The sequence below is a fragment of the Tenrec ecaudatus genome, chromosome X, assembly GCF_050624435.1.
Source record: "Tenrec ecaudatus isolate mTenEca1 chromosome X, mTenEca1.hap1, whole genome shotgun sequence".
NCBI lineage: Eukaryota > Metazoa > Chordata > Mammalia > Afrosoricida > Tenrecidae > Tenrec > Tenrec ecaudatus.
In genome coordinates this window covers 21,933,787-22,077,965 of record NC_134548.1, presented here as the reverse complement: position 1 = coordinate 22,077,965, position 144,179 = coordinate 21,933,787, and the positions used below count along the sequence as shown (strand labels likewise).

At 44.2% G+C, this 144,179-nt stretch overlaps 2 protein-coding genes across 5 annotated transcripts in view; one reads left to right on the top strand and one right to left on the bottom strand.

Moving 5' to 3' along the window:
- The window catches only part of PCYT1B (phosphate cytidylyltransferase 1B, choline), a 146,643-nt gene extending 128,412 nt beyond the window's left edge, over window positions 1-18,231 (top strand). For all 4 annotated transcript variants that reach the window (XM_075538817.1, XM_075538818.1, XM_075538816.1 and 1 more), the window contains 2 exons: window positions 2,036-2,224; window positions 17,583-18,231. In XM_075538817.1, the coding sequence (XP_075394932.1) occupies window positions 2,036-2,224; window positions 17,583-17,795 (402 nt within the window). In that variant the 3' untranslated portion in view covers window positions 17,796-18,231. The remainder of the gene's footprint in view (window positions 1-2,035; window positions 2,225-17,582) is intronic.
- A 27,426-nt stretch (window positions 18,232-45,657) lies between these two features.
- PDK3 (pyruvate dehydrogenase kinase 3) lies at window positions 45,658-115,498 on the bottom strand. Its single transcript, XM_075538900.1, has 13 exons — window positions 115,224-115,498; window positions 86,439-86,580; window positions 82,811-82,882; window positions 79,993-80,177; window positions 77,881-77,970; window positions 65,352-65,429; window positions 56,145-56,221; window positions 54,789-54,890; window positions 53,941-54,051; window positions 49,904-50,017; window positions 48,697-48,836; window positions 47,155-47,222; window positions 45,658-46,354 (listed from the first exon to the last, which is right to left on the bottom strand). Exons 1-12 carry the CDS (start codon window positions 115,327-115,329, stop codon window positions 47,198-47,200), a joined length of 1,242 nt encoding a protein of 413 aa, XP_075395015.1. The 5' UTR covers window positions 115,330-115,498; the 3' UTR covers window positions 45,658-46,354; window positions 47,155-47,197.
- Window positions 115,499-144,179: the final 28,681 nt, after the last annotated feature.

The window sequence follows — 144,179 nt, the reverse complement described above, 5'->3', positions numbered from 1 at the left end:
GCAGCTTACTCGCTTGGTCACTAGAACCTTCTAAATAGGAAGGGGCCATTAATTACCGAATCCCAGACTCTTCCTTGGCCTTGCAGCCAGGCAACCAAATGGAACACGCTGAGTTCCCGTGGCACCTGACCCAGTGACTGACAGCAATGCAGTCAGTGTGATTATTTGGCATCTCCAGGAGAAGCATGCCATGGTTATGTCAATAAATTAAACTGTCTGCTTTTGAAAATGGAATTCAGCCAACCAGCCATGCATGTCGAGCCATTTCCCAAAGTTATCGCGTACTTTCTTTAAATAGCCTGTAGATCAGCTACTTAGCTCAAGGGACCGTGTGGTTCAGGGCGGATGTACGCAGGGCCTTTGCGTGACAACAACCTTGACTGTGGCTCACGGATGAAATTGGATGTGCTGGATCGGCGGGTGCGTGCATCACGCAACTTCAGAGGTGGCAGGGACCGGACAGGGGGCAGCCACCCAGTCCCATTTAGAGATGAGGATAGCTAGGTTCTGAGGGGTCTCCTGGCCAAGATCTCTCCAGGAAAGCAGTCTCCTGACCTGCATCCCAGTGCTCAGTCTACTGCTTCATAAAATCCGTGGCAAAAGGAGAAGTTTAAAGGTTATTGGATTTTCCCATGAACTTTTTGAAGCTCCCTTGTAGGTGAGGAAACAGAGGTCCAGAGAGGGTGAATCACTCACCCAAGGTCACATGGTAAGTCATGGCAGGCTTGCTTGCATGTGTGTCTCTATATCTACATGGTAAGAAGGGGGCCTGTTGGCACACTGGTTAAGCGCTTTGCCCATTAAGAGGTTTGTGGTTGGAGCTCCCCAGCAACTCCCTGGGAGGAAATGTGCCAACCTGCTCTGTGCAGCTCCCAGCACTGGAAACCCACAGAGGCAGCGCTCCCTGCCCTGTGACGCGCACTGGGAGTCAGAAGCGGCGGGACAGAGCTCCGCAGCCACAGAAACACAGTAACATCTTCAAGAGGCTTCAAAAAGCTTCTGGAAAATGCAATGAAAAGAGAATGGAATTTTTCCACGAACTTTTTGAAGCTCCCTCACAGGGCTCACCACCCCTACCCTGAATGAGAACTCAGTAAGATTTGGAAGGTGTAAATGAAGGAATCCAGCCCAGTTTTGCAATATTCCGATGTCTCCAAATGGTGAAGTGTAAAATGGATTTTTCGTCCCATATAGTACCACACATGCTAAGCTGTATTACCCCCTTAGGAGGATGAGTGTCGTGATTTCACAACGTACATCTTCAGCCTCATGTTATTTTCATGGTTTTAGGTAACTGTCCCCTTTAGGTAACACAGATGGAATGCTTTTGCCATTTCCCATTAATGGAATCGTCACTGCACCTTGTAAATGCCAGGCTTTGTGACAAGTACTCACTATTGTCTCATTTTCACAGCACTCCTATGGGCTGACAATTATCCCCATTTTAGGAATGATGAAAGTGAGGTTAGAGGTGGCATCTGATGGCCTCCAGGTAGGTGCTGGTGGACAGCATGACTCCGTAAGGGCTCGAAAAGCAAAATCTCGGTCCAGAAAAGCTATCAGAATAAAAGCTTTCATCATCACCATGGAAATAGGTCCAATTCAATGATCTTCGTGGAGAATATCAATAAAATGAACCTTTAGCACATGGGTTCTAAGGCCCAGCCCATGACCCACTTGTTTCCAGCAATATTTTCAGCAATATTGACTTTAACCATGATCCAATAAAAGAGACAACTCAGGCAGCCTGTCATTGGTCATTCTGTGTAAATCTTAGTCCCAGCAGCACTGTGGATATATTTGTCCAATCTAGCCAGAATAAATGTTAACTATTTGCATTCTTCTCTTAAGTGAGTAAAATTGCCTCTTAGGGGTACAAAGAGAAATAGGGCATTAACACCACACTTGGTTCTGACTCTTCAGATGAGAAACAAACACAAGTTGAAATAAAATGTGACAATTGGTGTGCATGATAGTGCGTGGTCTTGTATCCTCTTGGATAAATCAATTTCTTTCACTTCCCATTTTTGACCAGGAGAAGAAGTACCGTTTCCAGAACCAGGTAGATAAGATGAAGGAAAAAGTCAAGAACGTGGAAGAAAGATCGAAGGAATTTGTCAACCGAGTGGAAGAAAAGAGTCACGATCTAATTCAAAAGTGGGAAGAAAAATCAAGGGAATTTATTGGCAATTTCCTGGAACTGTTTGGACCTGATGGAGCTTGGGTAAGTAATTTATTTCCCTAAGACTCAGTGGTTTCCGATTCTCTTCGGTTCCTGGAGCCACACAGAGATGGCCCTGATTTCAGTCCAGTATGCAGCCTGCCTGCCTTTTCACCCTGCTGCTACTGTACTGAGTTTCTGCTTGAACCTTCCATATGGCACTCAAAAGAACCCAACGCCAACTCTGGTCTTTCTTTCTGTCTTGTCCAGAGCTTGGAAGCCATTTGGTCCTCCTTGAATGTTGGTTCTTTCAGAGCTTGGTTTTGTACCTCCTATCAGTTTCTCTGTTGGGGGTGATGCAAAACTTGGGGGTAAGAGGGAAATGCGTCATTGGCAGCATAGAGTTTGGGTTTTGCAAGGCAAGGACAAATGACTCTTGGATCAACCACTGACATCTATGTTTGGGGGAAGAGGACACAAAAGAACTTGTTGCCAGTAACTCTTCTCTGGAAGGCAGAGAGTGTGAGCCTTTGCATCTCCACCTGTCATGCCTTGATTTCCCCCTGCTTCTGTGTGGTATGCAAGGATTTGGGATAACCCATAGAAGGCCTTAGGGACTGAATATTTAAACAGAAAGAGAAAATGTACTTGAGTGGTGTCCTCACCTAAATTCTACAGGTAATTCTCAGTGATAACTATGGAGAGGAGAAGAAAATTCTGGAAAACATTGTGTACACCTTTGGGGTTTCTGTTGTGTATGCATTTCAGGGTAAATAACCAGTATTGTCAGCAGAGTTGATGGGGTGCTCTGGAAAAGAGACTTTTGTTTTCTGTCTACCTACCTACCTACCTACTCTCCTTTTCAGTACTCTTTTTTTTTAACTGAATCGCAGGTCCACTTCAAGTGCAGTGACAGGTTAGAGGCCTCCGTGCTTCACGCATGCGCCTTCCCCGCGCCGCCGTCAGGGGTTCCTCCTTTTCAGTACTCTTGTCCCTTTGTGGAATAGTATCTTCTCCTTCACTCAAGCTAAACCCCTGGCTGCCTTCTAGCCTATTGCTTCACCTTCCCTTGCCCTCCCCTCACCTCCTTGGGAACCATCAAAATCTGTTTCCTTTGGTCTGAAAACTTTTGGTCTTTTGTTTTTGGTTTTCTTTTTGTCTTTCTAACAGTGATTTGTCATACGATGCTTGTCCTTTTGTGACTGACTAATTTCACTCAGCAGAATGTTCTCCAGGTCCACCCATGCCATGAGCTGCTTCATGGATTCCTCATTGTTTTTAGCAATGCTGTTAATGCCTGTATAAGGGGTAACTCAGCACCGTTTCGATTTGCATCCCTTTGATAGCTAGTGGTCTTGAGCATTTCTTCCTATGTTTGTTGGCCATCTAGATCAACTGTCTGTTCATGTCCCTTCCCATTTTTTAATTGGATTATTGGTCTTGTTGAGGTGCAGCAGCTTTCTACAGATTATAGAGTCCATTGTCATTGTCAAAAATTTTTCACAGTCTGGGGGTTCTCTTTTTACTCATTTGGTGAAGTCTTTGGTGTGCATCAATGCCTTATTTCTAGTAGGCTCCAGTCCTCTATTTTGTCTACTAATGTGTGTGTATGTTTCAGAGTGTGTTTGTGCCCCCTATTAGGGCCCTTAAGTTTGTCCCTCTTTCCCCCTGATGGTTTTATAGTTCTGGGATTTACATTTAGGTCTGGAATCCATCTTGAGTTCATTTTTGTATAACGGGTGCAGTATGGGTCCCGTTTCACTCTCACACAGATGGAGCTTCAATTTTGCCAGCATCATTTTTTGAAGATTATCTCTTCCCCATCCAATGTGTTTGGCCCTTTGTCTAAGTTCAGTTGTCTGTAGGTAGATGGATTTATTTCTGAGTTCTCTATTATGTTCCAGTAGTCTATGTATCTACCATTGTACCGAGATCAGGCTATTTTGGCTGCTGTGGCTGTACTGTAATAGGTTTGAGGTCAGGAAGTGAGAGGCCTTCTACTTTGTTCTTCTTAAGAAGTTCTCTTTATAAAAAAAAAAAAAAGAAGTTCTCTTTCTCCATAGAAAGCTCGTACCCAGTGTTTCCATTTCTTTAAAGAATGAAGTTGGGATCTGGATTGGAAATGCATTCTATTTGTAGATTGCTTTGGGCAATATTGATATTTTCGGGGAGAGATACTTTGAAAGGTAACTTCACTTTTAAAATAAGAAGAGATTACTCTATCTTATTTCCTTGATTTTTAAGTAGTCCAGATCTCCTAACAAAATCCATTAATTATTTTCTTATTTTCTGCTCCCTCTCTGCTCATTTGAGCTAGTTCATTCTTGGATAACTTATAACTTAAACACACAGTGAGTAACCGAACAAGAACAATGTATGCAAATTGGAAGAGATGCTTTCTTTAAAGTCTAGTGATCTCCAAGTTATTGATTGGAAGTGGGCAGTATAGACCAACCCATTGACTGGATCTCAGGGGGGTGAGAGGCTTTGCCAGGGCCTGGCTGAGTCCACAATTACTTCTCTAAAGAGCTGGCAAGAGGGTAGGGCCTAGGAACTTCTTCATTTTCTCTGGGCCAATTAAAACTTCAGCTCAGGTCAATTTAATTCATTTATTAAGTACCTACTGGATGCACAGCTCTGTGGGAGAACACAAAGATAAAGTGCACACTCGATGCTCTGAGATTCCATGGTCTTGATAACATAAAGTCTGTGAGATTGCCCATTAACCTAATGTGTATTTTAAATGCCCAGATGGTTCGCAACAAATTTGCATGCTCTGAAGAAATGGCCAGTGTTTTTCAATCAAACCTTTTGCTAACCGGGGTACAGAAATGTGCCTCTGCCGAGAAGCTCCCCAGGTAGTCTCCCCATTTAAGTTCCCCACTAAGCCCCTCATTAGCTCAGGGGGGTGGATGTTTCCCAATGGGAGTGAGCACAGGCAGAGAACAGAGATAATTCCATGGGACCTTTACGGATTCGAGTCCCTTTTCAGGCTTCCAGGGAAGATGAATTAGTAGTGGGAATTGTTCCAGGGGAGTCTTTGGTGACAGTGAGCTGAGGTGATTCTTAAGAAATGAAAACCCAGCTTAGAGACTGGAGGGTTTTTCTTTTTAAAAACTTGCTATTAGTGTCAAAACTGTTATTAACATTAATTTACGGTATCAGCCAGGCTTAGACATTACTTTTTTTTCTGTTGACATTAAAAGTACAGGAATAGTTACAAGGATGTTCAACGCCAAGATAAGTAATTTGCTTTTCATGAATATGCTATTATTATAATAATTCTTTATTTGTGGATTTGGGACTGGAACTCGTTTCTGAAAATAGAGGGTCTGCATTACCTGCAAATACAGTATGGATGCGAATAAGCCAAACTTGGAAAGGTGAAAAACCAACTTTCAAGCCCCAATTTTGGCACAATGAAGGTCGGTATGCAGCATAGTGCATGGCTGGTAGAGGGTACTTCATAAATGAATGTATGTATGCATGAATGGAAGGATGAAGGTGCAATGAAGACCTAGCCACAGAACTTTCCAGTATCTGCAGAGTACATGGTCAGGCCGAAACCCTTCAAGTGCACCCACGCGTGCACACACACACGCCCTTAGCTTTTGTTGTTTATAGTGCTGGAGACAACAGATTGGTTGCAGCTTGGTTTTGATGGATCAGATTCAGAAGGTAGACTGGGTTTGCTTAGCCCTCAACATTATTTTTACCTTTCTTTTAGGGGGGGCATGGAACCTCTAATTTGCCACAGTCTCACTCTTCCCCACGGTCCTTTCTATCCCAGACCTGATTCGCGCATTTTTGCTGCCCAAGGGGCCCTTCAGTTTGTTTCTCTTGCTCAGGGGTCTTCGGGCTCCCCAAGTGACCTCATATTGGATATAGAATCCAAGCCCTTACCTTCCAATGGTGCCAATGGTGATGGTGTCACTCTATAGAAGCTGGACAGCAGACTGAATTCTTTTTCAAAGCCCATTCGCATAGACTCTGTCCAATTTAGCCACAACAAGCAAGTCGTATTGGGGCGGGTTTATAGATAATGAAACAAAGACCTGGAAAAATTATGAAACTGTCCCATAATCTTACAGGAGTTTGGGAGCTCAGGGAAGGCGCCTAGGGTCAGGCCACTTTCAGATAACATTGCATTTTTTTGCACAAGACGAATGTGCCTAGGTTGCAGTCCCTTTGCACCTACCTTTTGTCGTGGAATAACAGGTCTACGATAACCACTCAGAGGCGCTGTGCCAAAGCCAGTTGTCACAACAGCACTTGAGGTCAGGTTAACTAGATGCGAGACAGGCGCTCTTCTATTGTGTTTCGGGCTTCAGACTTCCCAAGAAAGTGAAATTCCTAGTTTTCCTGGTTGTCTTACCTAGCTATTGATTTTAGCCCCAACTTAGTGGCTCAAGACAGCGCATGGTGATTAGCTCACCTGGTTTCTGAGGGCCCGGGACAGGGGAGCAGTTTAGCGTGTGGTAAGGATTCAGGGCCTCTGTGGAGTTGCAGTCAAGATCTCAGCGAGAATTTATTCAAGGATGCAGATCAGAGAGTTAGGGAAGCAGGAGCCCCTGGGAGGAAGTGGGATAAGCCACGGTGCGTTGAAGAATGGCAGTGGCTGGATTGAATTCGAGTGTGTTTAATGAAACACTACGACCTGCTCTGTAAATCTTCACGTAATTCACAATAAAAAATGTTTAAAATTAAAAACCCCACCTTATGAGCCAATGCAGACTTAAATATAATCTGTGTTGTGCCTATTCCAACTACAATGAACGAAATGATTTGATTGGGAATAAAGGAGGGAGGTTCTTGGCTGGAGCCATTCAAGACGGGGAAACTCCATTTGGAAGTCACTCACATGACTCTGTGTTGGGTCCCTGGGCTCCTCATCAGGTGGTAAAGAAAGGAAGAATGACCAAAGCCACCATCCTTTATAATCTAATCTCAGAAGGGACATATCCTCTCCTCTGCTGTTTTATCACAGACCAACCCTAGGACACTGCGGGGAGGGGGGCAACTACACAATGGTGTAACCAGCAGGATGTGAGGCCCCTTGGGGGCCATCTTGTAGGCTGCTTTACCACAAAGACAAACTCACTGCCATCGCATTGATGCCAATTTATAGCGACCCTATAGGGCAGGGCAGCACTGCCCCTGTGCGGTTCTGAGATGGTAACTTTTTACAGGAGGAGAAAACTCCCTCTTTCTCCCATGGAATGGCTGGTGGTTTCGAACTACTGACCTTGTGATTAGCAACCCAACGTTTAACCACAACACCACCAGGGCTCCTCTTTGACCACCCTGGAGGTTGCAAATTTGAAGCAAGCTATCTCCTTCTTATTTGCTATAATAGACTTTCTGTTGCCATTTATCCAGTCTGGTTGGTTGATTATCAGAGCCTGAGATATTATTTTGCAATCTCATTCCTTATTGTTCTAATTATTTAACCACTTGCTTGACCTGTGTAACTAATCTTAACTCATACTCAGAAGACAACCCACCCAGAGCTGGAGGGTCACGGGAGGCTGGAGAGTCAGGGTCAGGTTTTCATTCCTTTGCGACAGGGCCTGCCCTGGTGAAACGGTTTTGTTTGTCAGAAGGATTTGAATTCCCAGATCAAACATCTTCTATTTAAATATTAGGACCCACACCAACCATATATACTGCTTTTGAAAAGAAAATGTGTTATTTTGAATGATCCACCACTATATTTCTTCATTGACTAAAAACAAAAAGCAAAAACCAACAACAGGGAATCATTTCCTGTCTGAAATAAAATAAGTCTATATTATTTTACAATGTGGAAAATAGATGGGGTTTTTTGTGAACACCAAGAAAGAATGATCATAAGTTAGATGCAAGTTTTAGTTCATCTTGGACCCATGGACTACCCCCTCATCTAATTCAGCAGGTAAATATCTATGCCAACCATTTGCCCTGGTGGTACAACAGGAGCCCTAGTAGTGTCATGGTCACATGTTGGGCTGCTAACCACAAGGTCTGAAGTTTGAACCTACCAGCTGTTCCGAGGGAGAAAGATGAGGCTGTCTGCTCCTGTAAAGATTTACAGCCTTGGAAACCCACAGGGGCAGTGCTATCCTGTCCTTAAGGGTGGCCATGAGTCGGAATTGACTCGATGGCAGTGACCGAGGTAGGACAAAAGTGAAGCACTAGGCTGCTAACCAAGAGATGGGCGGTGCCAACTTCCGGTAGCTTCAAGGAAGAGGGGCTGGGCAAACTGCTCCCACAAAGGTTACCGTCTAGACAAGCCTAGGGGGAAGTTCCACTCTGTCCCATGGGGTTGTTCTGAGTCAAAACCAACTCAAAAGCACCCACCAACAACCACATGAGATTACCTTTGCCAAAAACCCTAAGGCGTGCACATTTTTGCAAGAACAGATTTATATAAGGCAAAGCCTACAGCTTACTTTAAGACTGTTGATTTTGAGAGAAGATATTGAAGTTTGAATCTGAATTAGATTTTCCACTTGAGACTTCTTGGCAGCTAGACTCAGAGATGTCTGTAAGCAAATGCACAGGTACGATGTGAGTAGACACAGCTTCTTACTGTGAACGTAAGCAATTAATTATGAAAGTGGGCAATTAATTATGAGGGAGGTGGTGCTGCGCACCAAGTTCCTTCACCTCTGGTCCCAAGTTATGACATCAGTAAAGGAGAGGAATAAGACTATTCGCTATGGGGAGGGAGGGGAAAAATGAGGAGCTGATGCCAGGGACTTAGGTGGAGAGCAAATGTTTTGAGAATGATGAAGGTAATGGATGTACAAATGTGCTTTACACAATTGATGTATGTATGAATTGTAATAAGAGTTGTATGAACCCCTAATAAAATGATTAAAATTAATAATAATCTACAACTTATCAAGGGTGCGGGAGGGTGGTCAGGAGAGGGAGAGGGGGAGAAATGGGGAGCTGATATCAGGGGCTCAAGTGGATAGAAGATGCTTTGAAAATGATGATGGCGGCATCTGTGCAAATGTGCTTGACACACTGGATGAATGTGTGGATTGTGACAAGAGATGCAAGAGCCCCCATTAAAAGTATTTAATAAAAATTTTTAAAAGACTATTCACTACCTACAGGTCTAGCAAGGATTAAATTGATTCATACTTGAAAGCTGTGTCCCTGCAGAGCCGTTACCGTGCTCAACTCCTAAGCAAAAGCTTGAAAGTTCAAGTCTACCCAGAGATGCCTCAGAAGATAGCTTGGCAATGACGTTTGAAAACATCGACCATTGAAAACCTTAGCGAGCTTACATGAGTCGGAGCCAACTCTACCGCAACAGCTTTATAAGCGGCTTCCAATAAGCTGCCTGACGCTTCAGGCATTATATAAGGGTTGGTTGTTGTTACTATTTACTGATATGGCCAGGACAGAAACAGAAAGTCTCTCGTAGTTTATGTCTTGCTTATCAGAGGTCCCAACTGATAAAACTAGGATTACCCCCCCCTCCTCATTTTTCTTTTGGAAGATAGATCAGACTATACCTGAAATACAGAAACCTTTCTAAGGCCTTTGTCAAGACATTTGAGACCTCATTTCATATGAAACAACTTTGTTATAAGGCGAACTTTGGAGGAAGCAAATAGAAAATCACCTTCATATGGACAAGCCCATAAATGGGATTATTTTCTTGGAGAGAAACGTTATAAATGGAAACCTCTTGATACAGAAGAAGACTGAGTCTAACTGACTCTTTGGAAGTGTCATGCCATGGTCTTTTGGATTTATTATAGTTCTAAAGGGCTTCTCTTCCTAGGAAGGGCATTCCTAACTGTCGCCTAACCTGATCCAATTCTGCTCTTCGACTGGGGAACCCGCCTTCAAATGGCCCCAGGAACAGACCAGAGGGTGTTGCTCATGGCTTTTGCATCCAAGATGCAAATCCTTCTCTTGCCTTCAGTGGCAGAGTCCGATTGAGCTGGAGGCCAACCAGGTAGACAAGTTGTAGATTGTGCACAAAGTGAGCTTCTAATGGAAATGCTGACAATCCATTAACAGCAGGCGGGCTAAAGCTGCCACTAAAAATGTACTTAAAGATTATAGTCATAAAACACATATTCTGAAGTGCCTGCTGATGTTCTAGGATTTTTTTTTAATGTTGCTGTTAATAATAGGCTACTCGATCTTTTTGGTGTCTGATTTTGTCTCATAAATGGGCTTAATCTAAGGCAGTGATGTTGTACTGTACTCCCCCTCCCCACCCCGTTTGATTTGGAGGGGGTGGGGTTGTAAGTCTTTCGGCAGAGTTATCAGTGCCCTTAATGGGCAGCAAATAATTGGTGTGCCTGTTGGATGGCAGACTCGTAAGTCTAGAGAGCATCCTAACGAGCAGCAGGCCGTTTCTGTAAGAGCAGCTCGGGGATCCTGGCACACTTTACAAAGCAATGGGCTAGAGCTTGTCAATGAATGTGGCGGCATGGCACAAAGGAGCCCTGGCGGCTCTGTGGTTAGTGGTTGAAACCCAGTGGTTCCCATGAGGGCGGAAGAGGTGGTGGTCTGCTTCCATCTGCTTCCCATTCTGGGCCAGGCCTTGTGCACTAGGGTCAGCTATGTATCAGAATAGACTTGGTGGCAGGGAGTTTGCTTTATTGTGTTGTGGTGGTTTTTGTTGGTGTTGTTTCTGTCTGAAATTTGTTGGTAGCGCAAACAGCTAAGCACTTGACTCCTAACCTAGAGGCTGATGGTTGGAACTCAGGCCTTGCAAACCCCGTGTGGCAGTTCTTCTCTGCACACGGCACTCACTGTGAGTCTCCACGAGGCAGAATCCGTTCTACGGGCCCTGACCGCAACAGAGCTTTGGAAAGTGAATGGGGGCAGGGGGCAGGGGGCAGGGGGCGGGGCGGAGGATGTTGAGGGAGGGGAGAACAGGCCTGAAGCCTTAATATTTTCTCACCTGCTTGCCTTGCCTGAAAGTTACCTGAGTTATCTTCCTTTCCTTTTTTTATCATAAGAAAAGGTAACATATGTTCATAATAGACATACGAGTAGGAAGTAAATTAAAAAATGGAAAAAGGACCTGCAGCCTCAGGGCTCAGGGCAGTCCCTGTTGATATGTTGGGGTCTCCCCGCAACTGTTTTTCCATTCATATTTGCATCCACTCCTCTTACAAAATGGGCATCCTGCAGAACATTTTCTTTTCCTTGTGAGTTGGGTGAAGGATGACAGCGCAGATCAGTTTTCCATTTAACAATTCATACACTATTTGTTTCACCTCATTGATTGCAGCCCCCATCATAGAACACCACTTAGCCCTCATCCTCCCTGCAATTCCTGTTTCCATGGTTCCTACTTTTCCAGCCCTTCTGAACCTTGTCCTCGGGCAATTGCTACCATTTTCATCTCACAGTTTTGCGTATTTAAAGAGGGCATGGACCTCCCTGGAGTTATGGTGCCCTTTATAGGCCTGCCTACCGTTTGACTGAAAATTAAGCCTTGGAGATGAGTTCAGGTCTAGATCTGAAGGGGAACCAAGGACCATTGTCTCGGGGGTTCCACCAGTCTTGAAGCAACCATGAAGCCTGATCTTTTTAATTATTTTGAGTGTTCTGTTTCACATATTTCTCCTGTTCTAGCTAGGACTTTCGAAGGGGATTCCTTTCCAAGCATTTGGTAGCGGTAGCCAGGCACCGCTTCGGTTTTCCCGTCTCAGGGTTATGGAGACTGATGTTCGTGGAGTCCATGAGTCCACTAGACTAATTGTGTCTGCACAGCTTTGATTGTTATCCACTCTTCTTTCCCCCGAATAAGGGGACATCAGTAGTTGCATGTAGAAGGCCACTCATCAGTCTTTAAGACCTCAGCTGCTCCTCACCAAGTAAGCTGTAGAACATTGTCTTTGTGACCTATGTTTTGCTGATTGACGCTGGTGTTCAAGATCAAAGTCCCAAGAGCCCAGGCGCAGCTGCTCCTTAGTTTCCATCACTTTCTCCTGTCTATGCTCCGGCACGTTCATGGCTCTATTTGCAGCAACGGCAGACACACACACATATACAAATATCCTCTGTTAAGCCTCAATATATTTGTGAATGTACTATCCCCTCTCCCTTCCACACCTGTTCAGCCCCTGCAGAACACTTTCAAAAATCAGTTTGACTTCACAGTAGCTAATGAGCATTTTCTCACATTATTAAATCTTCTTCCAGAACCTGATTTCCATCAGCTGCATCACTTTATCATCTTGGAGTTGATTTCCTATTTGGGGGATTGGCAGTTTTATCTGCCATGACAGTACAATGCACATCCGTGGGCCTAATATTTACTCACCTTGCTCTGGAAAGCAGTTTTTACACATATTGCCAAGTGACCCCTCCCCCACTGCCAACCTATTTTCTAGTAAGGTTTTCTCATCTTAAATTAAGATAAAATAATATTGTACTCTTGGTGAAAGAGTTTACATAACATATTAGGTTCCAATTTGGCAATTTCTATACATGTTGTTCACTGACATTGGTTATGTTTTCACAGTGGTTTCTCTTCTGGTTGTTCCATTTCTATTCATCTATTCTCCCTACCTCATTTTTGTTTTAGAGCAGGGTTTCTCAAACTTTTTCCCTTCTTAACTCCTTTCACCAGAAAAATTTTTATGCAACTCCAGTCATATAGGTCTATGAAATAAGTGTACAAATCAAATACGGTTTTTAATGAAGTTAATGACGTAGATAGTCTTTCAAAGCACAACGCCTAACACTAGTGACCTTTTTTGACTATGAGCACATAGTGTGTGTTCACAACCAACTCATGACGCAACACGGGTGCGCTCGGCCAGACACAACTTAGATTCATTAGGTGTTTGGTTTCTAATTAAATTTTTGTTGTTCCATGCTCAGAACTTTTCATGGTGACCAATTTTTCTGCAACCCTGACATTTAGTTATGTGACCCCATATGGGGGTCAAGCAGTTTAAGAAGCTCTGTTTCAGAGTAAAATTTTGACCATTTGGGCTCACATTGAGGAGTACTGTAATCATAGGTGATACTGATTTTAGTGGAAAGTAGTTTCCATTCAGAGTTTAAAGGAAATCTCGGGGTGGGGGGTTGTCTGGGGGATTCACCTAGCCTCAACCAGTCTAGTAAGCCTGGGCTTTTTCAGAATTTGTTTTATTCTACATTTTTCTCCTATTCTACCAGGATCCAAGGAGCCCTGGTGGCATAGTGGGTTTTACATGGGCTGCTATCCACAATCCCCACCAGCCAGTCGTCAGAGGAAAGATGGGGCTTTCTGTTTCCATTAATGATTTCCAGCCTTGAAACCCACAGGGGCAGTTCTCCTCTGTCCTATAGGGTTGCTATGGTTTGGAACAGACTGGATGGCAGTGGGTTTAGTTCGTTTTCTTTTTAAATCAGGGTTCATCTGTTATGTCCGTAATCAGCAAGTCTGGTAGTGGTGACTGAACTAGGGGCACTATCTAATTCCTCTGCTGTCAGGATGGATGAAGCTGTGGTTCACGAGGCTATTCATTCCATGTACTAGATTCTTCTATTTCCTTCGTTGTCTTGTGCTTCACAAGTAGAGCCCAATAGTTGCATCGTAGACGGTAAGCTTTTAAGACCCCAGATACAGCTCGCCAATCTCAGATACAGAACTTAAACTTTATGAGTGACATCGGCCAATTGTCTGAGTTGTCTCACAAGACTGTGATCCTGTGCCCTCAGCCCTAACCTTGAAGCATTTGGTTATATCTAAAAACTATCTGCAACTGTCCCCTCTATGTGCTTTGCATATATGTATATATACACACACACACACACACACATACACATACAAGGGGGAACAAAAGGTTCATGGAAAATGGAATGAAAAGGTCATGGAATTTTCCATAAAATTTTTGAAGCTTCATCATATATGCAGCCCACACATACATGCATATACATCTACTTATAGATACTTCTCTACATACACACATATGGGCACACATATACCTACTTTATACACAAATGCCTTTATAACTGCATCCATTTTTGAGTGTTGCTCTGACCGTTTCAAAATTGTATATGTTGTAGCACACATCCAAAGACACCATTAAAACACAAATCTGGCTATACTCTTCCTCTGATTAAAAGCCTCCTGGGATCCCCCTTGGCCTTCACCTGCCTCTGTAGTCCCAGGCCTGGTGGCATAGTGGGTTACAAGTTGAGCTGCTAATCACAAGATCAGCAGTTCAAACCCACCAGCCACTCTTTCGGTAAACTATGAGGCTACTCTCTACTGTCATAAAGCTTTCATTCCAGAAACCCACAGGGGCAGTTCTACCTTGCCCTGTAGTCACTATGAGTCAGATTTGATGGAAGTGAGCCTCTTGCTCCATAGGCACCTGAGGTTCCATTCACGTCTAGCTGCTTACACTTAGGGCTTGGTACTCAGCTCTGCCTCCTTGAAAAGCCCGGCTCCTGTGCATTGTGGAAGACCCAACTCAGACAGCAACACTTTCTTCGTTCTCTTCTTCCCTTTCCTCCAGCACAGCACCTGATACCCAGAGGGTCTCAGGATGGGTTTACAGAGTGAATAACCCAAACAGCCAGTATGAAAAATTGGCTCTCAGGACTCATTTAGGATCAGGAGATTGGACCAAGTTGTTGGGGACAGAGGCTTGGCTAGGAACAACGGAGAGAACTGAGACCTGAGCCCCCAGGCAGAGTGCTTCAAAGTGATGGACCAGAAGGTCTGGGTACTGATCAGCTGGCAGAGGCAGAAAGCCCTGTTAGATGGGAGGCCCGATGGCTGTCAACTGAGAGCATGGAGAGTGAAGGACAAAGTCCGAGAAGCACTCGCTGAATGGGATTTGTCTCTGCCTCAAATGCAGCCATGGTGACGTAACTGTGTGCATTTATTAAAACTCACCGGAATGTCCATTAAAATGGGCAAATTGCAGAATTGTAGATGATCAAATCCTCATTGCAAACATGGGGAAAACCACCCCCAGAACCTGCCGTTTCTCGCCATCTTCACTGCTATCGTCAGTCCCAGCTGCCATCCTCATCTTGTCTTCGGGTGGCCATGGGCTCCCCGCAGCTTTCACATCCCTGCCCGTTTCACGATAGCCCGTTTCCAGCACAGCCGCCTGTGTGGTTCCTTTTTCAGAAACCAGATTGCGTTATTTCTTTGCTGACATGTCCAGAGGTTTCTCTTTATCTCCGAGGAAAAGCCCCAATTCTTGTATGCCCACCAAGATCCTCCGTGACACTCCCTCACTGCCAGGCATGTCGGTTCTGACTCCTAAAGACCCCACAGGGCAGATTATAACTGCCCCGTGTGCGTTCCCAAGGCTATAGATCTTGACGGGAACAGCAAGCCTCATCTTTCTCCTGTGAGGTGGCTGGTGGGTTCGAACTATGGATCTTGCAGGTAGCAGCTCTATGCACAATCCACCACCCCACCACCACCATTCTCTACTATTTCTCAGGCCTGAGCTCCTCCTAATGCCTCCTCCCCTGCTTCCTTCCCCAGCAGCTCACTCCAGCACACAGCCTCAACGGCCTCCTTACTCTTTGAATGTGTCACACGTGTTCGTCTCCGAGGAATAGGTAATTTCCTCACTACAGCCACCAAGCCCTAGAGGACACAGTGCCCTCCCTGGTGATCTCCTTGTGCTCCCACACCAGCCTCCTGGCTCTTCCCTGGATACGCATCCACCTGCCCTTCCTGGGGTTCTTTGTTGAGAGAGTCACAGTCACGTGATCTCCTCTCTCACTTGTTTCAAATCTTCTCAAATAGCATCTTCACAGCCAGGCCTTCCCTGTGCACCGCATTTCTCATTACAGCCCACCAGACACCCCCTTGCAGACCCCCCTCCCTCTCCTCTCTCCTGTCTTAATTTTTCTCACATCTCCAGTTGCCCAACATCATTTTAAATAGTTTATTCTGTGTGTAGGGTTTGAAAAATACTAGTATGCTCTTGTAAAGTGAATCCTATCTTCAAACTTGTGTCCAAGATTTCTTTTTGCTCATGATTTTTTAAATTGTGAATGAGGTGGCAGTGGGGGGCTTGGTTACATTTCCAACCATCCACTCTGTACTGAATAATTGGAACCATCAGCCCCTGCCCCCCCAGATCCTATCCCAACCCCATCCTCCTCTGGTGGACCTCCATCTTCCCTTGCACCCCAGTCAGGACCTGCCAACCTCCCAGTGTGTAGCTGTATCATTCCACCTTTGCCCCTGTTCCCGTGGGAACCTCCAAAGTTTGTCCCCTGTGGTATGCAAGCCTTTGTCTTGGTTTTTATAATTATAGTAGTCTCGTACAATATTTGTACTTTTTAGGGCAAATTTTCAAGGAATCTTTTTATTGAGTGGGGCTCTTACAGATCTTGTAACAATCCGTCATTCAATTGTATTAATCACACTTGCACCTATGTGGCCATCAACATTTCCAAAACATTTTCTTTCTACTTGAGCCCTTGGTATCAGCTCCTCCTTTTTTCCCCTCCCTCCCCCCTCCCACCTTCACAAATCTTATATATTGTTGTTATTTTGTGTCTTACACTCTCCATTGTCTCCCTTTACCCACCTTTCTGTAATTCATCCCCCGGGGGTGGGGGGACTATATATCCAACCTTGTGCTGGGTTCCCCCTTTCTCCCCCAATAGTTGTACTTAAAAAAAGTTGTACTTTTTTGATTAACTCCATCCATGTAATGAGGTGTTTTGTCTTTCTAAATTTAAAATTTCTTAATGTATTTATTTATTTTAGTGATGCATAGTATCCCATTGTATCCGATAGGTATTTGGGCTGCTTCCACCTTCTTGGGATTGTGAACAGTGCTGCGATGAACTTGGATGTGCACATGTCTGTGTGCTAAGCCTTTTACTGCTTCAGGCCACAGACCCACAGAGGAACTGCAGGACTGTGTAGAATTTCTATTCCCAGTTGTTTGACCTACCATATAGTTTATTGACTTTGTTTGTGATCTGATTCCTGCTCATAACCATGAGAACAAGGGTTGTGTGTTTTGCTTTTCATTTACTGCTCATCCTCCAGTGACGTCTGCGGGTGGTGCAAACAGTTACTGTGCTTGGTGGTTTGAATCTACCCAGAGGTACCTTGGAAGAAAGACCTGGCAACCTCCTTCCCAAAGCCAGTCATGGGAAATCTTATGGGGCCTCGGTCTGCTTTGACACACATGGGGTCACTATGAGTCAGAATCAACTGGATGGCACTCAATTATATTTTATAAATGGAAGCACAATAGTGACGGTCATCTCACTGATCCCCTGCCTTTCACTCAGTTGCTCTTCAGAGATGTGACATGTCCCTGTCTCTGCGTGTGGATTCCGGGCGGGGCGGGGCGTGTGCACACTCCTAGAACGGTGCTGGTGACAGAGCTCCCCTTGCCTTTCTGTCCTGTGTCACCGTGAGCTCTGCTCACTCGCTAAACTAACCTCTCCGATGTCTCTCTAGAAGCAGATGTTCCAGGAGAGGAGTACCCGTATGCTGCAGGCTTTCTCGCCGAAGCAGAGCCCAGTGAACAGCCCGACCAGGAGTCGCTCCCCTTCTCGCTCTCCATCGCCCACCTTCTCATGGTTCCCAAGCAAAACCTCCCCTCTCTCCTCACCCAAGGGACCCTCGGCGTCCATCAGCAGCCTGAGTGAGGGGGATGAGGATGAGAAGTGAAAGCCAGTGACAAGAGCTACGCCACCCGGGGTGGGAGGCGGGTGGGCTTAGCCAGGATGCCTGAGTGGTGTTAGCAAGGTAATATTCAGAGAAACTGCACTGGGCAGGGAGACCCTGACCTCTCTGGGACCAGTTCTTAGTCAGGCTCGATACAACCTAAGATGGGCTCAGCATGGGGTTCCAGCTGAGTCACCTACACAATCTTTCACAGCAGCATCTAGACTCCCTCTACTTTCACCTGGATAAGAAGCAGAGGGCCACAGGGGGACATGCACTGAACACAGCGTCTCCGCTTTGACCCTTACCCATTTCCACCAAGTAAACCAGCAGTGGAAACAGCTGTTCCCTCAGCCCGCAACGCCAGGCTCCATCGGGGCCCTCTGCACGTCGCTCCCCGACACCCTAGCTCTGCCAGAATAAAAATGTTTCCAATGCAGGTGGCCAAGTGCGTGTGACATAGTCACGTCAGCCTTCTCAGTTCCGCGACCGAGACCTGACATCGCGACGCATCAACTGTGTTGCCAGTGTCAGGAAGGTTGCTCATAGACAAACACCTTGCTTGTGGCCAGGTAGAAACTGTCGTCTCGCGGGAAGCTTCGCTTCCCGGTCACCGGGCAGTTTCGACCAGGAGGACTCCTCATAAGGCCTAGGTGCTCCTGGTTTTACGTTTTCATCATGAGTTTGGCTTCATTGTTTGACTTCCCAGAAATGCACCCGTGGGGAATGCAACAGACACAGCATCCTACAGAGATTTCAAAACACAACCAAGACCCCAGCCCAATCTGCTTCGCTTTGGCTCCAAGGAAATGTCTCCTGAAGCTACTCCTTCAGGGATGCTATTACCCATTTCTGAGCGCTTCACAGCGTCACCATCCAGTGACAAGCTGGCCCATCCCCAACCACTTAGTATACCAATAGGGGGGTGCTCCCTGCACGCATCTGCTCCGTGTACGCTCCAAACATGCCAGCCGGGATTTATACTATATGCAATATGAATCTATGGTGATGGCATTTTACAGTAGACCCCGCTCCTGCTCTCCACCCTAATATCCAGCTCAACCCCTTGGTCTAAACGAATTACCTGGTTCCCTTGTCGCTTGTGCACTTTGTCAAGAGCTCATCCAGGACGCCTGGAGAAACGCCTTGTCCTCACGAGGGCCTGCTCAGGCTGTTCTCATAGCTTTGCCCCGAACGTGTGGGTGCAGGGAGGCTCTGGAGAGTCCGCACAGAACAGCGAGAACCTCAGTTATGACCTCAGCGCTTCACACGTCTACTGTGGAAGAGCCTGTGTGGTGCTGCGGGTTAAGCATGGGCTGCTCACCACAGGGTTGGCAGTTCAACCCCATCTGCTCTTTTCCCATAAGACTGACAGCCTCAGAAGTCCTAGGGAGCAGCTCGCCTCTGTCTTAAAGGGTCGCTGTGAGAGAGACTTCACTTGATGGCAGTAGGTTGGGTTTGTAGGTAGCATTGTAGGTTATCCCATCCCCAAGCTTGCCAAATGGGATGAGGGCCCTTCAGCATTCCTGCTGAGTTGTTGAAGTCACAGCTCCTTAATCACGTGTAGAAATGAGTAAGACTTTCTTTTCATGGGGGTCAAAGTTTCGAACTCGGCTCTCGGGTAGAAAGAGCCATTACCAGGTTATTCCATTAAAACCCGAGACAGAGCCGGGGACTGACTGAGCAGAGGCCCAAATCAACCACTTCCGCCGGCAGGGCCCAGCCCGCCTGGTAACAGCAACAGTTCTTGGCAGAGGCCTTGAGAAGGAACCATCTAGGCGGCCAGAAGGGCAATGAAGGAAGGTGGCACGTCTTTCCCTCTTGCTTTGGGGTCGAACTATTTCCCTGTTCACCTAGAGCGACGGCTTTTGCGGGGAAGTGAAACTGCGGTGAAGCGGTGTCGGTAAGGCTGTTGTTCCTGTAGCACACTTACTCATGCAGGGCCGCCGGCGGACAGGAACCTGTTCCTGTGGAAGGACCCTTCCTTTGCCGTCAGGCCCGGGACGTTGCTCTGCAGACAACAGCACGAAATGCAACCTTCGGGCCGACCTCCCCCGCACTCCGTCTTCCACCGTGCACATCATATCTATGAACGGGCACAGAGGCTGCCCTTGCAGTTGGTTTACACTTGGAGCTGTTAAAGGACGAGGAGGCCAAGTGGCCAGGGGAGGAGGTGAGAACACAAGCAAAAAGAAGCACCTGTAGAGAAAGGTGAGGGGGAGGGGGGCTTAAAGGAAACCTGCTCGTGATCCATTTCAGGGCCTCACATTATAGACGAAACACTCTTTGGAGAGGCTTTTGGGTGCTGCAAACCAGAAAATCAGCAGCCACTGATTTTGAAACCACCAGCCCCTCCTTGGGAGGAAAATGAGGCAGGCTTTCTACTCCCATAAAGAGTTACAATCCCAGAAACCCACGGGACAGTTCCACTGTGTCTTACAGGGTCCGGACGAGTCAAACCAGATTCGATGGCAGTGGCTTTCTTTTCTTTCTCTTTTTTTGGGGGTTGGGGGTGGGGGCGATACATTTACTCCATGGCCCAGGGCAGATAGACCTACTTTCAGCTGAACCTTGTTCTGAAGCAAATAATGTAAGATTGATCAGGCCGATTCAATCTTTGCAGGCCTTATGCACTAGAATGACAGGTGCCACCTACCTAACTCATCAGATTCAGTGCCACCACAGCTGCCAATTCTGAGACATGACCAATGCCCGGAACATTTCAGGGAGAGGCCAGAACCACCCCCAAGTGGATTCTAAGCTTCACCTTGAGTCACTTCCCAACCACCACCCATACCTCTCCGCTCTTAACAGCTACAAGTCCGTCCACGGAAAAGGAAGGGAGGGATTCTCCAACCCACATCTCGATATGGCCTGATCCCCTCTCAGTTTCCTCAGGCTCTTCGCCCCTCTGCTCCCAGGAGGAGCGGGGATTGGTCTCTGGATGGGCCCATCGGCTGCAGTGGGCAAGTGTTAGGGACGACTGAGATGGGAGATAGAGGTAGGGCGATACAAGCTTGAAGAGGTCAAGGGAAATGAAGCAGAGCAAGGAAAGGGGCCGTTTTCGCCGTGAACTACGAAGGCCACTGCAGATGGGGTGGGGGTGGAGGCTAGAGGACAACAGGTGATGAGGGAAGAACATGGGACTGCAGCCAGGCTGTGGGGGTTGTGGGTGAATGGCAATTTTTTCACCCCCTCTGAAGCATCAACATGCAGGGCTCACAAGTGAAGGAAGGGTTCTGTCACGTGTGCTCCAGGCTGGTGGGTAGGTACACAGGCTGGGCCTCTCTAGCCTCGTGTCACCATGTCACCATGAGCTGCCATATTACTCCTTAGGAGGATGCTGAAACCGAACGTTCTCCCTGCTTCCAGCAAAGAAACGAGGCTGGCATTGACATGACATTGTTACTCCGAATGCCCTGTCCCTGCAAAGTCCCTCTGCTGTGTGCCGGGACCTTACATAGGTCCAGGAAAGCCAACCTCCAGAGGAACAAGATACACCTCTGACTTCTGGCTTGCTCTCGATGGAAGGGACACAGTTAAGGGAGACAACTCTTGCTCCACCCCTTACGCCACTAAGTACCATGCTTCTGTCCTGGGGGGCGGGGGAGGCATGGGGGAGCCCAGGGTTCGTTCTCCATCTTCAGGACCTATTTTCGCACCATCATATCCCAGGGAGCGTTGCGAGGGGGCTTCGTTGGCTCAACTGAGTGGCATGGACTCGTGTCTCGCAGAAGTCTTCCAATTTCTCACGCATCCATTCAGCAGGCTTGGCTGTCAGATTTTGGAGGAATGTGCTGAGGCATTTGCTACTTACACTACAATCTAGACTTGAGTTGTTTGTTTGTTTGTTATGTCACTGCGATGTGTCCGGGGACAAAGCCATACGAAGTACACACATCCCCAAGGATATGCTGTATATACAAGACAAGACTATGACGATGTGTCTGGGTTCAAGCACGACCTTAGACCCAAGCATTGGCTCTGGTGCTGAATAACGCCAACTGCTGGAATCCCCTCCCCTCGGCGCTCCTTTCCCCTTCCTGCTCTCAAAGGGAACAGCCCCACTGGTTTATATAAATAAAGGGATGCAGAAACTGCACTTGCGTTTGTCGTGTTTCTTCAAAGGGTGCTGCCGGGTGTTCCTATTTTGAAACTCTAGCTCATCGTGGACGACAGGCATTGCAGCAGGTGCCTGGCCCACCAGCTGCTTCTGCCCACGAGGGTCCCTGCCCTTCGGCAGCAGTCGACTCAGTACTTCACTTCTGTGGCCTCAGTGCCTGTTTATATAACATGATGGGCTGCCTGGTTTTCTGAGCTCCCCCTTGCCTGATGGGCTCTGAATCCCAGAGGCTGCCTGCACTGCTCCAGGGCTTCTGCCAGTCTTGAGGTTGCCGCTGAGGAACCAGGAAGCGTGCCCAGTTCCCATGGACCAGCTTCAAGCGCAGCCCAAGCACCAGGCACAAAGGCCCTTGGCTTCTGTTCCCATTCCTTGCCACCTGACAGAAGGGTTTAGGAAGGGGCCGTCTTGACCACTTTCCATCCTTGTGCAAAGCTGCATTGGTCGGCTTGAGGCAGGGAGGGAGGGGGAGGTGGAGACGCCATGTCAGGGTCCTAAATGTCCCCAGTGAAGGCCAAGCCCATGTGCTGAGGGCAGCGGGCTACCCGCACTCAAGCCTCCACTGACCGAGGGCAGGAGCATCCGTTAACACCACCTGGAATAGTCTCCACCTCTTTGGAATGGTGACAGTTCAGACAGTAGCCTAGACTCTACAGATGACATAGAGCCAGGCTGATTGTCAGCAGGGGAATTAATTAAACAACAGTGTGCCTATTATTTAGAGACCATATTGCTTGGTTTCACCACATCACATTTTTTTTCTTTTTAAAAGCTTTTTATTGTGAATTGGGTAAAGATTTACAGAACAAAACAGTTTCCATTCAGAGATCCATATAATTCATCGTCCTGTGTTTTCTTTGGCAGACAATTGAGCCAGGGAGGTGAGTTCAATTACCAAGCTGAAGGGTACCTAAGGGTCATAAGTATTGGAAGTTCCACCCATCTCTAACCTACCAATAAACCTGTTTTTTTTAAATTAAAAGATCATTTTATTTGGGGCTCATGGCTCTTAGAACAATCCACACATCAATTGCATCAAGCACCGTGTTAGTTGGAGTAGACTACAGAAACAAATCCATGGGCACACGTGTATAAGAGGTTTATATACAAGAGCAATTAAACATGGAGAAAACATCCCAGTCCAGATCTAGTCCAAAAGTCTGATATTAGCCCATATGTCCGATATCAATCTATAAAGCCCTCTTCAGACTCACAAAACACATGCAATGAAGCCAAATGCAAGACGATCACAAGCCAGTCAGTAGAAAGTCTTTTGGTCCAGTGGCGTTGGAAGCATCTCAGTGCTGGCAGGGGTCTCTCTCTGGCTTCTCTGGCTTTAGAGGTCTGGTTGCATCCATGTGGCTTGTCTTCTGCAATGTCTCCAAGGAAGTCGCAGAGAGAGGTGTCTTCTGCCTCCAAGGAGGAAGTCCCAGATTTTCCAGAATTCTCAGGAGAAGGCCAGGCCCACACAGAAGTCTCATTGGCTATCTCTAGATTGACAGCCTAGACTCCACCTCTACACTCTTCATCCTGAAACTGACACCACATTAGGTGACTACCACAGACCACCCCCCTTGTCAACTGAACACTTGCACATAACTTTAGCCACATATAATTTTCAAACAATAGTAAATTCATATCCGTACCTAACAGAATAAAACTAAAATGCATACAATTCAATATATGCCACTCTCATTTAAACATAATATTATATCAATGAACAAAACCAAAATATCTATGTCTAACAATTGCAGTTAAGTAACACCTACCCCTTATTCCTATAATCTTATGAATATATTCCCCCACCTATGACAGTTTGTAAGTCAACCACTTCATGCCTTTCTCCCCCAAATTTGGGGTATCCAATTTCTATACTGCCCACTTACATCAACCCAGTGCTCTGAGGAGACAATCTTACTCTTTGACGTGAAGAATCTTCATTCCATTGGGAACCTTGTAAAGTCTGCATCCATAAGCAAAGTCAAATCAGGACAGGCCATCCATAAAGTCTGCAGCAATATGCACCAGTTCACAGGCTCAACTCTCTTCATCTGGTCGGTTCTCGTCAACTCAGTGTGGGCTGCCTCAATTAGCCTCACCAGGGTGTCCATTGGTCACTTTGCCTTAGACCATGGCCCTTCACAAATTCTCAACTTTCCTAGCCCCCTGTGCTAGGTCATGAAATTCAAACCAGTCAACCCACTCTCGTCTTCTCCTCTAGTTCCTGTAAACCAAGTCCACAGGTGTCAGTGGTCAGACTCAACCTGTCTATTGCTGCATTTCTCCCACCTCCACTCAACAAGTAGATTCAGGTGGTCACCTAGCAAGCATCTCAGCCTGCCCACAGGCTCCCTTTAACGTTCAGTCCCAGAAAGGAGTTTTCTTCATGGTTCCAGGTTTTTTCCAGCTTCTAACAAAGACCACTAGAGTTCAAACTTCACTCCTACACGCTTAATCTTTAAATTGACACCAGATTAGGTGACTACCACAAGCACATTTGTGCATATGTTGCCATTATTTTCTAGACATTTATTTTTCTATTGAACCCTTGGTGTCAGCTCCTCTTTTTTCCCTCCCCAAACCTTATTTTTTTATGTCTTGGAATTTTGCCCCACGTCTTGTTCCCACTCTGTCCAGGGAATGCTATGATGATTCCTTCCGGAGTAGTGCGTACTGGTGGCAGGCACGATCCAGCTCTTCCAGTTTCACGGTTGCACAGGCTGCCATTTACATGGCCCATTAGTCTCTTAGCCTCATTGTTTCAAAGGTCTTTCCGGTTTTATCATCTCTCCTTCAGGTGGGGAAAGACCAATCATTGCACCTTAAGATGGCTGCTTATGAGCTTTGAAGACCCTCATCCCTATTCACCAAAATAAAATGTACAGCATTGTTTTTGTGGGCCATGACAAACACCTTGTTCTTCTATTGACAAACACATTCTTTGTTTGTAAATTATTTAAATCATAAATATTGGGGGCTTGTACAGCTCTTCTCACAATCCATACTTCCAGTGTGTCAAGCACATTTGTACATAGGTCGCCATCATCCTTTTCAAAACATTTTCTTTCTACTTGAGCCCTTGTTTTCAGCTCATTTTCCCCCTAGCTCTCCCACCCTCACGAACCCTTGATAAATTATAAATTATTAATATTATTTTCATATCATACCATCTGCTGCCTCCCTTTACCCATGTTTCTGTTGGACACCCTGGGTGGTTGGGGGGGTGGTGTTATAGCAATCATTACAATTGGTTCCCCTATCTCCCCACACCTTCCCCCTACCCTCATGGTATTGCTACTTCCTTTACTCTTCTTGAGGGATTTATCTATCCTGGATTCCGTGTGTCCAGATCTCTTATCTGTACGTGCTCTGGTCTAGCGGGATTTGTAAGGTAGAACTGGGGTCATGATAGTGGGTGGGGAGGAAGCATTAAAGAACTAGAGGAAAGTTTATGTTTCATTGGTGTTACACTGCACCCTAGCTGGCTCGTCCCTTCTTTGTGACCCTTCTGTGAGGGGATGTGCAATTGTTTACAGATGGGTCTCCACTCCGCCACCCTCATCCACATATGATTGTTTGGTTTGGGTCTTCTGATAACTGATGCCTGATCCTGTTGACACCTCATGCTCACACAGGCTGGTATGCTTCTTCCATGTGGGCTTTGTTGCTTCCCTGCTAGATGGACGCTTGTTTATCTTCAAGCCTTTAAGACCCAACAGAGCAGCAAAGGGAGCAAAGCAATAAAGTCCCCAAGGGGTCCCAAAAATATACTTTAGGGGAAGGGCTTGGCACTTCATCAAGCTCAATTGGAAAACATTCATAAGGGTAAACAGAAAGACCTGGAACTATTTATATCCCCCTCCCATGTGTATCTACATAAGATAGGCATGATAAACAATCCTCAGGAGAAAACAATGGGATCGATGATCCTGGAAGTATATGAGAGAGGGAGAGGTGTGGGAAAGGAAGGGGGAGCCAACAAACCCAGGGACAAGGGAATAACAAGTGATCTAAAATCAAGAGTGAGGACGGTGTAGAATGCCTGGTGAGGTTTGATCAAGTCTAAGGTAGCCGAGAGGAATTATTGAGAGCCAAATGAAGGTTAAACATGATAGTGGGACAGGAGGAAAGGAAAAGGAAATAGAGGAAATAACCAGGAGGTAAAAGGCATGTATAGAGATATTATTGCAGGCCCGTATCTATATAATGATAGGGATCTAGAGCTGTGTACATACAGTTTATGTTAAGTATTGAGGTAGCAGACAGGCATTGGGCCTCTACTCCTTGTCCTCCATCAATGCAAGAACACATTCTTGACAGATTGTACTTAGAGCCACAGTTACAGGTGTCTTTGGGACTTCCAAGATACCTCAGAAGCATTCTCGAGGAAAACAAATCAGTGCGAAAGCACAGTCAAACTTACAATTCAGGACCCTTGTATTTTCTCCCAAAGAGAATTAGCCTTTGTTAATAAGCAGAACAGAACCCCGGGGGGGGGGGGGGGAAGAAGCATGTCATCAAAAGTGTTTTACAGACACACACGTGCGTGAGCACAAGTGTCTCTTGTATTGGCATCCTTGCTGACTATTGGCGTGGAAAGTGTAAGCAGTTTCTACAGGTATTCAGCTGCCCAAAAGATAAAAAAGATGCTTACTGCAGCTGGACTGTTCCTAAGTACCCGTATACAAGGATACCGGATGATCAAATTCTTTTAAGAAAGCATCAAGTGCATGCCGGAAATGACCAGTAAAAGCTGAGGATGTCATTAAAAGCATAAATACCTGCAGGCACTAACTGCCCCTGATGAGAGGCTCTTCTGCACTGTCATAGCCTATGTTCTAGAAGAAACACCCATATGAAATAGAATCTCGACTACAAGTGAATGAATGTGGGAACATAAAGAAATCTGAACCAATAGTGAGATCTGAGGGGCCAGCCCCAATCCCAACTATGTGGACAACTTTCCTTCCCTGAAAGAATTTACTTCAGAGGACGACACTGAAGCTACAGCTCAGGGAGAGGGACATGTCTGATCAGAGCACACGGGAACAAACAAAGGGGGAGGGAAAGAAAGTGGAGCACATCCTGGCCCACCAAGCCCTGAGAATGATATCCCCGCTCAAAGCAATCAAAGCAAAGAGAGGACCACAGGGCCACCTCACCAAGAGACATGACGTCCCTCACTGACCCATAGCATTATGGGTTACAACATGGACCCTGCAGGAATTGTGCCTGATCTGACCTCACCACACCGAGATGAAACACTGAGGGCATGCAATAGAAAAGCAAGGGGAGCAGAGCAAGGAAGTCCTGTGGGGCTCCTAAAGTTCAACGAACAGACCTTGAACTATTCTTTTTTTTAGTCATTGAGTTTTGTTGTTTTGTTTTCTTTTGCTGCTTTGTTTGGCTCTGCCTTGTTTTTGTGCATATTATTTTCTCTGTATGTCAATCTAGATAGTATAGATGGGATAAACAATTTGGAGGAGAAAACAACAGGACCAACAGTTCCAGTGAGAACATGGGAAAAGAGGAGGCTGGGGAAAAGAAGTGGGTGGTACCAAACCCAAGGACAAGGGAACAACAAGTGATCTAAAATCATCAATAGCGAGGAGGGTGTAGGATGCCTGGTAGGGCTTGATTAAGGGCAATGTAACGGAGAGGAATTACTGAAACCCAAATGAAGGCTGAACATGGTAGTGTGACAAGAGGAGCATAAAAGGAAATAGAGGAGAGAACTAGGAAGCAAAGGACATTTATAGAGGTCTAAATACAGGCATGTACATATGTAAATATATTTATATATGATGATGGGGAAATAGATCTATGTGCCTATATTTATAGGTTAGTATTAAGGTAGCAGATGGATATTGGGCTTCTACTCAAGTACTCCCTCAATGCAAGAACACTTTGTTCTATGAAACTGGCATTCCATGATGCTCACCTTCCTGATACAATCGCTGAAGACAAAGTGAGTGCATTAGCAAATGTGGTGAAGGCAGCTGATGGTGCCCGGCTATCAAAAGATAGAGCATCTGGCATCTTAAAGGCTTGAAGGTAAACAAGCGGCCATCTAGCTAAGAAGCAACAAGGCCCACATGGAAGAAGCACACCAGCCTATGTGATCACAAGGTTTCGAAGGGATCAGGTATCAGGCATCAAAGAACAAAAAAAAATCATATCATTGTGAAGGAGGGGGAGTGCTCAGTGGGGACCCAAAACCATCTGTAGGTAACTGGACATCCCCTTACAGAAGGGTCGAGGGGAGGAGATGAACCAGTCAGGGTGCAATGTAACACCGATGAAACATATAACTTTCCACTAGTTCTTTAATGCTTCCTCTCCCTGCCCCTCTCACCCCACTATCATGATCCCAATTCTACCTTATAAATCCAGCTAGACCAGAGGATGTACACTAGTACAGATAATAGCTGGAAACACAGGGGATCCAGGACTGATAAACCCCTCAGAACCAATAATGAAAGTAGAGATACCAGGAGGGGAAGGGGAAGGTGGGGGAACTGATCACAAGGATCTACATATAACCCCCTCCCTGGACAACAGAAAAGTAGGTGAAAGGAGATGCCGGACAGTATAAGACATGACAAAATGATAATTTATAAATTATCAAGGGTTCATGGCAGGGGCAGGGAGGGAGGGGAAAAATGAGGAGCTGATACCAAGGGCTCAAATAGAATGCAGTTTTGAGAGTGATGATGGCAACAAATGTACAAATGTGTTTGACACAATGGATGGACGATTATAAGAGTTGTAAAAGCCCCAATAAAATTATTTTTTTTTAAAAAGAATTGATCTGCCAAGTGGCCACAACAGGAGAAGCCTCATTGGGCTTTCTTATCTAGTAAAGAGTACGATGGCAGCATCTGTACAAGTTCACTGGATAAAACTGATTTATGGGTTGTTATAATATCTGTAAGAGCCCCCAATAAAATGATTAAGAATAAGAAAAAAAAGATTATCTGTAAGAATATCTGTAATATCTGTAAAGCCCCCAATAAATTGATGAAGAATAAGAAAAAAAAGTGGAAACTGACGGAAGACAGTTCTATGCTGCCCTATTTGGTCCCTCTGCGTCGCCATCGAGTCGATGGCAGTGAGTTTGATTTAAAGTTGACTCTCCTACAGTTTAATCGGCCAATCATATTAAGAGCTGCGCAATCACCACCACATTCCATTTCAGAGAGTTTCCTGCTCCTCCGCCTTGTTGTCAGGGCCCCACACCCGCCTCCCCTGCCAGGCCCCCAGGCGGTTGTTCATCCACTTCCTGCCTCTATAAATAAATTCACCTATCCTGGATTTCATAGACTAAAATCATAGAAAACACAAACAGGAAGCAAACAACACACAACAAAACTATGATGACTAAGCAAAACAGAAAGGCCTCAATAGAAAAGAAAGAAAATATTTTTTTTTAAAAAAGGAACAACTTTAAAATGGGTCAGAAGGGACAGACGGATCATTTTAAAATGCTGATGAAAGCCACTGCCACTTTCCGGACTCGCTGGTTTTGTATCACAACATGAAAGCCGCTGATTGGTAATTACGTCTCATTTTCAGTCTTTAAGAGCTTCACAAATCGTTAGACAGGCGACGAACCTTGAAATTCACATAGCCCCCAACCCTCACAGGGGTAGCCGAGAAAACTGAGGTTCCTTAACCCAGCTGCTTGGGAGCCAAACAAAGGCACACAGGCAGTTTCCTGTCAGTGGCATTTCCCAAAACCAAGGCCAAGTGGGGTTTGTTTTTGTTTTAACAGCTAATGGTCTACAACAGTGGTTCTCAACCTGTGGGTCGCGACCCCGTGAGGGTCCAACGACCCTTTCCCAGGGGTCGCCTGATTTATCACAGCAGCAAAATGACAGTGATGAAGTAGCAACAAAAATAATTTTATGGTTGGGGGGTCACCACGACAGGAAGAACTGTATGCAAGGGTCGCGGCATGAGGGAGGTTGAGAAATGCTGCCTAGGACTTCTTTCTTGGTAAACTGACAAGTAGCAGCAATTTGCTTTTCATGTTTTAAGAATAGGTCCATGATATGTTTAGGATTAAATGTTAAATTAAATGTTACGCATTGCTAAGGACCATGAAGACTAACATCTCACGCATTTGGCAAGAACACGGTGGTCGCCAGATGTTCTTGGAGGCCTGCATCCTGGCGTGGGTGCCGCCCCCGTTTCGCCGGAGAGGACATGGGATCCAAAGCCCTTGAAGTGAAACCTTCCAATTGTTCCCGCCTGTGCTCTTCCCAAACCTACATGCTCCTCAGCAGTCCTTCCTCTAGGTCGTCACCTCATTGGAGCCCTGTTGGCCTAGTAGGGTTACGAGTTGGGCTGCTAATAGCAAGGTCAGCGGTTCAAACCTACCGGCTGCTCCATGGGAGAAAAATGAGGCTGGTATTCTTACTGTAAAGAATTCATCTTGGAAACCCACAGGGGCAGTTCGACTCTGTCCTATAGGGTCTCTGAGTCGGAATGAACTTAGTGGCAGTGAGTTTGACTTGGCCTTGACCTTAGAGCCCCTGAATCAGGAGAGGGGAGGCGACATTTCACACACACACACACACACACACACACACACACACACACACACACACACACACACACACAACCACCGGTAATTTGGAAGGAACTGTGTTGGTGCAGTGGGTCAAGCATTGGGTGTGAATGGAAACGTTGGCAGTTCGAACCCGCCAGGTGCTCTGGGGGAGAAAGATAACGCAGTCTGTTTCCGTAAGGGTGTACAGCCTTGGGAACCCTCTGGAACGACCTCGTTGGTCCTACATAACCACTCTGCGTTGGCACGGACTTGATGGCAGTGGGGAGGTTCCATTTTGGAGGGGGTGAACCATGTTCAGACTACCCTGGTCTGCCCGGGACAGTCCCTGGTTACACCTACGGTCCCAGTAGAATATTGACCCGTGCTTCGGCAGTCTTACAGAGGTGTCCTGGTTTGGACAATCTATAGGTCCGCCTCCCCTATCCATGGGCCAGTCGTTCGGAAACTATACCTTCCAGCGCTTACTCGTCAGAAGGCCCTGGTTTGCCCACGGCCCAGTGCAAAGCCAGGAGCGCCCGTGCCCTCAGCTCCAGCATCTCACACCGAGTTTCCCTTTCGTTGATAAAGCAGGGCAGCCTCGTGGCCCCACTGCAGCGACTCCTCAAGCTGCTGCGGCGCTATTCAAGGGGGACGTGTCAGAAAGCTTGCCGGGGGCAGTAATGGGGAAACTCCCCTGGGATGGCGCGGGAGGGGTGGGGGTGGGGGCTCGGAAGACCTTTTTCTTGCTGAGATGATCGGGGGCAGAATGGGCCAGACGCCACCCATTACTTATGTGAAAGCATCGAAACCACGCATGTGTCTCTAGTCTTCTTTGCCCAACCCCCACCGCCACAGACTGCTCTGCTCCAGGTCGAGTGGGGCGGCCGGGGACCTCCAGCCAGCATCCTCCTGCAGGATAGCTTGTGCCAGGCACCGGAGAGGGTGGCACGCGCAGCTCAAGGGGCAGAGGCTCACGCCACCACTGCTCACGCCACCACCCCACGTTTGTGGGGACAGCGGACATGGACCTATACTTAGCACCAGAGGCCACATTCTGACTTATGAGCGCCGATGGACTTTTCTATTTATTAGTGACCCGGTTTACATGATCGCATCAGGCATCGCTCTGGCTGCGGCACTACTTTAATGAGTTATGGCCTCGGGGGGTGGGGGCATAAGGAGCGATCTTGTCTCTAACTTTACATTTCTTCTCTGCATGAGTTCGACGCGGGATGGCGTTTGTCCCGTGCTCACCTTAAACTCATCAAGTCAATGAAGCCAAGGCCAACTTACAATGACTCTATAGAGCAGGGTCGAAATGCCTCTGTGGGTTTCTGAGATGGTAACTCTTTGCAGGAGGAGAAAGACCTCCCACAGAACAGCTGGTGGGTTCGAACTGCTGACCTTGTGGTTAATCAGCCCAACGGGTAGCCCACTCCGCTACAGGTGATTTTAATTCATTTGAAGCCGTTCTTCAAGTATTCACAACCTGTGTTCTGCCTCGCACTCCACTTTCGAGCCCGGGTGGACTCTTGTGGGGATGCAAATGGACAAGCACAGGATGTTAGGCCGTGCGTATGAGCCAGAAGCAGCCAGCAACCCGCTAATGCTTCCAAGCAGAAGTCCTGCTGGGTGCAATAGACAGGGCGAGCTGGAATGTGAAATGTAGCATTCGGCTCATCCTAACCCAAGAACTGAATAAAAACGAAGGCACCAAGACACCCCAATTCTCCCCCAACACTAAGCAAAAGCCCATTAAAACACGTAAAAATATAGTACTTGGTTTTTTGTTTTGCTTTGTTTTTTCGTTACTCGGCTGCCCATTAAAAGTGGAAATAGAATTGGATTGGGCTCAGTGGCAGCAAGTTTGGTTTGGTGGATTTCGGGGATTTGAAACACTTTTCTGTATGTATACATTTTATGGCTCGGACTCAGGAACTTTTAAAAGATGAAAAGCAAGGTCCCAAAGGACTTGTGCGGGGCTGTTCCCCAGGAAGACTTACACTTGCTGCGAGAGAAAGAATTCAGCAAATACAGGACCTTGTCAAGTCTCTGGCTATGTGGTGGAGCCTCTAGCAAAAGCAGCCTCCTGAGAACAATCTGCTGGTGGGCGCTTCAAAGCTAGGGGCTTCCAGCTCTTTGCAGATCCTTGCAGCAAAACTTCAGGACAAAGAGGAGGCTGTCTACTTGCATAAAGATTTAAATTCTCAGAAACCACAGGGGGCAGCTCTACCTTGTCCTGTCAGTGAAGTTTGGTGGTTGCTCCAAGTCACCCAGAAAGGTTACTTCCAGAAAGTGGAGAGAGTACCTGTGACTCAGAAACTACTCGATGGCAACAATGGACTACATCCACGGAGCCCTGGAGGTGTAGTGGCTTAGGCTCCGGGGTGCTAACCTCAAATCCATCGGCTGCTCTGCAGGTGAAAGATAAAACTTTCTGCTCTCAGAAAGATTTCCAGCCTCAGAAACTCACCCCAAGGGGAAGTCTTCCTCTGTCACTAGGAGTTGGCACCGACTCCAGGTCAGTGAGTTTTTGACTTTGGGCTGTTCAGTTAAACGGGCTTTTGCTAGAAATATGCTAAGCCTTAAACGTGTGTGAGTTTAATTGTAGCCTTAAGTTCAGATCCGTGGTTCTCAACCTTTCTCATGCCACGACCTTTTAATATAGTTCCTCATGTGGTGGTGACCCCCCCACATCATAAAATTATTGTTGTTGCTACTTCATCACTGTCATTTTGCTAATGTGATGAATCTGACTACGCCTAGAGAAGGGTCATTGAACCCCCAAAGGGGTCACAGCCCACAGGCTGAGAACTGCAGGCTCCGATCTAAGGCATACGCCCGTTCTTAGTGTGACTGCCCTGCCTCTTGGGATACTGATCTAGGTGACATCCAGCAAAAGGAAAATGGAGCGTATATAAGAATTGGGTGTCATGATACATTTCGGAACCACTTTGTGCTGCTTTGTAAAACAGCGTGGCCACATGGTGACTCCTGCTGATGGCCTATCAGGTCAAACTCGTGGAATTACCTATGTTTAATACCTGTATCTAGATAGCCCACAGTCCCAACTCAACATTGAGCTTCTTTCATTTCCTCTCCAGAACACTTTGAATCGTTGCTATTCATAGGGAGTTCAGTCTATATTTTGCCATTTTCATCCACTTTGGGAGGGAAAGATTCATTTGAGGGCTTCTACAAGTGCTACTCTCTTTGCTATGGAGGCTGTGTGTGTGTTACTTTTCTCAGCTTGTTGTGGTTAGGTGCCATCGAGGCAGAGTGAAACCACCACCCGCCCCCAGTCTGGCGCCATCCTTACAACATTCTCCTGCTTGAGCCCATGGAAAGTTGCAGTCACTGTGGCAATCCGCCTTGTTGAGGGCCTCCCTTGTTTTTTCCGGTGCCACTTTTAGGCTAAGAGAATGTTAGAATTCATGAATGAAATCAGAATCCTACCGGACCACCCAGAGGTAGGATTATCAAACAAAATTCACTCACGGGGTTTGCTAGCTCTGCGAATCTCAAGAGGAGAAAGATCTTTAACTCTCCAGGAGAGAAAGGGAAATTGAGTGCTATTTATCATGAAAATGTGTCAAGGACAAAGGCTCTGAGGAAGGCCAAGGGCAAGGTGTAGGTTTCTTGGGACCCGCTGTTCTTCTGAGATGACAGTACTTCTGAAACTCTAGCTCTGGAAACGTAGATAAGAACTAAATCTGAACATACCCTGGTAGAGTTCCAGAGATTTCCATGAGGGATTGGTATCATGGACTGATAAGTCCCCATCGAGATGTGCCAGGGCAGGGAAGGCAGAATTCGGAGGACAAAATATGTACAGACACAGAAAGTCCAGGTGATCTGTTTACTTCTCTCCCTTTTAGATATTACCCCAAGTCCATCACTACACTCTATATTCTCAGGTTGGACTCCTTTCTCTAAAGGTCCATTAAAATCCAAGCCCTGCACATTTACTGGGGGGCACGAGTGAGACGATGATGTCACGGAGCATCTCTCCCTCACGTTTCCTTTCAAGGCAGACCCTCTTGAAAAGGCGCACGGACCAAAAGATGTTCTTACCCTTTAAGGTCACTGAGTGGCGTTCTAAAAGAATTCATCACATTTTTAATTCTTTCCTTGGTGAACGTATAATGTGCAAAACAAATCCAAACTACTTCTTTATGTAAATTAAAGCTTAATTCAAAATTACAACGATTTACATCACCTACTATACTTTGTGGTTTTTCAGTAATTAACCTTCTTGAGGCTGATTTTATTCTCCTTGGTGTTGGCTTAGCTAAAATGCTTAATACAATTTCTACCGAATATATTACCCTCACCATAGATGGATATTATTTTGAACTATAATCCGACAAATATCTAACTACATTTAATTATGCTTGATTAATCCACAAATCTCGGAGAGATTTATAGAACAGAAAAAATTTTTTTCAGGTTCAGTTTGCACTCTTTCCCCTGGGTTTAGTATTCCCACAAACTTACCACATCTCAATTCTCTATCCTTTAATAAACAAAGCAAAAAGACACAAGAACAGGTACAATATTTCCAGTCGTCCGAACTGGACCACAGGCTTCTCGACAACCAGTGGTTTTTCCTCATTTTCAAGGAATGAGGCAGCTCTCAAAGGAGACTTGGCTGCAAGCTGAAAGGTCGGTGATTTGAATCAACCAGCCCGTCAGTGGGAGAGCTCAGCTCACAAGTCAGTGCTGACTCATAGAACCGCCCTGCGAATTAACAGGAAGTCCCAAGATTATAACTCTATATAGGAGTGATGGTTTCGAACTGTGGACCTTGTGGTTTGCAGCCCAACGTATCATCCACTACACCACCAGGGCTCCTTACCAGAGGTCAGGTTTTCTGTCTGTCTCTCTCAAGTGAGATAAAATACTTGGGAATCTGCTCTAGTAAAGACTGACCGCCCTGGAAACTGTAGAGGGCAGGTCTACTCTGTCCTCCAGGGTCTGAAGCAAAGGGTTTGGATTTGTGGAGCTTGGGGTGAGGGGGCCCGCAGGACTGCATACAATAACTCCGGCGCCACTTCTCATGGGAGGCATGCTGTTCCTGCAGAGCCCCAGGAAGCCCACTTGACAGGCTCCGCGTGCAAACGCAGTTGCACTGAAGCCTGAGAGAGCAGGACACCGCCGGACTGTGTTTCCCACCTCCACCAGGCTGCAGTCGTCCCACGTTTCCAGTATCCATCGCTCGTGCGTTGCCAGAGCCTTTTCTCCTCTGACTGGTTCCCCCCCTTACACCGGTGTTACTGTCCTATTACACTCAAATCACATTACCCTCATTGTCCCCAAGTCGCCCTATGGGATAGAGTAGAACTACCTCTGTAAGGGAGCAGAAAGCCTCTTCGTTCCCCCCAGGAGTGGCTCCATCAGCTGGAGGTCTCTCCATGGCCCACACATGCCGGGGTCAGAGTCTCAGTTCCCTCCAGGGAGACAGGACACTCAAGGGAGCTGCTGGTGCCTGTGCCACAATGTGACCAGCCCTTGACCTTGAGAGCACTAACCTTATTGCCCAGATGGCGCGGGAGCGGGCCGATGGGGAGCTCCTGTCTTGTTTCCAGGCAGATACAAAGGTAGAAAAAAAGGTTTCTCAAGATTTTTGTCCCCCATCATTGAACGCTTTCACTTTGAGTGTAAAGGCAAATCTCACTACCGCAGACTGGGGTGGAGTGGGGCGGGTGGGGTGCTGTGTCACCTTCAGGGACAATTCTTTCCTGTACCTCTGAAGCAACTGTCCGCTAAGAAATGATGTCTTTTTGGGAAAGCAGCTGTTTTGCTTTGCATTGTTTGGGGAGGGGGCAAGCAGTAGTTTTAATTGCAGTGCCAGTATCCAGATGCTCCAAGTGAGAAACTTCTCTTTTTTCATTCCTGTTTGATATAATAAAATATATGGCAATATACTGATCACACATTTTAAATAGTATTGTGCTGGACACAAACCTGCTTTGATTTCATTAGTAGGTACTAGAAGAAAAGTATAGTAGATAAGTAATGTATAAAAATGCTCACACGCAAATTACTGTTTTATTAAAACAATATAATTTGCTTTGTGTGTGATCTGGAATCCATAAAGATCAAATATGAATTAAAATTTAAACACGTGATTGCAAGCATCTATTACTGTGGATTAATGCTGGACTTCCCAACAATGTGTGACTGACATGACATGCTCACCTATTTAAGATATGTCCCCCAAACGTGACCACTGATGGGTTATAGTTTTGTTTTTATTTGGGAAGAAATCACTACAACTCTAATTCTATTACATAATTGATGAAACATTGTACAGTTACATTTGGCAGTTAAATTTTATGTCAACTTGAATTGGTATGAACTCATAGGCCCCAGAAACAGGCAGTCTCTCTTGGGGTCTGCCTCGGTGCATCCTTGATGGAAGTCACCGGATTAAGACCAGTACAGGGGTTGCATAGTCATGAGTCATACCCTTTAAGTCTTTCCCTGGCTGCATTGGTTAGAACATCATGTATGTCCTTCTAACAATGTACGTGACCTGATCATAATCCATCCCTGCTTCTGTAGCGCCCCCTTACCACCACCTCCTTGTAACTGTGATGTATTAATCTGCCACCAATCATGCTTTTATGAGTTTCCTTTGCTCACCTACCATCTATTTATCTCAATTTTCAAATGTGAACCCTCCAACTCACTCCAACCTCAAGTTGGTGGTCTTCCTCATCTGGATTATGTGTTTGTGTCTTTGTGTTATCTTTGTCTCTTTTAAAACTTCATAAATGTTCTCCTTAAATTAACTTTTGAGATGGGGTCTCTTTTGTACCCCCAAACACAGTACAGGTGTTCCTCCTTGCCCTCCTGCTCCCACCCAGTCCATGCTGTCCCAGTTAGACCTGCCTATGCCACTGGTCTAAAACTCGCTCTCCTCTTCCTCCTGGGCCTCTTCCTCCAGGTCAGTCATCAACTCCCACAGGGGTGTCGTGTCCCCTTCAGACCCCCAGCCTCCACCTCCAGCTAGTCTAGGTCCTCCTCCTCCTGTTCCAGGTCTAACTCCTATCTTCCTCATCCTTCCCACCCCTCCTTGCCCACAGTGGGCAGTAGTTTTGCCCACAGCCAGTGGACACTGGGTCGTAAAGTAATAGAGGCAGATGGCAGGCAGCACACAGCCCTGAAGGGTCTTCATAGCGTCGAGAGTCATGGCAACGGGGAGGCCATCTTAACATTTAGTCAGTTTAGATGTGCGGTGGGGAAGGGAGGTATTCCCTCTCTGAGGCCCAAACTACCTGGCCCCACCTCCAGCAATACTTCATCCATCACCTAAAGCGCAGCCGCCGAAATGTTCTCCCGACAACCTGCCCTCCGAACAGATGTCCCTAATCCCAGGTGGTCAAGCGTGCCTCTTGGAGGGCAAAGGAACGATCTGAATGCTATCGCCAAGTCCCTGGTTGGCCCTAAGTGCAAATTCACCCCAGTACTCTCTTGACCGCCTCAAAGACCTTCACTTCCCTGCCCATTCCTTCACTTCCCATCTCACAGCGAACCCTTCCTGTAACTGGCAAGCAGTCTCCTGAGTTCCCTCTGTGGCAGTTCTTTCCGGCACGCAGCAACAGGAAACGGTGATGCCATGCTAGCAAGTACTCGGGAACAGTGAGAAACTTCTCTTTAAATTATGAGTTCTGAAGTCCAAAAAGCCAGATCCCAAACCTACTGACAGTTTTTATGACGAGTTGTTGTTGAGTACTGCTGAGTCAATTCCAACTCCCAGCAACCTAAGGCTCTAATCTTGGAGATCGCCAGGCCTTTCTTCCAGAGAACCACTGGTCGGTTCTGAGGTGCTTGACCATAAGGCTGCCTCTTCCTTTCTCCCCCTGCAGAATTGAGCCCAGCCAGCTCCAAAAAATAAAAACCCAACCAAAAACCAAACTCACTGCCATTGAGTCGACTTTGACTTGATTTCGACCTTATAGGGCAGGGTAGAATGGCCCTAAGGGGTTTGGACACCGTCACGCTTTATGGGAAGGCCTCCACTTTCTCCCAAGGACTGGCTCCTGGTTTCTAAGTGCTGACCTTGTGATTAGTAGCCCAATGTGTAACCATTCCGCCACTGGAGCTGCTCCCGAAGCCCAGCTAAGAAGAGAGAACCTGAGGTCCAGGCCAGCACCCGGTGGGGTATGTCTCTGCATTGTGCATGGATTCCCAGTGCCTAGCAGTCTCAAACACAGACAAGAGTGTTTGTTTTAAATGAAGCTCTTACATTCTCCCACAAGCCGGAAGCATGGGCAGGCTCTGAGAGCCTCCCTGCAGGGCTATGAGGTGGAGGCACTTTGGCCGTCTGTTCATTCCTGTTAGAGCAGCTGTTCTCAACCTGGGGGTCGAACGACCCTTTCACAGGGGTCACCTGATTCATCACAGGAGCAAAATGACAGTGATGAAGTAGCAACGAAAATAATGTTATGGTTGGGGAGTTACCACCACATGAGAAACTGCTTGAAGGGTCGCAGCATTAGGACGGTGGAGAACCACTGGGTTAGAGCAAATGGGTGGCTGCATCCAGTGTTTTATAAATGGAGGGCTGGTTACAGCTTTCCTCAATGCCTGTGTCCTACATCCCCGTCATTCCTCAGATACGGTGCACCCACCCTCCATTCTCCATTTCAAAGCAGGACAGAGCCAGAGTAAGAGCGAGCGCTGGTGACAGCCTTATGGAGGGTTGGGGCACCAAGGAAGCAATCACTCAGGCTCCTTGGCCGTTCTGAGGGCGAGATCTGCGGCTGCTTGCCGACCTAGGGCAATGGGCTGGCCAGTGCTGAAGGTGAAGGCAGGCAGCAATCCTCCAACCAGAATTGAACCCCAGACCTCAACAAAGTTGTGTTCAACTTATGAGTGCACCTTCTAGGCATAGGCTTTATCCCATGCTGCTCAAGCGGGCACCCTGACCAACAGACTCTTGAGTCACAAAAGAAGTCTCAAGGCAGTGCCAACAGCAAATGTGCTCAACGGCTAACCGTGGTGTGCCCCAGAAGACTGGGTGCTTGATTTCTGACCAAATTAGCCTTGAAAACCCAATCAAGCACAGTTCCTACTCTGACGCCCCAAAGAGCACCATGAGTAAGTCAAATGGACAGCAACAAAATGGTTTGACAGATACACATAGATGCATGGAGTTTGAGCTCCCATTTAATTGGAGTCCTAATCTAAGAACAAGTTCTTATGATGTGGCCCTGCTCAGTGTCTATGCCCTTGAAGTGGTCACGGATAAGGATGGTGAAGGAGGGATATGGTGCCCAGCTATCAGGAAGAATAGCGTCGGGGGCCTCAACGGCTTCCCTTAAAACAAGCAGCCATCTAAGTGAGGCATCAGCTAGGCCCATATGGAAGCAGCACACCAGCCTAGGTGATCCAAAAATTGAAAATAAAATCCAACCTTGGAGGAGGGAATGGTATTAGAGCCTAAGTTCTGAACACCTGGTTTGCAGAAGGCTGTGGATGACAGTGAAAGGCCAAAACCCATTCGTAGGGTCTGTCATTTGGATCAAGTCTCTGATGAACTCCTTCTGACTATGGACCAGGTGGGAGAAAGGCTTTGTGGTCAGGTCAAAATGTGACCCCTTTGCCACTCCATCTCCCTCTTGATCCAAGGTATAGTTGCTCCAGTTTTCAATATTCTCTTTGTGTTCAGGTTTTTCATTTTTCTTTTGTCATTGTTGGGCCATTGGAATTTGTTTTGATTCTGTATATTTTTCTATATATGAAATCGGGGATAGGCAAACCATACCAGAGACATAACCGGACTCAGATTCAAAGGGACATGGCAGGGGAGGCAGCAGGAAGTGAAGAGCTAAGGAGTGCAAGGAAGAACTGTCCAAGTCTCCATAGTGGTAATGATGGCACAACGTTGATGAATGTGTTTGAACTAATGGAACAGAGGACATGTGAATTGTACAAAATAAACTAATTTGTAAAGATTAAAAACCAGGTTGAGCGGAAAGTCAGAAAAGCAAGCATGTCACAGGGGCGCTCTCCAAAGAGCTCACATACTCAGCTGGCTGGTCCGGGAGCAGCCTTCTGGTAATGGGAACCCAGCGCTCACACTTCTCCCGGCAACTCTCATTCTGTGCGAGTTTGAAATATGCTGTTGCATTTAATGATTGATGGCTTCTGTTAATATTTCCGCCCCCCCTTTCTAAACAGAAGGTACTAACAAGCACTCATCAAGGCCAAAAGACCTGAGTGAACAGTTAGCTTTTTATCCAGAATAAACACAACTCCTACATCGATCATGTCATTCATGGTTCTTTCCTGCTGGCCATATTGGTTCCTTCTATTAACTATAATATAGATGATGGAAGGCGTTATCTTCAAAGTCAATGTTTAAGCACCTGGCCTTCTGGGAATGAGGGCAGAATGCCTGTTTACTTAACTGCTCCTGCGGCGCCCCCCCACAACAAACCAGACGGCCGCTAAAGCCCCACGCCTAGACCCCGGGCAGCAGGGGAGATCTGACAGATGCCAGGGAGCTGGGACTCATCAGAGAAGGGCTCTTCCATTTGCCAGGCATCTCGTCTCCAGGAGGTCGCTTAATGAGAGCTCCGGGGGACACTCCTGATGATTCTTACTGGGACAAATGGGGAGTGATGGCAGAAGCCGAGTGCGCTCTGGGTAGACGCATGTCCAGACACAAAGCACAAGGCGATGGGGGAAGGAGTGGGGCTGAAGCTGAGGAGACACTGGCTCAGAAGCCAACCACCCAGGTTCTGATTATCTGAAATCCAGGAGCACATAAGCATGGACCCACTACACTCCTGCTGAGGCCATGTCTGTGGAAATGGGGAAATTCTAGGCCGACCCGTCCCGCAGGAGGGTGCAGTTGGCTACAGGGCAAAGGCTCCTAGAGCATGCACGGAAGGCACTCAAAAGACAAGAGCCTAGGGAGGGCTTTGCTTTCCTCCTTATTTCTCCACATCCAAACAGCAGAGCGAGAAGCCCAAACTATCTCCACCATTACAATCCCCAAACATCTAGCCTGACAGTCCCAGGGCTCAGATGATCAGTCAAACTCGTCCCTCCCCAAGAGGGTTCATGGCACTCTTCTGGGACAGCCAGAGATAGGTCCATTCAAAGACCACCAAGCAGCAGCAAAAAGTGCAACTTAACAGTGAAACAGAGCATGTCCGCCACCAGAGAAGCAACAGAGCCACACACACTCTGGAAGATGGATTTCCCAAACCATGGAAATCACGAACTGGGCCAGCCTTCAACGAACTAAAATACGGAATCAAAGAGAATATACTGGGGTGGGGGAGAAGGTGACCAAGCTCAGGAAAGGAACAGAAATCAAAAAGAAGTCACAGTAGAGCTCTGGACTCAACCGGGTAGAAAACGGTGTCTGTGAAACTTGCGGGGAGAATCCTGACACGCAGCACGCAGAATGACGAGATGAACGTGATCGCAGACTAGGGAACCGTGCAGGGAAAACTCCAAACTCAATCCACCGAGGCGAGGATGGCTCATGGACGCCCTACAGGGCAGGGCAGAACTGCGCTGGAGTAGAAAGCCTGCTTTCTCCCCGGAGGAGACAGAAGAGAGCCATATACTGGTGGCCTCAGCGAGCAGAAGCAGCCAGTCCAAACTGTAGCAGGGCCCAACTGTCAGCATCGGCTGCTCACTAGGTGCCTGGAAAGCCAACAGGCAATTGTCAACCAGGAGACATACTCAAATGAAGTTCCTGTATTTTCAGGACAAAGAATCACAAGCATCCAAGCAAACAAGCAAGTCCCCTCCTGGGACCACCGCAGGGGAGGGACCTGAAAGCAATGATCTCCAAAGAACTGAGGGGGAAGAAAGGTGACCCAAGAAACTGATCACCAGCCAAGGCATTGTTTGTAAGGAACGGCAAGAGAAAGACATTTGTAAGTATGCAAAGCAAGCCGCACTGAAGCTGTAATAGACTCCACCAAAGGAGAAAAACATCAAGTCTCGGATGTGAAGTCTTTGCCTGGAAGGGCTGGCAGTGAGCACAGAATTCATTCAAACATAGAATTAAGTCTAAATAACTACAGTAATTACCTACAGCTACACTTTAAGTTGCCTGTCTTTCTAGGTAGAAGCTGCCAAATCCATTCAATTAGCTCCTCTTGCTAACTATGCCAAAATGAAAACATACAAAAGGAAACCTTTCCTGAATGGAATGATATTGCACGATACAAAAGTTTTGGTTTATCTATTACCCTTGAGGGCTGATATGCCCAAGAAATTCCTCGAGAGGTCATGCTCATGGTTGATTGTTGAGTGCACCAGCCTAGGAGGCGAAGACCTGACTACTCACGTAGACTTCATACAAACTACATAAAGACACACATACTTTGTTTCAGTCACACCTCCTTGACAATCCACTACACTGCTTTGGGACTCAGGGAAAATTAGGCTATCTGAATGGCTGGCCCACCCACCCAACAGTGTAAGGATCAGAAGGGCTGAGTGTGAAAAGTCTTCGCAACCTAAAACGCAGATCTATAAAACCACGTCGCTGCTGGATGGAAAGATTGTTAAGGAGCCCAAAGCAGACATGTCTGTTTCTATTACAACCTACACACACAGAAATCTGGCCATTTTCTTCCAGACAAAACCAGCAAATAGCCCGAAGGATGTGCCTGCATTGACATTCAGGTATCTTTCGCTCTTTCACTGCCATCAAGTCAATTCTGACTCACAGTGACCCTAGAGGACTGAGTAGAACTGCTCCTGTGGGTTTCCAAGACGGTAACTATAGAAACAGAAAGCCTCAAAAAGATTTAAAGACTAGCAGAACTTTGAGAATGTAAGAGGTTTCTGGAACTCTCCTTGTTGTTACATCAAGAGCAAAGTTACACACACACACACACACACTCTCTCTCTCTGGGTTTAATAGGATATTACTGTTGATTTCATTCCTTGAGATGGGCTGTCTACATATAGCCTGTTTAAAATTAAACAAACAAGGCCAGTACCTCTTTCCCCCTTTCCTTTCCTGGTGGCAAGTCAATCTGAGACCCGCCAGAGTCCTGGAGATATATCCACCACCATCCACAAGACTTTGCACCTGTTGGCCTGATATTCCTGCGTTCTGCATCATTGCTTGTGACTGTGTAAATCTGAAGAGGGACTTATGGACTAATACCAGACTTATGGACTTGAGTTGGACTGGGCTGGAATGTTTTCTTTTTTTTCCCCAGGTGTAATCTTTTTTAAAAATTATTAATTAATCTTTTTATTGGGGCTCATACAACTCATATCACAATCCATACATATATCAATTGAACAAAGCACCCTTATACATTCATTGCACTTGTCATTCTCAAAATTCGCCTTCCACTTGGGTTCCTGGAATCAACTCGGTTTCCTTTTTTTCCCCTCCCCTGGGATGTTTTCTTAATAAAGCTTATTTATATATTTAAAAAATTTAAACAAAATACCTCTTCGAAGTCCTTTCCCCTCACACCTAAATAGTTTGAGTGGCTTAAAGAGAAAATGTAAAATTGAAATGGGATTTGGAGTCTCTAGTGACAGACAATTCATCTCAAACAAACAAAGCAAATTTAAATGCAGAAAACAAACACAAACATAAGAGAAGCAATATTGTAACAGGAACAGATGGATATGCATAGGGAGAGTGTATTAAAGAAAAGCTACCAATTAAAGGATTAAAATGGTCTTTCATTTCAAGAAAGCACTGTAACGAAGGCACAGAATGGGACTTTCCCATGGTCAGCCTCTGCGTGGCAGCAGTGAGGGCAGTCATCAATGGCATTGTTTATTAATGAAATGACCACAGAACAAGACAAGGAGAAATACTTGAATGTGCTGACTCTCCACCTCTAGAGTGTATCAGACTCGAAGGTGGAAATGAGGATGTTTCAAAACTTAGGTCTAGTATGGAAGATACTAATATACTCTGCTGTGTATAAGGAAACGAGAATCTTTAAATGTAGAGGATCATACTTTGAGCATCACTGACAAGGTAATAGGGACCGGCCTCAACCCTGAGACCGGCCTTAGACTCCAAACAATGGCCGCCATAGGCCAGCTTGCCATCACAAAGCACACAGATATTTCGTTTACCTCACTGATTAGATATGAATTCCCTGCTGAGATGCTTCTAAAGATGGAAAACGCTGAAGGGAACTACCGTGAGGCGCAAGTGATGCAATGTTATGGAGGGAAATCCAATTCATTGCAACGGTGAGAAATGGTGTCAGCAACCCAGCTTGTCAAAGCACGTCTCTGAGGAAAACTCCCTCATTGCCGTAGCAGGGAAGGTTCCCGAGTCAGCATCGCCAACATGGCAGTTGGTTTTGGTGGTAGCCATGGAAGTAAACATTATCTTATGACTAAAGAATGAAATACCCAAGTTGCATTTTAAAAAATCAGTGGGACTTGGTATGTAAAAAAAAATGGAACACTCTTCTATGGACATTAATAAGAGGGGAGAAGGCAGGCTAGGTACCACATGAAAACCGATCATGAAGAGAAACCGTCCCTGGAGCTGGAGAACATGTGGACTCACAAGGACTGCCAGAGAGGGCCTATTTCAAAAGGGAACTATTAGGTGACTCATCTCGCCTCACTCCAAGTTCTCTGTCAATTTCCACTTCTGACTTTGAACCAAAAGGGGGATGATGAAAAACAGAATGAGTTGGTCATTGTAAAAACGTTTAAACCCAATGAAAATGAACATTATAAGATCCTAGAGCAATTTTCAAGGAGCCCCGGTGGCGTTATGGAATACAAGTTGGGTTGCTCATGGCAACAAAAGCAGTTCAAACCCACCAGCCACCATGTGGGAGAACGACAAAGCTTTCTGCTCTCTTAAAAAATATATAGCCTTGGAAATGCACGGGGGGCAGCTCTGCTCTGTCCCATTGGGTTGCTAAGAGTCAAACTGACTCGATGGAGGGAGTCTGGTTTGGGAGGGCCACTTTCCAAATGAGCTATAAGGAACTGTTTCACCAGGAAAGCATATCACAAAGGCTTTCTGATTCCTTCAACGTCTACAGAGGGAAAGGCATGACCAAGGCAGACGGCTCGATTGGCTCAACTACACCGACGCATCCAGTCTACTTCCCACCCTTCACCATACTTGCGATCGGTCAAGAAGGCAGTTTTTTTCACTTAAGATCTTTGGGACCAAGCAGTTAAGTGAAATAGTCCAAGACAACTTTTGGATCACTTTAATGAACAGAATCGAAGTATACAAATGGATTGTAAAATAATATCAAAGCATTGATGAGTAAGCTCTAACATACAAAGTAACCACGCTGCAACGTGAAAATATGATCAGATGGAGGAAGGCGAGAGTCTAAATCTGAGAGTGGAGGAGAAATGCATGTGAGGGAGGGAGGAAGGGAGGGAGGGAGGGCTCTAGGGCTGAATTATCAAGGCCCTGTCAGCTGATGGTCTTAACTTCCAGAGTCCCCAAGCCCTAGGGGACAGTGTGGGGCAGATAGAACACTTGGTCACAGAGCGCAACAGTAGGGATCTGCAGTGTCAGGACAGGAAGGAGCTCGGCTTCCTGGGGAGACTGTGACCCCTTGGCGCTATGGTAATGAGGTGGAGGGGTGAGGACATGAGAACTCTTGGGAAGGCTGTGTGTTCTGGTGAGCCAAGTGCCAATCACAACACAGCAAAGTATTACAAATGATTACTCGCAAATTGACAAATGACTAGTTCTTGCAGAAGAGCTGGAGTTGCTACAGGAAAGGCTCCGTGGAAAAGGTCCAGCTGGTATGGAGAAAACACACATTCAAGCACTGGCCTAACTATAGATCTGCGCCGAGCTGAAAACCATCTTTCTTCCAGAGACGACCAGAGCACTCAGTTCTCTAGAAAGTTCTATTAGTCTTGACCTTGTCCCTACAAAGAAATAACAGTGATATCCACAGTAAGTTGAGGAGTACAGACTTCTTAGTTTAACCAGAATTTACTCAGAGAATTTAATTATATGGGTACCTCAAAAACTCTGCCCGAGCACGCGATTCATTTCTATAGTTTATACAGAAAAAGACGATTTAACTACTTATACATACTCTACAACTGTTCTTTCCTCTCAGTTAAAAACCAGTTTAAAAATGGGAGGCCTGTGAATGGGTCTGAGGTTTCTTTTAGAGGTGATGCAATTCTATAATTAGATAGCAATGAAGTACACCACTCTGAAGAGACTAGGAACCACGAACTTGTACATTTTAAAAAGGGTGAGTTCCATGATATGTGAATTATATCCCAATCAAACGGTTCTTTTATTTCTATAGAGTACATTTTCTCACACATAACCATTTAGTGAATTTGTTATAGCTACTAAATATTTCCTTCAAATAGCCTCCAATTATTCTATTTGTAGAACTTGACACTTTTAATAGGCTGTGCATTTTAGCTATTAAAAAAATTGCTTTCTGCTACAGTGTGCTTATTGGATAACGTATTAGAAATTAAGATTTGCCCCTCATTACAGTAGCATACAACCACCTGTGAAACTTATCGATAAGAGTTTTTAAATTGTTTTTAAAACAAGGTTCAACTGAAGCAGTCTTTTTACAACATATAGAGACCTGATTATTTATAAAAACTGGTTCAGTGATACTCAAATTATTCTACTCATCAGAGCAAGAGTTAGAATGGGCTGGTCATGTGGATACCCAACATGCAACTTCACTTACACGCAGACTGAAAATGCAACTGAGGGAAACGGATCCAAGTGTTTCAAGATGACGTGGTTGAATCTTGGCTGGGAAGAGGGATAGGGGTTACTCACATAAACCAAACTTTTCTCATTTTCATCATTTGAGTGGGGTGGCTTATCTAGCAATGTTGTATAGATGGCATGCACGCGCGCACGCACACACAGTCATAGAAAAAAAAAACCCAACCCAGCTGTACCAATATCCTTTATCTCAATCATCAGAAAACAGCACTGTTACCAAATCGATTCAAAAGTGTAAACTACTATATAGGATACATGTACACATAGATACCATTGTATTGAATTATAGTAGGGATGTGAAGAAACAAAACTTGCAGACTTAAAAAAAAGAATCAAACCACACTCACTGCCCTCGAGTCGATCCTGTCTCCTAGTGACCCTGTAGGACAGGGTAGAACTGCCCCTATGAGTCTGAGACTGTCACTGTTTGTGGGAGTACAAAGTCCCTTCTTCCTCCCATAAGGAGACATAATATTCAATCACAATATATTAAAACACACGGCAATGCTAGAATAGAATCGAAAAGATCAGAATCGAATATACAGACCTGGAAAGGTAGAGATGGTCAAGTGAAATAAAATTAATCCATAAAAGTGTGAAATCTGGTCTCATTTTGGAGAAGAAAAAATGCTATGCCCTAAAGGATACTTTGCTATTTGCATATATTCAAATAACAAAGAAGTTAATGGTGGCAATCTCTGGATTGTGTAAATGCCAGCATTCTTCTTTTTCTTTTGGGCTTGTTTGTATCTTCTCATTATAATTTGCATATACTTTCACATTCATTAAGTTAGTTTTAATGAAACAAGTACAATCTTTTCTTTGCTCTTACAGTTGGAGCTTAAGGGTTGTCAGGAGAGGGTGGGGAGAGGGAAGGAAACCAAATACGGGACTGCTTTCCTTATTACGATGAGTTGGAATTGACTCGATGGCAGTGAGTTTTGGGCTTTTTGGTCTATTTTCTCCACTTCAATTCACACAATTTCTCTACACATTCTTCGGCAAATCCCAATGGATGGGGACAAGCCGAAGCCAAATCTTTGCTCACTGCTGCCCTTGGCTCGAAGCTGAGGGGGGGGTCTACAACAGGGGACTTTGTTGCTATTCACTATTCCAGCTACATTTTTTTAAACTCACAATTGTGGGGCTTACCAGGGAAGCTAAAATATTACTGATCAGAACCAGAGATGTTAAGGATATGGTTTCTTTGGTTCACAGAGCCTCTTCTGAGTCGTGCCAGCCAAACACCCTCAGTATCGTCCTTGGCCTCTCAGGCAAGTAGCCCTCTGGTCTCTGCTCAGTTCATAAATGCCCCCAAAGAGCACCCTACTGTACAAGCAGCTACCCAACTCTTGCCATCTCCTGTCCGGGGTGAAAAGTCGGCTCGAACGGTCACTTGGCAAACTGCAAAGAGGCAGCTGAAAAGTATCATCAGCTGGTTGGTGTCTTCTAGGGGAAAAACAGGGATTTGATAATGGAAACCAAAGTGAGAAATTACTGTTTAGCTTTGTATTTTGACGCATCCCTGGGCTCACTGCTAGGATTGCTCCAATCGTCAGCTTCAGGTGTGGTCTTATAATGGCGCCATGCTGACTTATTGAAAACCGGAAGTCTCTCAAACGATTCACTTGAAAGAGCCTAAGGGAAAAACAGAAACATACATCACAGGTCCACAGTATTGTTTTCCTCACGGGAACTGTTAACCCACATTTTACTATTTAGAAAGTTAAAAATTGCAACTCATAGCGACCCTCTAGGGAAGGGTAGAACTAAACTGCTCCTGTGAGCTGCTGACCCCGTGATTCTTGACTGCAGTAGAAAGCCTCGTTTTTCTGCCGAGGAGCTGGTTGCTGGTTTTGAACTGCTGACCTTGGGGTTCATAGCCCAACACATAATCATTATGCCAACAAGGCTTCTCATGCTTATATTACCTACTCAAAATATGCCAAATATGACGAGGCTTCAAAAAGTTCACAGAAAAATTACAATGCAAAGATAACGGAATTTTCCCACAAACTTTTTGCAACCGCCTTGCATTCTAGAGTTGAAAAATGAAAGCTTATCAGCACCAATGAATGAGAACAATTGTTGCCAGAGACCTTGGCTCTTAGATCAAGCTGTTCTATAACTGTATTATGATCACTGAACTTTCAGAACTTTGGGAAAACCAGCCACATTTTCAAAACAAAAGACTAAGGATGTTAGTGTCCTTTCCACTGAGAACTTTTAAGGGATACGCCAGTTTGAAAATCACAGTTGGCCATTATGGTTTTAAAATCTGTATTTTAATCATGTATTAAATACACATACATGCCACGCTTTTGCTCGGAGGATAAAATCAAGGAGAAACCTGGCCTGGTTTTCACATAAAATGCCAGTAAATCTGTGCTGACTGGGAGGTAAGATCTAGTGCTATTCTTGCTTAGTGCTTCGGATTTAGGAGCCTTAAGGAGCCCCAATGTCTTGATACCAGGGGTGAGGAAGTCGATGATACCAGCTCACATCGCAAGCCTCACCAAAGAGAAGCCGTTTCAGCCATCACATTAGGGGCTAATTAATAACATGCTTGACTACCTACAGCAAGCAAAGTTGTAAGTTGCTAATTGTGTACAGTCCATGAATGGAGGTGTAAATATCCGACTGGCCCGCGGCGGTAGCAAGGTTCCTCACCCCTGCCTTATAGCAACAGAAACAGAACATCGTACCTTCAGATAGATGACAGCGTCAGTGCCCACGCCCTCCATGGAATATAGTTTGAGATCTCCTTGGAAATATCTAGCGTACAGACGAGAGATTGGCAAGCCATAGCCAAATCCAGCCTAGGAAGAGAAGACAAAGCAGACAGAGTAAGAGGGGCACACATGCCAGCACGTCCCGGCAGAGAAGACGTAAATGAATTCTAGATCCCGATTTGAATCAAAGAAAGGACTGCGTCTACATATATGAGAGATATGCCAACTGATGGCCAACGCATCCTTAATTTTCACTCTGCACACACCTCCCCCAGTGCTCGGATGACACGAGGAATACTCCACATTCTGCTGGGGTCTTCGAGTTTTGTGTTGTTGCTTTTTCCAGTAGGCGAGATACGATCAGGCACCCAAACCCACGTCCTTTCCAAGGTGCACCGTCAGTGTTCCCTTGCTCTTGCCAGTGAAAATTCTATTTGCAGGCATTCACATCTACCAGCAATGAGTTGAAAACATTGGAAAGAAAACAACTTCCCCCAAAGCAATTTCCAATGGTTTGGGGAATATGGATTCTAGAATTGGCCTGCTAGGATCCAGGTGAGTGGTTTAAACCCACCAGCTGCTCTGAGGGCGAGAGATGAGGCTGTCTGCTCCTGTGAAGATGTACCAACCGTCTGGGAAATCCCATGGATGGAAGCTATGAGTTGGGATCGACTCTATGGCAGTGGGTCGTGTTTGGGGGGAAGGAGTGGTGGATATAGTTCAGAGACCAGGAAAACATTCTTGTACCCTCCTCTATCTTTAGAGAACTCTGTTAAGAACAGGTTGTTTTGAAAAACAAAACGGAGATATTGAGAACCACCACCAAAACTAATGCCAGGCATTTTCTGTGGAGAAGATACCACAGCTGCTGGCTTCTGAGCATGGTGACCTCTGACTGAATAGATGGTCAGGGTTTGGGAGTGAGGGCGGTGGGCTGAGCCAGGCTGGCACACACAGAGGAAAGGCTGTATGGCTCTGGGATCACACAGACCTAGTTCAAATGCATTTCCTGTGTGACTCGGAGCAGTTAACGCAACCTCTCTGTGGCATTTTTCTTACCTGAGAAGGCAATTAAATGCTCCCTTCTGAGACGTTTCACCGATTAAATGATATTCCTATAACAAGTGTAAACGTCTTAGCACAGTGCCCAAAACATGGTGAGAGAGTCGAGGGGAGCGTGGGAGGGAGGACAGTAGCCCCACAGGAAGAAAGCTGTGGCCTCCTGCAGCCGTAAAGATCACAACCTTGGCAGGATCAGGCCAGTTTCCTTTGTCCTTGTGCCAGCAACGGGTTTGGTTTGGTTTGGAACACAAACGATCAGGAAGCTGCCGTCAGCAGTTACTCGGAGCAGTATCTGCCATTTCCCAAGCTCTCCCCTTGACGCTTTCCACAGGGTCCAACCCAAAGGGCTGGCTGTGACCGAGAGCACTCTGTCACTTAAGGGCTTTTGTACCGGCTGTGAGTGGCTCGTAGCAAGACAAAGATAGTCACAGAAGTTACTGAGCGAACTGCGGGCAAGGAAATGGTCTGTTCCGTCTAGAAAGAGACCAGAGGACATGTGCCCCCGGCAGTCCTGCACGGCATGGAGCCAGCCCCATGTCTGACAGGAGGAGCCGAGAGGGCAGCAGTCCAGTGCTGTCATACTTTGAGGAAATAGGTCAACTTCCCAGAGGTTTGGGGAGCTAGGGTCCAGGAAGGCGGGTGGCCACTCATTCAGAAGGGCTTCCCCAGGGTCTGAGGATCTACAGAAGGAGCCCTGGTGGCACAGTGGGTTACGTGTTGGGCTTCTAACCATAGAGGTCAGGGTTCAAAGCCACCAGCTGGTCTGTGGGATAATGAGGAAGTCGTCTGCTCCTATAAAGATTGAGTCTCAGAAACCCTGCCCCGGGTTTCTTGGAGTCAGAACTGACATGATGGCAGGTGGTTTTGCCAGGGGGTGTTTTTTTGCAGGGTGAGGGTCAGCAGGAGTTAGCTAAGTGAACATTCCCAAAGAAAAAAATTAATGGATCTGTCAAGGTCAAACCTGTTGCTATAGATGCCAACTCCCAGAAGCAGAGGTTTCAGAGAATACATTGCTTGGTGAGATTACGTTTTCTAGTAATTGGTATCTACATGGCCATTTTCAAGCTCAAACAGACTACTAACAGGAAGAGACCCTAGTGGATGCATTCCTTCAAATGGAGACACTGCTTGGTATACTGGACAGAACATACTGAAAGAAAACCTCAGACTCACTATCCCCGGGTTGATGGCGACTCGGTATACAGCTACCATGACTTAGCCTGATGAAATCGGGCCAGATACTAACCGCTCTTTGGCCCCATTCCACCTCCTCCTCCAGGAGTCTAAAATGGGAGGCTGAATATGGTTTACAGCCCCTTAATTCAATGTGTTGGTTTCATGAAAGCACAACAGTAAAAAACCCCAACCAAACAGTATGGCGTAACAGTTCTCAGGATGCTATTTGACTAAAACTCAACTCACTGACGGCAAGTCGGTTCCAACTCACAGCGATCCTATAGGACAGGCTAGAACTGCACCATGGGGCCCCAAGACTGCAATTCCACAAGAGTAGAAAGCTTTGTCTCTCTTCTGCAGTGCAGTTTGTGGTTTCAAACTGTTGACCTTGGGGTTAAGCAGCCCACCTACAACTCGCCACACACTAGGGTTCCGCTAAGACCCAGACTAGACCGCCCATGTACTTATTAAACAAGAGGGGAAGGCGTTCGACCTGGTTGTACTGTCTTTATTTTCTTTTGATGTTTAAGTAGGTGCCAGAAGGTGGCCAGTACACTTGCCTTTAAAAATGGCATCTTTTGAGCATTTTATTGAATCCTATATAAATGCCTTCTTCTAGGTTTGTGACATGCTGAATTAACCAACTCTGGGTTTGCTCTGTATTCCGACAAATGAAATCAACCCTGCGCTGATATCAGGTAGGACATCAAAATGGAACTTAATTTATATCCTGCAAAGATGGTGCTGACTGATACATGTGCGGCTGTGTTTAATGACAAAGGGTTCAATGGTTGTTTGTCAATTAGAAACACTCAGCAGGGGAAGAGAGTACAGCCCTACAAGGCTCTACATGCTACCATGGTAACCAGAGGCTTTCCCTCCCCACTGGCAGGGAGGCTGAGGATGTTTTCTTGAGAAGGAAGGCCTCTGAGAATGCGGATACCATCCTCTATATCCCGTGCTCGTGTTATTTCATGGAGACTGTTGGATGTCTGTGTCACTGCACATTTAAAATCTGCCAACATAGTGGATGTTGGAAGGTCAAAGGCTGTGGGGGTGATGATGGCCTCGATCATGCGCTGGAGGCAAGTGGCCTCTGTCTCTGGTCTCCTCTACCTACTCTGGTCTGCTGGTCAACTTCTGGGAGCCCTGGTGACGTAGTGGTTGTGCACTGGGCTGTAATCCTCAAGGTCGGCAGTTTGAAACTACCAGCTGTTCTGTGGAAGAAAGCCAGGGCTTCCAATCCCATAAAGAGTCCCTGTTTCGGAAACCCACAGTGGCAGTTCTGAGTCAGCGTTGACTCGATGGCAGCAAGTTTGAGCTTATGTAACTTACAGGAGTCGCTGGATGGCACACCAAGGCACTGCTTTCCCAAAGGTCACAACCTTGAGCACCATATGCAGTTTCTCCTCTGACACACAGGGTCAACCGTGAATTGGAACTGCTGGCTTGTTTGTTGCACCAGCGCGTCCCCCCACTCCCTCGGGGAGTGCGAGGAGGTACCCAGCATGCTAGCTGCTGCTTTCCCCCTATCAGGTGGCTTTCTCTCTGGATTTCAGAGTGAGGCCCTCAGTTATGGTGCTTAGATACAAAATAGAGAAGAATTGCAGCCCAAAGGAGCCACAGGAAAATGTGGCAGAGGCCGGAGATGGCCCCTTGTCAACACCCAGGGAACAGTAATTTCAGCAAGGACAGCATGGCAACCTGGGCAGCTAGCCAGCCCTCTTGGTCAGTTATTGCTCTTCCCTGAAGCAGCAGTTTGCAGCGCTTACCAGAGGTGCAGCTCTCATAGGCTCCAGGCTAGGTCTGGGAGCGGTGGAGTACATATAGTTGAAAAGACGGTCTATTTTGCGAAGTGGAACACCACCTCCTTGGTCACTTATCTGCAATGTAGAAAATACTTCTGATAACTTGAAAGTCCATCTCTACTCTGTAGGAGACAATGAGTTCACCGAATAAAGCACACACCAGATCGCTCTAAAAACCTGCCAGGGCTCTGAACTCAAGGGCAATATGGCTCTTTTGCAAACCAGGTTAAACAAAGAGGCAGAGAGCACAGCCCAACGAGCTGGCGTTTGAAGTCTTGGCCTTTGTTCTCTGCACAGAGGTGTTCAAATGGAGTCCAAGGGGACACTGGCAGCTCAGTGGTTAAGTCTCCCCTTCCATCCAAGAGGCTCTTGGGCTCAATTCCAATGTTGCTCATGGCAGCCACCACCCACCTGTCAGCAGACACGCGCCACTATGATGCTGAGCATGTCTCAGCAGCACTTCCAGACTATGATGGACTAGGGAGAAAGGCCTAGTAATCATCTTCAGGAACACAGCCCATGAACTACGGATCGCACCATGTTCTGATTTGCAAGTGATCAGGGGGATGACACAACTGGGAAATGTTTTTCATTCCCTTGTACATGGGGTGGAGGCTGCAACCATGGCAGCTAACACCATGGCAACCTAACACTGAAAGTAAAATGAGGTCACAGAAGTCAAGGATCTAACACACTATTTTTAAATAGATGCCCATTTCCTCCCTGGTCTCCAATTTCTCAAGGCCTTCATCGCTAGTATTAAAGTACCTGATAATTACGTCATGAAGTATAGATGAAAAAAAAGCAGTTACCTTAATGGATAAGTCTTCTTTGCCCAGAGTCACAAGGGTCTTGACAGCGGGGTAGCCCTCTTTCCGGTCTTCGTGCAGTTCTACGGTTGCTCTCATTGAGTTCTACGATGAGAAGACCTTGGCTTTCAGCATAGCACGGATTCACACAAGGTTTAAGAAGACGCCAGCCTAAGTTTACTTAGCAGCAATAATTCTTTCATGGGGCACACATTACGTGTTTTTAGATGACATTTCTCCCCCTGTGGTGAAGGGCTTCGCTCAACATGTCTCATGAGTAAGGAAAAATTCCTGACACTTCATTTTCTTTGTCATCTATGTTGTAACCCCATCCACTATGCTAAACAATTCTCTCCCCCCACCTCTCTCTCTCTCACTTATTCTACTCTATACCCAAGAGGAGTGCTGTTTTTCTCACATGTAATGAGGCTGTAAGAAGCTGATTTTTGCACTTTAAATCCTATTTATCAGCCTGCATTTATAGAGCACCTTCCCTCTAAAGAAGGCAGAAAGACTGAAAAGATTTGTGCTTCCTGTAAAATTTAATCATTTGGCTGAAGGAAAAAAAAAGTCGATGGCATGTTATGATAAAAAAGAAACTCTGAAAAGGCCACAGCTGCTGAAGAAAAAGTTCACAATTCAATGCCCAGTGCCACCTTACAGTGTTACATCCGTAACATTATCATGTCTGGAAGCAAATCAGCATAACTGATTTTTCAGGTGCTCGATTGAGGGCTATCACGCAGTTCGGCTTCAACGCTTTGTGTGTGTAACGCTGCTACTGGGAATGCTGGTGACTCCTGGTTAACAAAAGCCCCAGCTTAAGCTGTGGAGCCTTAAGAGCCTCCTCTTTGGCCGTTGTGGTTCAGCTCTTCCGTATCTCTTGTCTCTGTCAGCTCGTCTGAATTGGTTCCCAAATGGCAAAAGTTGCCAGTCTCTCAGGACAGAAACCATCACTAATGCATCCAACATGTTTGATGCTCGGTAGCATAAATATGCATAAACATGTTTTTACTTTGATCTAGCTATCCACAATAAAGCCTCTGCCAGATTTGGAAAACTAAACGGCATCGTTAATCTCATAACTGAAGGAAAAATAGTATGGATTTTACATAAAATCACTGAAGCACAATTATGCCTCAAAATCAATATGTACTAATATTCACAAAAACTATACTGTACACAGCAATTTTTCATCTCACAGTGTATAAATTATAAAACCCACAGGACATCAGAAATAGAAATTTTAAAACGGTTATGCAAAACCTTTTTCTTATGCTAATTGAATGAATCCATTATGCCGTGAATCAAAGTAATTTAAAATGAAGCCTTCTTTCCATGTTTTTAAATTCCACTTACCTTGAACAACTCAAACAGCATGTGAAACAGATGCGAGGGCACATAGACGACCTGGATCGGCTTGTCTGGGGCTTTGGCTGAAACAGAGACAACACCATCGATGAATCAGGACCCGACCCAGAAGTTCAGAAGGACATTCCATTTCCCACCAGACGCTGTGCTAGAAGCAGATGGGCGGTCGGCTCCTATAACGACTGAGAGGCTTGGAACCTCTCGGAGCATTTCTACTCTGTCCTATAGGGTTGTTATAAATCAGAATCAACTCTCGGTGGAAAGTTGTTGTTTTTTTAATATAAAAAAGAATGCTACAAAATGCTAACTGAAATGTCTACCACTAATGGCAGGGCAAAGAAAAGGCCTATGCTTTGGAATCCAACCAACTTGTGTGGAAATTCCAGTTCCTTGACTTACCAGCTACATGACATTGGCGAGACACATTACTCAAGCTCTTTGAAACTCACGTTTCCTCCTGGGCAGAACTGCGATGATATCACCTATGCCATGATGTTCTGAGAATTACTGTACGTCATCCAAATGGCGCTCAATGGTCTCCAAGTTGTTGGGGAATACTGTTACCGACCCCAGTGGGACTCTTAGGAACTGTGAAACCACCGAAAAGAGGGGGCCCAGCTTCGAGGTGAATGATAAGATGTTAACATATGTTAAACAAGGCACACTACTGAGCAGAATATAAGGTTCACAGACAAAGCCCCGCAGACCTATGGTCCTTTCTTCTGGTCTCAGGGAGTCTCTGTGGAGTTGCAAACACTGAGCTCCCTGTCAAGAACTAAGAACAGCGTGGGGGTGCTGAGTAGGTACTCAGCAGTTTAGTCCTGCCTCCTCTTCATGTCACTTAAGAGATGGAAACGACATGAACTTTCTCAATCAGAATGCAGACATACCCACCTGTGTTATTATAATCTCAACTACTTCCTTTACTGAAATATTTTCACATTAATATAAAGGTATCCTGTTTGATACATAACTGTTCATAAAGCTTTTGAAATACATTATCCAAGTTAATCCTCACAGGAATACTGTGTAGTTCATGGGGGGGGGCATGATTATGAAGCCAGTGGCTAAAGTAACTAAATAGGCTTCATTTCTTTTTCTTTAAATTATGTGGGGATTTCCATTTCAGATCAGCATGGAAGAGCTGCTGAAACTGGACATCTGGACCAAGATCTTTTGGCTCTGAAGCCCAGGCCCTTAGCGGCTCAGTTCTTTTTAAAGTTATAAATAACAGACAGATGTCTGAATTGTTTTGAAAGGGGGAAAAAAAGTCGCTTCACCCTCTCCCACCCATACCCAATAAAGCATACACTTTACTATTGATGCTTTGGCTCTTCTGGTGGACAGTATTTAGATTTTGCTTTGTAACCTTGGCTCAACACTCAGTGCTCTGCCTAGAGGCTCTATCAAAAGGTTGAAAATCACTGTTAGTGTTGGTAATTTCTTAACTAGACAAAACATCGACCACAGCCCATTTGGTACCACGGTGTCCCGGGACGTTATGTTTCCTATCTTTGGAGTCTACTGACAGGAGTCACATGTCTCTTGAAACAGAATGTTCTAAGCCTTAAGGTGAAACAGTTTCTTCCTACACTCCTTCGACTGCTCGAAATGATGCTTTTAGGTTGCTTACTATTTGGACAGTGTCTTTCTTAAGACAGTTCTGAATTTTCCCTAGAGTTTTTTACCTGCCTCTCTGTAGGGGGATGAGATTAAAAAACAACAACAACAACAACAAAGAAAAACCACTGCCATCGAGTCGATCCTCTTCCTGGTGACCCTGTAGGGCAGAGAACTGCCCCTGCGTGTTTCTGAGATTGTCCTTCTTTACAGGGCAGAAAGTCTCATTTGTCTCCCGTAGAAAGCCCAACAAGTAACTCAGTAAGGGACCAGGATTCCTGCAGAGGACAAGTAGGGGCCCTGCAAAAGCGGCCCTGGAGAAGGCGCTCATGCTTGGTTAAGCAGGGCAACCAAAAAGCGGAAGACTCTCGGTAAGATGGAATGACAGTGTCCGTCACAATGGGCTCCGACATAAATAAGCACAACTGTGAGGACGGGGCAGGGCCAGATGGTGTTTTGTTCTGTTATTTCTAGAGAGGGCCCACTATGAGACAGAAGAGATGTGACAGCACCTAACAAACAACAATACAAAGTCTGCCCAAGTCCTGATCCCACCTCTAGGACCTGGGAGACTGATTTTGGAAATAGTCTCTTCAGAAACAGGTTAGTTAAGGCCCATTTCAGGGTGGGGCCCAAGACCGATGACTACTGTCCTTATGAGAAAGGAAAGGGAGTGACCCAGGACAAGGTCATGTACACACAGAGGCAGATATTGGAGTGGGTGGGCCACAAGGGAAGGATTGCTGGCTGGCATCAGAAGCTAGATGAGCAGCATGTAACAAATTCTGCCTTGGAACCTTCAGAAGGGCCAACCTTGCGGACACCTTCATTTCAGATTTCTGGCCTCCACAAGTCTGCACCACTTACTGTCAAGCCCCTTCCAACTCATGAGGGTCCTAGGGAAAAACCGAACTGCCCCAGACCTTGTCTGCAGCTATCATCTTTGGAGAGCAGATCCTCTGGGCTTTTCTCCTTGCACTTAATAGTCGAATGCTTAACAAGTGCACCACCAAGGTCCTTTAAACCACCTAGTTTTTAGTCATTTGAATGGTAGTCACAGAGAACCAATACAGCCCCCTTCGGGGTAACAGGGATAAAGACCCATACTTTCTTCACCGTATCACTACCATCGCCCAGCTTCTTACTCTACTGCATGGTATCCACTCCATTCTTCAAGGGTTTTCAACTGAAAATAGATAGCTTTCAAGGTGTGCTTGAGAGTCAACCTAAAAACAATTCAACTGAAGTTCTATAATGTTTTTCATACTATTTCATACAGCTACAGTTTATATACTGGCATGTCAGACAGGTGACCGCTCCTAGAAAGACACCTTTCTCAATCTTCCTTTGCTTGGGGTTTGGCTCTGTATAGAAGGTAGGTTGAAAATCAGTTTCCCTTTGAATTTAGGAAGGAGGTTTTCTGGCAGTAAACATAGCTGAAAAGTTTACTGCCAGTCAGGTAATTCATCGGTCCTGCTGCTGGCTCTCCCCAGGGCCGGCATACTTTGGTTGTGGTTTTTGTTTAAGAACAAAGAACCAGATTGATCCCTAGCAGCAGCTGGTATTTCATTGCTCTCTGGGGCTTTCCCCTGAATGGAAGGCTGACTGGGAGCTGGCTTTAGGATGAGCATGTAGTCTCTGACTGCAGGGTCTCTAAATGCTTAAATGAAGAGAGCTTGGCTTGGAGACCCAACCACTCACAGGAAAGTCCTAGTTCTTCCCTGGAACTCTCTCCAAGGGAGGACCTTCATGTTTGCCCAGGGATGATGTCTGTGGCTGGCCACAGACGAGCGCGCGCTCAGAGCCAAGGAGCTCTCAATGGTCCCTTCAGCCTTTTCCTAGGCCAGCTCACAAATGCCTCCTCAGCTAGTCATTTCAGCCCTTGCCACCTGGCAACTCAGCTCCCAGAGGCTTCCAGAAGCTTAACCTTTGACAAATCAGGTGCCATTTTCTGTTGCAGCCCTTGCCCCCCTCCTTTTGTGATTTCCTGTGCTGGGTAATCAGAATCCCCTCTGGTTAGCCTCTCTCAGGAGTGGGGATCCACTGATGAGCGCCCCATGCCATCCCTCCTTTTCCTCAGGCAGTTTTCGCTGGACTCCTTTCCTGCTATTTTAATGGGCCTGAGGACAAGCTAAGTGCTTAGTCTCTCTTGGACCCACCTTTTGAGTACAATTTGTTTCACTCTGCATTTCAGGGAAAACCCAATCTTAGAATACCTTTTAACATTCCCCAGCCCCAGCCCCCGAATCAACATTTGCTAGAAGCCAGCTGAAGGCTTGCTCAATTACTTGCACTTTTCTTTGGGAACATTCGAATTTAGATTTCTGTCATTCCTTTTAAGACCATCTTAAAGGTTTTTGTCCAGACCCTTCCCTAATCCTGGGCCCAGTGGATGTTGGTTAACTTTCTTTCTAAGCTAGACACAAATGGAATGTGAATGTGAAAAATATAGTCCAGGTTTTTGTGCTTACTGATGCACTAATAGTCTCTACTCTGCACAGCCATTGCTCCAAATATCATTAGTTGAAACAACATTTAACAAACACCCACAGAATCCAGCACAGTATAAAAGAAATTTTGTTTTCATGTAGTTGAAAGCAAAACAGAAAACATTTAGGAGAAAAAGTAGCTGGGCACTTAAACACGGCAAATCAATTCCCAAAGGCTTTTAAGAGACCGTATTTTGCGCAACTCAAAATCCAGCATTTAATGGCTATATTAATAGTTATTTAATCTATCTGGGACTCAGCAATGCATTTCTAAAATGAGCATGCACAGATCCCACTGGGGTAATAGGATTAAATGAGAAAATTTAATAAATTGGATAAAACTAGTTTACACAAAACCTGCCACATAATAAGCACTCAATATTCTTAATTTCAATACTGTAACAGAGCTACCATTAGTGGCAGGAGCCTTGGTGGCACAATGGTTAAGTGCTTAGCTTCTGACCAAAAGGCTGGTGGTCTGAACCCACTCGGGCAGGCAAAAGGCCTGGCCCCCTGCCTCCATAAGGATTCCCTGTTGCCACTGCATCAAGTTCACTTCCAACTCCTAGCCAGCCTCCAGGGAAGACTCGAACTGCTCCAGATAGGGTTCCTAAGACTGCCATCTGCAACATCTTTTCCCCATGGAGCACCTGGGGAAGTGGAACTGCCAACTTTTCACTCAGCAGCCAAATGGGTAACTGTTTTGCATCAAGAGGGCTCCTTCCCATAAAGATCTCAGTCTAGGAAATCTGACGAGGCAGTTCTACTTGGTCCCGTGGGGTCACTCTGCGTCAACCAAATGGCACCCCCCCCACCATGGCCAGTAATGGCCTTTGCATTGCTGTCTGGAACCACTTGACTCAAAGTACCCATCCAAGTATTCATTGTGGGGAAATTAAAGGTCAAAGATTCCAGGACAAACATCTATCTTCTCTAGGAACCCATATACCAAAAGAAAACAGAAAGATCCAACTCACTGCTGTCGTCAATTCTGACTCATAAGGACCCTATAGGGCAGGGTAGAACTCTCCCTGTAGGTTTCTAAGCCCAGAACTCTTGATGGGAGCACTTGGTGGTTTTGAACCATCCAACTCATAACCACTATGCCACTAGGGCTCCTCATAATAAAATAGACATGGTATGAATGACAACATGTGGGGTTTTCCAGCATACCCACAGCTATGAACCATCTCTTAACAGGAAAGACTTATATAGCCATAGCGAAGACTGCAAGAGGCACCCGTGAGTGTAGCAGCTCTGAAACCTGACAAAGCAAATTTGCTTATTTGTAAAGTGTTACGGAATAGGATAATCCAAGAAATTTACTATAGCTTGTAGCCAGCATTCAGACTTCTAGTGAAGTATATTCTACATAATCCTAGTGACTGCTCTCTCAAGGGTCTAGATTGGGAAAGAAAACAAGAGAGAGAGAGAGAGAGAGAGAGAGAGAGAGAGAGAGAGAGAGAGAGAGAGAGAGAGAGAGAGAGAGAGAGAGAGAGAGAGAGAGAGAAAACCTCTGGGGGGAAAAACATTGTTTGTCAAGTGACTGGAACTTAGATTCACAGGCAATAACAAAGTAGTCCTTTGTATTGTTGGCAGCCTTACGGACTGCGAAGTCCACAGCAACAAATGGTACCATTAGATCTGACAACTATTAAAAGACACCTCATGTGTCATAGAACCTTCTGAAAGGAGACGCTATGCCAGGTGAGCCTGGCCCTGAAAAGGAATCCATGTGGAACCTGGATAGGACTCCCATGGAGTCAGCTGTTGTTAAGGTGGGAAAACCTCACACTCTCTTGTTATAAAGAAAGCAGCAGCATCTTTGAGGGGGCTTCAAAAGATGTGTGGAAGAGTAGCGTTAAGGGATAATGGAATTTCCCCACACACTTCTGAAAGCCCTCTCATACTTAAAGGTGTTCAGCCTATATCTGAGTGTGGAACTTGCTAGATCTGATGCACATTCCTGAAACCATCTCACAAAGAACGCTGGTATTCAAGAAATCACAAATGTAACTTTGACTGATTAAAACCAACATTCATTTAGCTTAGTAATAGTAAAGCGACTTATGGAGTCAGTCATGGGACACGGTACTTAGGCTGCCGTTAAAGCCAACCCATAATGTGTTACTGTTCGTGACTGTAACTCCCACTACTTGACAAATACAGGTGGTGCAGTGGATATACTGGAGGTCACTGGATAAAACGTCAGCAGTCCGAACCCACCAGCTATTCCCTAGGAGAAACATGAAGCTTTCTGCTCCCATAACAATGTATAGCCTCAGAACTGCAGATAGGGTCACGATGAACGGAAATCTAATCCAACTTCCTCAACAGTTGTAGGTTTTAGTTGGCACAGGAAACAGAAGTCTAGGTCATTGGGTCAGTTCTTTTTTTTTAAAATACATTTTATTAGGGGCTCATACAACTCTTATCACAATCCATACATATACATACATCAATTGTATAAAGCACATCTGTACATTCTCTGCCCTAATCATTTTCAAAGCATTTGATCTCCACTTAAGCCCTTTGCATCAGGTCCTCTTTTTTTCCCCTCCCTCCCCGCTCCCCACTCCCTCATGAGCCCTTGATAATTTGTAGATTATTATTTTGTCATATCTTGCCCTATCTGGCGTCTCCCTTCACCCCCTTCTCTGTTGTCCGTCCCCCAGGGAGGAGGTCACATGTAGATCCTTGCAATCAGTTCCCCCTTTCCAAATCACTTACCCTCTATCTCCCAGCATCACCCCTCACCCCCTGGTCCTGAAGGTATCGTCCACCCTGGATTCCCTGTGCCTCTAGCTCCCATATGCACCAGTGTACAACCTCTGCCCTATCCAGTCATGCAAGGTAGAATTCGGATCATGGTAGAGTTGGCGGAGGAAGCATCCAGGATCTGGGGGAAAGCTGTATTCTTCATCGGTGCTACATTGCACCCTGACTGACTCATCTCCTCCCCTAGACCCCTCTGTAAGGGGGTCTCTAGTGGCCGACAAATGGGCTTTGGGTTTCTACTCTGCACTTCCCCCTTCATTCACTATGGTAAGATTTTTTTTGATGATGCCTTATCATTGGGTCAGTTCTTAAAATGCATTTAATCAAGAACAGAAGACTTTCAAAGCAGCTGTGACTTTGCACCTTCTAGCAGAAGGTACGTCTGCTGCACAAGAACCCTTTAAAGTGTTGAAAAGCAAGGATGTGCCCTTGAGGATGACAGAGTATGTCTAACTCAAGCATGGCACTTTCAATCGCCTCCCATGCATGGGAAATTAGATACCGAATAAGGAGGACCAAAGAAAAATCAATGCGTTTGAACTATGGCGCTGGCAAAGAAGGTTGAAAATAGCAATGGACCCTCAAAAGAACCAGCAAGTCTGTGTTGGAAGAAGTGCCAGCCAGAATGGCCCTTTTGAGGCAAGCATGGCAAGACCAGTCCCTGCAGAAGGCCATCATGCTTGGTAGAGGCAGCGAGAAAGAAATGAAGCGACACAGTGACTGCAACAATGGGCTCAAGCAATGTCCATTCTGTTGTACAGAGGGTCGCTATCTGTTAGAACTGACTCAAGAGCACCTAACAGCAGGCAATGGGCATTAATAGAGGTCTAAATACAGGCTTGCACATATGTAAATATATGTATATATAATGATGGGGAAATAGAGCTGTGTACATATATTTATAGGTTTAGTATTAAAGTAGTAGATGCATGTTGGGTCTCTACTGAAGTACTTCCTCAATGCAAGAACACGTTATTCTATTAAACCGGCATTCCATGAAGCTCATCTTCCTGACACAATCACAGAAGACAAAGCAGGTGCATAAGCAAATGTGGTGAAGAAAGCTGATGGTGCCCAGCTATCAAGAGATATAGTGTCTTGGGTCTTAAAGGCTTGAAGGTAAACAAGCGGTCATCTAGCTGAGAAGCAACAAAGCCCACATGGAAGAAGCACACTAGCCTGTGTGCTCACGAAGTGTCCATGGGATCAGGTATCAGGCATCACCAGAACAAAAAATCGCATCATTGTAAATGAGGAGTGTGGAGTACAGACCCAAGGCCCATCTGTAGACAACTCGGCATCCCCTTACAGAAGTGTCTCGGGGAGGAGATGAGTCAGTCAGGGTGCAGTATAGCAAAGATGAAACATACAACTTTCCTCTACTTCTTTAATGCTTCCTCTCCCCCTATCATGACCCCAATTCTACCTTACAAGTCTGACTAGAGCAGAGGATGTACACTGGTACAGATACGAACTGGAAACACAGGGAATCCAGGACAGATGAACCCCTCAGAACCAGTTGATGATGACAAAGAATGTATAAATGTGCTTGACACAATGGATGTATGTATGGATTGTGGTAAGAGTTGTATGGGCCCCCAATAAAATGATTTTAAAAAGAAAAAAAAAGAACATAGGGACAATTGCCTTTCAACAGTACACTGCATGAAGTGTTTTAACATCTTGATTTCATTCTAAGAGAAAGAGATTTGGTGCATTTGGGGGGAGGGAATCCTTCACTGGAAATACTCGTACCCTAAACTGTATCATCTTTAAACACATTTACTTAAATTTTATGTATTGGACCACGGCATATATGACCAAAGAGAAAGGGCATGGTTAGTGTTTCTCCCCCCTGGATAATATTTTTTGAGACAGACTGAACTAACTTAAACTTACAGCAGACATGTATTGGTAAGAGCATTTTTCTGAGCAGTAAAATGTTTTAATCAATGACATTTTGAAAGATAAGAATGGCATTTCTGTGAGGGTTTTTTGGGGCACTTCCTTGATTAGTCAAGTTAAAAACATTTCCATACATTTATTGACTCTTTGCATTTGTTATTTGCAGAAATGTCTTATATTTTTGCATTTTCTACCTTGATTACTTCTGTTCCACCACCTTTGGTGTCTAATTCCTGAACAAAAAGCGCCTCACAATAGCACACCTGGGTGGATCAAGAGATGAAGTAACTTTTCAAAAGATTCTAAAGCAGTATAATTTCAGGACCACATTAAAATGTAGCTCAGCTCTAATCAGTCCTTTAGACATCTTTGCATTGAGGGTTTAAATGATCATTTATCTTACCATTGAATTCTTCAACCTCCAGCTCTGGAGCCACCAGGTAATACTGTTCACAGAGCATCTTGGCTGTTTCATAGGCATCTGCAACAAAAGAAAGGAGGTCCGCGGCTGCACTGATGGCACAGGCACGCAACCCGCCAACCCGACCTATGCTGGAGTCTACTTCAACTCACAGCAACCCTTTAGGACACCTTTCCAGTCCGTACGGAAGCAAACTCTCACATCTTTGTTTGGCACAGCATCCACTGGGCTCAAGCCACCAACCTTTAAGTCAGCAACCAAGCACTGAACCACTGTGATACCAGGGCACAAGCATGTATATATTATATGTATACATACATTTAATAGAAGAAAACTGATCTAAAACTTACTACCACCTTCAAAGTAAAGCCTTCCTTTGACTTCGATAGAATTACTATGACTAAGCCAGTTTGTGTTTCTCAATTGTTAAGGAGCACAACATTGTCATCATATTAAAAACTGGACTAATAATGACATACCCAAACCAATCCCATTGCTATCACGTTGATTCTCTGACTTACAGCGACCCTAGAGAACACAGTAATCCTGCCCCTGTGGGTTTCCAACGATGTAAATCTCTATGAGAATAAAATCCAGGCCAATGCTAAATGCACTGCATCACCAGAACTCATCAACAATGAAAGTTAGCTATCTACCAAGCACGTTTTTTTACACCCCCCCCCGCACAAAGAGTATTTTTTCATAGAAGTCTGCATATTGAAGACTGTATCTCTTTTTAACTTTTTGTTGGGACTCAATGGCAGTGAGTTTACATTTTGTCCATTAGTTGGGAGTTTACAGATCTGATCGTTTTTGCAGTCAATTGCATATCCAACCTCACAATGGTCTGCCCGTTTCCTTTTTGTGGCCCATCTCCCTCCTGCTGGATATTATCCTGCCCTTCACACCTGTCTACCTTCTAGCATCTTGTTATCCCTTCTTTCTCCAGCCCTGGGAACCATCAGAGTCTGTTTCTTATGGTATAAAGACCTTTCCTTTTAATATATTTGTCCTTTTGTGATTGTCTAACTTTACCCAGCGTAATGTCCTCCAGCTCCAACTCAAGACTACTTCTGATTATCATGAAATTTGGCTAAATATAGCAATGAAGATTAATAGCTATAACTTTCAAAACTGCCTTAGGAGTTGCCAGAGTATTTTGGCAATAAATATTTGAATTAATGAGTTTCTATGAGCCATAAGATTTAAGTTATTAGAGACACCACTATGCGTACTCCTCACCTATCAACCTTCTCATTACCTGACATTTCTTATTTACAATAGTAAGAAAACTACTATCCAACTATTTTAGGTATTAATGATGCATATTGACAAATGCCGAGGTGCAAGTCAGGAGTACTGCTGGCTGTGATGGTTAAGGTTATGTGTCCACTTGGCTGGGCCATGATCCTCCATAGTTTGGCAGTTATGTAATGATGTAGTTTGGCAGTTATCTAATCTACCTTCCCCTTGCATTTTATAATCTGATGTGGCCTTTGGAATCTAACCCTGTCAATAAATGAGGCATGGGTATGTTTAAACACATCCTCTAAGTTAATTAAAAGTGATAGGTTGGGGCTGATACTTAACACATAAGAGGAGCAACATGGTACCTGTGCAGGCGATCACCAAATAATCCTTGGTTGGATAAATGTCAAACCTTTTTGATAATCACCTTTTAAAAAGTTTTACTGAGATATAATTCACATGCCAAAAAGCAGCAACAACAACAAAAAAACCTTATCCACTTAAAAAGTGTCCACGCCAAAGGTTTTTAGTCTATCTGCAGATACGTGCGTCCATCACAGCAAATTTGACAACATTTTCAACATTTCACAAAGTCCCAGGTACTGCTCACAATCACTCTTCACCGCCCCCTTCCAGCCCCTGGCAGCCATGAATCCACTTTGTGCTTATAGCTTTCCAATTTGGGGCATTTCATATAAATGGAATTTAATAATAAGTGGCTTTTTGTATTTGGTTTCTTACACTTGGTGTAATGTTTTTGCGGTACATCAAGTTGGTGCATGTATCGGTACGTCGTTCCTTTTTGGTGCTTAGCAACATCCTATTGCATAGCTATATCACATTTAGTCTGTATGTGCATTAGTTAATACAAAGTCACACTCTGGCTATCGTTAAGGCTACTATGAACACTCAAGTCCAAGTTTCTATATGCACATGTTTTCATTTCTCTTGAGAATATACCTAGGAGTGGAATTACTGGGTTATATGGTACCTGTGTTTAACTGAGGGCTTGCCAGATGGTTTTCCAAAGCAAGATTTTTTCAGTTTAATCATTACACTTTCGAAATATCAGGTATCAGGTTACTTTTAAATACTTCATGGCCAGATCTACAATGTTCTCCACTGGGTATCAGTTCTATGTAGACAGCTTCGTGCTTCTTTCATGTTCCCCACGTCAATACTATGCATAGAATAAACACTTGCTTAAGATTCGTGAGGTACGAGAAAGAAAAGGAAGAAGAAAGCGAAAAATATGGGTCCTATAGCAAAACTCAACCCACTACCACTGCATCAATTCCGATTCATAGTGACCCTATAGGGATTTCTAAATGAAACTCTGAATGTTTATGGGAGCAGACAGCCTCATCTTTCTCCCTCAGAAAGGCTGGCAGATCTGAGCCACTGACCTTGAGGTTAGCAGTCCAATGCTTACTCATAATACACATCAAGCTAAAAGAATACAAAAAGAATATACCACAATACTCAAGTATAAGCTGAGGCACCGAATTTTACAACACTGCATAAAAAATGTGCTGAAAAACTCAGCTTGTACACGAGTATATACGGTTCTCAGACTATAAATATTGGCTCCTTTACCTCACAATGCTACCAAACTAAAATTTTATGTGTTGTCTAACTGCAGAGTAACAATTCTCATTTTTTTTAACTCTTAGAAATAAATCACTAGAAGGAGCCACAGCTAAAGATGGTAGCATGACTCTCTGACAAGATGACTGAATGAGGGACAGCAAGAGGGAAGAGAATCAGAAAAGAATCGATCAGTGAGAAAGCAGAGGGCAAATTAGAATTGAATTGAAAACTGAAACAAGAAAATTGAAATTCAAAATTATATGGAATGTACAAGGTGTTTTTCCTACGTAATAAGTCTCATCAAATATATGTAGAATCCTTAAATAATAATAATAAAAAATCAAGACTCTTTTTGCTTCAGCTATGCCACTGAACAATGCTACATCTCCACCTAGTGACGGGATAGCACAAAGCCTGTGTAGAACGCCCGAGACCACGCTACTTAACTCAACACAGGCTAACATCCTGAAGCCTTTGCACTGCTCTCTTTCATCATCAAACAAGGAAATTACCCAACTCCAGTAAACGTGCAGTTTCTCGTGGTGTCAGCTTGCCCAGTAGCAGGAGATTCTTAAAGAATTGCTGAGAAAAAAAGTTCTTGTGCAAATAGAAAACGTGGAAGATGGCGGAGCCCAGAAAGAAGTAGCTAACTAACTCCAAGACCCAGTGTGGGTCCAAAATAACATGAGTGAGACTTTTGAAGAACCACTATAAATGAGAGCACACCAGTGCGAAAATTAACAATTAGTTCATGAGCCTCGCATCACAAAGTGGACTCACAACCACTACCCTGGCCAAAAACCCTCAGCCAGTAGGAATGGGGAAACCTCTGGTCATCTAGTTTCTTATCCCCCAATTCCCACTGTACCTCCAGATGCCTTGGAGACAATGCGTTGTCCCCTCTCCCTAAAATTGGGATCGAGTGTGAACCACCAGGTTTTTGTTACTGTTGTTGTTGAAGTTAGTAGCCCCTCCCTAAACCAAACAAAAAAGACTGAAAAAGTGGGGTTAGGGGGCAGAAAATATACGGACAACTAATCTACCAGTTGACCAGAACGCTAAAACTGGTAGACATGGAGAAAAAGATGAGCTGAGCCAATTCAATTCATTTGGGAATTTACTCTAGGAAGGACTGGCGGGAGTGTCACTCATGGCATGGGACACCAAGCTTCAGCAGAGCCAGCCAGCCTACAGATAGATGGTGAACTGGAGTGGGTGGAGGGAGGCAGAGAGGCTGTGACTTGGTCATCAGATTTGTAAACATAAGAGAGAAAACCACCTTGCTTCCCATCTCCCAATCCTCATTTTCACATGCTCTAACTGTACAATGATTCCTGTCCTTGGATCAAGGGACCTACTAGAGCCTTTTGATAATTGGTTCCTTGAGCTACCAGGAGTAGGTTTCTGTTACCTTCAACCTTAAGAGCCAGAAATGAGAGCACAAGATGTTATTTCTGAACGAGAGTAATGACACGCTCTCAGGATACCATTTGTGTGCTATTATGCTAAGCCGTAATAGCCCGTAGGAACAACACAGGCAAGCTAACACTGCTGGGAGAACTGACTTCTGTAACAACTATTTAAGTTGGAGCCTTTAAAATTATCTTACCTCAGGATTTTCCATTTTATTTCTTGGTTTCTTACAAAGAAAGGAGGGAAAAGGGTCACAATGGAAGGCACCTCCCAGAGGATAATAGGAACTGCTTTACCACACTAATTCCAGCATTCACTACCACGAGTCTGTAATTTGCAGATGTGTAAAGGTAGACATTAAAGTGCTAAATAAGCAGCAAGGAGGCATGCTTCAGTGTTCTGCACATTCAATTAATGCTATGCAAGATGCACCCTACTTTTACACATTTATACAACTGTCTAGTCAAAAATAAAAATATTGTCCCTGCCCTTATACCTAAAAGTTTGTCTGTAGTGTTTCAACAGCCCTAAGTATGAGATCACTGTTAGCTCATTACGGCTTCTTTGGCTGTCAAGTGCACATGAGAGTGTGCGCACGCGCGCGCGCACACACACACACACACGAAGGTCATTTGGTTTGGGCTTTGACTATGCTTTTCACCTTGTGGAGTTTTCATAGTGGAGAAAACAAATAGTTAAGCTGTCATTACAATTCAGAACTCGTACTCCCTCGATATCAAGCTTCCTGAAACAAAAGAGGATACAATGGTCAGCTACAGGGATGCTGAGTTAAGAAAACAGAGAAATCTCAGAGGACACGGGGAGAAGGTAAAAAGTCAGTGCAAAAGTACCAACTGCTCTAAAAAGAGGCTAGGAGCCAGCAGACTCCACTATCAAATAGAAGTGGACATCCATTTCCCCCTCTTCAAGACCACTTGAGGGTATTGCTAAGTATAGTTGGTGAGGCCTGGGCCTTTTGAGAGACTTTCTGATTATCGCCTGTCTTAGTTATCTAGTGCTGATGTTAAGAAGCTAGAAGCTCAAATTCAGGGTGCTAGGGAAGGTCCTTGGCTCCTCCCAGCTTCCATTTCTTAGAGATCCTTGGTGATCTCATGTGACACAGATAGCACCTACCTTCCTCCAGCTCTGCTTGCTTGCCTGCCTAATCTGCTTTTTATCTCAAAAGACATCGAGTTAAGACATAGCCTATGTTAATACGACCTCCTTCATGTACCAAAGAAAACCCACTCCTGAGAGGTGCCCAAGATGGCAGTGGAGTCAGACACCTAACAGCTTTCTTACCACAAAGACCTGAGGGAACAAGTAAACTGGATATGACAACCTTGGGATCCTATGCATCAAAGGCTAACGTCTCAGGCTGAGTGCCAAGTAAAAGGAAAGACAACACAACTAGCAAACCTGGAGCATTTCAGATTCCTGGGGCTTATCCAGTCGAAGATACACAGGAGTGCCATATTGGGACAAAGCAAGTGGCATTCCCAGTCAAAGGCCTCATCACTTGGTGGGCTCAAATACGGGTGACTGCACTCACATCCAGAGCCAAGCAGGAGTGTTCCCTTCTACCTGTGAAAGTTAACTGCGCTCATCTCAACCATCACCCAGGCCCCCATGCCAGAGGCCCTCAGGCCTCTGGGGCTCCTGTCCATTCCCTCTTCCACCCCTCCGCTCCTGCAAACGATGGTGGTCCAGTGGCACCCACCTTTTTGATCAGTTACTCATCAAATTGAGACACACAAATTGGTGATGCCCACCTCTCCACCTGATCACTGCTCTGCAAAATGGTAGTGCCCACTCGTATACCCAGATACCCATACCTGAGGGCCAAGGATTGGTGGGTGATGCCTGTTGCTCTGGCACAGTCTGTAAACTAGAGCCACCCACTCCTACACGCAGCCATCTGTGCTGAGGCCCTCCGGAACGGTGAAGCCTCCTACTCTTATCCAGCCACCTGCACTGGGGACCTAAGCACACCTTCCCCACCCTAGAGGACGGGGCATGGCTGCTCAGCAGGAACCTGTGAATCGGTGGCATTCCTCCTGCCTCACCCCTACATTGTCCCCCACTGAACTGGTGGTGAATTATGTCTCATTTGACCACCCTTATACAGCCTTGCTCACCCGCAAGTCAGTGAGAGTTCTGTATCACCCACTTGGTGACCAAGACGTAAGCACTCTCACCCCAATCACCTGGCAAGTGTACGCATGCACGCTCGCACACACACACCAGCAAGCAGTGATGACACTCCCTACATGCACATTGGGCAGACAGAGCACCTCACCAGCAATGCAAGCTACATCTTCAGCTGTCCTGCAAGACCAGCAAACAGAGACCTGTACTTACAAGTCAGTCACTGCCCTCCCTACTTACAGTCAAATGATGAGATTTCTAGTGCGGAGAGACTAGAAACCAAAGGAGCACACATGCCCCACCTACTTGGTTATATCAAAGCAAAACAAAGAATCCGAACACAGTAACCAGACATACAATAATAACACCTTAATGATTTTGAGGCAAGAACCAATAGCAAATCAGATAAAGAAGCAGGACAAGACGGCTCCAGCAAGTGATCAAAATAAAGGACCAGAAAATCTTCTGTAGGAGAACTGATAATGGGACTAACTAATGGGATAAGTAATTCAAAAGGCTACTGTATAAGGTTCTCCAGGGGATCAAGAAAGAAATCAAGGGAAAAAAACAATAAAAGAATCCAGGAAACTGATACAAGAACAAAATGACAAATAGCCCATTAGAAATTACACAAAAACAACAACTAGAAATTCAAAAGAATAGCAAGAAAAGTTCAGAAATAGGTAACCCAATAGGACAACATAAGAGCAGAATTAAAACCAGTGGAAGATGTGTGATTGGAATTCCAACACCCCCAAACAAATGAATAAAAACGCACAAAGAGAATTGTCAAAGACTTGCTGGCAGAAAATGTGAAGGAAGACAAGAAGATACTCATCTCAGAAGCTTGATGACTTCCATACAGCATAGATGCCATATCGCAATCAAACTTGCCAACAGCAAAGACAGAGTACAATTTCAAGAGCAGCTCTGGAAAAATTAACAGCCACTTACTTACAAGGGGCACCAATAAGACTACTTGACAGAACACATACAGACAAGCAGACAGTGGACATGTATTAAACCTTGAAAAATTGCCAGCCAAGAATTAGGTAATAAGTGAAAATTCTCTCTCAAACAACAGGAGAAAACTGGGGTATTTCTAGATGTGTTAAAACTACAGGAATTTAGAAAATTCAGACCAACTTACAAGAAATATTAAAGAGAGTCCTTTGGACAAAAAACAAGTGCATCAGACTATATACTGAGATTAGGACATAGAATAACATCTGTCAGATACCAACTCTGATAAAGAATTCTCGAAAATAAAACGAAGCTCAAAGGAAAGCCTGGGAACCAAAGATGTCAATCTGTACATGATGACAGTCAAAACAGACAGGGGGTGGGGGGGAGGAGAGAATAATGGTGTTGTCATGGCGCTTTCACTTACAGAGGAAGTCAAGGCAATATCCAGAAATCAAAGACTGCTTACAACTTAGGAAGACAAAGGTAAATTTCAAGGTAACCACAAAGAAAGTTAACAAGCCTATTCATCCACATAAAGAAGCAGATCTGTAAAGACTCAGCAAACACAAAACCAACAACAACAAAGCAAACAAAAAGAAAATCTACAAACAAAAAGAATTCAGCACAGGAAAGTAAGTGGAACAACAAAAAAGGGCTGTCATCACTATGAAATAAATAAATAGCACAACAAAATGACAGCAGTAAAATCACACCCATTGACAAACACACTGAATGTGAATGGCCTAAAATCCACCAGCGGAGAGTGGCAGAATGTATTCAAAATAGACACCACCCACCAGTATGTTGTCTATACGAGGTACACCTTAGACACAAAGACATAAGTAAATGAAAACTCAAGGATGGAAAAAATATATCAAGCAAAAACTAACCAAAGAATAGGAGTGGCAATATTAATCTCTGATAAATATGTTTTAAGGCAAAAACCCACCATAAAAGGACATTAAGCAAAGCTAAGTAACAAAGTCCTAAGGTTCCAGTACATGCTTGTTCCAGTTTATTCCAAACAAAACCTGTTTAAACATATCTCCGCCATCAGTGGATGATGACGGCAGACAAGTTCTCTCAGAAATATATTTTGCTTTAGTCGGCTTAGGGTGGCTAAAAAGAAAAGGTCCAATCAGCACAGTGGCTTCTGAGGGAATTAACCGGGTCAGTTTCATTGAAGACAGAAGGTTAATGGCAACTGTTTGGAGAGGATTCCAAAGGAATTATCTTAATTGAAATTCTCAAAGGATAAGGATGATCACAGGGCATACTCTGATGAAATCTTAAGAAACCTGTATTTATGAGGAAAAGGCCAAAAAAAGTTTCACTAAAGATTTTTTCCTCATTATGACAATGCATCTGCTCATTCATAGAGAGCAGGCAAACAAAAGTTTGTCTTATAAGAATTTTGTTGGGAAAGCTTTTCGCACCCACCGTATTTTGCTTTTTCAGTCTTCTTTTTGGCCCCAAAGCTCAAAAAGCATTCATAAAGAACAGAATTTGAGACATTTCAATGTGTGTAAATCAAAGAGCTCAGATTTCTTAGCAGGAAAGAGAAAGAGATGGAAATACCAATTTCCAAAATGTATAGACCTAGCTTCATATTTGGGTCATTTAATAAAGGTTTCTATAATTTACCCTTAAGGAAACCTAGTGGTGTAGTGGTTCTGCAATGGGCTATGATCCGAATGGAAGGCAGTTTGAAACCACCAGGGAGAGAAAGACGGGGCTTTCTACTCTGGTAAACAGTCTTGGAAACCCACAAGGGTCGCTATGAGTCAGCACTGACTCCATGGCAGTGAGTTTAGATTTTTTATAATTTACCCTTATATTGGAAAATTCAAGAATTCCTGGTTACAATTTATTCTATAAAATCATCTTTGTTACCTTCCATTTTGTTTAAAAGATGTATGGGAAAATGGGTCTTTGACACCCAACCAACGGAAGCTTGTTGAGGTCAAAATGTTCACATAAAAAAAAAATGCTGATCCATTTGAGACCCCAATGTCAGTAGTCACTACATCAATGATAATTCTACATCTCCTACCAGTTTCTGGAGTTCAAGTATAGTCGCTTTATTTGTTGAGGCTGGTGGTCTTCCTGATCATCCTTTAAAATGCTGATCCATCTAAAACACTACTGGTTTTTGTGGGGGAGCGTTTTCATCAACTTGTTGCCAAACTTTAATGATTTGGGATTTGATTTCTACTTGAGTTTTGTTAAAAACTTGATATTAGGCCTGAGTTCAAAATATTTTTTTTACAGGACTCCAAAGTGTCCTTTTTGGGGAGTGGGAGGTGGCGCGACAAAGACACTAATGAGAAGAGAATTACTAAAAGAGCGTGCCTCAGATCACTCCACTGAGCACAGAGACACGTTTAAACGTGTTTTGTTTGGAATAAACCTCGTGGCATTATGGGTTAGGTATTGGGCGGCTCACCATAAGGCCGGGGGTTCAAGCTTACCAGCTACTCCATGGGAGAAAGATAAAGTTGTCTGTTTCCATAAAGCGTAGCATCCGCTAGTGGAAACCGGACAGTCATGATGAGTTGGAATCAACTTGATGGCAGTGGAGTTATGTATGAACTGGAATGCCAGTAGCAATACTTTGTGATTTACCCTCATATATAATGGGCTTTAGTGGTGGGAGATGGGGGAAATACATGAATACTATGGATTTGCTATAGACAAAGGCATACATACAATATTCGCAGTTGAATCTTGATGTGGTAAATATAGTAAGAAGCTAAATGTATTATGCGAACAAGTCGTTTTTATTCTCTTTTCTCATTTCCCACATTTCCTCATTCCCATCCCCCAACAGACACCTTTATTTTCTGGTAGTATGGCATTAGTTCTCTTTGCTGTGCCAACTGGGGAACAGAAGGGGGTTGAACAACAATGCTGGGTAAAGTGGGAGGCCATAAGATGTGAGTACTGTCATATACATTAACTTTACATGGCTACTTGATTATGCAGTTTATTTCTGACATTTTCTAATAAAAAGATGCTTCTTCGTGTAAGGAGCTGTTTCGGGTTCCAGGCCTTCTTTCTTAGAGGAAGGGTATTCCATCTATGAACTTCAATTTCTACGAGTATTTCCTTAAAGCGTGATAAGCTTAAAGATACTTGTAAAGCAATTTGAAGACTGATTCCTTCTAGGATTTTCACTCTGTGTTGCTCCCTAATCTGTTCTCTCACTCACAGTAATTTGATTACACTTTAAAGAGAGGCTTCATTGAGTCTTTCCCAAGTATTCAACTTGATTTCAATGGAAACGGTCTCTCCTTTATATTCACCCTTCTTCAGTTAACATAACATGTAAATAAATTCGATAGTCACAATAGGTAGCATAACTTACTGGAATGGTTTGAGTATAAATAAGTGAACATCAGTAAATACCGACCTCACTTGGTAGAAGCATGGATACAGAAGCTTCCTACAAATATGTACAAGCGAAGACTATTTCATGTGCTGTGGGTACCAATAAGCGTGATTTGATTCATGAAGGGTGTCAAAGGAGTTGGGGATTTCAACCATGGTTACAGTTTATGGGAATGCTTTCTACTCCTGTAAGTAGTTATAGTGTCTTGGAAATTCACAGGGGCCGTGTACCCTGTCCTATAGGGTCACTATGAGTTAGTATTGACAGTGAGTTTGGTTTTTGAGGACTGTACTAGGTTTGATCATCAGGATAAAGTAAGTGTGAGACACAAAATGTGACCTCAAATTGCTTGCAGTTAAAGCGAAAAAAGTCCCCACAAAATATATTAAGAACATACTTTAGTCTTCCAATTTTTGCTTTTTTTCTCTGAATCCAATTTTCTTGATTCATAAGAGCCATTAAGCAAGTGCCTAATGAACATGCAAGTTATAAGACTAATCTTGCTCTCCCGCCCCTCCTAAAAGCAGGCAAGGGTGATGATCAACCGCAGAGTGAGCATGGAAGAGAGCAACCTGTAGAATTCTTCGAGAAGGGCGGCTGGGCCCATTCACCTTAAAGCTGAAAGAATTCAGATAAAGGTTTCCTAACCTTCCGAAAGTGGCCAGGACAGCTTGACAGTCCCAGACAAAGTTAAGGTCAACAGACACAGGTCCTTCTTTTTTGAGTTTAGGATTGCCCAGCAGAAACAAAGAACACTGAAGTAGAAAGCAAAGGTTTGGGAATAACGAGGGCAACAAATGTACAAATGTGCTTGCCACAATGGATTGTGATAAGAGTTGTACGAGCCCCAAAAGAAAGAAGCAATGAAAACGGGTCTTCTTCCTTGGCCTTGGCTGTTCCATCCCTGGGCCCCCCTCAAAGCCTCAATAGCAAAGCTCATTCTGCTTGAGAGCTTCACCAACAAGACAAGGTCCGCTTTCCCTAATGGAGTGGCACAGTTCAGGAACAGTGAGAGCCACAAAGGGCCTCAAGGAAGACCATGGAGAATTGTGGCCATGAAAATGTGTAGTGAGGGTCTAGAGGAGGGACAGAAGGTCAACAGTTTGAGATACAAGCCAGAGGAAGGCAGGTCGGACTCTGAGGCTGCCTACAGTAACCCCAACACTACAGAAAACGTAAGCAACGACTTGCAATCAGAAAGGATTTCTGGAGAGCATTTATCTTAAATGAAAATGGAGGAAACTTCTGTTCAAGATCAAAGTGCCTGGCTAGGAGAGACTTCCAGCTGTAAGGAACTATTCTACGCAATGGTATCTAGCTCCATGTTCAAAGAACCCATGAAACCTGCAGGCTGCGGAGGTTATAAAACGAGAGGTGAACATCAAAAGATGTTTAAGTGCTACAAACCTGTGAATTCAGTTTAATTTTATAAGAAGGGCTTGTAGCAACCAGCCGCACTTCCAGTTTGATTTAAGCTAACAAATGTTTACTCTTTAAGACAGAATGGCAAACAAAACCCTCATCGATGAAGCAGACATCAGTTTTGCATTACTGAGTATGCACCTTCACCTGAACTTCTAGAAAGGGTATTTCATATTTGGATCAAGTGGCTTGGGACCAGGGTAGCCTGATGACGCAACAAAGCACCTAAACAACATTATCCTGTCGCTGAGGCTCAAAAAAAGGGCACCCAGTCCTCTCTGAACTGCAATAGGCCTCTCAGAGAGAGCCACAGCTCTACAGCAGCTGCCTTACCTTTCACTACTTCAGCCACATTACAGGTGGGGTCAATGCTTCCGATGTGTTTAGGCTGAGCAGGGTTGGTGTCGCCACCAAACAGCAGTGCTAAACAAACACAAAAGGGCAGGGGTAGGGTTAAAAAAGAGAAGTCAAATAGAGGGGTTTATGAGTTTTGGAAACGCTTCCCTTATTTGAAGGAGAGAACCCGTTTCACATCCACAGCAACTGCGAGCAGTGCCAGTGGCAGGTCAACTCTCCCAGACAATGGAGGAGTAAGGCCAGGCTTTTAGACAGTCGCAGGCAGCAGCTCCCAAAGCAGTGCCATTTGCAGGGTGCTGTTTGTTATAACCTTGCTTCCCCACCTGGTGTGACTTGAAGAAACTTACTTCCATTCTTAGCCACACTCACTGACCAATACTTCCCCAAGCATCTATTCTGAGATTGATTAAACCCCCTGAGCATGTAGTCTGCATCACTTGGACAGGCCTGCAAAGTATCTTTACTGGGAACTTTTCAAAGGCCTCCGCCATGGAGATGTTCTTTCCATGTAACACTCCTGTAGAATATTTATTAAAATATCTAAAAAAAATTTTTCAGGTCATCTCACAATAGACAAGATTTACAAGTTTTATTATTTGGGGGGGGGGGGGACGACACCATAAATAGCCCTTAAGGAAAACGTCTAGATCTAAATGTTTCTAGGGGAGGGTGGTGGTTGTTATTTCGTGGCTATTGAATTGGCTCTGGCTCATGTGCCCAATCCTGTGCCATCCTAATTGTTGGCATGTTGGAACCCAGAGCAGCAGTCACGTTGTCAATCATCTTGAAGGGTTTCTTTTGTTTGTGATATTACCAATCAATAGGGGCATCTCTTTACATCAAGCAAACATTTTATACAAAAATTGAGTGTCTAGATAAAAGATAAGATTTGAATTATAAAACCGGACAGATATGAGCACGAGGCCAATACACTTAATTCCAATTGATTAAGTGGAGGTCTATTCACCTGGACCAACTGTCTAGAAACACATATGGGGGGGGCTTCAAAACGTCCATGGAAATATTTCATGATCATGAACTTTTCATTCTATTTTGCCACAAATTTTGGAAGTTTCCTCCTTCAAATGTACACACCCATATATTTAGATCTGAAAAAATGACAGTTGTTTAAAGTGTTTAGTTAAGTAAAGTCGAAGTTCTTCTTCTTGCAAATTTCCATCTATTTTTATTTTTAAAAGATATCCAAGCCCACACTTAATAGTTGCAGAACACTCACTTTTCCAGAACAATCAAAATAGGAATATGCAGACAGTCTCGCCATTTTCTGATTCAGCAAAGTGGAGGAAGGAAACACTCTAGGCATGTTGACGCTTTCCCCCAAGAACTCTATGAAAAGCACCCATAAAAATTATGCTCAAAATGTGAGCCCCGAAGTTTTTGGGTGCAGTAAATTTTTTCTCCTTGTCTATTAGTCTAGGGAAAAGAATCTCTAGGTTATAAAATTCTTAGTACCTGACATTCTTTCTTAAATACCCACTGATCACTGTGAAATAAAAGATGAATTACCAACCGGCCAATTCAATATGCCTCATTATCAGCGTGTTTAACACCCAAAAGAAACCCGTGTCCTCAAACAAGAGTAGGACATCTTCTGGGACACACGTGACAGTGGTGACAGTTCGCAGGGACACGTGACAGTCCTCAGAGATGCAAGCAGAGTTACCTTTCAGTACGCTTGCTCACTCCACGAGGGTAACAGGGCTTTAAAAGGCACGCAGCAGCAGTGGCTCCTAATATGCGCATCTTAAAAGCCTTTCAAGGATTTCTCTTCACACCACCAACAGAAACACATTTTAAAAATGCAAAGAACACATGCATTAGATGACTTTTGCAAACCACGCAAGTGTTCATTTCCTGCACATGCACATCATGTATGTGGGTGTGTGTTGTGCGTGGAAAATACAGGCATTAATCATAGATTAATACGGCCATTACTTCACGTAGAATGAACTGCACTCGTAATGAAATCTCGACAGCTAAAACCACAGTCCAGGAAATTACAAGGGAAACATTTTGGAACAGTCATCCCAGTTACTTTTCAAAAATAGAAAAATAACACCAACTTACTGTGCTGGTTAATAAGCATGCGGAAAGAGATGCGGTTGGTGTAAAAGCGATCCAGAAAATATTGGATGTTACTGCTAATGAAAGGATCGAACCCAAACTTCTCCTTGTACTCAATCACGCCTTGCGCCATGGTAGGAACCACATCATTGTGCCTGTTGCGGACTTTCAGCAAGACCTGCAGAAAACTGTGTGGGAGAGAAAACAAAGTGCTCAGCATTCTAGCTCATAGGCTGACATGCCGACATCTCAAGTCCCTCCCTGGACTCTCTTGTCTGTGGCTGTTTCTATAGGCAGAGACCCAACCTTAACCTCACATGCCTACTTACAAGGAATTAGTCATAAGAAACTAAAGTATGACCCCTAGTCCTTTAAAAATTTAATTTTCATATACACAACAACAAAACCAATTTCTACATCAGGTTCTGGACATAATGATCACTGACACTGATTATATTCTTCACACGGTGTGAACATTCTGGCTATTTCTGTTCTAGTTGTTTCCCTTCCATTGACTTGAATAGTCCTGCCTCTAACCTTACCTAGGCTTTAAAATAGCGGTTGACCTTTTGGTCTTACCTTTTCTTTTTTTTTTAATTAAGGCAGTACTCAAAGCTAACAATTTACTCTTTGAGATAGCCTATTATTTAGTTTAAAGGGGATTGCAAGGGGCAGTTTCTTTTCTTTTTAAAAAATTCATTGTATTGGGGCTCGTACAACTCTTATCATACTCCATACATACAACCACTGTGTCAAGCACATTTGTGGCCCTCATCTTTCTCAAAACATTTGCTTTCTGCTTGAGCCCTTGGTATCAGCTCATTTTTTTCCCTCCCTCCCCGCTCCCCCCCTTTCTTGTGAACCCTTGATAATTTATTAACTGTTATTATTTTGTCATATCTTGCCCGGTCCGATGTCTCCCTTCACACACTTTTCTGTTGTCCATCCCCCAGGGAGGAGGTTTTATGTAGATCCTTGTAATTAGTTCCCCCTTTCCAACCCATCCTCCACCCACCCTCCCAGTATCGCCACTCTCACCACTGGGTCCTGAGGAGTTCATCCGTAACTGGATTCCCTGTGTTTCCAGTTCCTATCTGTACCAGTGTATATCCTCTGGTCTAGCCAGATTTGTAAGGTAGAATAGGGATCATGATAGTGGGCAGGGGAGAAGCATTTAGGAACTAGAGGAAAGTTGTATGTTTCATCGTTGCTACACTGCACCCTGACTGGCTCGTCTCCTCTCAAAGGGGTAGTTTCAATTCAAGATTTGAAGAGCAACTCAGGACCATAGTCTGGTAGATTCCTCCAGCCTCAATATGTCCAGTAAGTCTGGATTCTTTTAGAATCTGAAGTTCTGTTCTACATTTTCACCCTTTTTATCATGATGCATTTGGTGTGTTCCTGATCACATGTTCAGTCATGGTGGTCAGGCGCTATCCAATTCTTCTGGTCTTTGAGGTGGAGCAGACAGTGATTCAGACAATGAATTCCTTCCCTGATTCTTGAGTATGCCTCCTTCTTTCGCTCCAAATCAATAAATACCTACTGTTGTCTCTTAGATGGCTTGTTCACAAGCTTTTAAGACTCCAGACACTACGCACCGTACTAGGAGGTACATCTGAAATGTTAAGAACTACATTAAGTCAATTAACTGGATTATCCCATGAGGCCATGGCCCCAAGTCCCTAAGCCAAAGGAACTGATTCCATGAGGTGATTGGCTCTTTCTAGTTATTACCCCGTTTTTACTTGAACTATCTACAAAATCCCTCCTTTCAGAGATGCACAAAGTAAAAACTCAAAACTCACTGCCATCAAGTTGATTTCAACTCACAGCAACCCTACTGGATAGGACAGAACCGCCCCTGTGAGTTTCTAACACTGTCTTTCTCTCACAGAGTGGCTGGTGGATTCAAACTGTGACTGTGTGGTTAGCAGTTCAATGTTTAACCAATTATACCATGGGGCAAAAAGGTTCTAATAAAGAGAAAGAAAAAGCTCAAGCAATACCCTTTTCGGGAACCTAATGACTTTTATGAATAAGTGCTTATTTGAACATAAATGCAGATATGTTCCTTGAAAAATAATTGTGGAATATACCAATACATTTGGTGTGAGGACATTCCAAAACTATCTCCAAAGACTTATTGACTGTTTAAATCATTTTATTGGCATTTACTTCACATATCATCCAATTTAATCGTTCAGTCCTATTAAGGAGAATTGTGCACAAAGACTTATTAATGAAAATGAAAGACTAGTACCTTCTGTCAGAATGAGAATTCAGTAGTCTTTGTACAGAAAAGCAGAATAGAATTCAGGTTGCTATAGATAAAACACAAGCTCTGAAATTAAGCCATTGCAGTGTTTCTGAGTTCAAATATAATGTCCCATTGGAAAATAAGTACAGAAAGACATCCATATGTATTCTTTTAATTCTTCCCTTATTTTATTGGGTGGGCTCTTACAATTCATCATTTAACTGTAACATGTATTCTTACACTGCATTCTTAAAACTACCACTAGGTGGAACATGTACTGCAATGTTTATAGTGCGTGCCCAGTTCACCAAGAGTAAATGCACTAAGAATGAGATTATGAGGCATACTCTGAACTGTCATCATTCCTTTTTGTACTACACTAAAACCATAACCCGAGTTTTAAAATCTGTAACATTATGCTATTATCCATAAAGAAGCCTCTATTTTTTTTTCTAGACTATACTTCCTGGTTCGAATAGCATGGACTTCTTTGATCAAAACATGGTTTTTGTTTTTAACCTGGATGATGGCTCTTTCAGGTAACTTTGGTGCTATACTTACTCATCCAAAACCAGTGGGTCCTCAGGGCTCTTATTTTCATATTCTAGAAGTTCGAGAAAACTCTGCATGTACCTGAAAAAGAAGAAAAAAGAGTTACTCGGTTAACAGTCTACCCAGCATCCATTCCTTCATCTTTCCCCTTAAGTGCTTCGAGGGAAGCTGGTGCCAAGCAAAGCTCCTGGATGAGCCTGAGTTTTCCTGTGAGAAATTGTATTTCTCTTGCCCCCAGTGAGTCCAAAGATCCAAGTCTATCTGCTCTTCTCATTCTCCCTAAACACAAGGATTGGCTCAGGAATGGGCAGTGCATGTGATGTTAAAATATGTTCATCTTTACATAAATGTTTTATAAGTCTTTCGGCATATACAGTTGTACATTACCCTGTCACACCCTCCCCCAATGGAAAAACTAAACCACTGTCGTCTAGTGGATCCTGACTCATGACAACCCTGGAGGAAAGAGTGGCACTGCCCCACAGACAGGGCTTCTGAGGCTGAAACTCTTTGTGGGAGCAGACAGCCTCTTCTTTTTCAAGGCAGAGGGTTAGATGTTACAATCATGAGGTAAAACCATTCAGAGAGGCCCAAGGCAGCAATCTCATGATGGCCTCTGTCCCACCACAAAAGCAAACTCACTGCCCGTGAGTCGATGCCAACTCATAGCAACCCTAGAGGACAGGGTCGAACCACCCCTGTGGGTTTCCAAGACTGCAACTCTTCAAGGGATTAGAAAGGCCTTTCTCCCACCTGCCCTGCCTGCCCACAACCAAAACTGGAGTCAGGTAGTCTCATTCCTTTCAAGGAGACAAGTCATACATGGAGAGGAGACAAGGCTAGTGCTATGGTTCCTTGGCTGCAAGTCAAGAGATCAAGAAGAACATGTGCAGCCTGAGGGCTCAATGTGGGATTCACAGGTGGTACCGCACCAGGCTCTTGGGAGAGGACAGCAGATTTCAAGACCTGAGCTGGGATTAGATTCCTAAATCGGGGGGCGGGGGGGAGTTGCTAAACAGAACATGAGGACACTCAGTGTCATGAGAGCAGATTCTACATTAGAAAATATGACCGAATCAGATTAGGGCAAAGACTGTACAGATGTGCTTTATACAATTGATGTGTGTATATGTATGAACTGTGATAAGAGTTGTATGAGCCCCAATAAATTGTTTAAAAAAAAAAAAGAAGGAAGGTAAAACTGAGAGAGCGAGAAGAGGAAGAGAGGAAGTTCCCAGATCCGCATGAGAAGGCCACACCCATAGGAGGCTCAAGAGAGCAAGCCTCCCCCAGAGCTGACTTACCCCTGACTTTGGACTTCTAGCTTCCTAACCTGTGAGCGAATAAATGTCTGTTTGTTAAAAAAAAAAGAAAATATGACCGAATCAATATTACATTTCTCAAAGTTGATCATCAGATAGTGATTATTTGAGAACTATTCTAAGGAAATAAAAATACTATAGTATTTCAAGTGACAAAGGGGAATTAATTCAAATGGTCCGTGGGGTGAGGGGACAATTTTGTACTATGTATATAGATATACCTATGTTTGTAAGGGCTTCAAAAGGTTCATGGGGGAAATGGAATGCAGAGATAATGGGAGTTTTCCATGAACGCTTTGAAGCCCCCTTGCAGAGGTATATGTGTTTGCCTATTTATCTAGAGATAATCTAATCGAGCACATGTCACCAAATGTTAGCAACTCAGTGGATGTGGGTGAAGTGCATATATATGGGAATCATTCCTATTATTCTTTGCCACCTTTCTGTTCCAATGTGACATTATTTCAAAATAAAGCCTTTTTAACAGACAAGGAAGCATCTCATGTTGGGGTCCCTACAGTCAGTTTCACAGAGGTGCTCAATGTCTGACTGTCATTGTTACCAGAGCCTGAGCACATGAGGGTCCTCTAGTCCTGCCACCAACTCACTGCCATCGAGCTGGTTTCAACTCATCCTCAGCCCTGTAAGTCTGGGTGGAGCTGACCCCGTGAGCTCTTGAGACTGCTAACTCTTTGCAGAAGTAAACAACCTTGTCTTGTCTTCTACTGAGCAGCTGTGGTCTCCAACTGCAGACCTTGTGCAGCCCAACACAGAACCACTATGTCACCAGGGCTCCAGAGTCCCTCAACAGAGATTAGATCCGTTCTGTTGGAAAACATTCCAGGATAGCCTTGAAATAACAAAGATATCTCCTACAAACGAGTACATTTTGCTCCTCCTGAGGTAAACTATCAATTCAGGGTATAGTGTAAATGATTGTGCTAGCAAAATCATGGTCACTGTCACTCCGAGTTCTACTGGGTTCCAAGGACTCTGTGCCTCCCACAGAAAGGAGCTGCTGCTTGTCTGGGAACAGGCTGGACATTTTATCTAAGACTACCCACACTACACTGTTTCTCCAAAGATTAGCTCCAAGAATTTGTTATAATTACTGTTACCCAAGAATGGCTGTTAAGGCCCCCTCTCTCCCAGCAGCCTGACCCTCATGAGCCATCTACATGCCAGCTAATTAATAGTTCTATGTTTGTTCACACAGTTCCCTTCCTCTAATGCGCTGGTCACCAGAAACTAAACCAAACAAACTGCCATCAAGTTAATGCTGACTCATAGCGAGCCTATAGGACAGAATAGGGCTGTTCCTTGGGGTTTCTGAGACTCAATCATGATGGGAGTAGATGGTCCCATCTTTCTCTCAAGAAGTGGTTGATGGGCTGAACTTGCAGCCCAGTGGTTAGCCCACTAGACACCCGAGAGCTCCTTGCTTTCCCCACCAGTACCTGGCAATTCTGCCCACCCTTCCAGAGGCAAGACCAACCCCATCTCCCCTTCCTCCCCTTCCCTGTGCTCCCAGAACGCTTTCTCAGGTCCAGGCCCAGCCACCTTCTCTACAGTGCCTTCTTCCTTGCTTTTGTAATTCAAGGGAGACATACAAATGGTCCTCACAGGTATGCAAACCCTGCCCTAAAAATACCCTGGGCAAGCTGCTTCTCACTGATCTCACCCCCCTTACCCAGCAGCTCTGTGATCCCGAATTCAATGGCCTCAATGCAATGTGGTACCTGCTATGGGCATCAGGGCTATGCCACTCAGTTTCCACTTCCACTCAGTCACACTCCTAAGAGGGTCAATGAAGCACACCAGGTTTTCCCACACTGAGGTAATGACTGACTTCATTGTCAAAGAGGTTCTTACCCTCAAAGAACTTATTAAAAAGAACGCAGGGAGCAAGACTGATTTAAAACTTGATACAATCAGCAAATATCTTCTCATCGGGGGAGTATAGAGTCACTGACTTGGGTTACTGTGTTGCTCCTCTTCTTTTCTATGGGTAGTTTTCAGATTGAGTTTTAAAAAACAATCAGTGCATGTTAGCATTTCTAACCAGAAAGGTGGACTTTGAAATGTCAAGCCAAGTGGCTAGTGAAGTTTAGAAATACTTTCCATCAAAAACAATGCTAAATCGACCACTTTTCTGCAATAAAAGCGGTGATTTTTCTCTGCCCAGACAACTCAGCTTTCCTGAATGATTCGCTCCCACAGATAGAACTTGTATTTTTCAGGAGGATGGTCCCAGGGCAAACGCTCTGTGCATTTGGAGGAAGAGCCACCCGCTTCCGACCACGTGTTTTACTTACCAACTCTGAACCAATTTCACCGAAGGACGACTGAGCAAGTTGTCAGGCAGCAGGTTGACTTCTCTCATGGTGTTCGCCAAGCGCACAGGGAGCTCCTTGCGGAGGAACATGTAGGAGGTCTTCTCACATGCATTGTCTCTCCCTGGGAAGAGATGGAATCGGTTCCAAGGGTCATTACAACCCAACAGCTGGGACCAGGTGGGGCTACTGGCTGGAAGGGGAAATGGATGAATCCTGGCATCTCTACTGAAAACTTTATCCTCGGAAACAAAGGTGGTTGAAAAAAGAAGTGATTTTGGAGAAAATTTACATACATGCTCTTTGGTCTAGGTCCTAAATCTAACACTCAGCTAACGGTCAACGTTTTCTCTAGACTCTAGGGTAAACAGTGACCCTTAGCTCACCATGGATGGTTCTTGAGAGAAGCACATGCGCAGTTTTATAATCTGCTCTGTCTGTGGTTGCTATGTGACCACTGGGAGTCATTCCAGTTCTTAATGGAAAGGGTGCCCCAGGGTAGTAGTCTTGGGATGTTTTCCCCCTAAATCTCTACCTGTCCAGTAATTCTGGTCTTTTGAGTTTTGTCCATTTTTCTACCATTTTAATGGGACCATCTTCTGGGCTTCCTGATCAGGACTGCCAGTAGTGGTAGCCAGGTATTATCTAGTTCAGGCAACACAAAGTTTAAGAAAATCACTAAAGTCGAAAATAAGTACCACATTTACTCCAAGAAGCAACCTTGAAAGCCAGGCTTGTGGTGGTGTTTTATTTCCCTCCTGAACACAATATGATTCTAGTGTTACTCACAGCAAAATAAAAGTGTCCTAGGATATACCCGAGTTTATTTTCAAATAAACACTGCAGGGAAACTGCCACGCACAAAAGTACTTGGCCCATGCAAATCCACTCCTCTTCACAGGGGCGCACAAAGGGCAACAGATCCTTCCCCTCCACATCTGCGAATATTCACCTACTGAGTGCCAAATATTTCCTAAGACTTTCTTCACGTGTGTTTCTTCAGGGGCCAGTGCTTGGTCAGTGCCCTGACCAAGCCTAAAGACACAGAGGTACCAATGAAACTAGCTCGTGGGTGTGCTCAGAAGTAGGGGGAGGGACCCACTCTGGTATATCCAAGAGGCTAAGACTAGGGCACCAGGTGGACTCTAGACAAGGTCGGAGCGTGTTCTGGAAGTTGCCCTGCGCTGTGTGCATATACATAAGGATGCAATCATAGAAACAATGACACCTGACAGGAAAAACCCAGGCCCCTTCCCCAATGGCCATCTGATCAGACTAGTTTGAAAATTGGTCTTGCCCCTCAGCCCCGATGATGACTGAGTTCATGATGAAAAATGTACTTGAGTACAATGTACTTCAGGCCCAGCGTCTCCATTTTGAATTGGGGGAACATTTTTAAAAAATCATTTTAATGGGGCTCATACAAGTCTTATCACAATCTACACGTACAGCAATTGTGTAAAGCACACTTAAACATTTGTTGCCCTCATCATTCTCAAAACTCACTTTCCGCTTGGGTTCCTGGAATCAACTCATTTTCCTTTTTCCCTTCCTCCTCCCTCCCCGCTCCCCTCATGAACCCTTGATAATTTATAAATTATTTTATCTTCTTATACTGCCCAGCATCTCCCTTCACCCACTTTTCTGTGCCCATATGTAGATCCTTGTGATCAGTTCCTCCTTTCTACACTCCCTTCCCTCCCGGTATCACCACTCTCACCACTGGTCCTGAAGGGTTCATCTGTCCTGGATTCCCTGTTTCCAGTTCCCATCTGTACCGCTGTGCATCCTCTGGTCAAACCAGGTTTGCAAGGTAGAATTGAGACCATGATAATTGGGGGAAGGAAACATTTAAGAACTAGAGGAAGGTTGTGAGTTTCCTTATTGCTACACTGAACCCTGAGCGACTCATCTTCTCCCCACTACCCCTCTGCAAGGGATGTCCAGTTGTCTACAGATGGGCATTGGGTCCCCATCACAAGCTCCCCTCATTCAAGATGACATGATTCCCCTGCCTCCTGCCTTTGGTGCTTGAAACCTGGTCCCCTCGGCCCTTCATGATTACACATGTTGGTGTGCTGCTTCCATGTGGGCTTTGTTGCTTCTGGGCTAGATGGCCACTTGTTTACTTTCAAGCCTTTTAAGACCCCAGAGGCTATAACTCTTGATAGCCGGGCACCATCAACCTTCACCACACTTACTTATGCACACATTCGTCTTCAGCATTTATATGGGGAAGGTGATCATGCAATGATGGATTGTTTTTTGGTGTCTGCTACCTGATCCCTTCAGCACCTCATGATCACACAGGCTTGTGTGCGTCTTCTCTGTGGGCTTTGTTGCTTTCGAGCTAGATGGCTGCTTGTTTGCCTTCAAGTCTTTAAGGTCCCAGACACTATCTCTTTTGATAGCCGGGCACCATCAGCTTTCTTCACCATGTTTGCTTATGCACACGTTTGTCTTTAGCAATCATGCTGTGAAGGTGGGTATAATGGAATGACCGTTTAGCTAAGCAAGGTACTCTTGTATTAAGGGAATGCGCACATGGAGGCCCAATGTCCACCTGTCACCCCACTACCTAACCTATATATGCACATAGGTCTATCTCCAAATTTGGGGAACCTTTGGTAAGCTTCTTGCCCTCCTGAGGCTCAATTGCCTCATTTGTAAGATGAAGATAAACGTGTTTGTAAAGATGCAATGTACAAATGTCTATGAAGCCTGGCAGAGCAATTGTTCAGCAGCCACCAGTCCACTTTCCAGCCACCTCAGTACTTAATGGGTTCATTCTATCTCCCTCAAGATGAAAAGTCTTTCCCAATGCTCCCAGGAGATTGTTCTGAGTCTGGAAACATAGAAGGGAGGCCAGCCCAGAGATGGGATGTTAGGGACAACACAGCGCCGCTAACAATTTCCTCCTCCAAACTTGCCTTACTATTCCCCATATGACAAAGGCAGTAAGTTAAGAGATTTGGAAATAAATCAGATGTTCTCACACTTCCAGCCGTAGATACTTGCTCTGCCACTGACCCTTGACCATGCCTTCTCCATCTTCAAAAAAGTTAGAATAGCATCAGTTAAGACTTAAACAATTGATCTCTCATTCCAAGGGAAGGCTGGCAGTAAACCTCTAACCAATCTTCCTGCCTTTCACCATTTCCTCTGAACACCTCCACTGTGATGGGTATTTTAATTCACAATCTGAGGGGGGACACGACATGTAACCCAACACCTACTCTATGCACGTGCTTGTGGTCTCAATGTTTACAACAACTAAGAGTTATTTTAGGGAGCCCTAGTGAAGCCCTATGACAAGGCTTTCTATTCCCATAAAGAGTTGTAGTCTAGGGAACCCATGGGGTTATTCTATCTTGTCCTATAGGGTGGCCACGAGTCAGAATTGACATGATGCCAGTGCAGTGAGTAACATAGTGAGGTAAGTGTTAGACTGCCAACCACAAAATCAGTGGTTCAAGCTCACTAGTCACTCCTTGGAGAAAGATGAAGGCTGTCTGGTTCCTAGAGATTAATTCTACTCTGTCCTGTAGGGTCAAAATGAGGTAGAAAGGACTCAATGGCAGTGGTTTGTTTCTTTATGCTATTTTGCATCAGATCATACCTACCATTCCTAAAATCTTCTGTATTTGCATACATTTTATAGATAGGATCATTTAAAATGCAGGATAAATGCTGACAGTGAAAAATAATCTCACGGTGAAGCTCACTATAAAAGGCAGGGTGTACTGTCCAATTTAAAAGGTAAATCTAGATTTTTGCCAGACTAGGAATGCTTTGTATTCCAGTTAAAGACATAAGTCTTGTGGAGGGGGAGAGAAAAAGCACCTAAGAAATGTTTATGTTGAAAGGTCTCAGGGTGGGAGGAAAAAGTTACACACCAAGAAGAGGACACGTTCTATGGCCTTGAACTGCAATTCCATGTATCAGTGGGAAGTCATATTCAAACAGCGATCAGTTTGGGGAGCAGTGAAAATTCATCCTTCCAATATCAGGAGCAGCCAGTCAGCATTTTGTGGGAGAACGAAGAAGGGCTAGCCAGCTTGCAGGGGTGAAATGGTCAAGTGTCAGGCCCACGGGCTCTTCTTTGAAAGCCAAGAGACTAGATAGCATCAGAATTTGAAGATTTCCAGCTTCAGGAAGGGAAGGAACGGTACCTGAGTATATTCAAGGGGGCTTCCCAAAGTTTGGGGGGAAAGTCCATCATCTTTCAATTCCATTTTGCCACAAACTTTGGGAAACCAACAAACAAACCCACTGCCATCAAGTTGACTCAGGCTCCTAGCAGCCCTATAGGGCAGAGTAGAAGTTCCCCGGTGGGTTTCTAAGAGTGTCACTCTTTACGGGAGTAGAAAGCCTCCTCTGTCTCCAGAGGAGCGACCGGGCGTTTCAAACTGTTAAAGCAGCAGTCAGCAGCCCCATGTATCACAAAGTTTGCCACCAGGACTCCTCGTTCCGATAGCCAAGGCCAAATTTCAGGAAGCCTTTTTGTGTTATAGCTTTCTCGCATTATCATCCTTATGTAAACAAGTGTGAAAAGAAACTTGATTTTTCTTGGTCTCCATATCCCCCACAGCACTTATTCTAGATGCCTCGCCTATGGTAACGTCTCAATTATTTACTGGAAGAAAAGATAATGCTTTCAGAAGTTTGTATTAAAAAAAAGAATAGCTGGAAAAATCCCCCTCTCTTTTTCGGTCTCCTACATTCTAATTTAGCTTTAGGGACAAATTCTTTGTACTCAGATACCTTAATTATAGAGCAGCTAAAGCCGGGGGATAAGTCTTTTTTAGTTAGTTAATTAGTGAGCCTAAAAATAAATATGAAATGCCTGATATTTGAACCTTTCAGTGGCTTTCCTCATGTCGTATAGGTTGAAAGCATTTTATGCTATGCATTGATGCCAGATATTCAGTTTAAATTAAATTTTTCTCAAAAGCCAGTTCAGCGGACAAGAAGACAAAGAGGGTGGGGGTGAGGGGGCTTGAGAGAAAAATTCTAACTTAGGAGAATGCAAATAAGGCACTGACTTAAATCCACTCTTGTTCTTTTTTCAGTTTGTTTTTTTATTCTGTGCTAATTTGATGACCCTTGTCTGTCTTCTGTTTGTTTTGTATACTCGGCTCTTTTAAGGAGGCAATTAGCACTCTGATTTGCTCTTTCCAGAAAGAGTCTGCTCGGCTTTACATTCACCCAGACATGAAGAGTCAGGTTCTAGGCCACTGGAAGACAGGGCTAAATGACTTTCCATTTTCTATACCTCTCCCTGAGGAGGGGCTAGGAGAGGGCCTATGACCAGCCTGCAGAGGGCGAGCGCACACAGACTTAAGATACTTTACACTGAGCTTACAGTGGCCTGTTCTGTTGGGAGTCATCAATCCACCAACCTGTTAGTTAGTAGAGGGCTGAGGAGATAGTCTGCACACTGTCCCATCAATAGAGAAATGCCAGAAATGCCCACCCTTTCTCCGTTTTACTTGAAGGTCTTATTTGTCCATGTCTTTCAGCTGTAGCACTTGATGGGAGCCTGGTTTGGGGATGGTAGCAATGGGAGCAGGGGGTGCAAATGGAGAGCAACAGATGGAGAAATGACTAGCAAGGCACTGAAATCCAACACAATGAGTAGCTCATTCTGATCATGCTGTGTTTTCTAAACACTAAACAAGTTGGCAACCTCTTTTTTTTTTTAACCGTTAACCACGTTACAACACTATAGGCGAGAGAATAGTTGAGGGCAACCCTTTGCCTTTTCCCTCCTGGTTGTGTTTCTATGATGTCCGTGTTTTGAAAACCAGAATTTGGGACTCATGAGAAATTAATGCTTGGACCGAGGCCAAACAATGAGTAAGCAAATCCCTTCAAAAGAAGCAAGCCAAAGTCTGACTACAGAGCTGCGCGTCTTTCAGAAGTCTCCTTGTTGTTGCTGTTGTTACCTTTATCAGTTCAAGGTGTTTGTTTCATTTCCTGTCTAGAAGTGGGATCTCACTGCTTGAGAAATTTGACAACTTCCCTTTGTTTAGAAAACATCATTGATGAATTGACAGAGATTAAAGAAGCAAACATGGGGCCTGCCAAACTTGGGGTTGCCTACTCTCTAGACCAGACGGACTACACGATGGCTATTAGTAATGAGGGAGCCAGAACTTTCAGAGCCATAGAGCCAAACACTGGGGATTTAACACACACCTTATTTAAAAAACAAACAAACCAAACCACAGCCATCAAGTAGATTCAAACTCACAGTGACACTATATAGAGTTTCTGAAATGGTAAATCTTTATGGGAGCCTCTTCTTCCTCCATCTTCTTCACAATCAAATCCAATGGCCTAGTAAACATCCAGGCTGTACATGACTTCTTTTAGGCCATGTCTATTGTCTTTTGCTCTCAGACGTGGTGGGTTGTTCAGGAATTCAGACAGAACACAAGAAGGATGGCTTGTCTGGGGCTCAGCTGCGAGCAGTTGAAAGTAGGCACAGAAACTAAATCTTGGGACTGGGCTCACTGGACATCTACGACTGGGTACCAGTACATCTCTCTGTGACCTCTCCATGGACTTGGCTTCCTCACAGCACGGAAGACTCAGGCAATTCGGCACTAGCCCGGCTGTGGTGAACATGGTCTGTTCTGCCTCTGCTGCAGAAGCTACACAGCTAGCCTGCTCCTGCCAGATTCAGTTGGTATACGCAGCCACAGGCTGCCTCGTCACAGGGGTGGGGAGCTAGATTCTGTGAAGATGAATGGCAAGGTCACAGTGCAGAAATGGCCTGCCTTGGCTATCTCTGGAAAATGGGATCTGCCATAAGACGTTAATGAGAAGGTGTAGACATTGATTTATTTCTCAAATTACATTTTAAAGATTTCTCCTATTCCTGTCGGGTCCCTGGTTGTCCGTTTATTTATTTTAATCTGTTTCCTGCTATCAATTTTCCTCAGGTCTGAGGGGTCGGTCAGAGAGGGAGGGAGGTAACTTAAAGAACAGGGGGTCCTGAGGAGCTCTAGGGCCAGAGATGATCCAAAATCTGGACTGCCTGGGGGCTTTAAGCCCATACCAGCTTTCTTAGTTTTTCTTTTAATAGTTCACTCAGTGTCTTTGGAGAAAATCCCCGTTCTGCCTTTTACTTTGCCCAAGAGTAACTACCTGCCTACAGTGTTCCCGTGGGAAGGGTGGAGAGTGATCAACTGTTTTTGCAGTTAATTCTCCTGTCATCACCCAGCCAGCTCTGTCAGTCCTGCTCTTTATCACACTTCACACTGATCGCTGAGGCGGGAGTCTCTCCTAGGCGCTCTGCTGCCCACGGCAGTAGCTTCCTTGGCTCCAGTGGCTTTGGAGAATGTTCTAGACTTAACACTGTGCAAAAGCGAAGCCATTTGAGAATATTTGAATATTTACTATGATTATTCTATCAAATAATAAATTCACCAAATATGACCATTTTATCTACTAGCTATTAGGGAAAATGTGCTTTGGCTTGGGGCATACATACGTAAAGATCTGGGGTAAAGAGTCAGATGTCTGCAACTTATTCTCAAATGACCCAGAAAAAAATGAGTGGGGAAAAAGGGTCTATGTGGGTGTTCACTATATGATTCTTGGAACTTTTCTAAAGGCTTGGCATTTTTCCAAATACATGGTTTGTGGGGGAGGGGACATTGAAAACAAGAGAATAGAAGATATCATAATAGTATGTATTTATAGGAGGAAAATGTACTTATTAAAAATTGTGCACTTAGTGGAAGAGTAGTCCCTCTAAAAAGGTCTTCCTATAACTAGAATCATTTATTTTTTAAAAAAATGTAAATCTCATAGAGAACATGCTACTGTATACAAATTCTTCTAATGGGGTCTGAGGTCCAAGGTATGTACCCCTCATGTAATAACTTATGTGATGTATTGTAAATTCTGACCTCGACCTAAGGCTATTATCCTATTTTAGAGGGAGTTTTCTACTATTCTAATAGACACGATTAGGGTGAGATTAAGTCTCCACTTTAGTAGAGGGTGTGAACCAAATCAACACCCTTTGTTTCCTTGGGGGTATGTCCTGTTGAAAAACAAAACAAAAAAAACACCTCAGGGCCAGTCCTCTGTATGTAAGAACTATCTCAGGAGCAGAGAGCACAAAGAGAAATCCCAGGACCATCAGAAGTCCAAGATCTCTGTCTGAAGTGGTAGAGGCCGAGCAAGATGTATCAGAGGCTGCAGCCCAGAAACCATGTTGTTGTTGTTGTTATTGTTGTTAGGTGTCGAGTCAGTTCCGACCCATACAACAGGACGAAACACTGCAATCCTTACAATTGTTCCTATGCTTGAGCCCATTATTACAGTCATTGTTGTCTATCCATCTCATTGAAGGTCTTCTTCTTTTTTGCCTTCCCTCTTCTTTACCAAACATGATGGCATTCTCCAGGGACTGGTCTCTACTGACAACTGTACAAAGTATGAACAACATGTCCTGAGATCATGAGGCCAGGAGACATAGGAACAATGCTTAACACTATGAGACTGTGAGGCCAGAGATGAGGTGAGCATAAAATTATTTTCATTGCTACTTCATAACTGTAATTTTGCTACCGTTATGAATCGGGTGACTTCTGTGAAAAGGATCTTTTGACCCCCACAGGGGTCGCAACTCACAGGTTGAGACCATTGCTCTAGGACAAGGTAGCGCTTGCCCCTTGGGTTTGAGACTGTTAACTCTACGGGAGTAGAAAGTCTCATCTTCCTCCTAGGGGCTGCTGCTGGCTTCAACGGCTGACCTTGTGGTTAGGAGCCCAACTGTAACCACTACACCAATGGTAAGAAAACAAAAATCCTCACAACTGGACTAATAGTAAAATGACGATAAACGGAGAACAAAATGAAGTGGTCAAGGATTTCTTTTTGCTTGGATCCACAATCAATGATCATGGAAGCAGCAGTCAAGAGATCAAAATGACACATTGCATGGAGTAAATCTGCTCTGAAATGTTGACACTTTTTAACGACGCCTTTAAAATGTTGAAAATCAAGGATGTCACTTGGAGGATTAAGGTGTGCCTGATCCTATGCATGTGAAAGACTGAAGAAAAAGGGATTCATTTGAAGTATGGTGTTGGCAAAGAATATTGAAAGTACCATCAAATGCCAAAAGAGCCAACAAATCTGTCTTGAAAAAAGTATAGCCAGGCTGCTCCTTAGAGGCAAGGACAGTGAGACTTCATCTCACACACTTTGAATATGTTGTCAGGAGAGACCAGTCCCTGGAGAAAGGCATCTTATTTGGTAAAGTGGAGGGGCAGCGAAGAAGAGGAAGGTCCTCAATGAGATGGATTCACACAATGTATGCAGCAACCATGGGCTCAGGCATAGGAGCAATGCTGATGGTGGCACAGGACTGACTGGACAGTGTTTTCTTCTGTTGTGCACAGGGTTGCCATGGGTTGGACAAGACTGGACAGCACCTAACAACACCCCTTCTAGAAACCATCTTGAAGAAACCTCATCTTTCACAAAAACCTTGAAGGGAAGGGGAGGGATAACAGACTCAAGAATCACAAAGGTGGACTAGCATATCTACATTTAAATATTTGTAGCAGCGTTTCACTTATTTATATGCTTCTCAAAGGTACTGACTTATGCTTGGAAATTTCCAATGCCATGGTTCCCACAGCCCTAACCAGCAACACTCAACTCATGCACATGAACCCTAAACTACCTACATGTTACTTTCAGCATTTCCTAAATTGGTTCATATCTTTTGTGTTTGGGGGAGGGGGGGGTTGAAAAGAAGTCCCTAATCTAACACACTGGTTCTTAACTGTGGAAGTGCAGTACAATCACATGGACAACTTAACAAACAAACGAAAAAAAGCCAGTGCCCCTAGAGCCCACCCCCAGAGATTGATTTATTGGCTTGTGTGGAGAATGGGCATCACTGTCATTAGAAGCTTCCCAGAAGGTTCTCAGGAGCAGACAGGACTGAGAACCACTGACTAGCATCTGAGTCATAGAACATTCAATGAAGGAAAACAAATCACAGAACTCCTTAGGCTCAAACAGTGACTATGAAGCACATAAAACTGCAATTAATCGATTTGATTTTACGCCTCTATTTCTGTGCTTAGGTTTTGTTTCAGTTTCTCAGGAAACCAACCACAAACATCGTCATCAGCAACTCACTTTGTTGTTTTTTTTACCCTTCTTTCTCTCTTAAATGCTCCTAAATGGGGAAGATGGAAACCGCTGACTAAGCTCCTGAAGGAAAAGACTCATGCATCTTAGATGTGGAAAGCAGTAACAAGCAGTGACAGTGTCCGTGTGGCTCCTTCCTCTCCTCCAGTTTGTTTTGTTCACATGGGGCTTCCAATCCCTTACTTTCTCAGTTAATGCTGTGGTAGGAAGACTGGGTGGGCAGAGACCTAGCTCTACTGCCTCCTGTGCATGTGGGTGATTTTCTTACCTGTCTGAACCTTGGGTCTCTGACTTGTAAACCGTACCTGACTGCTCCGAGGATTACATGGTACCATATTGGATAGCAAGGGTTGGTAAGTAATCGGTCAATGCTATTGAGTCTACTGAATCTTATTCACTTTCCATAGAGTTCAAGTTCATTTTCCTTCTTAAATAGCTTTACTGAAGCTAGGCTCAGGTCAAAGAAGCAGGAAAAGGAATGTGTAGGCATTAATCAGAGCAGCAGCAGCCTGTGGAACAACAGTCACTTTCTAGAGAAAGGGAGACTTGTTGTGAACCTAGCAGCTTCCTCTCAGAGGGAATTACTACAAATTAAGTGCCCACTTGAGCACAGTACAAGACCAGGATAGAATAGAAACATAGCAATTACACTTTAAAAAAAAATCCAAACTCAGAATCAGGCGGCAAAATTAACCAAAATTGTGTAAAAGTGCCAAGTAAGGTATTAAGAACTATTGGCTACCAAGCTTAAGAAAACATTGTGCTCTACCAGAACAGATGCAAGGAAAGGTTTCAGATTGAAGCCAGATATGTGCTGCTCTATAAAACTCACAATTTGGATAAAAGATATGTATATTATGAATTTCAAAAGGATCTGTGGCCAACAACACCTGGGGAAATATTTAGCTTCATGGTGTGGAAAATATGATAGTCAATAATTTTCTTCCAATACTGAGAATGATAGATACATCTAACGTTATAGCCATCATTTCACATTTATGACAATAAAAATTCTAAGTGTTTTGCACATTAATGACGTATATCTGGCAGTAACCAATGCCAATGTGCAATGTAAGAGTAAAGTTAGCAAGGATTCTTTTTTTTTTAGCTGATTTAAATATTTATTGAGGGCATACAGAGAAAAAGAGATTTTCATTCTCTGCTGGTAGAAATATGATGGTTTGGCCTTTTCTTTTTTAATCGTTTTATTAGGGGCTCATACAACTCTTATCACAATCCATACATACAATTGTGTAAAGCATATCTGTAAATTCATTGCCCTCATCATTTTCAAAATATTTGCTCTCCACTTAAGCCCCTGGCATCAGGTCCTCATTTTTCCCCTCCCTCCCTGCTCTCTCCTCCCTCATGAGCCCTTGATAATTTATAAATTATTATTTTGTCATATCTTGCCCTATCCGATGTCTCCCTTCACCCACTTTTCTGTTGTCCATTCCCCAGGGAGGAGGTCACATGTAGATCCTTGTAATCGGTTCCCTCTTTCCAACCCACTCTCCCTCTACCCTCCCAGTATCTCCACTTACACCCGTGGTCCTGAAGGGATCATCCGCTCTGGATTACCTGTGTTTCCAGTTCCTATTGTACCAGTGTACACCCTCTGGTCTATCCAGACTTGCAAGGTAGAATTCGGATCATGATAGCGGGGGGTGGGAGGGTGGGAAGCATTTAGGAACTAGAGGAAAGTTGTAGTTTTCACCGTTGCTACATCACACTTGACTGGCCTGTCTCCTCCCCTAGACCTCTCTGCAAGGGGATCTCCAGTGGCCGACAAATGGGTTTGGGGTCTTCACTCTACACTCCCCGCCTCATTCACTATGGTAAGATTTTTTTGTTCTGATGATCCCTTTGGCAACTTGTAATCACACAGGTTGGTGTGCTTCTTCCATGTGGGCTTTGTTGCTTCTGAGCTAGGTGGCCGCTTGTTTACCTTCAAGCCTTTAAGACCCCAGACGCTATACCTTTTGAAAGCCAGACACCATCAGCTTTCTTCGCCACGTTTGCTTATGCACCCATTTGTCTTCGGCGATCATATCATGGAGAAGTGCACCCAATGATATGATTTTTTGTTCTTTGATGCCTGATAACTGATCCCTTCAGCACCTCGTGATCACCACATTTGCTTATTCACCCACTTTGTCTTCAGCAGTTGTGTCAGGAAGGTGAGCATCATAGAATGCCAATTTAATAGAAGAAAGTATTCTTGCATTAAGGGAGTACTTGAGTGGAGGCCCAATGCCCTTCTGCTACCTTAATACTAAACCTATAGATCTATTTCCCCATCCTCATATATAAATATATTTGCATATGTACATGTCTTTATCTAGACCTCTATAAATGCCCTTTGCCTCCCAGCTCTTTCCTCTATTTCCCTTGACTTTCCTCCTGTCTCACTATCATGCCCAGTCCGCACCTGGGTTTCAGCAATTCCTCTTTGTTACATTACCCTTGATCATGCCCTACCAGGCCTCCCACACCCACCTCACCACCAATTTGGATCACTTGTTGTTCTTTTGTCCCTGGGTTTGTTAACACCACTTCCTTTCCCCTACTTCCCCCTATCCCATGTCCCCCGGAACTGTCGGTCCTGTTGTTTTCTCCTCCAGATTGTTCATCCAGTCTATCTTATTTAGGCAGACCTGCGGATAATAATATGCACAAAAACAAGACAGCAAAACCAAACAACAATATACAACAAAACAACAAGCCACTGACAAAGAACAAAACATAAACAAGAAAGATAAGCTTGTAGTTAGTTCAAGGATCATTTGTTGACCTTTAGGAGTGTTTTCCAGTCCAGTCTGTTGGGGCAACATACCTTGGCCCCAAAGTCCACCTTCAGCACTCCCTGGGCACCTTGCTGCTCCATTCCCTTGCTGTTCCGCAGCACCCCAGTACTTTGTCTTGGTGTGGCTGGATCAGATCAGGCACAATTCCCACACTGTGTCTCCAGTGCTGTCTCCCGCAGGGCAATCGGTCAGTGAGGGACGTCATGTCTCATAGTGGGGCTGGCCACGTGGTCCTCTTTGTGGACTGGCTGCTCTAATTGGGGTCATTGTCCTCAAGGCCTGGTGGACCAGGATGTGCTCCACTCTCTCCTACTCCCCCTTCTAGGCTGGGCCACGATTCTCAACAGTTTGGCAGTTATGTAATAATGAAATTAGGCCATTATGTAATGATGTCCTCAACTTTCATTTTTGCATAATGTTAGTTTATGGTAGAAAGTATAATCTCAAGAGTAAAAATGAACCAATGGCCAGAGAAAGGGTTTTCTTTGAGGGAGACCTTCCATGGGTCAAAGTCAAATTCAGTTCTGCTACGAAGGAAAGTAGGATGGTTAGATGATAAGCTAGTCTTCAAAGATACAGAAGTACAACTAACTGAAGATGCTTCAGAGATTTGACAGTTTCCATGACAAAATTGGGAAGCCTAAGACACCAGTAACGCAACCCCTCTTCTTAGCAAATTTTATATAAATTGCCTAATTTATCAAGAAAAATAATTGCACAAGAAATATTTTTTCCATTTAAGGTAATAAGGAAGTTCACTGACCAAATATGAATATAAATTACAAGGCAAAAGTTAGCCTATGAGAAATATTATCTGATTAAATAAAGTTTATATAAAGATACTCTATGAACTTAAGATTATTAAAATAAAGTCAGAGGTTTTCCCTGCCTTACCAAAGAGGGGAACAAAAGGGGGAGACAGTATTTACACGGTACAATAGCTTAATATGTAAAATACACACAAGGAAGCCACGCAAATCATTAAGCTCTGGGTCCTATTACTAGTGATCGAAGGCACTTTACACCCAATCCAATACAGGGAAAATAAACCAACGTGGAATTAAAAAAAATAGCAACATTTAGCTCCTGTTACCTATTATGCAAACTCATCAAACCTCATTGTCATAGGGCTTGGGGGAAACTAGTTCCCTTGAGGTTTGCTGGTAGCCCTAGAGATTGAGCTATAAAATCCCTCAGAGCCTTTCATGTGGTCATTCACTGCAGGGCGTCTACAGGTAGTTTCCTGAGTGAAGGACCAATTCTGTTCCATTGTCAGTTCTGTCAAAGTCAGGGTCAGAGTCAAATACCTCTTTTCCTCTTTGGTTTTCATTATAACATTTAAAATCCGAGGATAACACTGGCACATTACAGGCTATAATACTGTATGCAGTGCATTTACTAAGATGCACAAAAAGAAAAGCCATCAGGTCTTCAATGAAGTCAGTCCTAACTTGATTGCATGGTCAGCTGGGGACTACTTATACCCCAGAAGTAAACCACCTGTTACCTGCAAGTCTTGTTGCTGATGTTAACTGCTATGGAGTAGCCATGCTGCCCCCACTCCCCACCTCTCATGGAGTACCTATGCTTAACAGCATAAATGTTGCCTGGTCCTGTGCCATCCTCGTGATCAATTACAATCAGATCATTGTGAACCGTACAGTTTTCACTGACAGATCACCAGGTCTTTCTTCCGAGTTCCTCTTAGTCTGGAAGGTCTCAAAAAACCTGTGCAGTACCTTAGCAAGCTGCAAGCTCCCACTGGCAGATGGGTGGTGAGCTGCACAGGAGATGCACTGGCCAGGAATCTCTCTCATTACTGCTGTCTGGGGGAGTATCTTAGCTACTCCCCAAGTCACAATTCAAAGAGCCGGAGTTTTACGTGAGTGGCACAAAGAAAAAAGTTTTATTATTCAACTACAAATTAGGATTAACCACTGCTCATATTTTAAAAACAGGGAACAGAAATATCTTAGAACAGGGTGCAAGGGCAGTTAATTATTTAATGTGACTCTTTTAGCCAAAGTCTCTAACTCCCAACAAAGAATCTTTCCCTGAATGGGTCTGGTAAGAAGGTGGGGGAAGATACTGGTAGGATTCACCTATGAGTCACTGTGAACAGGATTCCCTGGAGTCCCATCCTGTTACATATAAAATGAGCCCTCTAAGAAGCAGGTGGAGGGACCCCTTTAACAGCAAAAAGCAGAAGTAAAGCGCTTCTCTGGACCTGGGATCCCTGTGCAGTGAGCCTCCTGGATCCAGATGACAGTTATAACACAAGAGGAGCTGCAGTCGAACCAAGAGCCACAGCATAGAGAAGTGATGGATTTCTCAACCCACGGAGCTAGTAAAGCTGAGTGTTAGCAGCCCAATAATCACTACGTCACCAGGCCTCCACAGAAGCGACAGAAGGTTTGTAAATGAATGAGGGTGGCTGTGTTCCAATAAAACGTTATTTAGAAAAACGAGTAGCTAGCCCTCTGCCGTAAGTTTGACCATTCACTCACTGTCATCGAGTCAATTTTACTAGCAACCCTATAGGCATAGAACTGCCCCAGGGGGTTCCTAAGACGGTTTAACTCTTTACGGGCATGGAAAGCCAGGAGAGTTGCTAGTGGGTTCAAACTGCTGACACTGTGGTTAGCAGCCCAAAGTGTTACCACTACACCACGAGGTATTCTCTAAATGAAAGGACTTAGCTAACTCTGAAATCAAATGATCATAGAAGTAAAATACAGACAGTCCCCAAATTATATACATGTTCTGTGCCTAAATCTGTTTTGATGTGGCATTTGTATGTATGTCAGAATAATTAGGTTCAGTCAGTGTCCAAGATCAGTCAAGTGTCTGTCTTAGTACATATGCAGTATATCTTTTTAAACAGGAAAATAGTAAAGAAACACTTCCAATAAGCCCACATGGAAGAAGCACACTGGCCAGTGCGATCACGAGGTGCCCAAGGGACCAGATATAAGGCATCATGCAAAAAAAAAAAAGATATAAGTGTGTGTATGTATGTGTATATATGTGTATATGTATATATGTATGTGTATATATATATTATATTAAATGAAGGGGGAAGTGCAGAGTGGAGACCCAAGGCCCAAGTGTCGGCCAATGGAGATCCCCTCATAGAGGGGCTTAGGAGAGGAGATCAGTTAATTAGGGTGTGAGGTAGTATCAATGAAGAACACAGCTTTCCCCCAGATCCTGGATGCTTCCTCCCCCCAACTACCATGATCCGAATTCTACCTTGCAGGGCTGGATAGGACAGAGGCTGTACACTGGTACTTATGAGGGTTGGAGGTACAGGGAATCCAGGGTGGATGATACCTTCAGGACCAAGGGTGTGAGGGACGATGCTGGGAGAGTGGAGGGTGAGTGGGTTGGAAAGGGGGAACTGATTACAAGGAGCCACATGTGACCTCTTCCCTGGGAGAGGGACAGCAGAGAAGGGGGGAAGGGAGACCCCGGATAGGGCAAGATATGACAAAATAACGAGGTATAAATTACCAAGGGCATATGAGGGAGGGGGGAAAGGGGAGGGAGGGGGGAAAAAAAAAGAGGACCTGATGCAAGGGGCTTAAGTGGAGAGCAAATGCCTTGAGAATGATTGGGGCAGGGAATGTATGGATGTGCTTTATACAATTGATGTATGTACATGTATGGATTGTGGTAAGAGTTGTTTGAGTCCCTAATAAAATGTAAAAGAAGAAAAGAGAAAAAAAATGATTAGGGCAAAGACTGTACAGATGTGCTTTATACAATTGATGTATGTATATTTATGAACTGTGAAAAGAATTGTATCAGCCCCAATAAATTGTTAAAAAAAAAAGAAAGAAACACTTCCAGATACATGAAGACACCTTTAACATAATAATACAGTAATAATCTGGTTCCCATGGCAAAGCATGACCTGTTTGTTATAAAAAGTAAAACAAACTCACTACTGAGTCAATTCTGATTCATAGCAACTCTATGTTTGTTACTGTTCTTAGGTGCTATCAAGTCAGTTCCGACCTGCAGTGACCCTAATGCACAATGGAACGAAATACTATGTGGTCCTGTGTCATCCTTGAAATTGTTCCTATGCCTGAGTCCACAGTTGCAGCTAACTGTGCCAATCCATCCCATTGAGAGCCCTCTTCCTTTTCAACCCCCCTCCACTTGACCAAGCATGATGTCCTTCTCCAGGACCGATTTCTCCTTACAATGTGTCCAAAGTATGTAAGATGAAGTCGTACTGTCCTTGCCTCTAAGGAGCACTCACTCTGGCAGTACTTCTTCCAGGAAAGGTCTGTTTGTCATTTTAGGAAGTACACCATGGTACTTTCAACATTCTCCCCCTGCACCGCAATTCCAATGCACTGATTCTTCTTTGGTCTTCCTTATTCAATGTCCAACTTTCACATACATATGAGGCAACTGCACCTTAGTCCTCAAAGTAACACCTTTGTTTTTCAATACTCTAAAGAGGTCTTATGCAGATTTACCAAATGCAACTCCTTCCCAAGCATGATCTCCGAGTCTGCATTCAAGGAAAGTCAGTGACTGGTAACTATGGTTTGACTATGGTTTGTATTAATATAAGTCCATTGAGTGTAACCCTGGGGACTACCTGTAATTGAATGCCCATACAATATAAAGGAGAAGGAAAATCACTGACATTTTTGAATTTCACCTGATAACAAAACCATTGTTTCGGGATCTTGCCAACAGTAATAATCAATTTCCCAACAGTTTCTTTCTTTTTAGAGCAAAAAGAAAGTTACTGATGAAGCAATACAAATCCATGGTTAACTGCAATTCATTGATTTACAGAAGGTTCGGCTATTTGCCTTGAAGCCGTAGAACGCTTCCCTAAAGTGTCACAAAATAGAATACTTTCAAAGATATACCAGACTTCGTGTTCTTCTTCTTAGGCCATAACCAAATCAATGAGCAAAGATTTTCCTAGGTGTTGTATCATAACCACTGGTTAAATAAACAATGCAGCAAAGTTTTTTGCCCATCAAGAATTGTTCAGTGTAAGATGAAAATAATAATAATAATTTATGGTTGATCATTGGTTCACAAGGGGGGTGGGGGGAAACAAGAGCTGATACCAAGGGCTCAAATAGAAAGTAAATGTTTAGAAAATGAGGGTGGCCAACATATGTACAAATATGCTTGATACAATTGATGTATGGATTGTTATAAGAGATGTAAGAGTCCACCAATAAAATGATCTTTCAATTAAAACTTTTAAAAGAATTGCTATCTTTAAGAGATAAGACCTTCCCAAGATTTTTTCTAAGAAGCAGACACCAACCAAAGAACCAAGAGTAACATTGAGTATCACCTAAGCCTACTCAGGCTGCATAAATGTTCTAACACTGTAGGGGTCCCAAGACTACTCCACACAGGGAGTGAGATGCTGTCTCTTAAGAAAAGTCCTTTACATTGGGATTCAGAGAGGATGCAAGTGGATATGGATGTGAGTGGAAGGAGTGCTGGGGTGGGGGGTGGTGTTCAGAGAAATCAGGCAACTCCAATCAAGGTTCACCATTTTCATTCCAGCAACTACTAGATTGGAAATTTAAAAAAAATTCTCTAGGAATGACAATGTGCTGATCATAACTGTCAGAAAATAAAATAACACAACCTATTTTGTATGTATCTACGATGTGCTTCCACCATTTGCAGTTGCTAAGGAATCCATGGTGATTAGTTGTGTTGTACAGTGTAAACAACACTTCATAGGGTTTTCATGGATATGAGTTTTCAAAAGTAAATGTCCAGGCCTTCATGGGAGGAAACCACCCACTCATCAATAGGTCAGCTAACCTTCATGGCTCAAAACATACTGTACCCAAGTTTGGTAAAGACAATAAAGCAGAAACTACACCTGTAGTGTCTTGGAGTATCCTCAGTGCCTGACAAACCAGGTTGTGCTGAAATCCAACACTATGGGATCTTTAAATACAACTCAACCATTGCCACTGAGTTCATTCCAACTCTTGGCAACCTCGTGTGCAGAATTTAAGGCTGTGATCTTTTGGGGGCAGACCACCCTACCTTTCTTCCTAGGTGCTTCTGGGTAGGGTAGAACAACCAACTTTTTCAGTTAATAGGCAAGTGCATAACCAACTACATCACACAGGGGCTGCTAACCAATCTTAAAAGTCCCCAAGAGTTAAGTCTTTCTTTCAATTTAAATATTGATCAATGTGCAATAAGCCAATATACCCGGGCACTTCAAAAATATTGCCACAAAATCAGAGAAATCTTTATTAAACAAAAATCTCCCAAAGTGAAGTTATAGTTTCATGACATATCTTCCCAGATTCTGTAGGTGGGATTATTCTTTAACACTTGCTCAGAAAATTTTGCACTCAGCTTTGGCATCATTAAGGGACTCAAATCATGTTCCTTTGAAATGTTGTTTTAAGAACAACAACAAAAAAAGGTCTGAAGGGGCAAGATCAGGGCTGGAGAGTGGATAAGGTTTCCCAACAAAATTCTTACTAAGCAGTCCCAGCCCTGGTTAGTCTCAAAGAACGAGCCGGTACATTTTCCTAATAGGGGAAAAAAATCCTTGAGGCTACTTTCCTGACCTTTTTCTCATCAATGCAGTTTTCTGTTTTCTAGAAACATCTTTATAACAAGCTCCCATGACACCCCCCCCCCTTCATCCTTCCAGAAAATCTATCTAGATGACCCCTTGGGAATCCTAAGACAACTATCTCCATCTCCTTCTGAGATGACCTTCTGCACTGAATTAATTTGGCTGAGCAAATCCCCTCAGAAGCCAGTTGCGATTGGATTTTTGGAAGGCACCCTAAGGAGATGAAGACAAGTGTATTACTGAGAAAACGTATCTGCAGCCACCCACGGATCGCAGAGACATGTTTACACACATCTTGCTGGGAACAACCCTCAGCTTAGTGAGTTACTCTTCCTTTCCCTCAGCCCTGGTAACCACCAAAGCATGTTTCTTTTCTGTGGAAACTTTTCCTTGACTTTTTCCAACAGTAGTTGCATAGAATGTCTTTTTTGTGACTGATGTATTTCACTCAGCATAATGTCTTCCAGGTTCATCGAAGTTATGGGGCGTTTCTCAGACCCTTCCTTATTCGTGAACACTCTATAAGGAATACTTTGTGCCTTATCCTCTTATCTTTACCTACATTAACCCCACTCCCTTTAATCTGGAGTATTTGGCTTCTGTTCTCCAAATTGGCTAGGGAAATTCTTGGCAGCACCCGGCAAGAGTAAAGTCTTCCTGCTTATGGAAAAGGGACACATGTAAAGGTACAAAATAAACATCCTTGGAAACAGAAAACGACTATTTTCCTCTTTCCCAACTGTTTAAAAAAAAACTTTTCGTCATCTCTGGGAACAAAATCACTCTTCTTCCCAGTGGTGACAAGGTTCCAGGAAGCAAGATGACTTAACAGCCAGGCTTGGCTAAGAGCAATCGCAGAACCAAGGTCAAGGTCTGCGTAGGTACTGGAATCCTAAGACACTTTTGCAAGGAAAACAGAAAGCAACTGGGCTCTTAATCCCCCAATCTAACCAGAGGAACTGGCTGCTGTCTTCTGAAGACTGAAGGTTCCAAAGTTCAGCCAGGGTGATTACAGTGGAAATCAAGAGATGAGACTCAGGGAAAGTAAGGTGTGGTTGCCAGACAACCAGCTCTGGTGGTTTCAGCTGGGAGAGACCATATTTAAATGCAGGGAACTCTGGGGGCCTAGCGGGTGACCTATTTGGCTGCTAACTGCAGAGTCAACAGTTTGAACCCACCAGTGGCTCTCAGGAGAATGAGGCTGCCTGCTCCTATCAAGATTAACAGCCTGAGACGTCCACAGGGACAGTTCTACTTCATCCTAAATGGTTACTATGCGTTAGAATTTCTTCAATAGCAGTAAGTTGGGTTTTGGTTTATATTTCAATGCAGGGACATCAACATATATAATGACTGACTAAATTAAAGTGGCACCCTTCCATTCTGAAGAGAACTTGCAACTGGTAACTACTTGAGGGGCACACTTTAAAAAAAACATTTTATTAGGGGCTCATACGACTCTTATCACAATCCATACATATACATACATCAATTGTATAAAGCACATCTGTACATTCTTTGCCCTAATCATTTTCAAAGCATTTGCTCTCCACTTAAGTCCTTTGCATCAGGTCCTCTTTTTTCCCCCTCCCTCAATGAGCCCTTGATAATTTATAATTTTATGTTGTCATATCTTGCCCTATCCAGCGTCTCCCTTCACCCCCTTCTCTGTTGTCCGTCCCCCAGGGAGGAGGTCACATGTAGATCCTTGCAATCAGTTCCCCCTTTCCAAACCACTCACCCTCTACCCTCACAATATCGCCCCCCTCACCCCCTGGTTCTGAAGGTATCATCCACCCTGGATTCCCTGTGCCTCCAGCTCCTATCTGCACCAGTGTACAACCTCTGCTCTATCCAGACTTGCAAGGTAGAATTCGGATCATGGTAGTTGGGGTGGGGGGAAGCATCCAGGATCTGGGGGAAAGCTGTATTCTTCATCGGTGCTACATTGCACCCTGACTGACTCATCTCCCTTAGACCCCTATGTGAAGGGGTCTCCAGTGGCCGACAAATGGGCTTTGGGTCTCCACTCTGCATTTCCCCCTTCATTCACTATGGTAAGATTTTTTTTTTTTTTGATGATGATGCCTTCTTCCTGATCGCTTTGGCATCTCATGATCGCACAGGCTGGTGTGCTTCTTCTATTTGCTTATGCACCCATTTGTCCTCAGCGATGTTATCATGGAGGTGTGCACCCAATGATATGATTTTTTGTTCTTTGATGCCTGATAACTGATCCCTTTGGGACCATGTGATCACACAGGCTGGTGTGTTCTTCCATGTGGGCTTTGTTGCTTCTGAGCTAGATGGCCGCTTGTTTATCTTCAAGCCTTAATAAGACCCCAGACACTATCTCTTTTGATAGCCGGGCACCATCAGCTTTCTTCACCACATTTACTTGTTCACCCGCTTTGGCTTCAGCAGTTGTGTCAGGAGGGTGAGCATCATAGAATGCCAATTTAATAGAAGAAAGTATTCATGCATTGGGGGAGTGCTTGAGTAGAGGCCCAAGGTCCTTCCGCCACCTTAATACTAAACCTATAAATATAGATACATAGATCTATTTCCCCATCCTCATATATATATTTGCATGTACATGTCTTTGTCTAGACCTCTATAAATGCCCTTTGTCTCCTAGCTCTTTCCTCTATTTCCCTTTACTTTCTTCCTGCCCCGCTATCATGCTCCGTCCCCACCTGAGTTACAGCTATATTGAGGGCCATACTTCAAACTCTTGTAAATACATAAGGAACCACTAGGCATGAACTGCCATCCAGAGACAATTCATTGCTCCCCAAGCACCAAGAGATTTACAGGGAAAACAAACATCATGGACTAAGACATTAAAGTGACAGTAAAGAAAACCAACCTTAGATGTTTCTTCTGAAGGTAGAGAGCCAGTGCTCCCATGGCTCCAAGCAGAGAATTAATACATATGTGCTTTCTACAACTCCACTACCTTATAGAAGTTTCACATGAGCTACGGTTAAAATTTTCAATGTTCTAGTAAGCACATTAACATAAAAAAGCCAAACCCACTGCCATGAAATCAATTCTAACTCACAGCCACCCTATAGGACAGGGTAGAACTGCTCCTCAGGGTTTCCGAGACTGTAACTCTTTACAGGAGCACAAAGCCTCCTCTTTCTCCTGAGAGCAACTGGTAGATTCAAACTGCTGACCTTATGGTCGGCAGCCCAACATGCAACCCAGTATGCCTCCAAGGCATTAACATAAAAAGTAGGCTAAAATAAACCTGGCCAGTATTGTACTGAACGAAACATATCCAAAATATCATCCTCTCAACCATGTAATCATTATAAAAAAACAACACTGAAACATTTGCTTTCTTTAGGTGAACACCCGCTTTCTTCTGCTTCTGCAAAGATTGCAGCCATGGAAACTCTACGGGGCAGTTCTACTTTGCTGAGGGTCACTATGAGTCAGCACTGACTCCACTACACATTTTACACTTACAGCACACCTCAATTCAGGTCTATTTCCCCTGGGAATAACTGACCTATAATTCAACTTCATGAAATGTAGTGGCTCCAAGCATACAGACATGTAAAACATACTTAAATGTTTTCTGATGAACCGAGTCGGGTATCAGTTTGAAATTTCAATTTAACAAAATTGATTTGGTTTCCCAGCCGCACTTGTCACTCAAGTGCTTATCAGGTGCTTGATAGGCATGTGGTTAGCTTTAGGGTCACCTGAGTTGGAACTGACTTGATGGCAGTGAGTTTCACTTGTTTTTTTGGAAGTGCAAACAGATTGGACAGAAGAAGGATAAAGAAATGCATGAATAAGCCAGAAAGTTCTGAGCCCAAATCATAGAAACCTTTATTACGACAAAAATATCAAAACATGAAGCTATTGTTCTTGACAGCCACCATATAGGTCTATGTACACTGACGAAGGCAATGTTTCCGTCCCCTTCCCAGAGATGGCTGCTCTCTTACAGTGTCAAAATGGCAGTTTGGGCTTCCTCGAGGGACTCAAATAGAGTTCCTTTGAAATGTTCTTTGAGTTTCAAGAAGCAAAAGAAATCTGAAGGGGCAAGATCAGGGCTGGAGGGTCCATGGGCTATGTGGTTTCCCTACAAAATTTATGCTCACCAGCCCTTTACTCTGGAAGCAGGAGCAGGTACAATGTCCTGATTATGCGGCGGTGGAGGGGGGAATCCTTCATGCCACTGTTCTGGCCTTTTCCTCATCACTTCAATTTTCAGTGTTCTGGAAACATCTTCATAATAAGCCCCTGTGATCCTTCAGAAAAATCTATCTAGATGATCACTTGGGGATCCTAAGAAAACAGTTGCCATCACCTTCTGAGCTGACTAACTTCTCTCTGCCTTGAACTGAACTGGCCCAGCTTGTCCCCTGAAAAACCGCTGTATCGATTAGACTTTTTTTTCCCTGAAGGAACCCCAAGGAGACCAAGACAAGTGTGACTTCTGACCGTGTGTGCCTGAAGTCACCCACTGATCACAAAGACATGTTTAAACCCGTTCGGTTTGGAACAAATCTGTGCTTGTATGAACTGGAACCCTAGTCACAATACTTTTTGACTTCACCACATAAAGAAATAATGATTAAGATAAGCACTGTAATTAAAAGCTCAAACCTAATAATTAAATGAAATGTGATAAATGACCAAGTAAAATATTAAATATAGATGTGTCTCCTTGCAGATGGCAGGTCTGCCCTATCAGTAAATATAAACATGGAAATGACACCTTCAGTCCCAACACAAAGCCCAACTGCACATTAGACTAGACACCTAGTTAAAGTCAAGTCATTCAGGAAGACTGAAAATAAAAGGATAGTGATGCTATACTAGGAAATGCGAGCAGAAAAGAGATGCCTTGATCTTCCTATCAATTAGGGTGGGATCCAGGTGGGAAAGTACTGAGTGAGTACAAGCACAGTAGTCTAGAATGCTTAAGAGTGCCAGTCAGAAGGAGGACATGACAGTTATGAATATATAAGCGTCCCACATCACACCAAGAGTCACAGAGCACATTATACGATATATACAGAGAAACGGAGCCATACCATTGGTTGTGTTCGTTGCTGTAGTTGATTCTGACTCATAGTGACTTCAGTGAGCAGAGTAGAACTGCTCCAGAGGGTTTTCATGGCTGTGATCTTTCAGAAGCAAATCGCCAGGCCTTTCTTCTGAGGTGCCTCAGGGTATATTTGAACTGCCAACCTTTTGGTTAGTACTCTACTGCTAAACCTTTTGTGCCACCCAGGGACTGAAACACATTGAGTGGATTAAAAATATATGTGTATAGTAGATCTGATATCTCAAGCTCAATAAAACCTGAGAAGAGAGCATATACTATCTTTTTTGCTGCCCAGATAACATTTGCATGAGATGGCTAGCTATTTGGCTACACAGAAACCACCGATCATCTTAAAGCTCTTATTTCAAACCACCTCTTTAAATATGACAGAATAAAATCAGATGATGGATGCCAATTAGAAGTACAGAAAATTCCTACTGGAAATGTAAAAACTCAAACCACTCACTCTTTGTCCATATAGAACGAAACTCTAAAGCTGCAGATTAGCTGAGGAAAGAAGCAAGCAGGACACAATAGTAAGAGCAATGCTCCCCAAAATCATTACAGCCTCAAATACAGATACAGAGAACAGCAATGCAAAACCTTGGAAAAACAATTGGGTTTTTTTAAAAAAATTCTGAAGACTGTCAGAGGGATTTCGGTAAGTCAAAGGAGGCTATGAACTGGAGAACAAATGTTATAAACTGAATCAATGCACTCCACCAGTGAGCCTAAACCAAGAGGAGAAACACAAATTTGGAATAACAAATAAAGGGGCTTTAACCACAGAGCCGGTTAGACAGAAAGAGACTACTATTGCAGTTAGACAAAGTGACTTAACCTCGATAATTAGGTTAATTTTCTAGGGAAGTCCATCAAAACAAACTCTCAAAGAAACAGAAAATCTATACAGATCAATACTAGAAAATACACAGAGTTGTCAAAGAGCAGTCTTACCCCCACCCCCAACACACACACACACACACACACACACACACCTTAACTTGTTTCGTTGGAGGATTCTATCAAACCTTTAAACAATTCAAATATACTGGTCTTTGCATGGGGGGAAGTTTCTCTTTCTGAAGCAAGCGTTCCATTGACAAGGAAACCTAAGGAAGTTAAACCAGCAGAGAAATACCCCATGGCTAGCATTATAATGAATCCAGGAGATATGTCATGCTTCTCTTCTGTGCATATTTAAAATTTCTCTGTCTTCCGAGATGAAATTAATTTTAAAACATGTTTACCTAAAGAGGAAATGTTCTATACAAATGCCATTTTTCACCACCCCATAGTTTGACTACATTGTTGGTGAGAGAGAAGGAAAACCTCAACTTACTGCTATTGAGTCTACTCCAACCCATAGCGACCCTACAGGGCAATGTGGAACTAGGCCTGTGGGTTTCCAAGACTGCAAATCTTTATGGGAGTTAAAAGCCTCATCTTTTACATTTGGGGCTGCAACAGGTAACCACTACATTTCCAGGGCTAAAAAAAAAGAACGGCCATAAATGTGGTTTGCCCTCCTCTTTTATGCTATGAAGACTATGTGCTGCTCCACTGCAGCTGAGGCATGAGCATCTGCCCCAGTCCCTACCTAACTGGTTTCAGGCACTCATCTGCTGCTCCCAGACACGGTCCTTTAAGCAGGGGAGATGGCCCTTCCTTCCCTGCCACTTTCTACAACCAGAGCTTCTTTACTGTTTTGCTGCATCACCTTAAAACGCCACCCCACACACCTATTCTAAATGCTCATGCTCCCACATCACTTGCCCAAAGAGAACATCTGTCAAGAGACTGCAAGAACTAAGGGAAGAGCCTGGCTAAAGGTGGACTTTGCACGACAACACCCTTTCTTTTAGTCGTCATTGCCATTTATGCCTTGTGATTTCTGGCCAACTCTCCTGCCATTTCACGCAATGCTTCTGTGAGCTTCCCTCTGTGGAAAAGACTTAGCTAATAGGCTTCTCCCTTTATCCTAGGGGTGCATGTCTTCACTCCCTCACCTCCACCACAAATAGGTAAGAATACTTTTATGGGAAAAATCAAGCAAAGATTTGTTTTGACTGTTTTACTTTAAACCTCGTCCTTTTCCCTTTGAAATGACAATCTGATCTCTTTTGGAGGGGTGGGGGGAAAGGGGGCACATGCTTTGGAGATTAACCTGATCAGATCCATTGGTTTGAGTGTTATTAATGAGGAAAAGGCACCCCAGTGCAGTGAAGTCCCTTTGTCCAAGGTCACACAATGAATTACAGCAGAACCTAAATTAGACTGTTGGGTCCAGTGACTGGATTCATAGGTTTTACACATAACACTACCCCCTACCATGGGTTTCCTATTCAAGTAACACCCTCGCCAAGACACCTCTAACAAGGGTCGACTCTAGCAGCTACAGAAAGACATCGAGTGAAACACCAGTCCAATGATTAGAGCTACCATTTCACCACTGATGATGGAAGGAAGGAGATGGGAGTTTCTGGGCTACTTTCATTGGTTTCTTTTCATGTGAATTACTCAGTGTCAGTTGACTCTAAGGAAAGGTAGACGCCACCGGATTCTTCTTCAAAACCATCGAGTAGAGACCGAAAACATGATCATTTATAGTAAAAGCAATATTTTAGTTCTAGCCTGGTGCTACCTCAAATTTTGAAAAGGTTCACAGGTGGCCAGGAACAGGGCAATAAAACGACGGAAGAGCTTGCTGCAGGTGAAGTTTAAGCTACAAACATGAACATCGCTCTGTTGGGCTTTCACCATCTCTCTCAGGTAAAGTACCGTCTTCAAATGTAATGGGTCTCAACTGTAATCTACTCCTCTCTTCCTATCTCAACTTCTGTTTTAAGTATTACCAATATCCCATTTTGTGATCAGGCCTTTCCAGAATAGTCTTACAGACTCGGTACTTTGCTCTGTATGCCCAACTGACACACCGGGGCCTCGACATTTACATGAAGTTCATGAACGAGCAAACCCAAGCCAACTTGGTTGCCATCTACTGGATTCCAACCCCGAGCGCCACCACAGGGCAGAGGGAAGCCACCCCACTGGGTTTCCAAGACTGGAACCTGCACAGGGGCCGACTGCTGGGTTCAAACTGACGGCCTTTGAGTTGGTAACTGAGCGCTTAGTCACTGCACCACCTGTGCTCCTTTTATTTCCACACACACCCCCGCCATTCCATTCCATCCCATCAAAACCCACCCCCACTGTGGTGTCTGGGGAGCTTTAAACATTGTTGCAGCTCCCTCCAGGTTTGTTTACCTCACTGCAGAAAGGACACAAGTTGAGGAAACAACGGGTGGGGGGATGGGACGGGGAGATTGGGCTTCCAAAAGTTCCTGAGAAAATTCCAGGCCCTTGTAATTCCACTTTTCCCGACCAACTTTTGGAAGGTCCGCGCCCTGTTCCCCCGCCCCTTCACGCCGCCCCGCCAGTTTGAACCGGGTTGGGGGGTTGGGGGGAGCACTGTCCCCCATCTCAGCGAGGCCTAAAGGCAGGTTGGGGCCTGGGTCGCCTGCTCGCCCAGCCCAATTCCTGTGGAGTTGCCCACAGCGGGCTGGACCAGGTGGAGGTGGGTGCGGCACAAAAGCCGAGGTCGGACGAGGAAAGGTGCGGAAACGCAGGCCGAGGTGGTCTCAGCCCTCTCGCTCTGCCCGGCAGTTGAGGCGCTGCCAGGCCTCGAACAAGATTTTCCCTAACAGTTCGAGTCCCACCACTCAGGCCACCCAGCAGGCACCTCAGCGAAGGGGGCAAAATGCCATTGCATAATGTCTTCAAGCTCAACGATTTCTAAACAGCTCTTACCCAAGCACAGATAGCCAAGTAGGTATAGCTGGCACAGCCACCCCACCCCCCACCCCGTCTCATCCCCCCCGCGAAGTTTTCTGTCACGGAGGGGGGCAGGCCCCGGAGACGGCAGGTTTGGGGAAGTCCCGCCGTTGATGAGGGTCCTGAGACACGGTTTCCGGGGCCAGGCCTGCCTCCCGGCGCCCTCCGAAAACACCCCGAGCCCTCCCGCGCCTCCCATGGCCTTTGCCCAGAGGCTGCAGGATCTGCGCCCCTGAGGCCCGGCGGCGGGCACTCACCGAAGTCCAGGAACTGCTTGATGGAGAGCGGCGACGGCGAGAAGCGCGAGTAGCGCTCGATTTGTTTGGGCACCGGCTGCTTCAGCAGCCAGTAGAACAGCCGCATCCTGGCAGCAGCGTCGCGCAGACCCGCCGAGAAGCCGGGTTGCCACGAGGACTGGCGTCGCCGAGTCGCGCGGGTGGGCACGTCCGTCAGGCGCGCACGCCCAACCTCCGCCTCGGCCTCGGCGCCACTGAAGCGGCCGCGGCTGAAGCTTCGGGTTGCCGCCGGCTGCCCGCGGCTTTTCCCAGGCCCCGCCCCGAGGGCGGAGCCGGCCGCCGCACGTACGCAGCGCGCCCAGCGGCGAGGGCGCTGGGGGCGCGCTCCCGGTCGCGCCCACCGCTGATTGGCGGCCGCCGCTTCCTTGCCTGAGTGCGCAGAGGCTCCGGCGCCTCCCTACTCGCTCCCGGGCCACGCAGCCCAGCCACGCCCCCAGCTGGGTCCTAGGCTAGCGAAAGGGGGCGGAGGCGCGGGACGCCGGCCGGCGAGAGCACCCGGGGCCCACGGCCCGAGTCGGGCCCCACGCGCCGCGCCACGAGCTTCTCCAGCCTGGAGGACTCTTCGGGGAGGCCCGGCCCACTGTTGGACTTCAAGATCTTTGCTGTATTTGCACACTTTCCATTTATCATTGAATTATATTGGATTTTCCCCCCATGCCCCTTCAGCTCTACCACCACTTTGGGGTCAAATTAAATGTAAACTCACTGACTTTTTTATGCACCTATTGGACAGGACCAATTCTTAGGTCACTGGTTCTGTGTCATTCCTCCCCTCCGCCCCACCAATCCCATCTCCACTCCTCTCTCGTGCCTAACACATTGGAGAAGATTCAATGTTCGGATACTACACTGATACCCCTACCCCCGCTGGTATTGGCCAGAATTAGTTGTACAGTCACGATCTCTGCCACCACCTACACTCATTAAACTCTCTGCCACTTACGGAAGCTGACTGCCGCATCTTTCTCCCTTCGAGACTGGTGGATTTGAGCTGCTAGCGCTGCTGTTGGGAGATGCTATCCCGTTGGTTCCGACCCATGCACAACAGAACGAAACCCTGCCAGTGCCTGTGCCATCCTCACCTTTGTTCCTGTTGGAACCCATTGTTTCAGCTACTGTGTCAACCCATCTCAACGAGGGCCTTCCTCTTTTTTGCTGCCCCTCGACTTCACCATCCTGAAAACACGTCCAAAGTATGTGACAGCCACTAACGTTAGAGAGGATTCACTGTCAGGTCACTAGCACTCTTTCATACACCACCTGCCTCACTATCCCATGACTGTGGAGTGGATTCCAAATCATAGGACTAACCCCACCGGACCCACGGCCATTGAATCAATTCTGACTCATAGCCCCGTATAGAGTAGAGTAGACCTGCGCCTTAGGGTTTTCCAAGCTACAACACTGTACTGGACCAGAAAGCCTTGTCTTTCTCTCTCTGAGCAGCTAGTGGGTTCAAAAAGGTGGGCTTTTTGTGGTTAGAAACCCAATGGCCACTAAGGCTCCTCCAAAAATAAACCAAAAAAACCCAACTCACTACCATGGAGTAAATTCTGACTCGTAAAAACAGGACAGGTAAAACTGCCTCTGTGCATCTCAGAGACTTTTTGGGGGAGTAGAAAGCCCCTGTCTTTCTTCCTCAGAGTAGCTTGTGGTTTCCAACAGCTGGCCTTGCAGTTAGCCAAACACATAACCACTATGTCAGCAGGGCTTGTAAACTCCCTAATTCTGTTCATCTTCACCACCTTTAAACAGGACTCTATATTTTCACGTTAGGTACTCTATGGCTTCCTATGAGGGAACTTGAACTCGGTTCAATATATGAAACCAAACACATGAAGTACTGCTTGTTTTAACCATTTCCACAAACCTTGGCTTTATTGTTGACCACATGTAACTAGCACCTAGTAGGGGTGGTAGAATGTTTTTCAAGGGAAGAAAAAAACAAGACCAAACACTCTGTTGGTCTGATTGGACTGGCTTTCTCACGCAAAAACAAACAAACAAAAAACCTCCGGACTCGCTGACATCAAGTGCACTGTGCAGCTGTTTAATTTTTCAGCCTTTATAGAAGTCTTCCTGCCTCCAAAGCACTCCTTTGCTCAGTAAAACAAGTCCATCTCTACGCTCTGGGTTTAGAGAAAACGTAACACGCGCACACCAAGACACCCTTCCCTCACTTCCAGCTTCTCAAGGATGTGTCAATCATCTAGATGGTGGTCTTTTCCTTTACAACCAACGCCTGAAAAGGCTACACAGTCAGCCCTCTGTGTCCACAGGTTCTGCACCTGGGCATCCAACCAACTGCAAATGGAAAATATTCAGGGAAAAAAATCCCAGAAAGTCATATTCAGGGAGGAAAAAAAATTGCAGAGAGCAAACTTGAATCTGCCCTGAGTCCAGTATGGCTGAGTTTCTGCCCGTGAGGTGATGGGTAGGCAGACCCTGTGGGAGCTTCGCACCATGCCACAGATCCTCATGCTCTTTCAAGAACTCCTGGTTGCACTTGCTTGCTTGAGCGTTGTTTACTTCCTGCCTTGCTCCTCCATTGTGTGTGTCATGTGCACTCTTTGTTTCTATGAACAAAGTGGCTTCAAAAAAGCAATTAAATTTCTCTCGGGCTTACCTGAGGGTGTCCTTGATGGAGATCTCCATTACAGAGGGTCACAAGGTCACAAGCCATGCCCTCACTGCTCATAGGAAGCCTTTGGCCCAATATTGTAAGCTCCTCTGTCTTACATAATGCAGGTGTTCCAATCCTGGCCTCAGTTCTGCTTCAGGAGTTCTACTGGTAACTCTGTTATATTGATCTGCCACTAACCAGGTGTATGTAACAGTCTTCTTTGACCTCCGTTGTCCTTCCTAAAAAGATGTATCTCAGCAAACTCTTCAATGCAATTATGACTTTCTGCTAATGGTCTCGCCTAGCTAGATATGTCTCTGTAGCGGTCTTGTCCTTGTTCCGTTTAAGACTTAATGAATGTTTTATTTTTTTTAAGTCTCTACCATCGGTGGAAGTTGTCCAGGAAGAAATCTCATTTTAGTGAGTGCTTATGACTAATGTAAGACCCCAAAGCTCTTGAAAGTTCCATACGTGCCAGGCTCTCTGCTAAGCCCTTAATACGTATTATCGTATTAAATCTGCACAATGACCCTCTGGGGTAGATTTACTATAGTAAATTTCAAGGTGGCCCCTGACCCATGGAAACCCTGTGAGTTGAAATCCATGCGATGGCAGTGGGAGGCTAGATATGATGTGACGTATTCGGGAGGCTGTGCAAACACTAAGCCATCTTATATAAGGGACTTGAGCATCCAACAGATTTTAGTCTCTGAGGGGGCCTTGGAGTCAGTCCCCAGTGGATTTCGCGGGACGGATGTACTAACAGCTATGTTAACTCAAAGCTTCACCAGCAGAGCGAAGCAGTGTAGCAGGTGTGCACCTGAGCAGGGAAAAAGGAATAGCTGTGCCCTGTGGGCCCTCTTGAGTTTCTCAGGTGCTACCCAGAGGCAGAGTGTCATTGGAAACAGTTGTGGTATATCAATTTTGGCCTCCTACTTTCATGTAAACCGCCCAAAGCCCAGAAGCGTAATCCAGTGGGTTGAGTTCAATGTTGGATATGGTTGGATGAGGAGATACCTTGAGAGAAAGAAATTTTTATGAACTTTCTTCAATTATATGTACACACCAAGATCTCACAAAGGCCCCAGTTCTCAAAGAGGAGAGCCAGACCAGCTAATCAGGATCATCTGGGAACTAATTAGAAATGCAGATTCTTGAACTCCATATCAGACATACTGAGTAGGGAACCCTGTGGATGGGGTCTAACTTTGGAATTTTTAAAGACACAGCTCCAAGTTCTTTGTGCTATTCCCCTCAAGAGGTGAAGCTTGAGTCCTGTCCTCTTGACATGGGAAGTGTAGTTGCTCTAGTAAATAGAGTATGGTGAGTGACAATATCTCATGTCAGAAATTAGGGCTTAAAATGACTGTATCCTACGAAACACCTGACCAACAAGGTCATCGAAAATAAGGAAAATCTTAGAAACTGTCACAGTCACTGTCATTTGTACTCTAACCAAACTCCCTATTCCTTTCAGTTAATGCCTCATCTCTCAGATAAACAGCAACTAAGCATCCAAGGAGGTCTTGCATGCTCACAATAGAGACTCATTCTTCCTGCTATATAGTTTCCTAATTCCATATATGGATTGATTTCAGTGTTGGGATTCTAGAACAGGAAAAGGAACATTCAGTAAAAACTAAGAACTTCTGACTAAAAGTATAAATCATAGGTGAAATTACATAAGTGTTATATAGGAAGTTTCTGTACTACAGCCTCCATTCTTCTATAAATCAAAACTATTCTAAAAGATAAAATCTACAATAAGAAAACAGATGGCCTTTGGGCCTCTACTTAAATCTTACCTCAGTATAAGAACTATTTGTTCTAATAATGTGGCAATGTATAATACTCACTTTCCTGACACGATCGCTGAAGACAAAGTGGGAGCATAAGTAAATGTGGTGAAGAAAGCTGATGGTGCCCAGTTATTAAAAGAAATAACATCTGGGGTCTTAAAGGCTTGTAGTTAAACAAGCAGCCAGCCATCTAGCAGGGAACCAACAAAGCCCACATGGAAGAAGTACACCACCCTGTGTCATCATGAGGTGTCGATGGGGATAGGGATCAGAATTTAAAAAACAAGTAATCGAATTGACGTGAAGAAGCGTAGACAAAGTGGAGATCCAAAACCCACCTGTATGACAATTGGACAGTCCCTCACAGAAGAGCCAAATGGGAGGGAAGATATATCAAAGGTGCAGTATAGTACTGATAAAACACATAAACTATCCTCTAGTTCTGTAATATTTCCTTCCCTTACTATTATGGTCTCAGTTTTACATTATTAATCTTGTTAGACCTGCATATATTCATTTATATAATGAAGAGAGTCTGATGCATGAAATCCAAGAAAGATAAACCTGTCAGAAATAGTAATGGGAGTAATAATTCCCTAGGAGTATGGTAAGTGGGGGAGTGGGGAAAGGGGAACCAATAGCAAAGATAATCCCACTTGAGGGGGAACAAGTAACAGAATTGTAGGTGAACAGACACAGTGAATAGTGTAAAATAAGGCAAATAATAATTAATATTTATAATATAAGAATAAGGGTTCCTGGAGGGTAGGGTGGGGGTATGAGGGGATAAAGGGGAGCTGCTATCAAAGAGTTCAAGAGGCAAGAAAATGTTTTGAAAATGATAGTGGCAGTAATTGTACAATTATGCTTGATCTAATTGAATTATGGATTGTTATAATGCCTGTAAGAGCTCCCAATAAAATGATTTTTTAAAATTAAAATAGAATCAACTCAAAAAAAAGTCTACATCTTCCGTCTTGAGGTGTTCTCTCTCTCATACTCTCTTGGGTCACTGCTCCTGGGGAAGCCACTTGCCATGTTGTGAGAAAGCCCTCTGGAGAGGCTTACCAGAAGGAGCTCAGAAGCAGATCATTCCCCCTTTGAGCCTTGCCTAACATCTTTATTGTAGCCATGTGAGTGACCTGGAGCTAGCACCACTCAGCTAACCTCTTCCTGGACTTCTGACCCACAGACACTCTCAGTTTATTGTAATAAATGTTTGTTTCCAAAGGCTATTTTGGTATACATCAGAGATAACTAATTTGCAAGGCTTTCCAGGGATTCTTACACGTGCTCAAGTATGAAAACCAGTTTCATTGTGTTAGGCTGGGTGGTCTAGCGAAACAAATCCATTGACACTCATCTAGGCAAAAGAATGAACTCTAGATCAAGAAGCAACGGGAAGGTGCCCCAGCCCAGTCCAGCTGAATCCATAGATCTGATGCTAACTAAGCCCTCTTTTGAGTCACGGAGCTGCAGGCCAGTGGTGGCGCAAGGTGAAGTGAGAAGCAGGGAGATCACAGGCCAGTGAGTGCAGAGTCATCAAAGTCCAAGGTTCATGGAAACCTGGCAGGGTGCTGACAGCTGTCAGGGTTGGGCGGCCTACATGTGTGCCATCCCCGGAGGCAGACACAGTCTCAGGGAAGTCCCAGGGAAGAGGAAAGCGAAGTGGCAGGAGAGATGTTGTCTCTGTTCATCTTGCTCTTATACAAATGGCTTATGACGTCAAGGAGGTGTCATTAGGCTATGACTTGATTGACAGGTTTGACTCCACCCCTAGCCAGGCGTGTCTAGATGGCTTAATCCCTAACTATCACACCTACCCTGTGCGTTCTAACCTAACTCCCCAGGCCTACTCTATCTCCCCAGGCCTACCCTAACTCCCCAGGCCTACCCTATCTCCCCAGGCCTACCCTATCTCCCAAGGCCTACCCTATCTCCCCAGGCCTACCCTATCTCCCCAGGCCTACCCTAACTCCCCATGCCTACCCTAACTCCCTATACTTCCAGTTAATGCCTCATCTCTCAAATAAACATTCACTAAGTATCGAGGGAGGTCTTCCATGCCCACAATGTGGATTTATTCCTCCACTGATATGATTTCCTGATTCTATATATGGATTGACTTCAGTGCTTGGTGTAGTTGTATGAGAATGTAATTTGAGAGAAATTGATTTGATTCATTCTTTTCCCAGTTCCTTGAATATGCCATGATCTTGCCCCATCCCCAATGACTCTCAAAGTGAAGGTCTAGACGAGCAGCATCAGTATCACCTGAGAACGTGTTTAGAAATTCAAACCCTTGAACTTCACCTCAGACCCACTGAAACAGAAACTCTGTGGGTGGGGCCAGCTATGTATTTCCTACGGTAACCCTGACACCACTGGTTTTATTTGATACGTCAACTTGTCTAGGCTATAATTAATTATCAGGGGGTTGCTAGGTGCTCTTCCATAATGTCATTACCTTCCATTTCATTATTTGATGTGAGCAGCCAGTTCACTGAAAAGGGTTTCCTTGAGGGGTGTGGCCTTCCTCCAAGATATAAATAGATATTCTGGCAAAGCCCACGTTCCTAATCTGCTACTCTTCTCGCTGCCTGACCGCTGCTTCTTGAAACATAAGCCTGAAAAAGTTTTCGGTTTACCCCTGACCGGCTGATTTTGGATTTACAAGTTCATACAATATCATGAGTCAGTAGGGGCCTCTGGCCTACTGCCTGACCTGCAATAAGGTAACCAAAAGAGATCTTCAACCTGCCACCAGACTCGTGGATTTGGAACTTTCTAGCCTCCACAATTATGCGAGTCAATTCCTCACATTTGTTAGCTATTTCTTCGAAGTAAATACATACATAAATGTGTGTGTACACACACATATATACAGATGTAAGTTTTAAAAGTATAGCTATTAGAGTTCTCCACCACTTCTCTGTCAATCTTTTGTACTGTGATAGATTGTATATTGATGTGATGCTGAAGAGAAGCAAAAAAAATCTAAGAATCAGAACTTGCAACATACAAAGCATGAATATAGGAAAATTGAAAATTGCAAAAAATGAAATGGAATTCATAAAGATAGATATCCTATGTGCTTGTGAGCTGAAATGGAATGGTATTGGCCACTTTGAGTCAGAAAATCATGTAGTTTACTATGCTGGAAATTATACAATCAATAGAAATGACATTGCATTCATTGTCAAAAGGGATGTTTCACAATCTATCTTGAAGTACAATGCTGTCTGTGATACCATTATATCTACCTGCTTCCAAGGAAAATCCAGTCAATACAACTATTACTCAAATTTATATACCAACCATAAAAGCTAGTGATGAAGAATTGTACCAATGACTTCAGTCTGAAATTGATCAAACATGCAATCAAATGCATGGATAATTATTGTCAATGAGAATAAAAAAGTTGGAAACTAAGAGGATGGAACAGTAGTTGGAAAATGTGGTCTTGGTGATAGAAACGAAGCTGGAGGTTGCATAATAAAATTTTGCAGGATCAACAACTTCTTCGCAAATACCTTTTTTTTTTTTAAACAACACAGTGACTATGTACATGCACTTCTCCAGATGGAATACACAGCAATCAGAATGACTACATCTGTGGGGAGAAATGATGGAGAAGCTCGATATTTGTAGCTCAAGCCAGGCCAAGGTGGACTGTGGAACAGACCACCAATTGCTCATATGTAAGTTCAGGTTGAAGTTGAAGAAAATTAAAACAAGTTCACAAGAGCCAAAATACAACATAGAGTCTATCCCACCTGAATTTGGAAAACATCTAGGCATAATGTTGCTGCCTTAAACCCCAATGGCAGACCTGATGAGCTGTGGGAGCACATCAAGAACATCATTCATATAGAAAGAAAATAGTTGTCAAAAAGACAGGAAAGAAAAGAAAAAATCAACATGAATGCCAGAAGAGACACTGAAATTTGCTTTTCATAGTAGAGATGCTAAGGTGCATGAAGGCAATAAGGAAGTTAAAGAACAGAATGGAATTTTTCAAAAAACAGCTCTAGAAGACAAAGTACAATATCATAGAGAAATGTGCACAGACCTAGAGTTAGAAAAACAAAATGGACGAATATGCAACTCAAAGTTTGTGCTCTTGAAAGCCTCTATAGGCAAAATAATGAATGGTGCAGGAAGCATCCAAAGAAGAGAGAAAGAACATAAAGTCAATGTAACAATACGAAAAGGAACTAGTCAACGTTCCACCATGTCAGGATGTAGGATACGTGCAACGACTAATTGAACCGAAGGAAGAAGTTCAAGCTGCACTGAAGAGTCAAAGACAAGGCTCTAGGAATTGATGAAATACCAATTGACAGGTTTCGCCAGGTGGATGAAGCACTGGAAGCACTCGTTCATGTCAGGAAACTTGGGAGACAGCTACTTGGTCAGCTGCCTATTTCCATTCCAAAGAAAGGTGACCCAACAGAGTGCTCAAGTTATAGAACATTATCATTGATATTACATGTAAGTAAAATGTCCCTGAAGCTCATCCAACAACAGTTGCAGCAGTCTATTATCAGGGAGCTTCCAGAGGTTCAGTGGCTGGCTGCAGACAAGTTCCCTTAGCCATATCCCTGTCTTGGTCTCTTTGGGGTGCCTTCAATAAAAGCGATACTTTTTGTCCAGTGAGGAAGGGGGGAACAATTTTGAGGTGAGGGCTTATATTAAGCAGACATCGTACAAATCATTGATGCTTTGCAAGAAGTTTACAGGAATGACATCCTACATAAAATAAGCTTTTAGCTGGATCGCGTGTTTTAAGGAGTTCTGTAATAAGCCAAAGATGAGACAAGAGAAGGAAGACTGTCAATATTAAGGAATGCAGAGGTAGGTGTGTGTCCAGAACCTGTTGAAATAAGACGGTGGAATAACCATTGATGTGATAGCTATTGAAATTGAGATCTCTAACGGTTTGGTATTCTTAATTTGAAGCCACTATTTTAGTCTCAGCAAATTTTCAATTGGATGGGCAGCAAAAGCTTTGTTCAAAGAAAGATCAGCTAGCTCAAAGAGTTGATCTTTTTATCAGTCTTCAGCACGATTGAAATGAATGAAGATAATTTTACAGAATGAATTGGAGCCAGGGATGAGTCTTGGGTATACCTCTATGATAGAAGAGCAACATCTAATCAAAACCAGGCCTTCTGAGAGGATCTTCTGGGCTAGTTAAATTCAAGGCAGAGGTCAGCTCTGAAGGTTAAGGAAATGGTATATTAGGATTCAAAATAAATGATCTTGATAGAATTTTGTCAGCAGACACTGGATGATCATGGGGCTTATTTTAAAGAAAGTTTTAAAATGGAAAATTGCATTGGTGAAAAAAAGGCCAGGAAAGTTGCTCCAAGGAATTTTTCTCCCATCATGATAGTGCACCAGCTCATTCATTCTTCGAGGGTAGCAAGGGCCGCCTTAGGAGAAATCTTACCCCGTCCACTCTGCAGCTCTAATCTTACCCCTTCAGACGCTCTGGTTCCCAAACTCAAATGCACATTTCTGAGGAACATAATCTGAGTCCCTTGAGGCATCAATCAAAAAGCACAGAAGTCTTTTTGAGGAAGGATTAGAGAAATGAAAATACCATATTCAGAAATGATAGACCTAGAGAAGGAATATTTTGACTTTTTAATATTTTTGTTTTATTAAAGGTTTCTATGATTTAGTAGCAATGTATTTTGACCTGCCTTAGTAGTTATACATATGCTTCACTGGTTTTCATGCCTCTAGAGAACGCAGACTAAAGCCATGCCTATCTGTCTTCTCAGTAGCCTTAAGCCTGTGAGGACTGGGAGCATATCTGTGTTATTCACTGCTTTCCCCCCAGAGTCCCGAATAAGTACATCACATTTTAGGGGCACAATAACTATTTATTAAGTGTATAAAACCACCAACAACAAAACAAAACCTAGTCCAAATCACATGGTTTCTCAGAGCTCTCAATGGGAAAGAAAGGCAAGGAAAGATTTCTGGGTACTTCAAACAATAATGGACATTTTATTATATCATACATATGACAGAGTCAAAATCAAGAATTTAAGGTGACGTGGAACAGATGAGAAACAAGTGATCCAAAATCAGTGGCAAGTGTAAGAGGCCTGGTAGGGCTTGATCATGGGCAATGTAACCGAGAAGAATGACTAAACCCAAGTGAAGGCTGAACATGATAGTGGGACAAGAGGAAAGTAAAAGGAAATAGAGGAAAGAACTAGGAGGCAAAGGGCATTTATAGAGGTCTAAATAAAGGCATGTACATATGTAAATATATTTATATATGAGGATGGGGAGATAGATCTATGTGCATATATTTATAGGTTAGTATTAAGGTAGCAGATGGACATTGGCATCCATTCATGTACTCCCTCAATGCAAGAACACGTTGTTCTATGAAAATGGCATTCCATGATGCTCACCTTCCCGACATGATCGCTGAAGAAAAATGTGTGCATAAGCAAATGTGGTGAAGAAAGCTGATGGTGCCCGGCTCTCAAAAGATACTGTGTCTAGGGTCTTAAAGGCTTGAAGGTAAACAAGCGGCCATCTAGCTCAGAAGCAACAAAGCCCACATGGAAGAAGCACACCAGCCTGTGTGATCACGAGGTGCCGAAGGGATCAGTTATCAGGCATCTAAGAACAAAAAATCATATTGTGAATGAGGAGGAGTGCAGATTAGGGACCCAAAGCCCATCTGTAGGCAACTGGACATCCCCTTGCAGAAGGGCTGTGGGGTGGAGACGTGCCAGTCAGGGTGCAGTGTAGCAATGATGAAACACACAACTTTCCTCTAGTTCTTTAATGTTTCTTCCCCCACCCCCAACCATCATGATCCCAATTCTATCTTACAAATCCAGCTAGACCAGAGGATGTACACTGGTACAGATAGGAACTGGAAACACAGGGAATCCAGGACAGATGATCCCCTCAGGACCAGTGGTGAGAGTGGCGATACCGGGAGGGTGGAGGGAAGGTGGGGTAGAAAGGGGGAACCAATTACAAGGATCTACATATAACCTCCTCCCGGGGGGATGGACAACAGAAAAATGGGTGAAGGGAGATGTCAGACAGTGTAAGGTATGACAGAATAGTAATAATTATAAATGATCAAGGATTCATGAGGGAGCCAGGAACGGGGAGGGAAAAATGAGGAACTGATACCAAGGGCTCAAGTAGAAAGCAAATATTTTGAGAATGATGAGGGCAACAAATGTACAAATGTGCTTGACACAATGGATGTATTTATGGATTGTAATAAGAATTGTAAGAGCCCCGAATAAAATGATTTTTTGAAAAAAAAGTAACAACTCCAATAATCCATCTCACCATTGACCATTACTTGACGGATCTTGTTTTAAAACACTGCAGTCATCACTTGACATGATGACATGGTCCTTTCTCTTCCTCTCTTCACACTCTGTTAACATTCTGAGCACCTACTATGCACTATGTGAAAGTTTCTATGTTGTTTCTTCACAGTTAATCTAATGATTCAATATTTGTTTCATGCAGCAGGTGAGCTAAAAAGACAGGTTAAAATAATTGTTTAAAAGTTTTGTTAGGTTCCGTCAAGTCACCCACAGTGACTGTATGCACAACTCTGTGCACAATTGCCCGGTCAGTGATGGGATTCAGCCAAGTCAGAACAGATACCTAATTTTTTGTTCAAGTTTGGCAAACTAGTGGCTAAAACACAGGGAAACATCTTTCTGGCATTCTCTGCTTGCAGTTGAGGCCATCCTTCATTTTTCATGCTCTTTTGAATCCTACTTGAATTTCTAGCAGTTCTATATCAACCATTTTTAAGTGATCTTCAACCAATTTGACTGGCATGTGATAGTAATGACACTGTTTGATAATTTCCACATTCTGTTAACTTTGTTTTTTAGAATGAGCAACCATATAAATCTCTTCTAGTCCATTGGTCAGGTAACTGTCTTCTAAATTTCTTGGCATAGATGAATGAGTTCTTCCAGTGCCCCATCAGATGTTGAAGCATTTCACTTGGGATTCTGCCAGTTCCTGGAGGCTTGTTTTGTCTAATGACTGCACAGGTTCATCTTTCTTCGCTGTCTGCACTATCATGGTTGCATGTTGACTGATTCTTTTTGTTACACTGACTGTGTAACCTTCCCATCTTCCCTTGATGCTCTCTGCGTCATTCATTAGCTTGTCCAAACTCAGTCAAAAGTCTCTGAGTCAATGCTGACTCATACAGACCCCCTGTGGATTTCTGAGACTTGAACTGTTTCCCAGAGTAGAAAACCCACTCTTTGTCCTTCAGAACTGCCGGCGGTTTCAAACCGCTGACCATTCGAATCGCAGCCTATCATGTCACTACTACACCACCATCTTACCCATAGAATTTTGAGGCTTAATTTTTTTTTCTTTATTTCAGTTTAAGAAGTGCTCTTCTCTATTGAGTTTCTAACTCCAGGTCTTTGTACAGTTTGTTGTAAAACTCTCTTCTCAAGCGGACTTTTGAAATCTTTTCTTCGTCTCTTTGGCATCATCATTTCTTCCACTCACATTCGCTGCTCTATAGTAAGTGCAGGAGCCCTGGTGGCGAAGTGGTTATACTTAGGGCTGCTAGCTGCAACACCAGCAGTTCGAAATCACCAGGCGCTCCGAGGGAGAAAGACAGGGCTTTGTACTCCTGTAAACAGTTACAGCCTCAGAAGCTCACAAGGGCAGTTCTACCTTGTCCTATAGAGTCACTATGAATTGGCATCAACTCAATGGCAGTGAGTGAGATCATAAGTGAGGAAAGGCAAGATACCAAATTAAGTATTGATTTGAACTCAACTCTGAATAGATCACAAAAAATTATTTATAGAAAAAACAAGTTGAGAAGGAAATAAAGCAAAATGCTAATGAGTCAACAAGCAGGAAATAGAGCTTTGAGTGATGCCATGGTTAAATGGACATTGAGAACATCCTTGGGATGGTAAGTTTTCCAAAATTATGAACCAAGGGGTGGTACTGTAAGAGGTCAGACTCAATTTTTCTTTCATCCCAGAAGTTAAAGACTTGTCAGAATGAACTGCTTCTGTTTTTGTCCAAAAACATGATCTTATCCGTTTCTATTAATGTTTACTTAGTCCCCACCATTCACTGGGCAGGAACCATTATTTTTCATGGACTCTGGCATCTAAGCTGCCACCTATTATATGGAGCACCCATGTGTGTAATGGCTCCAAATGTGATATCAAAGGAACAAGACTGGGGACCAAGTGCCTTGCGCAATTTGAAATGTGTCCTAGAACATAATAGAAAAGGTCAGATTTCAAATTCTAAAGAGAATCTATCTCATTTTGCCCAAAAAGGTACACAGTTTGCACTTGATTGGTAAACTATAGCTTGGTGGTGCAAACCCACCCAGTGATGCAGTGGAAAAGGGACCTAACAATTTGCTTCTATTAAGATGACTGCCGTGAAAACCCTATGAAGCAGTTTTACTCTGTACCCTACAGGGGTGCCATGATTTAGAATCCACTCAGTAGCAACAACAGTGACCACATGTGGCCACTGAGCACTTGCAATTAAGAGTAATTGCGAGATATTGTAAGTGTCAAGATTCAAGACCTTACTGTAAAAAAAAACAAACTACAGTACATCGACAGGGAGCTGCCAGAGGCTCAGTGTGGATTCTGAAGAGGACAGCTGAATCTTGGCTCAAAGCAGAGAATTCCAGAAAGATGTTTACTTTTATCCTATTGACTATGCCAAGGTATTCAACTGTGTGGTTCATAACTAACTATGGATAGTCTTGAAAAGGATGGGAATCCCAGAACACTGACTTATGCTCGTGCAGAACTTGTACATGGATCAAGGGGAAGTTTGTGAACCGCGCAAGGGAACACTGCATGGATTAAAATCCAGAAAGGTGTACATCAGGTTTGGATCCTCTCACCACACCCATTCAATCTGTATGTGAGAAGCTCGTCAGAGAAACTGGCTTGTATGAAGAAGATGGCATCAGGATTAGATTTGGGTTTCTTGACAACTTTCAGTAGGCAGATGACATGACCTTTTATTGCAAAAAGTGAGGAGGACTTGAAGCACTTGCTGATGAAAATCAAAAGTTATAGTCTTCAGTATAGATTACAAATCATTGTAAAACAGAAACCCTCACACCGGAACCAATAGGTAGCATTATAATACACGGAGAAGAGATTAATGTAAAAAAATTCCATCTTGTTTGATTACACAATTAATGCTCATAGAAGCAACAGTCAAGGGGTGAAACGATGCCGTACACTGGGTGAAACTGCTGCACGAGACCTCTTTAAGGTGTTCAAAAGTAAGGGTGCTACTCTGAGGGCTTAAGGAGCACCTATTCAAGTCATGGTATTTTCAATGGACTCATGCATGTGTTGGAAGGACATCAACAGAGGAAGACCAGAGAAGTGATGCATTTGAATGACGGTGCTGGTGAAGAACATTGAAAGCACCACAGGCTGCCAAAAGAACAAGCAAACCTGTCTTGGTAGAAGTACAGCCATGTACAACCATTGTAGAAAGTGGTAGGGCGATACCTAAAACAACTGGCGATAGAAATACCATGGTACTCAGCAATACAACTGCTGGGTATATGCCCCAAGAAACGAAGCGACAGAACACAAGCAGACATATGCTCTCCCATGTTCATTGCAGCACAATTCACACTAACAAGAAACTTGAAAGAGCCCAAATGCCCATTAGTAGAAGAATGGATAAAAAAAACCCTCTGGTACACACACATAATGGAATACTCACACCCCTAAAAAAGTAATGAAACACCTCCTGACATGGAGGGAGCTGGAAACTATTATGCTGAATGAAGTTAGTCAATCACCAGAGGAGAAAACACTCTATGAGTCCGCTACTATCAGGATAAACTCTAAGATAATGGTAGGCTCCTGCTCCAGGTCATGTCATCTTCTAATCTGGTCTTCCAAGCAATGAGATGCAGAGTCTGCCTAGCGTCCATAAAACATATATCACCCCCTCTAGATGTACATTCTTAAAAACATTTTGACAGAGGACCACCTCAGCTCAGCTGGGCTCAGTTTTTCAAGATGTGGAGACAGGAAGAACAGCGTGCTAACGACCCAGCAGACACCCCTCCCTGAGTGATAAGAAAACCTTACTGGAACATTAAGTCAAGGTGGGGGCAGAAGAGCATGTGTGTCTCAGAGAAGGCAATTTCATTTCTGTTGGCAGGACAATGGGGAGGGGCAATCTCTCATCGGGAAAACCCCACTTAACATCCTCGAACTATGTGCCTAATTGGACATTTTTGGATCAAGTTTCTATGCAGCCCCTTGTGCTCCAGACTACTGGTGCTTTAGACTCTGTTCTTTCTATGTGCACAACATACTTCATAGGCGACGTCAGAAGAACTCAATGTGGAAACCCCACGAAGTGAACTGGACTTCACCTCACACTTATCTATAGCTCTTACAGGACGTACAGGACTTAAAGCCGAAACTCCCTAGTGTGAGAAGTAGATGACAGCTGTCCCAAGGGTATAGAACTGGCAAGTGTTGCGTTTGTGTTATTGAAAGTTTTGCCCTATCACCAATCCCCCATCATTTGTGTAAATAGTGTCCACTCCCTTAAGGGTTCAATCTGTACAAGTTAACAACTCATGTATTGTGATTCATAGCAGGCTTATACATGCATAATTTCCTTTTCTGAAAAGCATTTTAAATTATTTATCATTGCCTCATTTAGAAACTATCAACAGAATTACCTTATGTCCTAGGAGGATGACTGATAATGTTCTCTAGCATAAAATGACAGTGAGGTGAACCAGAGACACACATAAACCATAGATATATGAATGGGTTTGGGGCATGCACCTGATTCTAGCCCCAATCTAAAAACTATTCATTATGACACGGCTCTGCTTGATGCTCAATGTCATGCAAAGATCACTGAAGGTATGGGTGCTATAGCAAAGTGTGATGAAGAAACGAGATGGTGTCTGGCTATCAGCAGGAATAGTGTTTGAGGTCCTAAAGGCTTGTCTTCAAACAAGCAGCTATCTAAGTGAATTGTCAACTAAGTACACATCGAAGAAGCACACCAGCCTGTGTAACAGAAGGATTGCAAATAATAAAATCCAATGGTATCACAGCTTAAATTGTGAATACCTGGTTTGTAGAAGGCTATAGATGACAGTGGAAACTCAAAATCCATTTGCAGGGTCCACACATGGATTAAACCTTCAGTGAATCTCCTCTCATAATAGTTGAAAGATGTCAATAGCCTTGTAATCAGACAGAGAGCATTGTAAAGTCAATTATGGCAGACGTAATTACATTAAAATGCAATATCTTGTAATTTATTTTCTCTTTTGACCCATTTAAAAGCTGTTTCTGTTTAAAAAAAAGTGAAGGAGAAATACATGTGAATTAAGTCTCTGGTGAATACCCTCTGACCAGAGACCAGGGAGGGGTGTAAATGGCCTTGCTACTATACAGAATGCACTGGGAAGTGGAAGTTTGCAGATGCATTTAGGTTAAAATTTAATACTTTATCATTTGATCTCCCTTATGAAACATTTAAAATTTGTTCTAGATTTTTAAAATATTTTCTGCTGTCTTTTCAACCGAGGTTTCTATCTGTTTTACTTTATTATTTTTGTTAGGGTTAAAAATGTTTTTCTGTATATGACATTCAGGATTGGTAACTCTATACAGACAGTAACTGAATTAATGGTTCTTTGGGGGTGTAGCGGTAGGGAAATGGGGAGCTATTCATGATGAGTATAAGAACAAAGAAAATGTTCTTAACTGGATTGTAGTGATGATGGTACAATTCTTTTAAATATGATTGAACCATTCAGTGGTACGATTTGTGAATTACATGCCAATAAAACTGTTTAAAGAACAACAAGAAGAAGTATTACAACCAGAAAGCAAAGATTTGCAGACTTTGTCTCTCCTACTTTGGGCATGTTGGTAAGAGACACCACCAGAAACTGGAGAAGAACATCATGGTTGGTAAAGGAAAGGGGAAGCGCAGAAGGGGAAGACCCTCCACAAGGTGAACCGCCACCGTGGCCGCCACAATCATCTGATACATAAGGGCAGCTGGGGGGGTATTTCATTCTGTCCATAGGGTAGCAGTGAGTCAGGATGGCTAGATGGCCTCCAACAGCAACACTATGAAAATGTACACGATGAATGATAATATCTTGGATATAGCGGTTAAATATATTCTTAAAATAGTGTTGTCTCATTCTTTAGCTTTTCTCACCTTGGCTTTGTTAGAAATGAACTTGTACACCACTAAAGAATCTAACTGTGCTTCGATCGACTTTCCTCCTCTTAAAGCCACGCAGAGCAATGTTTTTAAATTTTGTTAAAGCTATAACGCTTCTCTCTTTTTAAATTAAATTGTTCCTTTAACTTTATTTATTTATGATTTTTATTTTCCCCTTTTCTTTGTGGAATATAATAGCTACAAAGGAAAATGTATTTTATGTAGTTCCACAGCCCATATCATTAAAGCAAATTGGCAATAATGTCCCATTAATCACCGTCCTTCTATGCATTTATTTTTCTTTAACTTTTGAAACGATGGCTTCTGGAAGATTTGTATCTGGAACTCACATTTGGGCTTTTTGTACTTATATTGGGCAATACTGTGCTCAATATATTGTGGGGAAAATATATTGTGGGGTCTCTCTTATACTCCTTTTATATGGAAGGTAATTAACATTAGTTGCCTGACCTCTTTGTTCCAGGGCTGTGTTAGACACAGTTACCTCTTTTCATCCTCTTATTAATTCTGTAAGGCACACGCTAATGCACCGTATTACAGGTGACAATACTGGTGTTCAAAGAGTTAAGAAATCCATCCAAGTTCAGTCACTAAAGTGTGGTGGAGCAAGTAAATTGATGTTACCCAATTGACAAGGCTTTTATCTCTGCATTGACTGGAAGACCTATATAAGCATAGCAAGTGACGCCCCTCCCCTCCAAATGTTACTAGGTATGTTCTCTAACAGGGAAATTGTTTTGCATGGACAAGATTTATCAAGAAAATAAATTACACCTTCCTAGTCATTAATACCAAATCTGCAAGCAGATGGCAGGTGATAAGTGGTATAGCATTGACTTCTTTTATAGCTAACTGTAACTTGGAAAGTAATTAAACTGGATTATATGGCAAAGAATGCAGCATTGGAATGGGAATAAAACTTAACAATGTGCAATATGCAGATGAGAAAAATCTTGTTTGCTGAAAGTGAGGTGGACTTGAAACACTTGTTGGTGGAGATCAAGGATTACACCGCAATGTCAGGAAGACTAAAATCCTCACACCTGGACCAATAGGGAATGTCATGACATCAAATGATGCACTGCATTGGGTATGTCAACTGCACGAGACCTCTTTAGAGTATTGAAAAGCAAGGAGGTTACTTGGAGGACTAAGATGTACCTGACTCAAGCCATGGTATTTTCTATTTCATCATATGCATATGAAAGTTGGACACTGAAAAGTAAAGCCTGAGGTTTTCATCCCTGAGGAAGGGGAGGTTGATATAACCTCCATTGTTTGAGACTTAGGGCGTCATGGGGAATGACAGCGGCCATGGTCAGGGTGGGCACTTTGGCTCCTGTGGCAGCCCAGGAGGAAGGTTCTAGCCCTTTGTGCCTCATAAGCCATTTGATTTCTATTTGCGTGAAATAGCCTTCCCCTGAGTCAAGCCAGCACCTGAGGACACATCCTTTTTTAAAAAAATCATTTTATTGGGGGCTCGTACAATGCTTATCACAATTCATACATACATCAGTTGTGTCAAGCACATTTGTACATTTGTTACCCTCATCATTCCCAAAACATTTGCTCTCCACTTAAGCCCCTGACATCAGCGCCTCATTTCCTCCTCCCTCCCCGCTCCCCCTCCCTCATGAACCCTTGATAAATCATAAATTATTATTATGTTGTCATATCTTACACTATCTGATGTCTCCCTTCACCCCCTTCTCCGTTGTCCGTCCCCCAGGGAGGAGGTCACATGTGGATCCTTGTACTTGGTTGCTTACGAGACGCCACCAGAGCACCGAGAAGGAGGAGAGGAGAAGAATACATAAGAACCACCTCTGTGAGGAGAGCAGGAGGCAAGCATGGAGACTCAGGAGTAACCACCACCACCCCTCCACCTTGGCTGCTCAAGGAGAAGATTTGGAGCCTACGTTAAATGCTTATGGGCATTATTACATGGTGGCATACCTGTAGGGTAGGGGAGATGGCAGAAAGGGACATATGTAGGAGCAAGTGCCACGCTACTGGGTTTGGATAACTGACCAGCCGGAAATCTTCTCGTTATGACTGTCACCCTATCTATAGGGAAGCAGGATACCAAATTTTCCTAACTCTAGAACCCTTCGAACTGCTCCACCGGTACTTTATTGTTGAGATATTGTGAACTGTTAAGTTCTGGGTTTGGGGGTTTGTTTGTTTTTTAATAACAACTACTAAAACACTTTGTAGTAGGAAAAGGGAGAACTCAGAGGCAAAGGGCATTGATAGAGGTCTAAATACAGGCATGATGATAAAGAAATATATCTATGTGCATATATTTATATGATAATTATCAAGGTAGCAGACAGACATTGGGCCTATACTCAAGTTCTCCCTCAATGCAAGAACACTTTGTTCTAATAACCTGACATTCCGTGATAATCACCTTCCTGACATGATAGCTCAAGACAAAATGGGTGCATAAGCAAATGTGGTAAAGAAAGCTGATGTTGCCCGGCTATCCAAAGATATAGCGGCTGGGGGCTTAAAGACTTGAAGACGAACAAGCGGCCATCTAGCTGAGGAGAAACAAAGCCCACATGGAAGAAGCACACCAGCCTACGTCATCACAAGGTGTCGATGGGATCGGGTATCAGGCATCAAAGAAGCAGAACAAAAAAAATCATATTAATGTGCATGAGGGAGAGAGTGCAGAGTGGAGACCCAAAGTCCATCTGTAGACAATTGGACATCCTCTTACAGAAGGGTCACAAGGAAGAGAGGAGCTAGTCAGCGTTCAGTATAGCACTGATGAAGCATACAACTTTCCTATAGTTCTTTAATGCTCCCCCCCTCTATCATGATCCCAGTTCTATCTTAGAAAATCGGCTAGACATGGGTACAGATAAGAGCTGGAAACACGGAATCCAGGATACATAAACCCGTCAGAACCAATAATGAGAGTACAGATACCAGGAGGGGAAGGGGAAGGGGAGGGGGAGAGGGAACCGATCACAATGATCTACTTATAACCCCCTCCCTGGGGCATGGAAAACAGAAAAGTGGGTGAAGGGAGACATAGGTCAGTGTAAGCATGACAAAATAATAATAATTTATAAATTATCAAGGATTTGTGAGGGCGAGAGGGTGGGAGAGGGAGGGGGGAAACGAACAGCTGATATTAAGGGCTCAAGGAGAAAGGAAATGGTTTGAGAATGATGATGGCAACAAATGTACAAACGTGCTTGACACAATGGATGGATGGATGAATTGTGACAAGAGCTGTATGAACCCCCAATAAAATTATTTTTTAAATAACAACTATAACAATACATAGCAGTAGGAAAAAGAAAGACTGAAGAAGAATTGATGCATTTGAATCATGGCACAGGTCAATAATATTGCAAGTACGTGCCACAGACTGCCAAAACAAACAAACTTTGATTGCAAATGTAGTGTGGGTAAATCGCATGGTATTAAAAAAATAAACATAAGCGTCTCGTCAATCCCATCACTTAATTGATAAACAGCACAATCAATCAGATGCAGTCTTAGGTGTCAAATGCATGTGCAAACAACTGTGCTAAAAGTGCTGCAAAACTGACCAGCTAAGTTATTGCCAATTTTTAGACCTTGGTTTTTGTCTCTTAAACGTGAGAAAGGGTATTAAGATGAGTGGGGGGAGCTGGACCAAGTAAGAAGACAAAGACATATCACTTTCATGCGGAATGGGAGATTTTGACACTACAAGCCGACATTCGCTGAAGTCCAGAGCGCAGGAACAGTTCTGGACCTTACTCGCAGAGGGAAAGCACCCAAACATGAGAAAACGTGCTACCTCCTTGACTGCGTTATTCGGCTCTACTTATCTATGTGAGTCAGCCTTTCCCCACATCAAGATCATTAAATCTAAGTACCGTTCCACCATGACTGAGGATCATTTGGAAGTGTGCCAGAGGCTGGGGGTCAGCAGCTACTGTCTGGACTATGCATCCCTGGCTCATTCCACTCAGTGCAAGTCATCAGAGTACACTCAGGTCATGACAAAAATGTACATAGTTAATTGTGTTGTGCAATATTGACTCATGTGGTTATGCAAGGTACAGAACCATACATGGTACATAGAAAGACTTCTCAATGCATTTATGAATAAAGGTAATAAGTACATAAAAATAAATCTATATTTGCATTTTTGTAGTCGGTAGATCATTTTGACTCGATCGTTTTATAAGTAGGTTGCATGTTGACAAAGTGTGAGCACCCCTGCTGTACAAGATGGAGCGACACAGTGCCTGCAACAATGGGCTCACACATAAGAATGCCAGTCAGGAGGGTGCCCAGCAGGCAGTGTTTCACTGTGTTCTACCTGCGGCCACCGGGAACCAGAATTCACTCAATAGCACCTCACCACAACAGCACTTGGAAAGAGTGTTCGGTTGGACATGGTTGGGGATTTGCATTCCCCACTCAAGAGAGAAAGCTTCCTGTGTTTGTCTATAGCTTTCGGTGCAGCAGGAAGACACGTCTGTGAGCTAGCCCTGCGATGTCCTTCTCCTTACAGAGCCCTTTGATGAGTTTAGGTCTATCCCTTTGCGTCTAGAGCTCTTGAAGAGAACCACGAGGAGCCCTCTCGCCCTGGAAGAAGTAGAGAATGAAGGGGAAATGAAAGGGAAGGATGGTACGGAAGACGGAGGTGGGGCAGCCCATGTCCCCTCCCCCATCAACTTCCCAACATTGAACAAACACCAATGCTTGCTTTGAAGTGATTTTTGTTTCAAAAATCTGGAGACTGGTGAAATAGTTGTACGGTTCAGCAGCAGCTAGGTGGAAGAAAGGGTCATGTAGCAGAAAAGGCCAGGAGAACATAGAACAAACTCCTGGAGAAAGCAGGGATGAAGAGAAGAGGAGAGGACATTTGGAGCTCAGTCCCCTGGGGGATGAGACTCTCAAGCTAATACCTGTCTGACCTACGAGGCGATTTCAAAACATTTATGGGAAAATTCAATTAAAAGATAATGGAATTTCTCTACAAATGTTTAGAAGCCTGTGGCCTATTACCAAATTATCTGTGAAAGCATTTATGTGAGCCTAAAACTGCCTCTTCCATGAATATTTCCAGAGTTCTGTGTGTTGAAATGAAAGTGCCGTCGTTGGGACCACAGATGTGAGTGTGTCTTGGTTTGGTTCTTCCCGAAAGCAGGCTGTCTACAAGTCCTGTCTTTGAGAGGTGATGCTAGAAGACCTCCACATCTCCAGGCGAGAGGGGGAAACTGGTGACGGAGGGCTTATCATGCAAGTTGCCATGGGCAACCAAAGCTTCATCCTGCTGGGGAGCCCAGGGAAGCAGCATAAACACGAAGCTCAGTGTCCAGCCCAAGAGGGCAGGGAGCCAGGATCTATGCACACCCATTTCTCTCAGCCATTGCTTGAAGGCTACTCCAGGGGGCGGGGTTGGCAGGGGGAAGGAGAGGTAGATCCCTGACCTGCTGAACGTACGACTGTGAATGGTAGCATGCCTTTAATAAAATAATTTTCTCTCATGCACACACATGTATAGCTACTTATTTTCTTTCGTTTTCCACTGTGGTAAACTACATATAAGAAAACCTGTGCCATTTTAACCATTTTTAAGTGTACAGTCCCGTGACCTTCATTTTACAGACCGTGTTGGGCAACCATTACCACAACCACAGGAACTCACTGTCCGTAAAAGCAATCACTTCCCTCATCCCCTGCGAGCCTATAACACACTTTTTGTGTCTACATCTTTGCCTATTCCGTATATTTCATATCCGTGAGATCATACAGTAGTTGTCCTTTTGTGTTGAAGTTATGTCATTTTGCATAATGTTTTCCAGGCGCATCCATCTTGCACCACATATCAGGACTCCATTTCTGTTCACGAATGAATACTATTTCTTTGTATGTTCCACACTTTGTTTATCTATTCATCTGTAGATGGGCACCTGGGTTGTTTCTGCCTCTTGACTGTTGTGAATAGTGCTGTGCCTATGCCTTATTTTTTTTTTTGCATTTTAGTTGTTTTAAACTTCATAAAAGAAGTATCAAGGGAAAACATGAAAAAATTTTAGACAGGTTTCTATTCTTAAGGAAATTAATGGTTGGATCATAAGATGTGAGCATGTTAAACTCTATGAGATAATGCAAATTGTTTTCTAAATAGATTAAATCAATTTGCACTCCCACGAATAAAAATGTTTTGTTAATCCACAGCTTCTTAAAAACTTGGCATTATCAGATGGTTTACTTAATTCTGGGCATTGAGTTCATTGGTGTTCTTGATTGATTGCTTAATTAACTGAAAAGAGAACCAAACACAGACCTGAATCCAGAATTGTTATTAATTCACTACTATGCAACTGTGGACTTCTTTCCCAAATAACGAAGTCATCGCACTGATCCAAGTCTGTAACTACATGTTATCAAATTCCCAAAGTACCTCAATCTAATTCCTGGCTTATGAAAGAGTCAGCCTCCTTCTAGATACATTCTTTCTCCAGAGACCTCCTTTCCTTCAAGCTGTCTCCCTCTTACCCGTGGCATCGTATCAGGCCTGAAAAAATCCTCTGTTTCTGGTAACTTCCCTTCACCCTTCCAAAATGAACATATCTCGCCAGTGTTCCATCCCTCAAGTTCTGGCCATGTCAGCACTGACTCCAACTGCAGCCTTTCGATGCCAGAGCAAAGTGGGGAAGATACGTTCTGTTCACCTTTTGTCATTCCTTGTGTCACCAGCTAGGCCATCACCTGTTCCTTCTGAGGGATAGGATCAGCCTTAGACAGTGCCAGTCATAGTTGGCCATCCCCAAGCTTAAGTGGTTTTGTTATTTACTGACTGTGTGATCTTAAGAAAGTTATCTAGCTCTGTAGGAATGATGCAGCCTCTTTAAGCTCTGAACTATGGTGTGTGTGTGTGTGTGTGTGTGTGTGTGTGCGCACTGTTGTGATATCAGGTCCCTAAAACAAACTATAACTAAACTCACCGCCATTGAGACTCACAATGACCCTATAGGACAGGGTAGAACTGCCTCTGTGAGTTTCTGAGTATGTAACACTGTATAGGAGTATAACGCCCCATCTTTCTCCCTTTGAGTCCCTGGGTGGTACATATGTTTGGTGTTCAACTACTAGCCTCAAGGTTGGCAGTTTGAGCTCACCTAGCAGCACTGTGGGAAAAAGGCCTGGTGATCTGTGTCTCAAAAGATGACAATTATGAAAACCCTCTCAGCTCTGCCATACATGTAATGTACACAGTCTCCAACGGGCAGGATTGATTCTATGGTAACAAGTTGGGGGTTGGGTTTTGTTGTGGTTTCAATGCACTCAAAGATGACAGCATGGTATAGGCAGATACCTGACCTCAATGTCCCAGGCCTGCATCTGTCACTCACTCGCTCTGTGAGTCTGGAAAAAATTGCTTCAGCTTTCCACACCCAGTTCCTCATTAGTAAAGTGAGAGGGCTGGACTTCAGCTGATCTCTCAAAGGCAGATTATAAACTGTCTGAGAAGAGTTCTGACTACAATGCTAAATTATTTATCAAAGCCAATGTCAGCACCACTGGCTATCTTTCCTCAAGTACTAACTTATTCAATAGATCCTGAGAGAAGAGTCAGGACAAATACTTTATCAAGAAATAATGTTCATTTTCTTGAGGGAATAAGGTCCAGACTTGAAGGGCAAATGGAGTTGTGATGAGAGTGGGAAAAGAATTATCCCCCATTTTACAAATAGAAGCTATGTTTGTGTTCAAAACATTACAGAGAACTATGATTTTATGCTCGGGTTACTCCAATTATTATTTCATCACCACCTAACAAAGCAAGCTCATGGCATGAGTCAGAGCTGGATTCTATTTCACCTTGTCAAATGGTTTTCTGCTTTTATATTCCTTTCCTGTTGTTGCCCTGGTGGCAGTGAGTCACTTTTGTCTTGGGTAAGTTGTGCTGGCAACTCACAAGGAGCACCCGCTCCTATTCTTATGCCATACTGCCTCATAGTGTGGAGAAAGGTGGACTCCTATATATACCTCGTAGTTATTATAGTCAAAGCATTCTATATGAAGTAGCCATCAATTGAATTTCAGTAGATAATCAACAAAATACAGAAACATTTTCTCTTCCCATGCTTTAAACTTTCTACCTAGACGGTTTAGCTTTCGACACTTCCAAAACTCTTCCTAGACTCTTCTAAGGTAGGAGAGTCATCCATAAGTGCCTCTCCCCTTACACTTCTCTGTGAATCCATCTACTAATACTTTGTTTAGAGGACTGTGTACTTGATGAAGAACCGTTGCACACACATTAGATGAGAAATGATTAAATTAACTCCCTGTATTAATCTCTCAAACAACACGAAGACAATGAAAGGAAAAAAGATGGAGAGAGTGAGTTCCTGATTCAAGTTCAAGAATCATCAAAACCTGAGACAGTAATGATAGCAAGCAAGCTCTAGAATCTAGAGCTAAGAGGAAGAACAAGTGATGGGATGATGCCAGTCAAAATTGACGAGTGTCTAAGGCCCAGGTGTGGTTAAGGCCTAGGTAGCTCGGGGTCCTGGACACCACCACAGTTTGTCTTTTGGGGAGGGCAGCATATATGTGTGTCTGTGTGTATTGCTGTGGACACACAAACAACAGCAGTTTCCCATTGGACCTCTCATCACCAGGTAGCTTTTCCTGAAAACTTTATTTCTTACCACATCTACCAAAACATGCCGAGGAAATGACAACTCCTAGGTTCTGCTTCCTTTCATGCTAAGGTCACCAATGACCATCAAATCCAAGGGCTACTTTGTAGTTTTATTGTTTCCTGACCTCATGATCACCCTCTCAGTAGGAAAACACTCTTCTGTCTTGCATCCAATGACTTTACAGCCTCCGACTTTGCCTCACGTGGTGTCTGGTCACTTGTGAGTCTCCTTTTCGGATCTCGATGGCTCGGCTTCATCTTCGTGTTCCTCAGAGCTTTTTCCTAGGCTATCTCTTCATCACTCTTTCCAGGCCATCGCTCTGTTCTCCTGGCTTCACTTACTGCTGACATTCGGACTCACCAATTGAAATCTCCGACTCTTGCATACCTAACTGCCTATTCCACACTTCGGCTGGAAGGTAGACTTGAAGTGACCCATCAAACACAACATGTTAAACATACTCATAATATCTGCCCCCCCCAAGAAAAAATATCCCCCCAAAACTTTCTCTCCCCAAACTGTTCCTCTACCTAGAAAATGATAGATCTGCTAACCGTGTGGCACCTCATTGTCATCTTTGACATCTTCTCTGTAACCATTCACATCTATCAATCATCAAGTCTTTTGAGTTTATGTGTTCATTGTCTCTTGAATTCTTCTGCTTCGTGTGTTCTCTGTTGCCACCACCCTGGACTGGGCTATCGTTACTTCTCACCTGGACTACAGCAAAGCACTTGTAACTGGTCTCCCAGCATCTTCTCTTGCTTGCCCCCACTTTATTCCTTCATTCATGCATTCTGTATGATTCTTAATCACTTTATACTCCTTCAATGGACTAGGAGGCCCTGCCTGATCTAGCCTCTATCCACCTCTCCACCTACCCCTGTACAACTTGAGCTCTTATTCTGTCTCCTGCAGCAATGTTGGACTTATTTCAGTTCTTTAAAAAGGCAATGCTTTGTGCAACTCTCGCTTTGGCTGTGATCTACTTTCTTTCTGGTATGACCTTTCCACCACAACTGATCCAATAGCAAACTCCTACTCATCCCTGGAATCTGTCTTCAATATCGATATCATGTCCTCAGGAAAACCTTCCCTGACTGTAGTTAGTCTGGGTAGACTAAGAAACAAAATAGTAGGCACGCATATGTATATAAGAGAGTTTTATCTAAAGGGCAATTGTACATTAAGAAAATATCCCAAACCAGTCCAGGCAAGGCCATAAGTCTGATATTAGCCCATATGTCTAATATCAATCTATAAAGTCCTATTCAGACTCATGAAACACATGCAATGAAGCCAAATCCAGTGGAGTTGTAAGCACTTCAGCGCTGGCAGATGGCTCAGCCATCTCTGTGGCTTCTCCAGCTTCAGAGGTCTGGTTGCATCCATGTGGCTTGTCCGGCTCAGGGCACTAGGGTAGTTCCACGTGTCTTGTCAGCTGCAATGTCTCCCAGGGAAGTCAGCAGAGAGAGAGAGGTGTCTCCCACTTCCAAAGAGGAAATATGGGATTTCTGAGAATTCTCAGGAGAAGGTCATGCCCACACAGAGGCCTCATTGGCTATGATCTGATTGACAAACTAGACTCCACCCCTACACTCCTTAATCCTCAAATTGACAAACGATTATATATCTACCACACTCGCTCTCCCTCTAGTGACTTCCATAGATGCATGCAGAACGCCAAAGGACATTGCATACTCGAAGTTGGTGAAAATAGCAGGTTTTTTAGGGTTAGGGTTAAAGAAAATAAAAAAACAAAAATAAAATAAAAAAGAAAATAGCAGTTTTTTTGGTCTAATACGACTTTTCTTCTTGTACTATAAATTCCACAATAATAGAGTCCATATATGTCTGCCTACCATTGGGACCTCAGTTCCAAGTACAGTGGGTAGTTGAAAAGAGTTTCTCTCTGAAAATCAGTGCCATAGCCAACTCTGCACATCTCCATCAACCCTGCCCCCAACACTCTCAGCAAACCATACTTATTGAATGGAAAGCCTCCTGATGTGTCCTGCCCTATTAATTTCCTATTGCTGCTCTAACAAATGATCACAAAGGTGTTCTCTTACAGTTCTGGAACTCACAGGTCCCCAAATCAAGATGTTGGCGTGGCTGTGTTCCTTTCAGGGCTTTGAACTGGTTAATTCTGATTTCACCTCACTCAGACACCCTCAACGAGAATCTACAGTTTAACAAGATCTACAGCTAACTCTGATGTATACCTCTATCCTATACGAATCATATTTGAGATAGTTAATGTTTATTATGCCAATCTGATAAACACATGTGGGGTTTAATTGAAGGGCGGAGGGATAAATGGCTCAGTGAGCCTTGCCTTGCTAGTTCTCAGGTCTCTTGCTTTGTGATGGTTGGACCAGGGTGCAACTGCCTTAGCCAGTTCCCTGATTCAGATTGCAAGGCTGACTTCCTGCAAGACATCCCCAAGGAGAAGCCACATGGACCTACCCCGATGTAGCCGTGTGGAGACCCCTGCCAGCACTGAGATGCTTACATGTCCACT

What these genes read in the sequence shown, in the direction of transcription:
- PDK3 (XM_075538900.1), bottom strand. Translation starts at nt 115,329, where the DNA reads ATGCGGCTGTTCTACTGGCTGCTGAAGCAGCCGGTGCCCAAACAAATC. An exon ending in GTGAAATTGGTTCAGAGTTG is followed by an intron (nt 82,883 to 86,438) that starts GTAAGTAAAACA and finishes CTTCTTTTTCAG; the next exon opens with GTACATGCAGAGTTTTCTCG. An exon ending in AAGAAGACTTATCCATTAAG is followed by an intron (nt 54,052 to 54,788) that starts GTAACTGCTTTT and finishes TCTACATTGCAG; the next exon opens with ATAAGTGACCAAGGAGGTGG.